Source organism: Pseudorasbora parva, chromosome 3 (genome assembly GCF_024679245.1).
Source record: "Pseudorasbora parva isolate DD20220531a chromosome 3, ASM2467924v1, whole genome shotgun sequence".
NCBI classification, from domain to species: Eukaryota; Metazoa; Chordata; class Actinopteri; order Cypriniformes; family Gobionidae; genus Pseudorasbora; species Pseudorasbora parva.
The window spans coordinates 14,742,086-14,864,933 of NC_090174.1; the positions used below are offsets into that span (position 1 = coordinate 14,742,086).

At 40.2% G+C, this 122,848-nt stretch overlaps 2 protein-coding genes across 5 annotated transcripts; one reads left to right on the forward strand and one right to left on the reverse strand.

Annotated features, from left to right (window-relative positions):
* Window positions 1-26,253: 26,253 nt before the first annotated feature.
* On the forward strand, window positions 26,254-44,291 carry prune2 (prune homolog 2 with BCH domain). Of its 4 annotated transcripts, none has more exons than XM_067437888.1 (11): window positions 26,254-26,402; window positions 27,439-27,515; window positions 29,785-29,985; window positions 30,063-30,239; window positions 30,817-30,919; window positions 33,976-34,107; window positions 34,238-34,324; window positions 35,411-35,509; window positions 40,386-40,424; window positions 40,533-40,577; window positions 42,811-44,291. In XM_067437888.1, exons 2-11 carry the CDS (start codon window positions 27,461-27,463, stop codon window positions 42,836-42,838), a joined length of 966 nt encoding a protein of 321 aa, XP_067293989.1. In that variant the 5' UTR covers window positions 26,254-26,402; window positions 27,439-27,460; the 3' UTR covers window positions 42,839-44,291. The 4 variants fall into 4 exon arrangements, with proteins under 4 accessions (XP_067293989.1, XP_067293992.1, XP_067293991.1 ...); XM_067437891.1 differs by lacking the exon at window positions 40,533-40,577 and adding an exon at window positions 40,759-40,825; XM_067437889.1 differs by lacking the exon at window positions 26,254-26,402 and adding an exon at window positions 27,205-27,323.
* Window positions 44,292-55,291: 11,000 nt separating this feature from the next.
* pcsk5a (proprotein convertase subtilisin/kexin type 5a) lies at window positions 55,292-116,225 on the reverse strand. The gene is made up of 37 exons (XM_067439981.1): window positions 116,064-116,225; window positions 113,921-114,025; window positions 113,470-113,583; window positions 111,657-111,791; window positions 108,518-108,594; window positions 108,311-108,399; window positions 107,939-108,111; window positions 106,565-106,777; window positions 106,375-106,475; window positions 105,955-106,058; window positions 102,732-102,849; window positions 99,618-99,806; window positions 96,069-96,205; window positions 95,744-95,863; window positions 94,140-94,242; window positions 93,870-94,060; window positions 90,753-90,840; window positions 90,534-90,637; window positions 88,446-88,578; window positions 88,256-88,371; window positions 88,042-88,144; window positions 84,724-84,860; window positions 82,462-82,662; window positions 82,203-82,271; window positions 78,799-78,841; window positions 78,560-78,702; window positions 78,254-78,454; window positions 73,905-73,988; window positions 73,602-73,800; window positions 71,555-71,766; window positions 67,426-67,668; window positions 66,735-66,968; window positions 65,759-65,933; window positions 65,306-65,523; window positions 63,574-63,674; window positions 63,286-63,481; window positions 55,292-55,977 (listed from the first exon to the last, which is right to left on the reverse strand). Exons 1-37 carry the CDS (start codon window positions 116,223-116,225, stop codon window positions 55,517-55,519), a joined length of 5,592 nt encoding a protein of 1,863 aa, XP_067296082.1. The 3' UTR covers window positions 55,292-55,516.
* Between the last annotated feature and the right edge of the window lie 6,623 nt (window positions 116,226-122,848).

The window sequence follows — 122,848 nt, forward strand, 5'->3', positions numbered from 1 at the left end:
TGTCATCAGTGACAACGTTGGTCATATTTGGACAGTCTGGGAAAGGGCAAGAGCAAAACTCTGTGCAGGTCAAGCCCACTGAAAGACACTGGCATTTGGTGGGATCATTGCAGTTTCCATCTTTACAGTAGAGGTGGGTGATGTCTCTAACTTCTTTAGGTGCTGGTGCCTTCTGGAACATCACAGGTTCAATACACCCATCTTCTCTGAGCCTCCATCCTCTACCAACTGGGTTCCAGAGAAGAGGTTTGGCCAGGTGGCTGTGGCGCCACACTGCTGTTTGGTACAAAGCTCTCAGCACAAGTTGCTGGAAGGCATCTTTTGTTGGGGGTAGATTTGCTGCTGACAAATCTGTGGTAGATGCTAGTGTGTACCTCAGCTCATCCAGGTTGGTGCAAGGATGCCCATCCACCTTTTCCTTTTGGCCATACAGGAGGAGGGCATACCTTCTTGCCACAGGCAAAGCCTCTTCCAGGCTACCAGAGAGTCCAAATTTGGTCATTTCCTGTAACTCACAAAGATGGGTCTTCAGTCTTGTGAGGGCAGTGGCCTTCCCAATTCTGTACAAACTGCTTGTGGTGTCACAACCCGTGAGGGCGTGGCATGCAGGTAAACACTCACAAAGCACTGCTCCAAGCTTCTGAGCGATCGAACAGATAGGGACAAATCTTTCCTTAAGGCCATGCCCCGAGTGCATAAACATTACTGAGGATCCAAACATCCCTTTGCTTGAATAGTACAGAAGCAAAACGAGAAGAAACTCGAGGCTGTTGTTAAAGAGACACAGCAGCTGCCAAATGTTAAAGAACCATCAGCATATATCATTGATTGCATGGCTCTTCTACAGAGTCTCAATGATTCAGCCAATAGGAGACATGACATATATGAGGTTACCTGAACTAGTAAATTGTTAAGACAAAGACAAAAAGATGCAAAATACCATACAGAAGAAACATTTTACAAGACAGTTATGTGTTTACATACAATGTCCTGGGGTGCATGTTCATTTATAGATGGTTTGTCTATAATTTGAGGCAAAAGTGTGTGTTTTTCAAGCTTTGTGTCTTAAACTCTGGACTTTTCATGTGGCCAGATTCTTTTGGGCCGTAAAACGTCTTATCAGATTGTTTCCAGGGTAACGGAGAATCTTTCTCTGTTGTGTTGGGGGAAGGTCTGTTACTAAGCACAAAACTTTCAAAACATATTTGTTAAATGTAACTGGCGATTGTGTTTTTGATTCGCCTGAGTCGCTACAGCTGTTATGGGCCACAATGGGAATATAGATGGGCTACCATATTTTCTGTTTGGGTTATCTTATAGTAAACCCCTAAATACAAACATTACATGTAATCCACTAACTACACTAAAATGTTAAAAGTATTTAATGAACAGAAACCAGTAATTCATGCTTTAGTTTATTATGCAAGGTTTATTTGGTATAATTAGAAAATGACTACATTTACAACTTTATAATTCAAAAGTATCAAAAGTACAGTCTAAATGGAAGGGGGGATGGAAGGGACCATCCTTCGTCTTCAGGCAGGATATGCAGAGTCATACCCTCTGATTGCGAGCTACGGACGGGGCCTATGCCAAAGTACTTTATTGCTTGCTGGATTGTTAATAAATGGATTATTGTCACAGTATTTATTCTCCCGAGTCTTTCTGGCAGAATTGCAACCTACCTGGAGTCTCCAGAAGTGAAGGTGTCAGGATCTCAGAGAATTCAGTTAGCTAAAGAATACTTAATAAGTACTTAATAAGTACCACTTAATAAGAATCACAAGCAGATGTGTTGTAAAATACATGGTTATGGTTATGGTTGGAAACATGTCTTGGAGTATCACCAGCCCTGCAAATGTTGTATGTCTACCTATATCTGATCAGGTTTTGCGGTTCAGTGTAATGAGCTCATGAGTTGAATCAGGTGTGATAGATGTGGGAGCCGTTATATAATTAATTATAAAGTGAAGATTGTGGTGTAACCTACTAATAATGACAAATATACAAAATGTATGGATGCAGCTCTGGCTCCGTTGCAACTTCAAGGCCTCTGCATTTTACATAGACAACTGTCTAATTTTCTTGTATCCCTGGGGTTGAGACTCATCGACAAGAAAAAAATGTTCTCTCCTGCCCAGAGGACAACAAATTTAGGGGTAGTATGGGACTCAGTGACCATGAGGGGACAGCTGTGTAGAGTCCATCTTAAACACCCTGAGTAAAATTAGGCTAGGTCAGGAAATTACTTTTGATGCTGGGGTTACACCCTGATCAACTGAATAAATTCTTAAGATCAAATGGATATTTGGACAATTTTCTGGTCTGGTTTCCAATTGCCTTATAGTGTCCTGACGTAACAATATGTCAATATGTAGTTGGGAGTAAAAGAATGGATGGCTAAAACACATTTTCCACTGTGATGCACAAAACGATAAACACAGGAAGGAAAAAATGAAAAGAAACTGAAACACAGTTGTCATTGTTCAGACACAACGACTCAAAATGGTTCACACTTATTACTAATGATGTGACCAAACAAACCAGCTGTACATAATACAAGTCAGTTCAGAGAGCCAAAATTTACACAAAATGTTGCACTGAATGTTGATACCTACTATGGATGGAAACCATAAAAGAAGAGAGAGGAAGAAGAGGTGATGAACAAGAACAACAGTCTTTGGATAATATTATGCACTGTAGATAATGATAACTTCAAACTCTTTGAAGATTTGTAAATTATTGCATTCCTTTTTTATTCACAATTTGTACAGTGTCCTAACTTTTTTGGAATTGGGATTGTACATAAAAAGTGTTCCCCTGAAAGTGCTCCACAAGTGAAACGATTCAAAAGAACAAACCAAGTTTTTCAGAGGTTCTAGTCTGGATGTCTCATGGTGGGAGAGGAAAGATGAAAGACAAATTCAAACTTTATCTGATTTGACAAAATGAGTTCAGTCTGGTTGCTTACTGTGGGGGTAATCGTGTCATTATTCCCCTACTCCTGATGAGCCTCTTGCTGAAAGAATTTCACGCTGTTCATTTAGAAATAGTGAGGATGAAAGAGATGGCCAATGCTACTTCTGGTGGCCTGGCTTAGATTCAGAGATTAAAGAGGAAGTAAAGGATTGTTCAGAGTGCCAGAATGTAAGGAACAGGCCATCTTACATCCATGGAATTTTCCAGAGGTGCTATGATAAAGAATACACATAGACTTTGCAGGACCACTGGAGAACCATGTTTCTAGTGATTGTGGATGCTCACAGCAAATAGCTTGAGTTTGCAGTCATGCATAACACATCCTCTGAGAAAACCAATGAGGAGCTTAGAATTGTTTTCTGTCATTTTGGGCGACCACAACTGCTTGTAAGTGATAATGACCACCAGCTGGTGTCTTAAGTGTTTCAGTACTTTCTGAGTGTAAATGGAATTCAGCACATCAGGTCTGCTCCTTATCATCCATCCACCAATAGTCTTGTGGAATGATACGTAGACATCTCAGGGTAAGGGCTCCCTAAATCTAAGACTGAATACATTTTAGTTGTCTTATAGAAACACACTTCATGCTGTCACAAAAGTCTCCCCAGCTACATACTCGCTGAAATGACAACTACTCAGCAGATTGGATCTTCTGAGACCAACAGGAACCAAACAGGCTGTAGCTCTGTAACTCTATGTGATGCAGTGCTGTCTAAGGGCCGAAAGATCACGGGCATCCAGTATGGTTTTCCGGCCTTGACCCTTGTGTAGAGAGATTGTTTGAGATTCTCTGAATCTTTGGATAATAATAATAACAATAATGCGTTCGATTTATATAGCGCTTTTCAAGGCACTCAAAGCGCTTTACATAGAAGGGGGGAATCTCCTCAACCACCACCAATGTGCAGCATCCACCTGGATGATGCGACGGCAGCCATATTGCGCCAGAACGCTCAACCCAGCTGATTGGTGGAGAAGAGACCGAGTGATGAAGCCATTCAGGATATTACATGGATGCATGGATGATATTATGCACTGTAGATAATGATAACTTCAAACTCTTTGAAGTTTTTCCCTGAGAAATTAATTTTTCACCGCAGCATTGGGGAAATTGGTGATCATCTGCCCATCTTGACTTCTGATGAGAGACACTGCCACTCAGAGAGGCTCTTTTTATATCCAATCATGTTGTCAATTGACAAGTTGCAAATTGGTCCTCCAGCTGTTCCTTGTACATTAAACTTTTCCAGCCTTTTACTGCTACCTGTCCCAACTTTTTTGGAATGTGTATCTCTCAGGAAATCGTCTGAGAACAGGGAACAAGACGCTGCGTCAGCTGACGCTACGGGGAACGCCTTCAGCGTGACAGGTGTCTGAAATCGCTATCAAATCACAATCCTACTGACCGGCGGCAGCCAGTGACATCATCACCATGTGACCAGGAAGTATAAAAGGGCGCCGTGCAAACATGACGCTATCCACTTCGTCTGAAGGGACTGTCGGCAGGCAAGCCTTGAAGCATGGCAACCTGACGCAGTGTCTCGTTCCCTGTTCTCAGGCAACAAAGGTTACAGTCGTAACCTGAGACTTTCCCTTTTCGAAAGGGAACTCGTGCTGCGTCAGCTGCGTCGGCCCGACCCGGCATCACTTATGTGGGACACCCCGGCTTGGCCAACCCTGTCTGCTTAGAAACAGAGCCTCCTGACTTTTGCTTACTTATGAGCATCCAGACTGAGGGACTGCAAACTGGCAGTGTCCTCCTCAAACCGGAACTCGGAGACGGGAATTCTGGAGAGCAGTACTCAGCATAGTGCTTTCTAACCCTTGCAAGCAAGGGGAGTTTCTTCTGCTCGATCCTAGGATCTACTGAACATATATATTACAGGGGTGCTCAGGAGGCCGGACAGGCCTACGGGCGGATCTAACCGGGAGGCCCTGAGGTGGGCCTGACCGTCTGATCAGGCTCAGGCAGCCGTAAGCTCGCAGACAACCCTCGCTGAGGGGAGCTCTTAAGCCTGCCTGGTAGGTAAACCATGCTGTAGGCGCAGCAGAAATGGCGTCTTGTCGTGCTAGGGCATGAGCCCGCCCTCGGATATTGCCGGCTAAGGCCGGGACTCGATAGCGGGCACCCAGTAGCTGTCAGCATAAAGCCAGTTATGTGTTCCCGTCCAAGGAACTCGTTCCCCCCCAGGGAGGCCCGAAGGAGCTGTTAAAGGCCACAGGGAGGTGGCCTAACTGGTCCCCTCAGTGAGGCCAATGAGGCCATCAACACCAGAAGCCACCCATGAATGTCCAAACAGTGGCGTTCGCCCTGAGGGAGGCCTGGCGAGGCCTACTACCTGGCAGTAAGGCCTGCTAACAGCTAGCTTGTCATCGAGACCGGATCCGGGAATCCCTTCTCAGGGAGGCCCAAAGGGGCCTACCACCTGACAGCACGTTACACCGGCTAACCGAGCGTCCGAGCTCGGGGGCTCACCCTCCGGAGGCCTGGAGAGGCCTGCTTCCTGCTAGCCAGACGTGCAAACTGGTAGGAAGTTACTGTGTTCCCGGAGCTTGCCTCCAAGGAGGCCTGTTTGAGGCCTCACGTACGGTAGAGAGTCTTTAGTGCTACCTGGAGAGGCCTATTGCCGAATGGCAAAGGCCTGGTGACAGATGGAACATATCAAATGGCAAATCCCACAGGGAAGCTCTGCAAAGCTTACTACCTGCCAGCTACTAGTAGCCGTCACTGGGGCCGGGGAACGACCTCAGGCAGGCCTGGCCTGCACCTGATAGCAGAACATGCTAGTTGCCTTGGCTAGCAACCATGCTCACTGTCATATGTAACCACCTGCTAGCAGCTTGTGCTAGCCGTCCAGTGACTGATGCCCAAGCACACCCCCTCGGGGAGGCCAGAAGAGGCCTGATGACCTCCGGCAGACCCTTAGGGAGGCCCAGACCGCAGTCAACACAAACTATCGGGTAGCTGGAGACTGGGAACTCTTTCCCACAGCAAGATATGCTAGTTACCCGCAGGGAGGCCTGGTGAGGCCTGCCCAGTGGCGCACATACAGGGAGGCCTGGTGAGGCCTACTACCTGGACTGCAGTTGTGCCTGCTGCTGGGGCGTGCTGGTCCAGAAGCCCACCTCCAGGGAGGCCTGGTGAGGCCTACTACCTCCTAGCAGACCCTGGGCTGACAGTGGCTTGTATGCCAGCTGACGAAGAACTGGACATCCAGTAACCACCTGGGGACTCATCCCCAGGGAGACCATAAGGGGCCTGCTTTTGACAAGGTTCCTGCTGCAGCTGACATCGTTGGGGAGAACCCTCCCCGGCTCACATGGGCCACGACGTCGGAACTCACTCACAGTGAGGTCTACCACTGAGGCCTACCCCCTGTCCTGGAGTTAACTGCCCGGACTGCCTCGGCTGGCGTCTCCCCGCCAACCGGCCTTCTAAAGTCGGTCCATCCCAGCGGCCTGTAGGGCCCTCTGTGCGACACCGCAGTCTCCCGGGCAGTGCCTACCAGCGTGGACCTAAAAACACATTGCCAACAGAAGTGCACTCAGCAAAAACGCCTTGAACCCTCTAAAGCGGGGGGAGTACAACTTACGTCACCTGCCTCCGTCTGATCATCCAGCGGCCCGCCGTCTGTGCAAGGGCGTCAGCCATGCCAGTGTTTCAGCTCCAGGGGAGCATCCGACCAATCCATGCTAAGCAGATGGTTGTGAAATAAAGCTCGACCCAAGCCCTAGAAAGGTGGAGCAGAAGACACAGAGCAAGAAGTGAAGCATTCAACAAATACTACCAACCGGCTGTCCCTCCCAGGATGAGGCCAGGGGCCGCCGGGAAGTGGCGGCCACAATAAGCTCTGGGGGGCGGGGTTAGCAAAGCTAGTCTAACTGCGCACAAGCGGAGAGACGCCTACCCCGTCCCACGACCACTGGCAGAGTCACAATCCATTCTGCTACACACCACTCTGCATTAATAACAGCCCCAACGCAGAGAAAGGGATGACCCTGAACTGAGGGGAGGCCGGGTAGGGATATAATCTCCTGCAGATGTACTGACCGGAGCCCGGGGCAACCTGCCGGGGCAACTTGCCACCGCAAGACGCCACCGCCATCCCACCAACTGCCTAGGCCAACCTGATGCAACGCCCTGACGAGAGCCTGCAAACATCGATCTGATAACCCAACCACTAAGGCCCTAAAAAGGGGTGGGACAGACCTTACTGCAGTTCATGCGCTAGCCTGACCTCATATACTCATCTAGACATTTCACTAGAAGAGGTGCTAACGCTACCCAGAGGTGGCTATGGGCTAAATAGTTTGACTAGGAGAACACACATAAGTCTACATCGACGCTACATGCCCGCGGGCATGCACAGTGGCCTCAACTGCTCATATTACACATATCCAGATGAGAAACTGCCTACCACAGACCACAGTGCTGCGCTAGCAAACATACAGCCTACATAAACACACAGTGTTTATCACAAACATCGTTCTAGCCACTTAACTAGGGAACTACAGGCCCAGACTTATCTGAAGAAACTGTTTACACATCCGCAAAAAAACCCTCAGAGAAGCATAGAGTACGGGAAAAATACGGGAAAGAAAGAATGTTTGCCCTAAAAAGGGGACTCACCCGCTGTCTTCCGGTGCCTCATCGCTTCCATGTAACATGCATGCTTCGACGCACCAACCTGAGGGGGGCGCTCTCACAAACCAGGCCTGGCAGGCCGTCAGAGTCTCACATCTGCTCATCATGGGCCCGCCCGGCCTGATGTAAGCGCGCCCGGGGAAAAAGAGGGAAAGAGGAAAGGACACTCACTCACGTTCTCAGCGCCCTCTAGGGCGGAGACTCATCGCGCCGCTTCCGGTGCTGGAACCGGTTCTTTTCCCCAATGTCCTTCCTCCTGTTGTTGGTGTCCCGCCTCTTCTGTGCCCTGATCCTACACGGAGGGGGCGCACGAGAGGCAACACTACTACGCTGGCCTTGCCGTCGATTCTCAGATCGCGACGGGCCCGGGACACCCTCCAGCCTAGGCGCCGCCCCGGACCTCAGCGGAATACACGTTTTATGAGCCACCGAGAGCGCCCTCGCCTCTCTGAACTTTCCCACCACCGCCTCGACGGAGGTGCCGAAAAACGGAGGTGTGCAAAGCCGCCGCCTGACCCGCCGACATGTACGCCCTGCCTCAATGTCGCTCTCAATGTCGATGGCCGCCCTGACGCAAGATAGTTCGCAAACGTCTCGTCTATGGGCAGCATCGACAAATACCCTGCCTCTGCCAATCCCTCGAATTCGCGCCGAGTAGGGCTTCTTCCATGCCCCCACGACCTGCTCGTGAAGGTCGGGGAGGAATGGAAGGCTCCCGGTAGCTGGGCGGCTATGGTCGGGGAGGAACCGATCGCCCAACCTATCTGGGTGAGCGGCCCCTCCCCTAGCGCGCTGCCACAGCAACTGAAGCCTCAGTGACGCGCGCCCCATAACTTCCAGCAGCTCCCTGTACACGGGGCAGGATGGCTGAGAGGATCCTTTGTTCCACTGGAAGAGCGGCGACTGACGAAGAGGAGGAGTCTCCATCTGACTCCTCCTCCTCTGTCAGCCTCCTCTCGCGCTCTGGCTGATCGTCTGTGAGCACTGTACTCTCCAGGCGATGAGCCAGATCCATCTGGGAGCCATCAGCGTGAGCGGGACCGCTTCCAGATGCTGGATCCTCTTCCCTCAAGAAGAAGGCCAGACGAGAGCGGAGCACCCTCATGGGGAAACGCTGTTAACCATAAAGTCTGATATTAAACCTAAGTGCTTACAAGCCCCTCCCGTTGCCTAAAGTAGAAACTGAACTAAACCGTCTGGGGGAAAACTGAGTACTGAAGAAAGTGAGTGTTAGCGAGTGGACCACGCCAATCGTTATTGTTTTGAAGAAGGATGAATCAGTTAGGATTTGTGGAGATTTCTAGGTTGCTGTCAATCCTGTGTTAACGGCAGAATATTTTTGCTGGATTCACAGGCAGCCAGAAATACAACAAGATAGACTTCAATGTCAAGCTTACCTCCAAATGCAGGTCAACCCTGTTTTCCTAGAGCTGCTGGCCATTGTTACACACAAGGGCCTGTACAGATATTGCAGGCTTCCTTTCGGCATAACTTGCGTTGTTTCAGCGTGCCATGGACCATATTCTGAGTAGATTGAATGGCGAATCTTGATGATCTTTTAATCACAGGAAAAGGTGATGGGATCATCTCAGAAACCTGAATGCAACACTACAAAGACTAAAAGAGTATGGCCTTCGGGTGAAGAAAGACAAATGTGACTTCTTCCAGCCCACCATCGACTATCTTGGATACGTAATTGACAACGCTAGTCTTCACAAAGCACCATCAAAGGTAAAAGCTATCGTGTTAGCAACATCTACAAAGAATGTAAACCAGCTGCAATCATTTCTATGATTGTGTAGAAAACTATGCAAAGTTCATGCCAAATCTTATTGGTAGACTTCATCTACTACATGAACTGTTAAACAAGTCCAAACAATGGAAATGGTCTGACAAATGTGAGAAGGCAATCAGGGATGTGAAATGCACATTAACACAATCGGAGGTCCTCACACATTACAGCCCTGCACTACTGATAAAGTTACTTCAGCATGTGATGCTTCACCATATGGTGTCGATATGGTGTCTCTCCATCCATATGGAGAACCATGTTTCTGGTGATTGTGGATGCTCACAGCAAATAGCTTGAGTTTGCAGTCATGCATAACACATTCTCTGAGAAAACCATTGAGGAGCTTAGAACAGTTTTCCATCGTTTTGGGTGACCACAACTGCTTGTAAATGATAATGGCTACCAGCTGGTGTCTCAATCAATCAATCAATCAATCAATCAATCAACTTTATTTATATAGCACTTTTACAATGACGATTGTTTTCAAAGCAGCTTCACAGTGTTAAACAGGAGACTGTGGGTTTCAGGGTTTCAGGTTTCAGTCCTTTCTGAGTGTAAATGGAATTCAGCACATCAAGTCTGCTCCTTATCATCCATCCACCCCTTACGAAACAAAAATATATTGCAGTATATTGGAAAATATCATGTAATACATTAGACAATATATTCACAAATATGGGATTTAATATTTTTATTCTCCAATATATTGCAATATATGAAAGCGGCAATCATTTGTATATTTTGCAATATATAGAGGGAATGCATCGACGTCACTTTCCCACCGTAACACGCCCCCTCAGCCGGGGCTGAGTGGCAGAAGAGCTGCTGCGTGACTGGAGTTAGTGGAGGAAAACATGAGTATAGTAAAAGATCCTTACAACTTACCAAAGATTCAGTGATCCATGGATAATGATATGCAGCCAGGAATCGTGTTTTCCTGACATTTTTAGGAGCCTCATTTCGACAAGAATGTGTATAACTGTCATTCATCACATTTTTCAAGTGAATCCCGCATGTATATGTGGATGGGCCAGTGTTTTGAAGCGTGTAGTGGTGGTAATATACTTTATATTCACTAAAAGCTGTCACTTATTCAATAAACGCAATCTCACAAAGTTCTGCAGTGATGTTGGTATACAATGAATCTCTTATTTTCACAATGTCTGCTCTTACAGAGGATGGCTGCGCTTGATTAACAAGCAGTTATGGGCAGCTTTTCACTCTAAAAGCAGAAGCTGCAGCAGGTGGCAGTGGTTTGAATGAGAAAATTACACGCTATTATCAAGTCCGTCTCAAGCTCAGAACAGTGATGTCTATGCGGTCCGTGGACAAGCCTCCCCCTACCCCCCAATTCCGGCGCCGGGCCTGGTTTTGTGAGTTTTCGCTGCATTCACGCTGTAAACCAATGCTGCCTCTCAGTCTTTCTGCCACTCAGCGGGGCGTAATCACAGTTGACGATGACGTCACATGCATTCCGTCTATTACAGGAATATATAATATATTATATAATACCATCAAAATATTATTCCATGTATTTACAATATATTATGAAATATTTCAAGTAATATATTGGTAAATATATTTTCTGAATACATTTTAGTTGTCTTGTAGAAACACACCTCATGCTGTCACAAAAGTCTCCCCAGCTACATACTTGCTGAAATGACAACTTGATCTTCTGAGACCAACAGGAACCAAACAGGCTGTAGCTCTGTAGCTCAGGAGTTTCAAAAGAGGTGACAGCATACTTGCTCATAATTATGGAAAAGGAGAAAAATGGGTACCCGCAACTGTTCTTGCACAAACCGTCCCCATTTCGTACATTGTTGAAACAAAGGAAAATCTGACATGGAGGAGACATGTGGACCAGTGATAATCCCTGTGAATCTGAGACACAACAACACACATCTCATATAAACTCTGGTCGGGATGTGGTAGCAGAAATCTTACCTACACCATTTTCATGTGAACCTTGGGTAAGTGTTCCCTCTGAGAATACATTTCCTTTTCCAGTGACTGTTACAGACACTCTAGTAGAAAAAACACCTGTGCCTGTTCTTCATTGTTATCTGACTAGAGTGTGAAAACTACCACAGAGATTAGACCTCTAGTTTAGTGGCTAACCCATGATGTTGGGGCAGAATAATCACCAGGGTTCAGCCAGGGAAATGAAGCAATCTACCCTCTTTCCCTAGTGTAAGAACAGTTGCATATATATATATATATATATATATATATATATATATATATATATATATATATATATATATATATAAAGTGTGGCATGGTTGTTGTGGCCAGATGGGCTGCTCAGTTACTGGGATTTTCACGCACAACCATTTCTAGGATTTACAGAGAATGGTGTGAAAATAGAAAAACATCCACTGGGCGTCAGAGGAGAATGGGTCAACTGATTCAAGCTGATAGAAGAGCATCTTTGACTGAAATAACCAGTCGTTACAACTGAGGTATGCAGCAAAGCATTTGTGAAGCCACAACATGCACAACCTTGAGGCAGATGGGCTACAACAGCAGAAGACCCCACCGGGTACCACTCATCTCCACTACTAATAGAAAAAAGAGGCTACAATTTGCACAAGCTCACCAAAATTGGACAGTTGAAGACTGCAAAAATGTTGCCTGGTCTGATGAGTCTCGATTTCTGCTGAGACATTCAGATGCTATAGTCAGAATTTGGCGTATACAGAATGAGAGCATGGATCCATCATTCCTTGTTACCACTGTGCAGGCTGGTGGTGGTGGTGTAATGGTGTGGGGGCTGTTTTCTTGGCACACTTTAGGCCCCTTAGTGCCAATTGGGCATTGTTTAAATGCCACAGCCTACCTGAGCATTGTTTCTAATAAAAATAATAATTTACATTTTATTTGTATTGCACTTTACATTTGTAACAAATCTCAAAGTGCTACAGTTAGGGTAATTTAAAAATGTGAAAATAAAAATAGATAAAATAGATTAAAGACATAAGCTCTCCCAAAAAGAAAAGTTTTTAGTCCTTTTTTAAAAGTCTCAAGAGCTTGAGGTGCCCTCAGATGGTCGGGTAGGGCAGGGCATTCCAAATCCGAGGAGCAGCAGATCAGAAAGCCCGGTCACCCATAGAGCTGAGCTTAGTCTTGGGAAGATGAAGGAGGTTTGAATTTGTTGAACAAAGTGATCGAGCTGTAGTTGAAGGTGTGAGTAGTTTTTTCAGATAGGAGGGGGCATTTCCATAGATGCAATGGTGAGTTAGAAGGGAGACCTTGTATTCAATCCTGGTGGAAACAGAAAGCCAGTGAAGTGAATGGAGAATTGGTGTGATGTGATCAAATTTTCGAACTCTCAACAGGATCCTTGCTGCAATATTCTGAACACACTGCAGTATCTGCAAGCTTTTGTTAGGGATCCCGATGAGAAGTGCATAACAGTAATCCAGTCTGGAGGAGACAAAGGCATGGACCAGCTTTTCAGCATCTGCTTAGGTTAGAGTTGGACAGAGTTTAGCAATATTTCTGAGATGGTAGAAATATTTTGAACAGGTTTTAGATATGGGCTTCAAAGCTGAGTTGTGGGTCAAATCTTACACCAAGATTGGTGACAGTTGTGGAGAGGGGAATGTCCTGACCAGAGATAGTTATACCATTTATGGAGGAAGACTGTGTTTGATGTGGTGTGCCAACAAGAATTGCCTCAGTTTTAGAGCTGTTTAACTGGAGGAAGTTGTGCTTCATCCACACCCTTATCTCCCCCAGACAGGCAGTGAGTGTTGAAGTCGTAGATGATGTTGGGGAAATTGCAGAGGTGTGTGTTTCTGATTTCATGTATAGTTGTGTGTCATCGGCATAGCAGTGAAGCAGTGAAATGAGACTCCATAGCGGCTAATGACATGGCCGAGGGGGATGATGTAAATGATGAAGAGAATGGGGCCAAGGACTGATCCTTGAGGGACCCCGTAGGTAACTGTGTGTTGTCGGGACCTTGCACTTCCAAGTGAAATGTACTCTGATCTGCTAGTGAGGTATGATTTAAACCAGTTTAAAGCAGTGCCAGTGAGTCCAGTGGTTTGATACAGCCGGTTAAGGAGTGTGCCATGATCCCCTGTATCGAAAGCAGCTGACAGATCAAGGATTATGAGGAGGGATGGTGAGCCTCCATCAGCTGTTATCCGTAGGTCATTTGTGACTCTAACCAGGGCTGTTTCAGTACTGGAGGTGGGAAGCTGCGACTTTTTCCAGTACTTTGGAGATGAATGGGAGATTGGAAATGGGCCTGTATTTTGCAAGCACATCTGGGTCAAGGGTGTTTTTTTTTTTTTAAAGAGATCTGATTATGGCAGTTTTTTGAGCTGTTGGAACATTGCCAGACTGTAGGGAGTGGTTTATTATAGTGGTAATCAGAGGACTAGGACAGAGGTATTAACTTTCACTAGAGCTGTAGGAAAAGGATCGAGCACACAGGTGGTGGGTTTCACACTTGCTGTGTGATTTCTGGAAAGTGATCTAGGTGCTCCAAAATTGCAATTGTTTCTGACCATGTCCATCCCTTTATGACTACCATGTATCCATCTTCTGATGGCTACTTCCAGCAGGATAATGTACCATGTCACAAAGCTTGAATCATTTCAAATTGGTTTCTTGAACATGACAATGAGTTCACTGTACTAAAATGGCCCCCACAGTCACCAGATCTCAACCCAATAGAGCATCTTTGTGATGTGGTGGAACGGGAGCTTCGTGCCCTGGATGTGAATCCCACAAATCTCCATCAACTGCAAGATGCTATCCTATCATCCTATCAATATGGGCCAACATTTCTAAAGAATGCTTTCAGCACCTTGTTGAATCAATGCCACGTAGAATTAAGGCAGTTCTGAAGGCGAAACGGGGAAAAACACAGTATTAATACGGTGTTCCTAATAATCCTTTAGGTGAGTGTATATATATATATATATATATATATATATATATGCCATTAATTGCATAATTGCCATGAGTGTGATAAATGAGGGAGACACAGGGCTGATGGTCCTCCAGGACAGGTTTGAAAACCACTGGTCTAAACTACACTAAAATGTTAAAGTTAATCAAAAGAAGCCAGTAGCTCATGCTATACTTTATCATGCAAGGGTTATTTAGAATAATTTGAAACGACTAAATTACAGTTACAACTTTATTTGACAAAAGTACCACAAAAAAAAGTAGAGCTCCTGACAGACATAATTTGACAAAACTTGTATTGTTTATATATGTACATCTGTACCCTTAAAGTTTATGTATTTCACAAACAAAAAGATAAAAACAGTGCAGCTCCTCACTCACTCCACCATAATCGCTCGCCCAAAAGCCCTTTGAATTTTTTTTCAAAATAATCAACCATTGTGTCACTTTTTTTTAAATTCTCTTTTTCACATTTAAAGCTTTTTGGTGCCCCACACCCAGTTGATCTTGATGACATGGTCTGTAGGGTCAGACAAAAACAGATGGCGACGAAACAACACAAACTGCAAAAGAATTAGATTTAAGTGCCCACTTAATAAGAATCACAAGTGGATGTATTGTTAAAAAATAAAAATAAAAATAAATAAATTCGGTCATGGTTATGGTTTCAAACCTGTCTTGGCGTACCACCAGCCCTGCAGATTTTGTACGTCTCACTATAGCTGACACACCCAGGTTTTGAAATCTCTATGAGCTCATGAGTTGAATCAGATGTGATTGATGACGGAGACATACAAAATGTGTAAGTATAAAGTAAAGATCCTGGTGTAACCTATTAATAATACTAATAACTCAGTATTACCTAACCCTGCAGAAGACATTACAACTTATTTGGAACATTATTCTAAAGCCATTACTAATCGGAAACTAGTGGTTCTGTGCCTAAATAAAATTTATTAAAGATTTATTCAAAATTAAACATTTGAGAAAGGAAATATTTCACTTAATGTGTACACTTTTATAATAAAAGCTAAAATGGCCCCTGTATGGCACTGCTCTGTGATCACAAAATAAACTAAATAAAATTGCTATTGTGTTGGAATTTTTAAATTTTTATTAGATTAAAGTCACATTTATTGTGTTCAAGTGTCAAAATAACAATACATTTTTTTCAAGGGTGCATATTTGTGTACTATCTACCCATGTAATCAACCTTTGGAATTGACTGTTTGCACTTGTCTTGACTGTGAATGAATTAGACCACTGAATAGCCCATTTTCCACCCATGTTCTCATTTCCCATTAGTGAACCAACTAGGTCCCACATGAGGAGCCCAGCTGGGTTTGCCCATGTGGGACCTACTTGGTTCACCCAAGTGGGCCCCAGATAAGATGCCCATTTTGAGCCCATGCCCACTCTGTACCCCTGTAGCCCATGTTTAATCCACGTGGGCCCCACATACACGTGTTGGCTGGGATGTGACAGCTTCATGCAAATGTCCGTTTATTATTAGTGAAACCATACTGGTAATGTGAAAGCTGTCATGTGGACCTGGGAGTGCACCAGGGTACCGAACACAAGACCAAATCCTGTGCTGCGATTCACGTGAACACTGTGAGAACCACAGACTCTGTGACGTTCTTGTTCAGAAAAGTAGCCTGTGCATCCATGTTACGTCTCCCTAAAAAAAAGATATGTCTAGGAGTAATAGGGTTGGTAACATGTATAAAAGTAAAATGAAATGAAAGAATAGAATGGTTTCAGTTACTGATAAATGTATGACAAGATGAATCAGGCAGAGGCAGATTTAAACTTTTAACTCTTTTAGTAATTTCAAAAATCATAAATAAACCAACAAACACCCGATTGATTTACAAAGTAATATAGTGATCATAGAAAAGAATATTTACAGAATATATATATATATATACAAAATAGTAAAACAAAAAGACAGAACAAAAAGCGTGGGACTATGAACGGTGCTAAAGCAAAGAAATCAACAAAACAAAAACCAGCTAACTTATCAATTGAAGTACTTAACTATCTTAAAAATAAAGACATAAATAAACACCTAAACCAACTAAGCTACACTAACTAACAAACATAAATACAGAAGGTGGCAACCGCTCCTTACCTGGTGTGTATAAACAATTTCAAATACTACGTGTTGTATTATGTAGGTCACGTGACATGCTGAAACTATCCCATCGCTCAGGGTCCGAAATGAGCAGTGTGAACAAGTCACAAACAAGTCAAAGGTTAAAACGTAAAGTTGTAACCAAAACAATGTCTTTCAAAACAAGGTTTCAAAACCAAACTATCAATCGGGGAAAGTAGTTACAAATGGTCAAAGCAAACGAAAGAAAACACTCCTCTCTCTTCCTCCAGTTGTTTCCAGGTCTTTATACAGGTGAGATGAGTTCTGATTGGTTCCTTGGGAGGGATCTCTCTTGGACAAATTATGATTGATGGGCAAACCAACCAATCACGAACCTAAGAATGAATGACAGCTGAGAACAATAAAGGGGGGGGGGGGGGAGAAAGAGAAGGAAAACCACCAAAATACGTCGCAGGCGTAACACCCACCTCCTTAAGAACAAACTTCTATACAAATAGAATTTGACAAAAGAACAAACACTTACAAGAGAGCTCACACTCGTTTAAACTCGGGATAAAGCATCTGCCACCACATTATCCACACCTCTCTTATACTTTATTTTCAGGTTATAATTTTGAACAATGAGAGACCACCTCATTAACCACTGGTTCTGGTTGTACATGCGTAGAAGAAAAGTCAGCGGATTATGGTCAGTATACACGGTTACAGGAAGAACAGTAGTACACGTCAAAGTGTTGAAGTGCTAACAATAATGCTAGAGCCTCTTTCTCAATAGTAGAATAGTTACGTTGATGTTTATTAAACTTCTCCGAAAAGTAGCAAACAGGATGATTGATTCCATCGGTACCCTCCTGCAACAACACTGCACCTGCTCCCACCTCGCTGGCATCCACTTCCAGCTTGAAAGGTGTGGAAAAATCTGGGGCAGACAACACGGGTTCACTACATAACAAAGCTTTGATGTTGTTAAAAGCGTTCTGACACTCCGGTGACCACACAAATGATGTAGAAGGACTAAGTAGAGCAGTTAAGGGAGTAGCAACTGAAGAAAAATTCCGGCAAAAACACCGATAATATCCGGCCATACCTAAAAACCGACGCAACTCACGTCTGGTATTTGGCACAGGAAATTCACTAATAGCCGAAATTTTAGCTGACAAAGGACGCACTTCGCCCTCCCCTACCTGTTTACCTAAGTAGGTCACTGTAGCCTTTCCGATCTCACACTTGGCTAGATTAAGTGTTAAAGATGCCTTCTCTAGACGCTTAAACACAGTTTCTAACAGCATTATGTGCTCAGACCAGCTTTGTGAAAAGACGATCACATCATCGAGATATGCGTGACAGTTAGGAACATCGGCAAGTACTATATTAACCAACCTTTGTAATGTAGCAGCGGCGTTTCGCAACCCAAATGCCATAACGTTGTATTGCAGAAAGCAATCTGGTGTTACGAAAGCGGAGATCTCTGAAGCACTTGGTGTCAATGGAACCTGCCAATATCCTTTAAGTAAATCAAGTTTGCTCACAAACCTTGCCGAACCTATGCTATCCACGCAATCTTCCATCCTGGGCAATGGAAAACAGTCTGGAATATTTATATCATCCACCCGACGATAATCGGTACAAAAACGCTTAGTTCCATCAGACTTCTGTACCAAGAGACATTGAGAACTCCAGGGACTAATGCTAGGCCTGGCCAATCCTTTCTCTAACAAGTACTGGGTCTCCTGTTTCATAATAGCCCTTTTAGCAGCATTAACCCTATAAGGGTGTTGTTTAATTGGTTGTGTCTTACTTAACTGAATGTCGTGTTGCAGCACATGTGTAAGTGTAGGCACGTCACCCAAAACAGAGTTAAATTTGTCAAGGAGCTCAATTACATCCTGCCTTTCATGTGCCTTGAGATGTGCTAAGAATTTCGGTAAAGCTGCAAGAGTTTCAGAGTTTGGTAGCCTAGCTGATAATAACGGTGTACCAGCCTCTAATACTCCATCAGAACGCTCAACCACTGGATTCGCCTCGCACGCAACACCTACTGGAGAGACAATAGGACTTCCATCCTGTGTGGTAAGACATTTTACATCAGAGTCACCTCTAGTATAATAGGCTTTTAGCATATTAACATGACATACTCGTTTCTGACGTTTCCGGACAGGAGTTCTCACCACATAATCAGTTTCACCCTTTTTTTCTAGGATTTCGTAAGGTCCAGAAAATCGTGCCGACAATGCAGATCCAGGGATGGGAAGCAAGACCAACACCTGATCTCCCACTGAAAAAGATCTAGACACAGCATGTTTGTCATAACGAACTTTCATTTCCTCCTGAACTTTAGACAAGGATTCTCGAGCTAGAGTACTCGCTTTCTGTAATCGCTCACGGAACTTGCTTACGTAATCTAGCACATTTGTTTTCTCGTTATTCTCAATACCTAACAGTCTCTCTTTCAGAGCCTTCAAAGGTCCCCTCACCGTATGACCGAAAACCAACTCTGATGGACTGAACTTGAGAGATTCCTGTACAGTTTCTCGAATTGAAAATAAAAGCAATGGAACTCCTTCATCCCACTCATTTCTTGTCTCTAAGCAATACTTCCTTAACATCCCTTTTAGGGTCTGGTGAAACCGTTCCAACATTCCCTGACTTTGGGGATGATATGCACTAGATGTACGGTGTGTGATGCCTAGTGACTTAAAAACTTGTGAGCACAACTTGGATAAAAAATTAGTGCCTTGGTCAGAACAAAACAAAGAAAACAAGCCTCTCTCTTCCTCCAGTTGTTTCCAGGTCTTTATACAGGTGAGATGAGTTCTGATTGGTTCCTTGGGAGGGATCTCTCTTGGACAAATGATGATTTATGGGCAAACCAACCAATCACGAACCTAAGAATGAATGACAGCTGAGAACAATAAAGGGGGGGGGGGGGGGGAAAGAGAAGGAAAACCACCAAAATACGTCACAGACGTAACATGTCTCTTGGTACAGAAGTCTGATGGAACTAAGCGTTTTTGTACCGATTATCGTCGGGTGAATGATATAAATATTCCAGACTGTTTTCCATTGCCCAGGATGGAGGATTGCGTGGATAGCATAGGTTCGGCAAGGTTTGTGAGCAAACTTGATTTACTTAAAGGATATTGTCAGGTTCCATTGACACCAAGAGCTTCAGAGATCTCCGCTTTCGTAACGCCAGATTGCTTTCTGCAATAGAACGTTATGGCATTTGGGTTGCGAAACGCCGCTGCTACATTTCAAAGGTTGGTTAATATAGTAATTGCCGATGTTCCTAACTGTCACGCATCTCTCGATGATGTGATCGTCTTTTCACAAAGCTGGTCTGAGCACATAATGCTGTTAGAAACTGTGTTTAAGCGTCTAGAGAAGGCATCTTTAACACTTAATCTAGCCAAGTGTGAGATCGGAAAGGCTACAGTGACCTACTTAGGTAAACAGGTAGGGGAGGGAGAAGTGTGTCCTTTGTCAGCTAAAATTTCGGCTATTAGGGAATTTCCAGTGCCAAATACCAGACGTGAGTTGCGTCGATTTTTAGGTATGGCTGGATATTATCGGTGTTTTTGCCGGAATTTTTCTTCAGTTGCTACTCCCTTAACTGCTCTACTTAGTCCTTCTACATCATTTGTGTGGTCACCGGAGTGTCAGGACGCTTTTAACAACATCAAAGCTTTGTTATGTAGTGAACCCCGTGTTGTCTGCCCCAGATTTTTCCACACCGTTCAAGCTGGAAGTGGATGCCAGCGAGGTGGGAGCAGGTGCAGTGTTGTTGCAGGAGGGTACCGATGGAATCAATCATCCTGTTTGATACTTCTCGAAGAAGTTTAATAAACATCAACGTAACTATTCTACTATTGAGAAAGAGGCTCTAGCATTATTGTTAGCACTTCAACACTTTGACGTGTACGTTGGTTTTACTGTTCTTCCTGTAACCGTGTATACTGACCATAATCCGCTGACTTTTCTTCTACGCATGTACAACCAGAACCAGAGGTTAATGAGGTGGTCTCTCATTGTTCAAAATTATAACCTGGAAATAAAGTATAAGAGAGGTGTGGATAATGTGGTGGCAGAATCTTTATCCCGAGTTTAAACGAGTGTGAGCTCTCTTGTAAGTGTTTGTTCTTTTGTCAAATTCTATTTGTATAGAAGTTTGTTCTTAAGGTGGTGGGTGTTACGTCTGCGACGTATTTTGGTGGTTTTCCTTCTCTTTCTCCCCCCCCCCCTTTATTATTCTCAGCTGTCATTTATTCTTAGGTTCGTGATTGGTTGGTTTGCCCATCAATCATCATTTGTCCAAGAGAGATCCCTCCCAAGGAACCAATCAGAACTCATCTCACCTGTATAAAGACCTGGAAACAACTGGAGGAAGAGGAGAGGCGTGTTTTCTTTCGTTTGCTTTGACCATTTGTAACTACTTTCCCCGATTGATAGTTTGGTTTTGAAACCTTGTTTTGAAAGACATTGTTTTGGTTACAACTTTACGTTTTAACCTTTGACTTGTTTGTGACTTGTTCACACTGCTCATTTCGGACCCTGAGCGATGGGATAGTTTCAGCATGTCACTTGACCTACATAATACAACACGTAGTATTTGAAATGGTTTATACACACCAGGTAAGGAGCAGTTGCCACCTTCTGTATTTATGTTTGTTAGTTAGTGTAGCTTAGTTGGTTTAGGTGTTTATTTATGTCTTTATTTTTAAGATAGTTAAGTACTTCAATTGATAAGTTAGCTGGTTTTTGTTTTGTTGATTTCTTTGCTTTAGCACCGCTCATAGTCCCACGCTTTTTGTTCTGTCTTTTTGTTTTACTATTTTGTATATATATATATTCTGTAAATATTCTTTTCTATGATCACTATATTACTTTGTAAATCAATCGGGTGTTTGTTGGTTTATTTATGATTTTTGAAATTACTAAAAGAGTTAAAAGTTTAAATCTGCCTCTGCCTGATTCATCTTGTCATACATTTATCAGTAACTGAACCCATTCTATTCTTTCATTTTATTTTACTTTTATACATGTTACCAACCCTATTACTCCTAGACATATCTTTTTTTTTTAGGGAGACGTAACATAATTGGACGTAACATAAAAGCTTACACAACATATACTTACATGTTTATCACTTTTAGCAGTGTTTTATGTAACTTTAAAGGATTTCCTGTAAAATGACACCAACATTTTAAACCTAGACCACTGTATGTGTGTATGGGAGGCTTTTCAATTTGGGTAGGCCAAATCCAGGTGGAAATGACATCAGAGCAATTTAGTGTAAATACATTACTTTGTGTAAAACAAATGCCAAAGTGATGCATATCTCCAGAAAGTAGAGACTCTAAGCTTTCAAATGGTACCACATATGACATCATAGCTCTTCCACAGACATTTAAAATGGAAAGTATATACATGACGATGTCATTCCCGACCCTGTACAGGGTCCTTGGAGTTTAACAGAAAAATATTGCAAAAATTTTTGAATCGGCTGTACAGTCGCTCTGGTAAAAACGGTGATATTATCAGCTCATTTCAATTATCATATAGTGACAATGTGGGCAGATTACTAGGCCAGACCAAAAACCACTAGGCCAGTGTTATATATTTTGTTCAGTTGAGTACTTACAATATCCCAAATGTTTCCAACTATTTGTAAATAGTGAGAAAATTCCTATTTTAACTAAGGACCGGGATGTTTCAGCATAGCGTTTAAGGGAGTCGCCTGTCAATCGTGTCATATCTGCGTTACCCTCGGTTTTTTTCCTCAGAAGCGCTTTTCTTTTAGCAGTGTGAACATGTCACAGCAGTACTGAGCGAACGCACAGAGTAACGTCATAACATAATTTTAAACACACTTAAATGTATCTAATATGATAAACAGAGCTGCTTTACCTTATAATCATGACCGGAAAAAGCAAAAGTGAGCACACCCGGCGGCTGTGTCCCGTCCCATCATAATAAAAGTCCCGGTGTTCGCGAGGCGTGTGTTTGTATAACAATCGCTCCAGCAGCCGTGCTCAGCTCCACAACACTCGGTCCTGCTCTGCTTTACACAGTAACGTTAATAACCGCATCCATGAACATGATTTCTGGCCGAGTCCTATTTTCCACCGGCTGTGAGGTGAAGACTACATGTCCCAAGATACTGCTCTCACACTTGGCGTCATCAAACTACGCCTTTGTTTAGAATAGGCGCCCAGTGGACAGAAAGTTGCATAGTGCACCTTTAATTTAGTAATTAATTTTATTTGGATATTTAGTTGAAAACTTAGATCGAAATTTTAATGTCCTCAGAGAGAGAGAGAGAGAGAGAGAGAGAGAGAGAGAGAGAGAGAGAGAGAGAGAGAGAGAGAGTGCGTGCATGCGTGTGTGTGTGTGAGTGTGTTTCTGAGCACTGAGTTTGTTTGACAGAGCTAAAGAGTGAATCTATAACTCCAGCAGAGATTTATAACTTTACACTTAGTTATGTCAGGCGTGGCCCAGTTGCCATAGCGATGAACATTGGACCAAACACTTTCTGAGTAAGAGGTCATAGAACACCTCCCATTACTTCCTTTAACACTTACAAGAGACTTGCTACAGAAAGCTGGTGAGTAACTGAACACATAACACGGTTCTCTCAACACTGGGGGTCTTAAATCACAGAACATGACAAATCATTATCTGGGATAGCAGAATGAAAAATACATTGGAGTAAAATTAATCTTGAGGTTTCAGGTTTCATTTCTTTTAATGACACTTTTAAGGGGCAGATTCACCGCAGTGAATCTTTATGGGTGATCAAGCGAATGATCACATGAGAACACAGCTCACAGTATAAAGCATAGTGACCACAGTAGTGTATTTGATTTGAGTGGTTATGACCTCCTTTTAATTTAGAAACGACATGGAATATTTTCTTAAATGATTAGTTACACTATAGTACTACGTAAGTGAGAAAAAAAAAACATGATAGTGGAAAACATGAAATGAAAAGCATCAATATATGCACTTGTATATTTTGATAAACATTATCCTTAAAGGCTTGATGATTTGAGCTTAGTGACATCACACGTTCTCCTAAGTGAGTATAGTGAGTGAGTTCAGAGAATGGCCAGACTGGTTGGAGCTGATAGAAAGGCAACAGTAATTCTGAGGTCTTCATAAGAGCATCTTTGATTACACAACACATCAAACCTTACAGAAAATGGGCTACAGCAGCAAAATACACACCAGGTGTCAACCCCTGTCACCTGAGGAAACAGAAAACCGAGGCAACAATTATCAAGTGTTAAACATATTTGAACAATAGAAGAAAGGGAAAATGTTACCTGGCATGGATCCATCAACAGTTCAGGCTAGTGGTGGTGGTGGTATTTTGGGGAATATTTTCTTGGTACACTTTTGTCCCCTTATTATCAATTGAACATTGTTTAAATGCCACAAGCTACCTGAGTATTGTTGCTGACCATTTCCATCTCTTTTGACCACAGTGCACCATCTTGTGATGGCCACTACCAGCAGGATAACGTGCCATGTCGCAAAGCTCAAAACATCTTAAACTGGTTTCTTAAAGCTACACTGTGTAACTTTTTTTGTTTATTCTTAGCTAAAAAAAACGTAGTTCTTTTAAAAATATATGTGCTCATTAATGTATATTTACTTCTTTCAAGTTATAAAGTATTCTCGTAAGTTTATAATATGCCATTGAAAATACATACGGGTGAGGGGTTCGAATGCCGGTCGCCATGTTGCCCCTCCATCTTGAAAGTACATTAGCCAAAGAGGGCCATACCCCTAAATTACCTTAACTATCACTTTTATGCTGATGATACACAGATTTATATCCATTCTAGACCGGGTCAGCAAGTGAACGTTGGGCATCTCTCTAACTGTATTGCAGAGATAAAGAGTTGGATGTCCAATAATTTTCTGTCTCTAAACGGCTCAAAAACAGAAGTAATGCTCCTTGGATCTCCATATCAGCTGCGAAAGGTTGGGTCTCCTACTCTGTCTGTTGATGGAGTTGCACTGGAGCTTAAGTCCAAATTAAAAAAAAACTTGGGTGTCATATTTGACGCCACACTGTCATTTGAGCCGTTTGTCCAGAATACAGTTAAGACATCATTTTATCACCTCAGAAACATAGCCCGGCTACGTCCTATGTTATCCTTTTCAGTAGCTGAAAAGTTGATTAACCCTTATGTCTTTACGCGCATTGACTACTGCAATGGTCTTCTAGCTGGGGTATCTAAATCATCACTGGATAAATTACAATATCTTCAAAATTCAGCTGCTAGAGTACTGTCTGGGGTCAGAGCCAGGGACCATATAACTCCGGTCTTGGAGTCCCTGCACTGGCTACCTGTTAGGTACCGTTTTAAAATTTATTTTAAAATCCTTATGCTGGCTTATAAATCTCTGCACAATCTGGCACCTGAGTATTTAACTGATTTATTAATCCCGTACACACCACGTCACAATTTGCGCTCCTCCCAGAGTGGTCTTTTGGTTGTCCCGAAGACATGGCTTCATACGTGGGGTGACCGAGCATTTTCTGTCTATGCTCCTAAGCTCTGGAATTCTCTCCCGGCCAATATCAGGCAAGCAAATTCATTAGTGACTTTTAAATAAAACATTTTATTTTAGGATTGCTTTTACATGAACTTGATTTTATGCGTTTATTTTCTTGTACTTACATGGTGTTTATTCATTTGCTGTTATGCTTGTCTGTAAAGTGTTTTGAGAAACCTGCTTTTAAAGGCGCTGTACAAAATAAATATATTATTATTATTATTAAATTCAAGCTTCGCCTTTTGCCATGGCACAGTGTCGAATGTGAAGAGGGGGATTGCCATGCTAATCTTGGACTAAATCGGCCACCGTAGGAGTTTATACCAAATCAGAATGGAGAGGAACAGAAACTATTATTCACTGGATGGTCATCTTTTCACCGTTAGATGGGGGAAAATATCACGCAGTGTAGCTTTAACATGATTTGGAGGCTAATATGAGTTCATTACACTCAAATAGCCTCCAAAGCCACCAGATCTCAATCCAATAGAGCAGCTTTGTTATATGGTGGAATGGGAGATTGATATGATGGATGTCCAGCTAACAAATATCATGTAAATATGAAGCAAAATTTCTGTGGAATGTTTCCAACACTATTCTTGAATCTATTCCATGAAGAATTAAAGCAGTTATAGGGCAAAGGGGCTCCAAAAGGTACAAGCAAGGTGTACCTAATAAAGTGGGCGGTGAGTGTATATCCAACTGAAACTGCTTGGACGGGACTTGAATTTGGATATTGGAATTGGTTGTGATCTCATGTGAATGATATAGTTGTCAGACACTTGCACCGAAAAAAAACAAAACAAAAAAAAAAAAAACATACATCATCAGAGAAGATATGTCACTGCAAGAGGGAGGGGAAACTACTGTATTTTGATTAACTTATCATGGTATTATTTGATACCCTAAAAATAGTAACTAAACACATTGTCACTTAAGTGGAAACGGATTCAGTTTATTTCATGATTCTGATCCCACTGACCTGTGACTCAACAGCTGCTCTAGGGGTCTGGTTCTCACAGACAGACTCATTAATGTCCATTCAGCTCCATATTCATCCTCAGACACACCTCTCTTTACTCATCTGCACAGTCAGACTCACTCACAATTCACTTGTGCATCCAGACTCCATCAGCTTCATTTCACCTCACAGCAGTGTGCTTCTGAGTCTCACTCATTTGTATCTCAAGCTCAGGGTGGAGAGAACAGCCTCACGCCCTTATTTGGTGCTTGAGAGGGTCACATGACCACAAAATGGTGGAGACTCTCGGCAGTGGGTGAGCTGAGCATCCTGACGCTGAGAGATACAGGCGCACATCCATGATCTGAAACGCAGGGCAGGAGATAAAACTGCCTCAGTCGTGGTGGTGAGTGCATTGTGGGTGATTGTATCAGGCATATTGTTATTTGAAACCTTGAGCATTGGGATGGGAGGGAAAGAGGGAGGGATTGGCATTTGTTTGTGATGCATGTGTGTTTGGTAATGGGAGAGGCTTAGCATCAGCATCCTTTCTGATGGAGCAGCTGCTTTTGTTTGAGCATGGATCATAAATGAATGTGTGTCATGTGTAATACAAACGCTTTTTTATCGTAATGAGGATTCAGCTTATAAGCACAGCTGACCTGCTTTTGCCATCATTCAAATTCATGGCTCTGCGTGTATGGCTCATTTATTTGCCTATGTGTGTGTGAGATTGTGTGTTTGTAAATGTAAATGTGTGTGGACACTGAAGCGGAAGAGAGAAGAGAGTAGAGAGAGAGCAGGGTAGAAAGGGTTGTTGTTGTTGATGATGATGATGACATAACGCCTGCCCACTTTTCCTGTTTCCTGCTTTCGAGAATGGATGGATAGATGGATTAAGCCAACGTCTTGATAGAGGGATGGCGCAAAATACTTTTGCACTTTCACCCTCACCCACTCTCTTTCTCTCTCAACACACATTCTCTGTCTGAGAACTGGCAACCATCTGGCAGCTTATTGTAGACACTCCTGCGAGATAGGCTTCCCTTCTCACGTGGCTGTGTGTGTCCATGCACACATTTACACATGAATTAACACTGCTTCTAAATTCAAAATGGGGATGGTGAAAGAATAGTATGGATAGATTTTTAGCGCCGACACATTTATAGAGACTAGTTCTGTTGAGTCAGTCCGTTTGTTGTGCATTGCAGCTGCAGCAAATGCAAGACTGCTATTACAGCATATTGAAAAGCAACAACATTTCCGGACTCACAGTATTAAGTCATCTACTTTGCTGGAGACCCATTTAAAACAACCTTTTGTGTCTGTAAGTCCTTGTTTTATAGTGTACATTTTTTTTTAATTAATTAATGTTGATGTTTTACATTTTTTATACAATGATTTCATGCACTGATAAATTATATGTTATGTGTTTCTCATAGTTCCCCTTCTGGCGATGTTGGGATGGACCAGACTTATGAACGAAAGATGAGCTTTGAAGGTGCAGAGAGTAGACCAGGTAAATACTAACACTTATAGAATCTGCCTAAAGAGATCATAAGAAGACTGAATACATTTACAAAGATTGCTTCAGATTCGCAGAACAGTGGATTTGTTATAAATCAGGTGTAAATTAACATTATCTTCTTCTGTTCGTCTTGTAAGGCTTAACAGAATTTTAACCATGACAACTTTCTGAATAGTTTTAGCATGTTATTGAATTTGGCAATGTTAACCCTAAGGAGTCTGAGCTGTTGTGGGGCCCTTTAGAAGTTTTGACATGCTCTGAGATCTAGGCTTTTTTCAGTTGCTTATTAACACATTAATGGCAAAAGTGTAATTACACTGTATTCAGCACAAACTGTGCTACCATAATATGCTTGTTTTGAGGGAATGTTTATGCGTGGGTTTTGAAAAAAAACCTAACAAATCTTTTTAAATGAAGGCCTTAAAGCAGAACTTTTGCTCTCGGGGTCCCCCTACAGTTGGGAAAAAATAATGTCCTCAACTACTGTCATAAGCTCTGTCATCCTACAACAGGGGATGCTATCGCGCGCGCATTTGTTGACATGACAACCCTGATTGCCCTGAACTAGTGATGCACGGGTCGTCTCATAACCTGCGGACCCTGTATGTCTATTTAATGGTCGCGGGTGCGGGGCGGGCCAAATAATTTCATAAAAACAGCCGCGGGTTGGTACAGCAACAGTTACCCTGAAAACTGCAGGAGCAGTTCACATGCAGGTGTTCTTCTGGCGTCGCGAGTGAAATGTCTTCATCCCAGGTACAGTTAGTGGCATATGTTTCAGCATGTCATATGAATATAATTTTTATTTTTTTCAAACACCAAATGATTATATTGTCTGCTATATTTGCTTATTAAATAAGAAGCAAATATATAAAAACATTGATTCAAATTAAGATATAATTTTGTACAAAACGAAATTCACATAAGTATGAAACAAAATACTAGGTCCTATATTTATAGCATCTGAGCAGCCATTTGCAAACAAAAGCTTGATATTTTACAATAAACATAAAATAATCTGTCCAAAACAAATAAATCTTGTCTAAAAAGTCTTGCGTCTTTTACATTTTGTGTTGCAGCAGGATTCATATTTAAATGGTCTTTTTGCATTTATTCACTGACACTAACAGAATAAACTTACCTCACTATCCTCCTTGCGCTTAGAAATAAACAGCTTTTTCGGAGGTAAATTATTCCACAATCATTCCTCACCGCGTCTCAAAACGATGTAAAGTGTTGATGTGTTTCTTGAGTTTATGTTGAGTGGATATGGGTCGTCACAGTTAGTATGAATTTCAAAAGAGCGTGCGCTCTCGTGGGCTTGGTGCATTAGCGGATAATGAGCGGATAACGAGACACTCATGAACGACTGACATCTCTCCCTTTTCAAACAGATTACATAAACACAGAATATTTGTTTAAAACCTGACATTTCAACGTTTCTTTAGACATGTCTTATGTTTGTGTGATAAGTTTTCACTAAGTTAGAGATAATTTTCTGAAGGGAATAAAATTAGACGTCTTTGACAGAGAGGCTGCAGATCGTGCATTATGTTTATTTTCTTTATTTTTCAAAAAGTACAACATTTTGTTTATATTGTGACTGTACCCAAAAATAACAGAAGCTTAACAGATTATAGTGATGTATAACACTTGCCTGAATGATAAAAATCAACAGAGTTATTTGAGTCTCTTTGGCACTGATAACACGAGTCTATCGTGCCGGCGCAATAGCCAAATCCTGGGGGATAATGTATTCGATATGCTACGCTACTGCTGTTGATTACTCCTTGATTACTGTTGCACAGCAAGTGTGAACTTACTACCTCCAAAAGCTACACAGACACGCCATGAGCATGTAAGATATGCTGCTTCTGCATAAATAGACATAAATAAATCCCGTAGTAGATCTGGGCAGGTGGAGCTGGGGGAGGTTGAGGGTTCTTCTAGGAGCTCTGATAGCACACTGCAAGACTAGCTTACAACATACAGTGAACCAGACTATTTAAATGCTGGGCAAGCAATCTTATTGGCTGCAGATTTAGCAGAGGCCAACCAGCTTGTGCCTTGCGGTAATGATGTGATCATGGTTAGACCTTTCATGACTAAACTAGATATTTACTCAAGTAAAACATGGTCCCGAATCCTTGTTGGCCCTGGAACACTCTTTAAATGATCCAGTCTAAAATAGTATACAGAACAATGTGTAATGCTGGATCATTTTACAAATGTTAATTGATTGTGTGTTCATTTCCAATAGCTCCACCCACCTCCCTGCCCCTGCAGGGCCAAGGAGGTGTGGCCTCTCAGAGGAAGAAGCTATCAGCTCCTCCTATTAGTCTATCATTGGACCAAAGTGAGGATGACCTGTTTGACACACCAGATGACCTCGACATCAATGTGGATGATCTGGACACACCTGATGAAGCGGATTATACTGACCATGAAATTGACTGGGAAGGTAGAACATAAACACTTGTAAACAATTGTTTATTATTAAAAAGATATTATTATTAATAATAAAATAATACTTTTCAGAGCCGCAAGCATCCCAGAGAGATTCAGTAAAAGAAACAGTTGAGCCCATTCCCACATACAGTGCTAAAGAAGAGCGGCAGGATTCCAAACTCTGGAGAACTGTCATCATTGGAGAACAAGAGCACCGCATAAACATGAAGAGCATTGAACCTTACCAAAAAGTCATATCCCATGGAGGTATGTTGAAGGAATATTTTAAGGAAAATGTAATGGGATACTTTAGATTAAATATAAAGCAAAGAGCCAGTGATTGGCACTGTTGTCTATGGGCCAACTACAATGGAGTATTAAAATATATGAAGCTCCTATTTTTATTGAATGACTTACATGGACTCTTTAATGAAATGTTTGATATTTGAGCTGCAATGGTTAAATCTTCTAATTAATTATTTACACAGAAATGATGTGCAGGCGATTCTATCAAATCATGTGTAATGTTTGAGAGTTGTGGTTATGGTTAAGCATTTAAATTTATTTGTGGTCCTGCTGGTTTAAGTGCATTATAGTATTTGGTTTTACAAAGAGAGTGACTTTATTTTTTTAACAACATCAACATCATTATAACAGCAGGCAGACAGACAGGTGATAGATCGGTGATTTTACATATGTGAAGAAGTACACTTTAGCATACAAAAAAGAATAGCTATTATTATACGCGAACAATATACTTTAAAATAATATACTATGCTTTATATTGTGTTGAGCAATTTATTTTGAAACTGCTGTGACTGTTTCTGGGGATCTTCACCCACAGGTTACTATAGCAATGGTGCAAATGCCATCATTGTGTTTGCTGCATGCTTCCTCCCTGACAGTGACAGAGAGGACTATCACGAGATCATGGAAAACCTCTTTCTGTGAGTTCAGTCTGACATGCAAAGTTTTTGAGCCTATCAGTTTCCCTGATGTCAAAATATCTTAGTCTTATTAATCTCATGATATAACATAGGGTATGCATTGACGTCACTTTCCCTCGGTCATACGGGGTGGCAAAACATGACTGGATTTAATAGGGGAAACTATGAAAACGGGAGGAAAACAATTGAACATCTTCTCAAATTAAAGGCAGTAGGACTCCACACTGTTTGTTACAACTTACAGAAGAACCAGTGGTCCATGGACATTGATCATCAATCATGTTTCCTGGCGTTTTATGTACCTGATTTCGATGCCGGGGAAATGCATAAAGCAAAGCCTGTGAATGCTTTATCTACTAGGTAACTGTATACATACAATATAGATCTAAATCCAGATGATCACTTATATCATTGTTATATTGTCATAATGCCCAGCTTTAAAACTTTTTGGAGCACTAAAGCATTTTATAGGCTTAACATTATGAATTTCTGTAAGGCCGATTAGAAACAATGTATATTTTGAAGCACTAATACATTTTACTTGATGCTTGGTCATACTTCAAGACTGGATAAAAGTGGCGAGGACTGATATCAGTACTGATCAGCTGATAGATGTTCTTTATATACAGTATTTTGTAGAAACGTTTGAAGTTATCTCTGAATAACCGTCAGCTGTTACTGTCAGGCAGCGCTGTAAACTGAATCTATTTAAGAACTCCTTACTCAGGAGTATCTATCTATATTTGCTTTGTAAGGAAAACTTTGTTGCGTCTTCATTAGCGCTATGGGGAAACACCTTTCTCCTAGAATAAGAGCAGGCTGTATATAACGTGGTGATGGACACAATTTCCTCAGAATCTTTCTCTTTTATCCAAGACTGTGACATCTGTTATCACTGCCATCATTGCCGAAAAGTTGATTTAAGTCTATAAGATCCCCTTGTGCATTTCTATGAACAAGCATGTTCCTGAAGCCTTGTTCCGTCTGTGCAGGACCTGTTAAACTTCGAGATGGAGTTGTGCCTTTTGCTGAGTCACACCCATGCAGAGGCCATCATAAATTGCCCTCACTGTGAGGCCATGATGGTTGAGATTCTCTGGGGTCGGAAAGCCCTCACACGTAATGAGCAACTGGCCTCCAACCCACCGCACCCCCCTCAGCTGCCTCAGATGAACCGATGTGGCTTCCCAATGTGGAGCATGTCAAGTTAAGTGGTGAGCTCATGCCAGCTTGGTGTCCGCATGCCTCCCACTTTTCTGACCCTTCCTCACCTCCAGTGGTGTCTGCTGAAATGGGTGCCTGCCCTTTTCCGACACTGAGGACGTCCCTTGTTTCATTTAGAGCACCGGGAGAATTAAAAAAACAAATTCATATCCAAGGCAGTGTCCGATTTGGTGGACTAGTCCCTCAGTCACACCGATGACTCCGCTACCCTCGTCAGCGCCACTAGATTGGTTGAATGGACGACGGGGGTTGAGGAGTTGGATTTGGATTTTCACTGGGGCTTAAAAACACTTGAGGAGCCCTTTGTGATGGCAATCTGACTTCTGGTATCTGCAATGGCTACAGAGAGGACATGGCATATGAATTACATATTCTCATTCGATCAGATGGCATGGCAACATGGCAGTGGTAGCAAACATAAATTGCCAACGCTACATCAATTCTAGCTAGATGTCCTTGGCTGTATAGACAGGGGGTAATCCCAGGGGAATGCAGACTACATCTATGTGGTGCGATATTGTTAAACCGCCTTCACCCTTCTACTATCCCCACTTGAGATTTAGCCTTGGTATTGAAGGCACTGACATGTTCACATTTTGAGCTGCTCTTCGCTAAAAGTGTTATCTTTTAAGATGCCTCCATATTTGCCACTCGTATCAGTTAAACAAGTATGCAACATTCACGCTCTCAGTCAATGACTCGTGGGGATTCTGGCCATGGAGTAAGGTCATCCTCAAACCAAGAGAAGATTACGTTCCTAAGGTGCTCTACAGTCGGAGGCAACACTTGATTAGTGTCACTTTGGTTTGGCTACATTAACTAAGATCTATGATCTAACTGATCTATCATCTGTAATGTGCTAAGAGACTGGGTTTTACCACTCCCTTTTCACAATCAATATATTGTATTGATATGCTGCATTACAGTACATTTCACCTCAGTCAAGCTAGTTTGACATCACTGATCTATTGTGTTAGGAAACCATGTTTTACTGCTTCCTTTTTGCAACCACTGTAGGTGGATTGATGTGTTCAAGCGTTTTTTGTTTTTGTTTGTTTTTTTGTCAATTGCTTGTTCAGTCAAAGGAAATGGTTCCCAGAACCATATCATATATGGTGCATCTCTGCCCCTGATTTGCCTGCTTGAACACAGTTTTTTAGGAAAAAAGTGTTTGCCCATAGCGTTATCAATGACGCAATGTATCATTCCCTCATTTCAGGGAACTGAGGTAACATCAGTAAATGGAGATGTTTGTCTAACATCCAAACATCTCTCGTTGTAGAGCACAAGGTCTTTTAATACATTCTAACAAAAGCTTTACAGTTACGCAGAATATAAATGGTTAATATTTAATTTATGAAATGTCAATACAATATATAACCCTATAACGTAGGGTTTAATTTTACCCACAAAATCCAACATATCTGACACAAAATGTTAACTGCAAATCCACAGCTCTGGATTCCAGTTGTTTCTGCGAATTAAAGCAGAAAAAACTGGAGACGACCACAGTCATAATCCGTGTTTTTCAAACTTTTTGTTCTTTTCCCAACTCGAATAACAGTATGTCTCCTGAAATTGCTTCTCTTTTCTGTAGCTTTGGCAGTCTGTAAAAAGATTTCTAGTTGAACCTATTTGGAAAGTCAACCACAAATCTTTCCCATTTTTTTGTTGTCTTTTGTGTGTTTTCTGCTGCATTCATCACTGCCACTTTTTTTTGTGTCACACCTGCTGTGACGTCCTGTGCATACCCTTTATAGGATAATCCTGAAATAGAATAATATTAAATATATTGAGAATAAATCACTAAATGAATGTGAATTACTCTTCAGGTATGTTATCAGTACACTAGAACTCATGGTAGCAGAGGACTACATGATAATCTATCTGAATGGAGCCACTCCACACCGCAGGATGCCTGGCCTCAACTGGCTCAAGAGATGCTACCAGATGATTGACAGGAGGTATATACAATATACCTTACTTATCAATATTCTACCTATTTACACTGTTAAATATGTTAAAATTAGTAATGCACAATGTACAGTTTATTAAAAATGAAGACTAATTTTGTTGTGTTTGACACTTTTTCAGGCTTAGAAAGAACTTAAAATCTTTCATTATTGTTCACCCATCATGGTTCATAAGGACAATTCTAGCCATTACGAAACCATTTATCAGGTATGGCGACTGTACAATTTTTGTTTTGTTTTTAGAACACAAAAGCATTTTTACTTTTAGAGTGAGATGGTGAGTTAGAAATGTTCATCCTTAGTTTGTGTCAACTGCTACGTAAACTAATGTAAATATGTACATTAGTAATGATAATGCATTAAAGGTGCACTATGCAACTTTCCGTCTGCTAGAGGGCGCCTATTCAAAACAAAGGCGTAGTTTGATGACGCCAAGTTTGCGCGCAGCATCTCGGGACATGTGGTCACGACCTCACAGCCGGTGGAAAATAGGTCTCAGTCAGAAATCATGTTGATGGATGCAGTTATTAACGTTACTTTAGTATGAAACAGAGCAGGACCGAGTGTTGTGGAGCTGAGCATGGCTGCTGAGTGATTGTTACACAAACACACGGCTTGCGAGCAGTGGGGATTTTATTATGAAGGGATGGGACACAGTGAGTCGCCGGGCGCCCGCACCATTTCCTCTTTTCTGGTCATGAGTATAAGGTAATGCAGCTTTTTTTATATTAGATAAATTTAAGTGTGTTTAAAATTATGTTATTACATTACTCTGTGCATTCGCTTGGTTTCTGCTGTGACATTTGTTGCTCACTGCTAAGTGAAAAACGTTTTTACCAAATAAAACTGAGGGTAACGCAGATATAACGCAATTGACAGGCGACTCGCTCAAACGCTATGCTGAAACGTCCCGGTCCTTAGTTAAAATCACAATTTTCTCACATTTAACAATTATTTGGAAACATTTGGGATATTGTAAGAACTCAACTGAACAAAATATATAACACTGGCCTAGTGGTTTTTGGATATTTTACTGCAAAAATACTACATAGTGCACCTTTAACTAATTGCGCTGTTAAAGTGTATAGATGCATTAATATGTGTGATGTTAACTAATAACCATTATTCAACAGTGTCACCCAAAAATCTTATTTGATAACTTGCAAAAAGATTTAAATTCAGAAAAAAAAAAAAATCTGATTTCACTGCAGTCTAAACATAGCCGTATTGTGCAAAATATTGGCTTTGGAAACAAAAACAAACAAAATAAAACTGATTCATACATTTTTTCCAGCTCAAAGTTCAGCAGTAAGATTAAGTATGTGAACAGCTTAGCTGAACTGGAGGAGCTTATCCCAATGGAGTACGTCCACATACCCGAGTGCATCATCAGGTGAGCAAGTATCAATGTCTTACATTTAAATCTATGCATTTGCCAAACTATTTTTGCCACTGAACTATATCATGGGAGAAAGTAGATAGCGGAATAATCATGGCATCAGTAGCACACATAGATTGCGAGAACGAGACAATCGCTGACAGATGTTCTGTAACTGTTGAAGAGGTGTTGAGTGTGTTTATGAGAATCTGCACAGGAGTTGCGACTCTATAATTTAAAACCTGTGAAGACGCGTTTCTATGGAAACAGACATTTCAAATGCTAGGGTGAAGGGCAACATTATACACTCACCTAAATGATTATTAGGAACACCATACTAATACTTTGTTTGACCCCCTTTCGCCTTCAGAACTGCCTTAATTCTACATGGCATTGATTCAACAAGGTGCTGAAAGCATTCTTTAGAAGTTTTGGCCCATATTGATAGGATAGCATCATGCAGTTGATGGAGATTTGTTGGATGCACATCAGGACACGAGGCTCCGAAGGCCATTTTAGTTCAGTGAGCTCATTGTCATTGAAACCATTGAAACCAATTTGAAATGATTCAAGCTTTGTGACATGGTGCATTATCCTGCTGGAAGTAACCATCAGAGGATGGGTACATGGTGGTCATAATGTCAGAACCAGGAATCGAACTCGGGTCTCTGGCATGAAAGTCTTAGTTTCCACCACTGAGCCACAGGAGAGGTTTGAACCCAATAGTCAGACGCTTGCTTAGATGAATCAAAAAGAGTTTATTAACAACAAAAAGGAAAAGGGCCCAAAAAGCCATTTCTTCCAGGCAATAACAAAAACAGGAGAATGTCCAGTCCAAAAAGGACAAAAAATCAAGAAAGAGTCAGAAATCTCAAAAAACAGGAACTCAGGGAAAAAGGTTCCAATATATGCAAAAAGTAACTGAGGAAACAATCAAAAAACACCACAGAGGACTTCTTGGAACAAGAGAAGACTTACATCAGTCACAGACTTCAGAACCACAATAACCAACCGAGGATGCACAGAAACAGGCCAGCTTAAATACACAGTACAGACTAAGACACAGGTGAAAACAATCACACAGATTACAAAAGGCACATGTTTAGTCATGTGAGTCCTATGGGGACCTCTAGTGGCCAAAATAAAGCATTACAGATCAATAACTATGACAGGACCCCCTCCTCTAGGAACGACTCCTGACGTTCCCTCCAGGACGACTGGGCTTGGAAGCATGAAACTCTTGAATTAGTTTTGGGTCTAAGATGTCTCTGGCAGGGACCCAGGAGTGCTCCTCAGGGCCATAGCCTTTCCAGTCCACAAGATACTGCCGAGACCCACGAACTTGACGGACATTCAGTATTCAGTGGACTGTGTAGGCTGGCTGGCCACCAATGATACGAGGAGGAGGTTTACCTGTCACAAGAAAAGGAGAAGACAACACTGGTTTTAACAGAGAGACATGAAAAGTGGGATTTATCTTTAAAGACTTAGGTAAGTATAACCGATAAGTAACTGGGTTAACTTTCCTGGCAATCTTGAAGGGACCGATGAACCTCTGGGAAAGTTTACGGGACTCCACCCACAAGGGAATGTTCTTTGTGGAGAGCCAGACTCTTTGACCAGGGCGCAGAGTGGGGGCAGGTCCGCGCCTGCGATTAGCCTGGTGCTGGTACTGCTGGGAGACTTTAAGGAGGTTGTGTCTGACCTTCTTCCAAGTCTGACGGCAGCGCTTGATGAACTGTTGTACGGAGGGAACAGCAACCTGCACCTCTTGCTCAGGAAATATAGGAGGAGTATATCCGAACTGGCACTTGAAAGGAGACATGCCTGTAGCAGTGGAGCGAAGGGTGTTGTGTGCGTATTCTGCCCACATGATAAAAGAAGACCAAGAGGATGGTTTGTTAGCCACCATACACCTCAGGGTGGTCTCCAGATCTTGGTTAAGCCTCTCAGTTTGCCCATTGGACTCTGGGTGAAACCCAGAAGAAAGACTCACCGTAGCTCCCAGGGATTGACAAAATGCCTGCCAGAACCGGGAAGAAAATTGGGGCCCATGATCAGAGACAATGTCTTGTGGGATGCCAAAGAAGCGAAAGACATGGTTCATAACCAATTCAGCAGTCTCCTTTGCTGTGGGTAGTTTGGGCAAGGGGATAAATCGGGCAGCCTTGGAAAATCTATCCACTATGACCATGATGGTGGTGTTGCCCTGTGATAGAGGAAGTCCAGTAACAAAATCCATGGAAAGATGAGACCATGGTCTATGGGGTATGGCAAGAGGGTGTAGTAGGCCCTGGGGTGCACGATGAGAGACTTTACCTTGGTTGCACGTGGGACAGGCCTTTACAAATGTGGTGACATCCTCCTTGATAGTTGGCCACCAAAACCGTCTCTGGAGGAACTCAAGGGTGCGAGAAGTGCCAGGGTGACAAGTGAGGGATGTGGAGTGTCCCCACTGGAGGACCTGGGAGCGGACAGCTTTCGGGACAAACAAACAGTTGGTAGGCCCTCCTCCTGGGTCAGGTTCACGGGCCTGGGCTTGTTTTACAGTCTTCTCCAGTCCCCACCTGATTGGAGCTATTATCTTGGAATAATAGGAGTAATGGAATCTTCATGAGGAGTCTTTACATATACTCGGGACAGGGCATCAGGTTTAAGGTTCTTGGAGCCGGGGCGGTAGGATAATATGAACTGGAATCGTTTGAAAAATAAGGACCAACGTGCCTGGCGGGGGTTGAGTCGCTTAGCTTGCTGAATGTATTCTAAGTTCTTGTGGTCTGTAAGTACTTGAAATGGGTGTTTGGCCCCCTCAAGCCAATGCCTCCACTCTTCAAGCGCTAGCTTAACTGCCAGTAGTTCTCGATCACCCACATGATAGTTTCTCTCAGTCGGTGTAAGGCGGTGGGAAAGGAATGCACAAGGGTGCAGCTTGTTGTCCTCCCCCCTTTGGGACAGCACGGCTCCAACCCCAACATCCGAGGCATCAACCTCCACAATGAAGGGAATATCTGGGTTAGGTAGAATAAGAACAGGTGCAGAGGTGAAACAGTGTTTAAGTTTGTTGAAGGCCAACTCTGCTTCAGGACCCCAACAAAAGCCAGCTGTGTTTCCCTTAGTGAGGGCAGACAAAGGAGCCACTACAGTACTGAAGTTCAGGATGAATTTACGATAAAAATTGGCAAAGCCAAGAAACCGCTGTACCTCCTTTACTGATGAGGGGGTGGGCCAATCCACAACTGCTTGAACCTTTTGAGGGTCCATTTGTATCTGGCCAGGCTTGATGATGAACCCCAGGAACTGGACGTTGGTCACATGTAACTCACATTTCTCAGGTTTGACATAAAGATGGTTGTCCAGAAGGCGTCTGAGAACCTTACTGACGTGTTTCACATGCTCCTGGAGGCAACTCGAGAAGATCAATATATCATCTAAGTAAACAAAAACACATTGATTAAGCATGTCTCTGAGAACATCATTATTTAGAGCTTGGAAAACAGCAGGAGCATTAGTAAGACCGAAAGGCATAACTAAGTACTCATAGTGACCAGTGGGTGTGTTGAAGGCGTCCACTCATCTCCTTGTTTGATGCGCACAAGATGGTAGGCATTGCGCAAGTCAAGCTTAGTGAAGATGGAAGCATCTTGCAGAATTTCGAAGGCAGTACCCATCAATGGCAAGGGATAACGGTTACGAACAGTGATCTTATTTAGGCCCCTGTAATCAATACATGGCCGAAGTCCGCCATCCTTCTTCCCAACAAAGAAGATTCCAGCTCCAGCTGGGGAAGTGGATGGATGGATGATTCCTGCCGAAAGAGCTTCGTCAATGTACTTATCCATAGCAGTACGTTCCGGGGGAGACAAAGAGAATATACGACCTCTGGGGGGACCGGTTTCAGGGAGTAGCTCAATGGCGCAGTCATAGGGGCGGTGTGGAGGTAAGGAAGTGGCTTTCCTCCTGCTGACCACTGCCTTGAGGTGGTGATACTAAGTAGGTACTCGAGACAGGTCTAAGGGTTCCTGTCTGACACATAAAAAGATGAACATGGTCAGAAACAATGCGCAGGTAGTTTTTCTGACTCTACCATCTGAATGTCTCAACAGAAATCGAGACTTATCAGACCAGGCAACATTTTTCCAGTCTTCAACTGTCCAATTTTGGTGAGTTTGTGTAAATTGTAGCCTCTTTTTCCTATTTTTAGTAGAGATGAGTGGTACCCGGTGGGGTCTTCAGCTGTTGTAGCCCATCCGCCTCAAAGTTGTGCATGTTATGGCTTCAGAAATGTTTTGCTGCATACCTCGCTTGTAACGAGTGGTTATTTCAGTCAAAGTTGCTCTTCTATCTGCTTGAATCAGTCTGCCCATTCTCCTCTGACCTCTAGCATCTACAAGGCATTTTCACCTATAGGACTGCCGCAAACTGGATGTTTTCCCCTTTTCACACTATTCTTTGTAAACCCTAGAAATGGTTGTGCGTGAAAATCCCAGTACCTGAGCAGATTGTGAAATACTCAGACCGGCCTGTCTGGCACCAACAACCATGCCACGCTCAAAATTGCTTAAATCACATTTTTTTCACATTCTGACATTCAGAGTTCAGGAGATTGTCTTGACCAGGACCACACTACTAAATGCATTTAAGCAACTGCCATGTGATTGGTTGATTTGATAATTGCATCAATGAGAAATTGAACAGGTGTTCCTAATAATTCTTTAGGTGTATATTTTATATGATTTACTAGGAGTTACCAACCCTTTTTTTTCTGCCAAACCCATTTAATTTAACAATTGAATAAAGTAATAAATACTGTTTCAAATGACTGTCTTATTTTAAAGAAAGTTAAAAATATAACTGCACTAAAATATAAATGGATTCATCTGTGCCTCTCTAGACTGGATGAAGAGTTACGGGAAGCAGCAGAAAGCTCTAAGTGAGTATTAGAGGATTTTTGGAGACCTTTGACTCTGTATTTTTGTCAGAGTGCCATACAGTGCTCTAGCTATATAAACAAACATATCTCTATGATTTCTTTATGAAGAATTAACAGCTTTCTCCAAGGAAGTGAGATTCCACAAGAATCTATGTAAGATTTCTAAATGTATTGTATTATCATTTTATTAAAGTCATATTAGCATATTAAGCATTTTTTAAAGTCAACATAAAACAGACAACAAACACAAGTTCTTGGTCCTACTTGCAAAACAAATCCATTTAAAAAACATCTCAGGTTGCGACTGTAACCATGTTTTTTTTTCCCAAATGAGGACCGAGACTCAACATCTGGATTGATGCTATGGGGAACACCGTTAGTGTGACCAGTGTCTGAAACATGTGAGTTAACACAAAAATTTCATTGGCAGACGACAGTCCATGTCATCACTAAAGGAGCGTCCGTGAGCATAAGAGGGCGACTGCAATGTATGTCACACACTTCTTTGTCAGAAGGAGACGTAGAGGCAGGCCCACAACATGGCAACAAGACTCGGTTTCTCATTCCACTTCTCAGGAGACCACTGTTACAGTCGTAACCTAAGACGGTTCCGGAAGTCTGGATCAATACTACGGGGAACAAATAACCCACTCCACCATGCTGAAGAGTGCCTGCCTCAATAGCTGTGCCTATGCACAACCATAATGAACATAGCATAAATTGTCTCTAAGGACTTACTTAGCTGGAGTCAGATGTGTCTGAAGACTCTATCTGATAAAGAGTATCAAGTGTATCCCAAGAGATCCCAAGACTTATGCAAAGTTGCTGGATAACAAGAAGGGATGCAAATGACCTCTCCTTGTTAAGTTATAAGGGATTGGTTTGGGCTCCAATGTGAAGTCGGGCAAGGCTTCTTAAGCTACCAGTCTCATGGTTGCTGTTAAAGATAGTAAATACAGCAAAACAGATTAGCAGTCAGTTTCCAAAAAAACTGACTGTCGTTTGCCAATTACATTTTTGTGTTGGCAAACATTCTAATGTGCAGACATACTGGTTAGGCTGATAGCATATCCCCATAGCGTCGATCCAGACGCAGTGTTGAGATCCATTTTGTAAGAGAACTTTCATTTTTCTTGGCATCATCATCATCATACACATTTGGCTATTGGTTCACATTAATAGCCAAATTGTTATGTAGGCTTTTTTTTTACCTTGCCAATAGTTAACACAAGAATTTAGTTACGTATTCATTCAATGAAGATTATGGCAATCAAAAAGATTAGAATGGGAATTTGCCATTAGTACAGGGCAAATTCCCATTCTATTCTTGATTGCCATAATCTCCCAATACAATCATTTATTAAAGGCACAGTATGTAAGTTTTGCTAATAGAGGTCACATAAATCAAAACAATAGCTAGCTTGATGACACTGTGAATGAGCGTGGAATCATGAGAGGTGTCGTCTTCACCTCCACAAGTAAGCTAATTACAATTTTACACAAGTAAGCTAAATACAACATTACTGTAGTATGGAGCCCGACAGGGCAGAGAGCCTGCAACATTTTACATTGCTGTTTTTAATATGCCAGTTTTCGAAATGAGAGGCATGGTATAATTATGTTACTCATTGTAAATCAAGAAAACAAGATATTCAAACGATTAGACTAAACGTGATGAGCTGTATAACAATAATGAATTTTTTTTGTCAATAAAAGTGTCCAAACATCTAATGAAACTTAAAGCGTAATTCAAAGAAACTTTAACGTCTTTGTTGTTTCCATTATTTCTACGGAAGTAAAACCAGAATTATAAAGGGTAGCACTGATATGATGCATTGACAAGCAATGCAGTGACATGGGCCATTACTCTGGTTAAAATGGCTGATTTCCCGGGATTTCATTTGGGATAGTGTAAGTATATCAAAATATATAGCATTGTTTTAGTGCTTTTTTTAAAATTTTAATCCAAACATCTTACATATTGTGCCTTTAAAGTTAGTTCACCCAGAAATTGTAATTGTCATAGTTTACTCATCCTCATGTCATTCCAAACCTGTAAAATGAATGTGAATCTGAAGTCAAATTAAGATTAAATATTAAATAAGATTAAATAAATTAAGATAAAACTGGAATGACATGGAAGTTATGTATGTGATGATTTTATCCATTTTTGGGTAAAAAAAAAAAAAAACCTACAATCATCCCTTTATTTATGTATTTTTTTTGTTACTTGGAAGTGTCATATTACCGAAGAAAAATGTGTTGTGCATGCAGTTTCATGAATAATTTTAATTATATTAAATCACTTTTCTGGATATTTTTAAATAATACTAAATAATTATATAATTAATAATAATTACATAACTTTTTTATATATTTGTTGCAGAGCTCAACCCAGTGTGAGCAGTTCATAAGAGCCGTTGGCTGTGGGTGCAAGAACAATATGTAAAGGTTTTGTGTATTTCAAATTGTAATGATTGCACACTGATGTGGATGCAATAATCACTTATAATAAGAGAAAATGGTATTTTTGTTATCTCACTGTGCTGGGATAATTGAAACAGCACCACATATTCTTTTAAACAATTCACCTCAAATATAATAATTCTTCTCACATTTGAATTTGCACCACAGAACAGTAGCTTAAACCAACTCAGTGCTTGAAACATTCTTCGTCTCTTATTGAAAGTTTCTCTTGTTACTTGAATTATGCATGAGAGGCATTTTAGCAATAATATCATGTTGTTCTTTCCCCCTTTAGGCTTATAATTTTCACAGTCATGTATTTTTCTAACTGGAGCATGTATAAGGGCAAAATAGGAAAAAAAAACCTGTTACTTCAGTTGCTCTGTATGAATATTAATGCATGCAAGGGTATTCTAAACACAAAGACAATGCATAGCATCCTGTTAGCATCAATGCTAAACTCGTGCTAAATTGATGACTTGGAGACATAAAAGATAGATCACTTATTTCCATTGTCAGAAACAATAAGAGTCACCTTTGAATTTAAACTAAGAATCAATTTATGTATCAGTTCAAAGTCAGCAGAGATAAATAATTTGTAGTTCTTAAATGTGAAGTGTGTTATGTTAAAATGCTTTCTCTATTACATTAAAAGGTGAAATAAAAAAATAAAACTTAAAACAATTACTCATGTCGTTTCCAACCCCCGTAAGACTTCTATCCATCTTCGAAACACAAATGATGGTGTTATAAATCTGAGAGATTTCGGGTCCCTCCATTGGGTCCATGCAACTACCATGAATCGAGCTAGGGTGCGTTTCCCAAAAGCTATGCTAGCCAACTATGGTCGAAAGTTCCGTCGTTATCAACATAGTTCAACCAGTCGGTGTTTCCATCATTATCTGTCTGCACAACCGGAGGCTGCACTTTCAGGAACGTATTTCTAGGACCCTGTTTTTTTGTGTGACAGTGCCACCTAGCGAATCGGAGAACAACAATCCCAGAAACGCATTTTCAGGACCTTAGTTTTGGAGAACCGTAACAAGTCTCAATCACATTTTCAACTACAGAAGAAATACACAAGAATGACCCTGGGGGTAGATTTAAGATTGTTTATATTTTATAAAATATATTGCAACAGTTGAAGCACAAAAACAAATTTGTTCATGACGTGAACCGCATAGAAGGAACTTCATGGACAATGTCTTCACTGACTCCTAGAGAGAGAAAGATGGAGAAGTGAATGAAATAAGGAGATTTGGGTTGAATTTGTTCAACTCTCTAATATATTGAAAGCACTTTTTATAGATTACAATACACAGTACATGACACAATCTAACATGTGGTATTTTAACAGTCAATTATTATGATGGCCTCTGTTATGCCTATATATATATATATATATATATATATATATATATATATATATATATATATATATATATATATATATATATTACTATAATAACGTCATATATCTCAATCAACATTATAAAACCATGTCAAAATGAAGAGACGCATTGTGTGGTAACGTTAAAGCTACACTGTGTGATATTTTCCCCCCAACTAACGGTGAAAAGGTATATGACCATCCAGTGAATATTAGTTTCTGTTCCTCTCAATTCTGATTTCGTTTTAACTCCTACGGTGGCCGATTTAGTCCAAGATTAACATGGCAATCCCTCTCTTCACATTCAACACAGTGCCATTGAGTGTTAAAACGCGAAAGGCGAAGCAGGAATTTACGGGTATGTCCCTCTTTGGCTAATGTACAGATGGAGGAGCAACATGGCGACCAGCATTCGAACCCCTCACCCCTATGTATTTTCAATGGCATATTATAAACTTACGAGAATACTTTATTACTTGAAAGAAGTAAATATACATTAATGAGCACATATATTTTTGAAAGAACTAAGTGTTTTTAGCCAAGAATAAACTACAAAAGTTACACAGTGTAGCTTTAAACAGTCTGACTGTGAGCACGTGACAGCTAAAACATTAAGATTATTTTAATTTACTTAAAATGAAGAAAAAACAACAAGTTACTGAGAAGCTTTCACAACGAACGTACGTACGTAATAAAGTTTGTCTTGTGCTGTCACTAAGTTAACACAAGCTTTTACGCAAGTTTAGTTAAACAAATGTGCTATCAAATCATTTACAGCACTATCTAATAGGGTATACGCATGATTGCTATGCATTCAAGACTGTTTAGCAAATCATGATCACTTCGGCTTCGTTAACTTTTTCCAATGAAATGCATCATTTCGATTGCTTTTAATGTTCAGACTGATCTCATGAAATGGCGTATGTATGACACGCCAATTCGTATACCATTTTGGCATGGTATCATGCTTTTTATCGTATTTATCAATGCTGTTTAATTCTATACTTACCTCTTAACCTACCCATCACACACACACACACACACAGCCCCTGCCCCTAAACCTACCCATCACAAGAAACAGTCTGCATTTTTACATTTTCAAAAAGACATAATTTAGTATGTTTATAAATCCATTTACATTGTGGACACACACAAACACACACATAATGGTTCGTTTTGGTGTAGACATTCTCGCGGAATCACACGGCGTAGATATACATGCTGAGATGATGGTTCGTTTCGCCGTAGACATTCTCACGGAATCACACGGCGTAGATATACACGCTGAGATGATGGTTCGTTTCGGCGTAGACATTCATGCGGAATCACGCGGCAGAGACATACACACGGATAGCTCAAAATGCGTACAGATAATACGCCACTTGGCTTTAGAAAGTGGCGTGTATGTTTACGCAAAGTCATGATGTCATGTTGTAATGTTAAAATAAAAACTGATTCACGTGATACTCACACTCTGATTGTCATCCATCTTTGCTGGTTCTCTAATTCGGTGGCGTTGTCAATAAAAACATAGGGTCCTAGAAATGCGGTCCTAGGAATGCGGTCCTGAAAATGCAGCCTCCGGTTGTGCAGGCAGATGCTATTTGGTGTTTCCCGAAACCATAGTTCCTTTGAAAATACGCAAACAGCGTCACAAACTTGTGTGGTTGCAACGAAAGATCTCGACCTGTGGTTAGAAACATAGTCTCTTAATTGTTTGCATGACATGTGGACTTAATAAATAACTATCTTGAGCAAAATTAGGAAGCTGACATTTAGTAGAATCTCTATATTTAATGTAGAATACATACAAATGTCATTTACATCACTCAGTTTGTCAAGAGATTTAAAGCACCTTTTTTGAAGAGTGCGAATGTGTGAACGTGCTCTTGTACATAAGAACACGCCTATGATTGAATCTGGAAATAAAGCAAGATAACTAAGAAAAATATTATTTAAAGTTAGTCCACAGATGCCGTATCAATAATTTATAGCAAAATATCTAGCATGAATTCGATCTCAAACTAATAAATTAAAGGCAGCTATTACTCCACCACCTGTGTGACATCATTAACCAAAATGGTTAAATAGAGGGACAGAAATCTCTCAGATTTAACTCATAATATCTTCATTTGTGTTTTGAAGATGAACAAAAGTCTTACATATTTGGAATGACATGAGGGTGAGTAATTGATGACAATTTTTATATTTATATTTTTTTTCTTTATGCCCTTCATAGGTTGACTCTTTGAACAATGCATTATGAATAGATGTGTGGCTCTTTCAAAACATCGTTTCATAATATGTCTAACTCAACCAATTACGTGAATTTCTTTGGACAGTAGTGGATATTGCCACAAGAGGTGGCCTCAGAGAGTTTGTGAAACCTGGTGTTTGCTAATATAAACATGATAGTGCAACAGTGCTCACTTTCAGTGGCCTTGGTTCTGGAAGAATTTTTCCCACCCATTTTTCAAATAGAGACTTGTTTTAAGTCTTTGTTTAAGAGTCACAAACCATGAACCAAATCAACCAGCTGCGAGGTGAATCATAACATTACTATCTTTGTTTTGAAGCAAAAAAAAAAAAAAAAAAAAATTATTTGAAAATTCTATAAAAAGAAAAAGATACAAACCTGTGTCTTTTAAGGATTTAATGAAAAAGAACTACATTCCTACAAAGCATTGTGAATTAAATAAAAAAAGGAAAACACACGCACGCACGCACGCACGCACACACACACACACACACACACACACGCAAATCAAGTTACTTGCTATTCTGTTTGGTGCCACTAGGGACACCGGTATGACACACTTCACCTTTAAGAATCATAAGCCATGTAGTAATGGATTAGTTGTTCTTGTGCTCAAAGCACTAAAATCAGTCCTAGATGTTTCAGAACTTTGATGTCTTGATTGAGTGTTTGCCATGTATAAAGGTAAAAATAGTTGCTACAATCAAAGGTCTCAAATCCTAAGAGCATGTTGTTTCAGAGGTTTTCACGTTCTTTGTGACTGCTCTGTATACTGTCGAACACCTCTTGTGTCAGTGTGTGAGAGTGTGTATGTGTATAGGTTTGTATTTGGGTGTGTGATTGTCCGGTAACGTGTTTATATGCTGTTAGGTACCAAGTTCTTCCTGCTAACAGGTTTGGGAACTAAAATAAAGGGACTTAAAAAGATTGCTATAAAGCACAATATTCAAATTAAGTGTGCATGTGTGTGTGTGTGTGTGTGTGTGTGTGTGTGTGTGTGTGTGTGTGTGTGAATATTTGAGAGACATTATGTGTGATTGTATCATTGCATGTGTCCCGAGTTGTTGATATTTGATCCTTTTAGACTAAAAATCTATCGAATAATATGAATAGATGAACTTTGATCCAGAGGCCTTCTCCAGCAGAGCATATTGAGATTGAGATGTATGTCATATTGCAGAGTAATATCAATAAATTTAATTAATATCTGAACAGTTGTGAGGTGATTTTTATGTAATATTTTGATACCCTTGACATTTCTTTTAGAAATTTTAAATTACAAATCTCTGTATGTTACAACACTGCCTAGTTTTCTGAAAAGCACATTTGGTAAAGTTTTACACAAATACAGACACGTGGTGGATTTTATACCGTACAAACCTACACTACCCCTACCCCTAACCCTACCTTACCTTACTTTCTCAAAAAAAAAAAAAAAAAACACTATTCCTGTATGATTTTTAAGCCTTTTGAAAAATGGAGACATGGTTAATGTCCTCATAGGTCACGCTCTTCTTGTAATACCTATGTCATACTCATGTCATTATACAGATTTGTTCCCTGATATGACACACACACACACACGCATGCATGCATGCACACACGTACGCCCGCACGCCCGCACGCCCGCACGCGCACGCACGCACGCACGCACGCACGCACGCACGCACGCACACACACACACACACAAACTCTAGCGTCAACATGTTCAATGAAAAAAAAAAATCTCTCACAAATCTACAAACCTGATTACAAACGTTTTTACTGTGAATAAAAAAGGGAATGCAATAATTTACAAATCTCATGAACTTATATTTTATAGATAACAATATAGATAACATATCAAATTATAAAAGTGAGACATTTTGGATTTTATGAGAGCTATACATTCCAAAAAAGTTGGGACAGGTCGAAAAGGCAGAAAAGATAAATGTACCTATAAGGAACAGCTGGAGGACCAATTTGCAACTTACTAGGTCAATTAGCAACATGATTGGTATAAAAACAGCCTCTCAGAGTGGCAGTGTCTCTCAGAAGTCAAGATGGGCAGAGGATCACCAATTTCCCCAATGCTGCAGTGAAAAATAGTGGAGCTCAGAAAATGAGTTTCTCAAAGAAAAATTGCAAGGAGTTTGAATTTATCATCATCTACAGTGCATAAAATCATCCAAAGATTCACAGAATCTGGAACAATCTCTGTGTGTAAGGGTCGAGGTTGAAAAACCATACTGGATGCCTGTGATCTCTGGGCCCTTAGACGGTACTGCATCACATATATACAGGAATGCTACTGTAATGGAAATCATAACATGGCTCAGGAATACTTCAAGAAAACATTGTTAGTAAACACAAAAAAAACGTGCCTTTCGCCGTGGCCAGCTTTAAAATGGACAGTGGCAGAGTTGAAAGAGGTGCGTCATAAAGAGGAAGATGCGACAGGGAAGACCTAAGACAGTTGAGCAACTAGAAGCCTGTATTAGACAAGAATGGTACAACATTCCTTTTCCTAAACTTGAGCAATCAGACTTAGCTCAGTCAGTAAACCCAGAGCCTTTGAACACTAGAGACCCGTATTCGATCCCCACCTAGAACAGGCCCGTTACAGTAAGACTGAACCAGAAACATGAATCCAGCGGAGGAGGCTTCTCCACCTTCTAATGTGGATCGCATTCTGTCTGCCATAGCAGGATAAGCTGCAGCAATCCAGCACCATGAGCAAATCCTTGCTGATATTCTTCAACGCTTAAGTCTTCAGCCTCCAGCCACTTCAACTCAAGAGTCTGAGCTGCCACCTGGTAATCCTTCTCAAGCAGTGGTAGCTTCCTTGTCAGAACCCAAACTACCAGCACAAGAACGATTTGATGGCAGTCCTGAGAAATGCCGTGGCTTTGTCACCCAGTGCACCCTAGTATTTCAACTGCAACCTGGAAGCTTCCCCACAGAGAGCAGCAAGGTAGCTTACATCATCACCCTTCTCACTGGCAAGGCATTAGACTGGGCCTCAACTTTGTGGGATCAACGGTCACCATTAACTGCAAACAGCAGCAACTTCATTACTGAATAGAGGAGGGTCTTCCACCATCCGGCAAGCACAGGAGATGTGGACTACCGTTTGCTTCAACTCTCTCAGGGCACTCAGAGTGTGGCGTAGTTTGCCATTGAGTTTCGTACCCTGGCTTCATAGAGTGGATGGGACCAGCGATCCTTGAAGGCCACGTTCCACCAAGCCTTGTCTTCTGACCTCAAGGATGAGTTGGCATTTAGAGACCCTTCTCCTGATTTGGAATCCCTCATCGATGTAGCCATCCGAGTAGATCATCGTCTCCGAGAACGACAACAGGAACGACGTTGGGAGGCTGGTTTGTATCGTCCTCAGGAATCCTCCAATACTGTTGAACCTCCCTGGAAACCCAATGATCTGGAGGAACCAATGCAGCTTGGTAGAATTAAATTAACTCAGACAGAAAGGGATCGCCGGATGAGGGAACGACGCTGTCTGTACTGTGGGAAGTCTGGCCATTTCCGATCCAACTGCCCTGAATTGTCGGGAAAAGCCAGTTCTCGTCTAGGAAAGGGGGAACTGGAGCGAGAGTAGATATCTTCCCCCATCCTACAACCTCCGGGGTCACGGTTCAAGTCACCATCGTCCACAACCACCAGCATCACCATCTTGGTGCTTTCATTGATTCTGGGGCTGCTGGGAACTTTTTGGATCTAGATGTAGCCAAGTGCTTGGGCATTCCATCGGTGCTCCTCTGGAAACCTCTAACCATTACGGCGCTAGACGGCCAACCTTGGGGGTCGGGACAGGTCAGCCACTGCACTTCATTCCCTCAGTTTGAGATTGGGGGTCATAAGAAACTAATGCAATTTTTTTCTGATCCAGTCACCAGAAATCCTCTTAGTTCTTGGATTCCCATGGTTAACTTGTCACAACCCACATTTTGACTGGTCCAGAGGTATAGTTAAAGGTTGGGGAACTAACTGTTGTATTTCTGCTCTTTCTTTTTGCTATTCTCCTGAGATAATGGAGGCATTCTCGGGGCCTTTGTCAACACTCTCCAGGAGGCCTGCCAATATCAAGTCTGACATATCTAACACTCAAGGGCTACCTGTTCCTCTGCTCAAGTCTGCCACCACAAGTTTCCATGTCCTTCATCCTGAGTCGTCTCAAGCTCCCCAGCCCACAGAGGTGGTAAAGCTTCCTATTACAAAAACTTGTAGTACTGTGCCTCCTATGTCTCTCCCTGAACTGTCCAGAGTTCCTCCAGAGTATGCTGATTTCAGTGAAGTCTTCAGCAAGTCCCGAGCCACCTCCCTTCCTCTGCACATACCATATGATTGTGCTATAGACTTGGTTCCTGGAGCATGCCCACCACAGGTTAGACTTTACTCTCTCTCTGCCCCTGTGAGGGGTGCTTTGAATAAGTACCTTAAGGAAGCCTTGGATAATGGTTTCATTCGTCCTTTGACCTCACCTGCTGGAGCAGGTTTTTTTTGTTGAGAAGAAGGATGGTGACCTCAGGCCCTGCATCGATTACAGAGTTCTTAACAGCATCACCATTAAGAAACGTTACCCCCTGCCCCTGATGACTACCGCTTTTGAACTCCTGCAGGGTGCCAACATTTTCTCGAAGTTAGATCTCCGAAATGCCTACCATCTTGTAAGGATTCGAGAAGGTGACGAATGGAAGACGGCCTTCAACACCCCGACGGGCCATTATGAGTACCAGGTAATGTCCTTTGGCCTGGTCAATGCCCCAGCTGTCTTCCAGACGTTCATAAATGATGCCCTACAGGAGATGCTGAACAAGTGTGTTTTTGTCTACCTTGACGATATTCTGATTTTCTCAAGTAACTATAAGGAACACGTTCAACATGTTTGACAGGTCCTGTCCCAGTTACTTAAACACAGCCTTTTCGTCAAGCTTGAGAAGAGTGAGTTCCATGTGTCTTCAGTCCCATTTCTTGGCTTCATCGTTTCCAAGGGCAGTCTCCAGATGGATCCTGGCAAGGTTCATGCAGTGCAGGAATGGTCTCAGCCATGTTCTGTGAAGCAGGTACAACGCTTTCTTGAGTTTGCTCATTTTTATAGGAGATTTATAAAAAACATTAGCTCTGTTGCAGAACCTCTTTCCGCACTGACCAAGAAGTATGCCCAGCCATTCACATGGACTGAGAAGGCCAACCAAGCGTTTAACAAGCTGAGACAACTCTTTACGTCTGCTCCCATCTTAACCCTTCCAGATCCAGAGTTGCCCTTTGTGGTGGAGGTGGATGCTTCAGATGTGGGTGTAGGGGCAGTCTTATCCCAAAGAGCCAGAATCGACAACAGGCTTCACCCATGTGCTTACCTGTCTCGTCGACTTACTGCAGCAGAGAGGAACTATGACATTGGAAACCGGGAGCTTTTGGCAGTAAAGGTGGCACTGGAGGAGTGGAGGCATTGGTTGGAGGGGGCCAAGCATCCATTCCTCATCTGGACAGACCATAGAAACCTTACCTGTATTCGGGAGGCCAAGAGAATGAATTCCCGCCAGGCACGTTGGGCTCTGCTTTTTAACTGGTTTGACTTTGTTCTTTCTTACCGCCCAGGTTCCAAGAATTCAAAACCAGATGCACTGTCAAGGCAGTTTGATTCCCCAGAGGAGGAGTCCAGACTGGAACCCATCCTACCTACCTCCAGAATAGTGGCAGCTATCCAGTGGGTCATTGAGGCTGAAATTAAGAAGGCCCAACAGAAACAGTTGGTTTCAGGTAATGGTCCACCAGGAACTCTCTTTGTACCTAAACGACTACGCTCTGATGTGTTACAGTGGGCACATGATTCCCTCCCCTCTGGTCATCCTGGAGCCTCTAGAACTTGCAAGCTCATCCGGAGAAGGTTTTGGTGGCTAAAGTTGCAAAAAGACATCCGGTATTTTGTTAACGCTTGTACTGTGTGTGCCCAGAACAAGGACCCTAGAACCCACCCTCAAGGGCTACTGCATCCTCTACCTATCCCTAAACATCCTTGTTCACACATATCTCTAGACTATATCACAGGGCTACCGAAATCCGAAGGTAATACAGTCATTCTTGTGGTGGTGGATAGATTTTCTAAAGCTTGTCACCTCCTGCCATTACCCAAACTTCCCACAGCAAGCCAGACTGCAGAGTTCCTAATGCAACACGTGTTCAGGATTGTACTGTAGTGTGAAGTATAGTACTGTGATGTACAGTATTATGTCATTTGTAACAGTACTTTCATTTTTGGTTGTTGTGAAAACCTTTGTTGGAAAAAAAGAACAGAAACTGTAAGTGTTGCATTGCTTCACAGAATGCTAACTGATGAACTGAATAAAAACAGTGAACATTAAAGACTACAGTGCTTTATATAAAGTAGAGTAGTGTGTTCCCCCTGATCTGAAAGTGTATTCATATGATGCAAGTGTGTACATTTTTTCATCAGAGTTACATTTTGACAAAGGAATGTTAGGTTTTGATAGCAGAGTTTAGGTTTTGATAGTAGAGTTTCAATTTGACACAGATGTGAATGGTATATTTCCCAGTGCTGTGTCATGTTTACTTGTGTGTAGAGTTTTGGCACAATGAGTGAAGTTATGCAAAACTGTTTCAAGCAATGGGCAAAAACTGTAACTTTGCTGGCAATGTTGTCATTAGCAAGACACCTTGGAAAGAAACGTCTTGAATGAGGAATCCATCATTGCATTGCTGCTACCTCCATCTGGTCACAGGCCTCCTCGCTTTACTCTTTCTCTGACTCTTTCCATTGTGCTTGAAGACCGATGAACTCACCTGCTGCTTTTTATAGTGCTTATACACCTGATTGGTGTGTCTACAATTGCTAGTCTTTACAAAAACTAGTGTTTGCACACCTGATGACTGTGCTGAACCAATTGGTTGGACGGTGTGGTAATTTCATAGTCTTGGTATTGCAAGGAAGTGACTTCATGATAGATTTTTGTGTGTAACGTATGTTAAGTGTGTTTAGTGTTTTGCAAATCACTGTGTGTAGAGTTTTGCAACAAGTGTGAGGTTGACAATGTGGTTATAGTTGTGCAAATATGGGCTGATGTTTGCTTCTTGAGTGTAAGGTTTTGCTAATAGTCTACTACTTTTAATTTTAGTGTATAAGCAATAAAAAAAACTGTAATAGGAAGATGGTGTTAAACCAAATAAATGTAGGGTTTAAGGGAATGTGTGTAAACGTATAAGTTTCACATTCAGTTGTTGTTTTGCGATACCGATCCACATCCTTTCTAATGGGGATCACTCCCGCAAGGAGTTTTTTTTTTTTAAAGATCTGGTCCATCTCTTAAACTACTGTGTGTTCTTCTGGGCATAACTAAATGCCCAGCTAAAGGCTTGCCTGCTTATGAGATGGTCATGGGACATTTATGGAGTTTATGGCCTAGGTTCTTCTTCAAAATAGATCCCCTTCACCATTGGTAAGAGAGGATGATCCTTTGTGCACACTGTTGAGAATGAGCCTGAGCTCGCTGTAGACCCAGAGCTAGAGCATATGCCCGCCACTGACCCTGAGCCAGAGCGAATGCCTACAACGGAGACTGAGCCATCCTCGCTCCCTCTGCTCCACCTTGGTAAAGTCTCCCACTGCCTCTGTGGCATATTTCTGTGACTTGTTCCTCCACCCCGTTGGCTCTGTCAGACTCCTCCTTTCCTCTGTCTTGGTCCTCACTCCCACCGGCTTTGCCTAAGTTCCTTGCCCTGTCCAGTGTCGCCTGGTCTCTTTGTCCATCGGACTCCGCCTTTTCAAATACTATGAATTCAAACATAGGCCTACTACTCTGTTCACATACTACAGTATATATAGGGAAGTATGCGATTTCGGAAGCAGCATTTGACTTTTAGTTTGTTTCCTTGGTTATTGGTAAGTATGTTTTTATTGGTTGTTGAGGTCATTCATTGTTTAATTGATTTCACATGCCTGTTCCTAATCTAAATCTTTACTTTACTCTGTGTCCTCAGTTTCCGTTGTTTTTAGTCTGAAGTTGACTGTACTTTGCACACTGTTAAGTTGCCATTATTTTGTTCGTAGATTGTTCTCTTTTGTTTAGTTCAGTATCGCTGCAATTAGATCCGCTACACTTATACTTCATCTTCTTCCTTATCTTGCATTGTGACAATAATGTTGTGGCAGAAAATTACCACTACAAGTTTTTCTACGGAATTGTTTTTTCCTTAGTCCTTACACTGCAATTTGTCAATCACATACAAACATAATTATTTCCTCTAATTTGTTTTGATTAGTTAATGATGCAATGCATCATAAAATTTGATTCAATCATTTTTTTAATAGTTCCCTATTATCCTTATTTTGATGAAGACACAAATGTAACTGGAGAGAAACTCAAACATCTTAGTGCAGAAGTAGAATCAAATTTGGATAATTAATATAGTAGGTCAAAAACTACTGACTATACTTGGAATATGAATTTAACACATGACATTGTTATATTTTTATTAAAATTTACAATTGACACACTTTCACAACAACAACAAAAAAAGAGAGACCAGATTAAAGTCATAAAAGTGAAAAAAACTGCTCATTTGTACTTCTGCTACTAGGAAAAGCTCTGCTGACATAATGCACACATCCCCCCCCCCCAAAAAAAAAATCAGTCACACCGGCAGAACAAACAAACAAACAAACAAGCAAAAAAACAAAAACAAACAACAACTGGCAGCTGTCTTCATAAAAGATGAAAAATAAAAGAGGTCGAAAAAAACACGCTGAGAGGTCCAACTACAGCAATATCTTACACTACAATTTGTGATTGTCACTATATCATCCTACACAATACATTACTATTCACATATGAGTTCAGAACTTTGCTGAACTCTGCAGAACTTTTTTTTTTAAATATAATTTTCAAACACAATGTTGTTTTTGCATTCTAAGTGACAATTTTAGTAACCCTGCAGGATATATTTCTGTTTAAACAGATGAAGGTGTTATCGGTAATTGTAGCTCTCATCATCATATTCTAACTCATCCTCTTGCTCGTCTCCCAGTTGCCCGTATCTGAATTTGCGATACACAGTGCCGTCCTGCCCCATGTACACGATATCTTCATCTTCATCGTCTTCATCGTCATCATCCTGACCCCCCTTCTGATCGCCAAGGTCCACTAGCTGTGACTCACGGAAAAGTCCAGAACTAGAGCTTGCTTGACCACCATAGGCGGAGGTGGATGATGATGTTCCTCTGTAGAAGCTGTCTCTAGCGCCACCGTGGCCCAGTTTTTCATACCCACGTGGGACAGCGGTATCTGGCATGGGTCCTTTGGAAAGGGAACGCTTAATCAGGATGACTACAGCGATCGAGGCAAAGACAAGCAGGATGGAGGTGGTGATGAAGACTGGCAGATTTCCTGTGTACTCGTCTATCTCAGGGTTACGAATGACACACTCATCTTCAACAGAGTAAAAAGATTGTTTTTAACAAATTAATCAAGACTTACAATATTTATTTATGTAAAATTCAGCACAGGAACTTATTCTAAAGACACCAACCTCAGTTTACTATCATTAATTGCATATATTGAAACAAAGAAAAAAGGTGTCATAATATTCAGACACATATTTTGCGTGATGAGTGCTCAAGCCACTGTATGTGTATTTGCAATAGTTCAGATTCTGATCACCTAATTTTATTGCAGAAATGCGTATCAACATCTTAAAATCAATTATGAATAAAGAGTTTTTTTTTTGGGGGGGGTGCATTAAATGAAAGATTTGGGGAAAACTTATATAACAAAAATTTCATGCACTCACTTTATGACCAATAATTTGATCACATTTAGGTTATTTAACCTATTAAACTTCAAGGACCTTGATAAGAAATTACATAATCAAGTATATACTTGTCTGTGGAGGAGCTCTGACCTCATGTGGTACCATTTAAGGTTAGAATGTCTAATTTCTGGAGATGTTTAAAAAATTGTTTTTGGCAAAGTAAACTTAGGCTATTTACAATAAATTACCCTGGGACCATTTGTGGAAACTCTTTGAAGCTACATAAAACACTGCTAAAAGACATAAACATTTAAGTATGTTGTCTGAGCTGTACCTCCAATAAGTTTTTGATTATAAATTCATTTAATTTTTTTTAGGTTATAAAATCATCTTTGAAAGTGTATAATCTCAACATATGATGTGCTCTAGCACCCTAATTTTGGTTGTTTCTATCTTAAAATTCTGGAAAAAAATATTTTGTGAAACTGGGATATTGCATTTGTTAGTACTTTTCTGTATATGGGAAGATTTGTATATTGAAGAGATTTAGGTAGATAGAAATTACATAATAAAATGTCATATTCTTCCATTCAGGCCCATTTGAATAAATCTTGCATACAACATGACAGACAAAATATTTTATTTTTTTTACAAATTTTTTTTTCCAGTGTTTGCTGCCATCTGGAAACAGCCAAAACTGTCTGCATGGTGCTAGAGCACACAGGGATCAGAGTTATACACTTTCAAAAATGAATTTATAATTTTAAAAAAAAATCGTCTCAGGTTACGTATGTAACCCTAGTTCCCTGAGGGAACGAGACACTGCGTCGAAACGCTGTGAGAACGCCTCTGCGTTAATGCGTCGTGAAGCGCCTGTAGAACCATTCCATCGGAAAAAAGATTGATCGTCGGCGTGATGACGTCATCGACCGGAAGCTATAAAACGTCCGTGAAAACAAACAGGAACTAACTTCTGATAAAGCCTGAAGTAAGTGATCACGGACACGCCGGGAGTATGGCAAAGCGACGCAGCGTCTCGTTCCCTCAGGGAACTAGGGTTACATACGTAACCTGAGACGTTCCCTTTCGGGGAACTCGAGCTGCGTCGAAACGCTGTGAGAACGCTTATACCCACAACGCCATAGGACCAAGTGTCTCGTATGTGTGAAGCCGAAGCGCACACGGTTACGAGAGTACCTGTGCCCCAACAGTAGATGCCAGGTCTAGTTCGTAGAACCTGACGAAGGTTAAAGGAGACGACCATCCGGCAGCGTTACAAATATCGTGGAGGGAAGCCCCCGACAAAAGTGCTTTAGAAGCAGCCATACCCCTGGTTGAATGCGCCCGGACAGCCAGAGGAGACTGGTGCCCGGCCGCCTCATAAGCAAGTGAGATGGCCTCGACCACCCACTTGCTCATCCTCTGCTTAGATACTGGGGCCCCTTCTAGGGGGCCCGAAACAGACAAACCGCTGATCAGTTTTCCTCCACAGGGCAGCTCTGTGGACATAGTATCTAGTGCTCTAACAGGGCACAGCAGATTAATCCTTCCTGGTCTGACGTCGTGAAAGGAGGAGGACAGAATGCTTGAAGAGTAATGGGGCCCCGTGGGCTCGTAGGAACCTTGGGGACATAACCCGGCCTGGGATGTAGAAATCCCCGGCGCAAACTCTAGACATGAGGGCCCTACAGACAGGGACTGAATATCTCTTATTATTTTGAGAGATGAAATAGCCAAAAGGAATATAGTCCTGAGGTGAGGAACTTATCCGACACCTCCTCCAAGGGTTCAAACGGAGGCTCGGACAAGCCCCGCAAAACACAGGCTAAGTCCCATGCTGGGACCCTCGAGTGCATAACAGGCCTCAACCTTAAAGTGCCACGGAGGAAACGTGTAATCAGAGGGTGTCTTCCCAAGACACTCCACCCAAAGGGACGTGGAAGGCACCCAAGGCCGCCACGTACGCCTTTATTGTGGAGGGGGTCAACCCTGCCGAGAACCTTGCCTGCAGAAACTCCAGCACTGTACCAACTGGGCAGTTAACTGGGTCCCATTGGCGTTCTCCGCACCATGCTGAGAAAAGTTTCCCTTTCAGAGCGTACAGTTTCCTCGTAGACGGAGCTCTGGAGTGAAGGATGGTCTCTACGACCTCGGCCGAGAGACCTTCCTCTATGAGCCTAGCCCCCTCAGAGGCCAGGCCCACAGTTTCCACATCTCTGGGCGTGGGTGCAGGAATCTCCCGCCCGCCTGAGAGAGTAGATCCCTCCTGGTCGGAATCTCCATCGGAGAGCCTTCCAGGAAAGATATCAGGTCCGAAAACCATACTCGGGTCGGCCAGTACGGAGCCACTAGAAGTACCTGGGCCCCGTCCCGGCGTACCCTCTCCAGAACTCCTGGAAGCAAGACAATCGGGGGGAAGGCGTACAGAGGTGGCCTCGGCCACCCCTGTACCGTGGCATCCAACCCCAGCGGGGCTGGATGGGTCAGAGAAACCACTGCGGGCAGTGAGAACTCTCCGCAGAAGCAAATAGCTCCCATATACCTTCCATAGGAGCTCCACCACTTCTGGGTGGAGTCTCCATTCCCCGGGCCTTGGCCCCTGCCTCGACAGGCTGTCTGCTTCTTGATTCAGGACCCCCGGGATATATACTGCTCTGACTGACAGCTATTTCCCTTGGGCCCACAGGAGGATCCGATGTGCCAATTTGTCCAACGGACGGGACCTCAGACCCCCCTAGTGATTTATATAGATGACCACCGATGTGTTGTCTGCACATGGTGGCCCCTGAGGTCGGGCAGGAACTGTTTCAATGCAAGAAACACTGCGAGCATCTCTAGCCGATTTACGTGCCAGTGCCGCTGATGTTCCTGCCATAGACCCTGGGATGAGCGACCACTCATGGTCGCCCCCCCAGCCCGTGAGAGAGGCATCTGTCGTTAGCGTTACGCGACGAACATGAGCCCCTAACACGGGACCCTGAGATAGAAACCCCGGGTTTTCCCACATGACCAGAGCACGTAGGCATCGCCGCGTGACTGTGATCGTGCGGAGCGGATTTCCCCTCGGGGAGAATCCCTTTGTTTTGAGCCACCACTGCAGTGGCCTCATGTACAGTAGGCCAAGAGGTATTACATTGGACGCTGCTGCCATGAGACCTAACAGTTTCTGGAACTGTTTCACAGTGACGGCCCGGCCTAGCTTCTGTTCTTTGACTGCTGCCAGGATCGATGCTATGCGTGTTGACGATAATTGCGCCCGCATTATTACCGAGTCCCAGTTCACACCTAGAAAAGTGGTTCTCTAAGCCGGAGAAAGCACACTCTTCTTGGCGTTCAGCCTCAACCCCAACTTCGACATATGCGCGAGAACAGCATCTCGATGCTGAACCGCCATCTGCTCTGTATTCGCTAGAATCAGCCAGTCGTCGATATACCTCAGTATGCGGATGCCCTGTAGACGCAACGGCGCCAGTTCTGCATCCACACACTTGGTAAATGTGCGGGGTGACAGTGCTAGACCGAAAGGAAGCTAATGTCGGGCATAAGCCCCATCCTTCTTCGGCACGATGAAGTAACGGCTGTAAAACCCAGACTCCCTGCTGGGAGGGGAAACCCTCTCTATAGCCCCTTTTTGCAGGAGTGTCTGTACTTCCTGTACCATTACCAGAGCCTGCTCCGGGCCCACCTCTGTAGGTAGGACACCGCTGCAGGACCCAATGAGATATATTCGATTGACGTTTCCACTCGTCTAGAGAATCTACTAAGGGAACCAGCCTCTCGAGGCTGGCCTCTGGTGTACTTTGAGCAACAAGCACAGTGCCCTGAAGCGGCGGACCGGCAGGGAACGACTGACTTGACTGCTCGGGAGCCCCCCGAAGGGGGAGCGGACCACCCTCGAGTGGCCCGCGGGGACCGCCTGCGCCCCGTCATTGTGGCGGGGTTGGCCGCGCGGCCCCTAGAGGGCGCTGCAGGACAACGGGTACCGTAGGCAGAGGTAAACACCGTTTCCCTTCGGAGGGGACTACCCTCAGCGTCCCTTTGTTTCTCCTGCCCTCCGAGGAGGGGGCGGCCCACCCTCAGGTGGCCCGCGGAGACCGACTGCGCCCCGGCATTGCGGCGGGGTTGGCAGCGCGGCCCCCAAAGGGTGCCGCAGGGAAAACGGGTACCGTAGGCAGGGGTAAACACCGTTTCCCTACGGGGGGAACCACCCTCAGCGTCCTGGCGCTTCTAGCGTCAGGAACGCTTCGACGAGGCCTTCTTGGCGATCAGGACTGTCCTCAGATCAGCCCTGCACCTCGAAGGCCTCGTCTGAGAGCGCCGCCCCTCGTCCCCGCGCTGAGGGGGAGTTCGGGTGGCGACGCTCTGTTTTTGTTTTGCCCTGTGCGAGGCGCTCGTACTCGGCTTGGGCTGCTTGATGTCAGCAGCAGCCCCAGGGACCTGGACCCTGAGAGGGAGAAACTGCTTGAGCGCCGCAGCTTGCTTTTTGGACTCCTGGAACCTCTCGGTGACAGTATGGACTGCGTCACCGAAGAGGCCTCCAGGAGAAAGCGGCGCATCTAGCAGAAAAGCTTTCTCCCTCTCTTTGATGTCAGTGGGGTTCAACCATAAGTGCCTCTCCATGGCCACCAGGGCTGCCATAGAGCGGCCCACACATCTGGCCGTCTCTTTGGTGGCCCGGAGAGCTAAATCGGCAGAAGAACGAAGTTCCGTAATAATATCTCCCCCCACTGCATCGCTACTGTCCAGATCCCTCAGCAGGTCAGCCTGGTATGCCTGCACGATTGCCATAGTGTGCAGGCATGCAGCCGCCTGACCCGCTGCCGAGTACGCTTTGCCCACCAACGCCGACGTTGTTTTTAGAGATCTGGTGGGCAAAGACGGGGCTTTAAGGGACGATGCCGAGGAAGGCGAGAGATGGCTCGCGAGCGTCTCTTCAACCTTTGGCATCGCCCCATACCCATACTGTTTCAGCCCAGCGATGTTACTATAGACCGAAGTCTGCGGGCTGAACACACGATATGATGCCGGTCTCCTCCACGATCTTGCCACCTCAGTGTGCAAGTCGTGAAAGAACGGCAAGCCCCGCCGCTGAGGCTCTGAAGCGCGAGAAGGCAGGAATCTCTCGTCTAATTTACTTGCACGTTTACTTCCTGCCTCGTATCTCTCGGTTGGCCAGTCGATGTTAAGCCTGGCCACCGCTCGCGTCAGAACCTCAACGAGCTCCTCGCATGCAAGGGACTGAAGTGGCGAGTCTTCAGTCTCGATGCTTTCAACGTCCACCTCCTCAGAGCTGGACAGATGAAGCACCGGCGACTCTCTCGGGGGGGAAGAAACCGCCATGCGTGCTTCCATGCCCCGAGAAGAGCCGCTGGATGGTGCAGGTGAGGGCAGAGATAAGGCAGCGCCCGTCTCTAACCCCTCTGCAACATCCAATTGTGATCCCCACGACTGCAGCCTCCGCTCCGCCTCGGCGGCAGCGGGACCAGAGCCGCGGGGAACATGAGCCGAGGCACCCTCCTCAAAGAGTGCCCGGCGGGAGCGCAGCGTTCTCAGTGGCATACGCTCACAGTGCTCGCAAGCAGCCCCCTCGAGGGCTGCCTGGGCATGCTGCGCTCCCAAGCAGGCTACACAAAGAGAGTGTGTATCCCCACTCGTGATGTAACGTGGGCAGGGATGAACACAACTCTTAAAACTGCTTTCACTCGCCATAATTCTCTATCTATTTTATTTTCTCTTTGTTTTGTTAATATATATGAAATATTTAACAAAAAGGGTGGAAAAACTCTTCAATAGACAGACAAAAACACCAAATAGACAGACAGGTTCACACAGATCGCTTGCTGAAGGCTCAGAAGCTAGTTCCTGTTTGTTTTCACGGACGTTTTATAGCTTCCGGTCGATGACGTCATCACGCCGACGATCGATCTTTTTTCCGATGGAATGGTTCTACAGGCGCTTCACGACGCATTAACGCAGAGGCGTTCTCACAGCGTTTCAACGCAGCTCGAGTTCCCCGAAAGGGAACTAGACGTTTTTTTTTTTTAGGGGGTGTTAATGCTGGAGGTTAAATAAAGGAATAGTTCCAGCCCATAGGCGATTATTCATAGTAGACAATAACGGGTGGTAATATAATGCAAAAATAACAATAAAAAATCAAATATATATGATTATGATAAATATAAATATATTTTATAAATTTGATAAAATATGATTCCTCTGGCAGTAACTTGAGATGAGCGCCTCTCATTAATCTCATGGCAGCACTAACAACAAGGATGATCGCATCTCTCAGATAATGTTAATAACGCAATAAAAACAATGATAACATACTTAGCAGGGTATCATGTAAGTCTAAACAAATAGTTTAAAATATTGAAGTTTACTGTTCATTTAAACTAAATTCGTTACATTTTCTTCTCAAAAATGGCCCTCCTCCTCCAGTGACAATAATGCAAAAATACAAGTCGCAGCAGGAAGTGACAGTGTGCAGACTTTGATAAAGGCCTATAAACCCTATACCCTAAACCTAACCGATCATGTTAACAAAAGCAAATATCAAAATATATTATTTTACAAATTATGCTCTATGGTAAAAAAATATTTGAGGTAATTGTGCAAGGAAGGGAAAACAAAGTCTTTGTTAATCACTAATATGCTCCACAATATATATTTCATATATATATATATATATATATATATATATATATATATATATATATATATATATATATATATATATATATATATATATATACATATATCATTTGCATGAAAAGGAGTAAAAGTTATTGCATTTTTACTGCCACTAGTGTTCATTTTAGTTTGAAACTGCAGTGAACTATATTAATAGGTAAGCTTTTGGAGAGTTGCAAAAATGTAGGTAGAGGCACATTTTGCCCTATGCGCCTTTGTTGTTGTTTTTAATGTCATTGATTAACCTCTCATTACAGGTCATTTTTTGAAATGCCACTTTTAGATCCAAATACCTCTAGTCTCAGTGCAGTTACAGCACTCTTGCTGTACTGTGTCTGTGTCTTCCTGTTCTGTGTTGGTGCAGCAGGGCAGACAGCGCCCCGCTGCTGTCAGGATGAACTGTGCTGGACAGATGGTGCAGTTATACGGCCCGGGACCTTTGCATTCCAAACAGGATTCATCACATGATTCACAGTTATAGCCCTGCTCCTGTAGAGAGATCACAAGAGCTATCAGGTGACCACATTCATTAACATATTAAAGTAGAATGTGTGTTAGACTGCACTAGAACAAAAGTTTACCTCAGACTCAGCGTATTTTCCTGTGACGCAGCGCGACTCGCAAGCCCTATTTGTGAGTGTAAAACCTGGGTGACACGAGTCACAATCCTCAACACTCTTACCTGTCAATCAAAAGGACATCCTAGAATTTTAGGTTTAAATGATTGAATAATTAATGGCTAAATATAAGAAACAAAGCCGGATAATTGTACTAGACATGTGTGAAGGTCAAAAAGCGTTAGGTTGTGCCCCACTCTCCCCTACTTTTGAATACTGAATATTGTATTTATATACTTTAAATGTATATATATATATATATATATATATATATATATATATATATATATATATATATATATACACACACACACACACACACACACACACACACACACACACACACATACACACACACACACACACACACACTTCTCAAATTGGCATATTGTGATAAAGTTCATTATTTTCCATAATGTAATGATAAAAATTAAACTTTCATGTATTTTAGATTCATTGCTCTCCAACTGAAATATTTCACGTCTTTTATTGTTTTAATACTGATGATTTTGGCATACAGCTCATGAAAACCCAAAATTCCTGTCTCAAAAAATTAGCATATCATGAAAAGGTTCTCTAAACGAGCTATTAACCTAATCATCTGAATCAACTAATTAACTCTAAACACCTGCAAAAGATTCCTGAGGCTTTTTAAAACTCCCAGCCTAGTTCATTACTCAAAACCGCAATCATGGGTAAGACTGCTGACCCGACCCGACCCTGTCCAGAAGGCCATCACTGACACCCTCAAGCGAGCGGGTAAGACACAGAAAGAACCTGCTCACAGTGCCAAAACCACTGGTAAATGGTTTACTGACCATGGTATTACTGTGCTCAATTGTCCTGCCAACTCTCCTGACCTGAACCCCATTGAGAATCTGTGGGATATTGTGAAGAGAAAGTTGAGAGATGCAAGACCCAACACTCTGGATGAGCTTAAGGCCGCTATCGAAGCATCCTGGGCCTCCATAACACCTCAGCAGTGCCACAGGCTGATCGCCTCCATGCCAAGCCGCATTGAAGCAGTCATTTCTGCAAAAGGATTCCCGACCAAGTATTGAGTGCATAACTGAACATAATTATTTGAATGTTGACTTTTTTTGTATTAAAAACACTTTTCTTTTTTTGGTCAGATGAAATATGCAAATTTTTTGAGACAGGAATTTTGGGTTTTCATGAGCTGTATGCCAAAATCATCAGTATTAAAACAATAAAAGACGTGAAATATTTCAGTTGGTGTGCAATTAATCTAAAATAAATGAAAGTTTAATTTTTATCATAACATTATGGAAAATAATTAAAGTTTATTAAAACAATTATTTAAAACTGAGGGAAGTAAAATGAAGATAAACTTTTAATTAGACATTATTACAAAGTGCATTTAATAAAATTGTACTTTGGGCAATTGTGTGTTAAGAAAGTCATGAAAGTGTACTCACTTTAAGTACACTTAAGTTGCCTTTGATTAATATTATATCATCTGCAAGTACAGGTTTTTAAAAAATATATAGATTTTCCATACACTACAGGTGTACTTTCAGTACAATTAAAGGTGCAGTGTATAATATTAAACCTCACCACTAGATGCCGCTAAAATTGACACAATGCATCTTTAAGTGCAACATTTTTTTTTTCTCCATATGGCTTCTAGTTTGTCTGAAATATTTAGTCACATCTGTAAGATGTGTAGAGTTACCTGTGCAAGTTCTGCAGGTGGGGTGGCAGGCCTCACATGTTTTGTGACGTGTGTCGTGGTAGTACGCATCAGGACAGGAGGACACACAGCGTCCCTGTTTCCTGATAAACAGCATCCCCTCTCTGCAGCTCATACACCCCTCGGATCCGGCCTGTAGACACTCTCCGCAGCTCTCATCACACCGCTCACATGTCCTAGAGCCAGCTGAGGCATAGTAACTGGAAAGATTCAGTCAAAAATATTTGAAAAACAGAAATGTGTTACCTATTAAAAGATAAAATACTGTCCAATTAACCGGCCAGGGTAATGTGTCTTACATTATTTTAGTAATAGACTGGTACAGCGGTCTACTAATTTGATAGATTATCAGAAGCTGATGAATATTTCTGTCTTTTTTTTTCACCACTGCATCACAAAGCAACATTAGCTAAATGCAGGTAGTATTGTAGGTACCCAGAGCGGCATGTGTCCACACATTCTTTGACGTCTCTATAGAGGTGATCTCTGCAGCTCAGGCACTCGTAGCTGTGCCGCCCCATACAGTTGAAGCAGTTAGGATGACAGGGTTCACAGTGCTGTGTTTCCCCTTTGAAGAATTCATCTGGACACACATTCAAACAGCTGCCATCTGTGGATGAAGATCTTTGTTTACTACTTGTGAAATATTTGGTCTAAGAAATTATTATCATATTCAAACCTGTAGAATTACTGCACATATTCATACAAAAAGGCTAGAAACTAAGCTAAAATGTCTACATTTGTAATTTTAGTTAAACCTAAACTTGGCAATAATGTAACATTACCATTAATAACAATACAAACATTTTGAAAAAGTGACAAATATATTTGAATATTCAGAAAATTTGGACAAAATGAATACTTATAAATAATAAACTCATATAATATATACTATATAATATATTAATTCATAAACGCAAAAATACAGTTAATCAGGAAGACTGAAATATTACACACAATTTTTATAAATAAATAAAATATATTTTATTATGTTTTTTTTCTTCCTTTGATGGCAAAGCTGAACTGAGCATCATTATGTCAGTCTTCAATGTCACATTATTCTTCAGAAATAATTATAATATGCTGATTTGATACACAAGGAACACAAGGAATAATAATTTTCATTATTATAAATTAATTGAAAGCGGATGTGCTGCTTAATATTTTATTGTGTGGAAATTGTTCAGTGAATTAGAAGGTTTAAAATGACATTATAAATGTAACATGGACCTAGGACTCCTAAAAAAAGTCTAAAAAACCTATAAAAAAAGAAAGAAAGAAAGTGCATTTGATTTCAAATATAAGGGACTACTCATGATACAACTTTCTCCATTTCTCTGATTTCTTTGCACTGAAGTCATCTTCCACCTGCGAATCAAGAGAGTAACATGCTTCGATTGCATGAACTCACTGAGAAAATAGTGGTTCTGGTTGCAGCTGAGGCACTGGTCCGGATGTGGGCCGGAGCACTCATGGCAAAACTTGTGACACAAGTGACATTCTTCATCCTGGTTGCTGTAGTAGTGTGAGGGGCAGTTGGTGGGTGTGGTGCAGCGCCCATGGGCATCCATCGCCAGGTCCTTAAAACAGCTTGTGCAGGACGTGTCATGAGGACCAGAACAGGTTAGACAGGAACTATCACAGGCTGCAGAACAGAGACAAAGACCTTTAATCAACATCATGAACAAAAAACGTAATTGTAATTATATTTTAATTCATTTGAATTGTTTGTGGTTCCTATTTTGGTATCACTTTACAACAAGGTTTGTTAATAATGTAAAAAAAATGAGACCTTACTGTAAAGTGTTACCATCATTTTAAGCATAATACTTGAAAGTGTTATTTCTTTCTTGATTTTTCTGTACTAAAATAATAACAATTTAGATCAGAACTTTTTAGTATAAAACATTATACGTTTTATGGATTTAACTTTAATTTACAGTAAAATTATATTTTACTGTAAGATTATATGAAATGTCTCACAGTTTTTCCCCACATATGGTACTGGAAATTACCGTTCCAAAATCATACGATTTTTAATCTTTTATGGTTTACATAGATTTTTTACAGTGTTAAAAGTAAGGAGCGTAATGTAGTCTCACCCATGCACTCCCCGGACCTGCTTTCTCTGTAAGTATGTGAGGGACAGGGGGGTAGACATGCTCCGTTGTGTAGTGTGCTGTCACGGTTGAAACATGCATCACAGTTGGTCGATTCAGGTCCATCACATAATGAACAATCCATGTGGCAATGTTTACAAGCCCCTTGATCCGTGTCCTCAAAAAATCCATCAGGACACACCTCTATACACTGGCCCTCATGCAGAAAGAAGTCTTCCTTACACTCTAGAGTTAGATGACAAAAAATTTAAAGAGATAATAGTGAGACATAGGGGTGAGCGGGGGACAATCTAACATGGGGCTTGCTGTAGCATATTTATGTCAGGACCACTAATATCAAAGATTATTGACAATTAGCATACAGTCTGTATTGGCGGTATGGTTCTGTTCTGGGCGTGCAGTGAGAGCAGTGATAACCCCAGATTAGAACAGAACAGAACAGAACAGAACAGAACAGAACAGAACAGAACAGAACAGAACAGAACAGAACAGAACAGAACAGAACAGAACAGAACCAATATAAATTTATTGCATATACAATTAATATTTAAATATACAACATCAAGAAATTCGTCTGAATCGAAGGGGAATCAGACAAATTCTGACTGAACAAAAGGAGGAGCTGGGGATGGAGGAGGGTAATTAGTTAAGTTAACTTTATTTATATAGCGCTTTTACAATGACAACTGTTTAAAAGCAGCTACACAGTGTTAAACAGGAAAATATTGCAACAAAATTTGATTCGACTGTACAGTCGTTCTGGAGAAAACGGTGATGTCATCAGCTAATTTCAATGTATCATATAGCGTCAATGTGGGCAGATCACAGATAAAGTTGATACAGTTAATTTATTCAATCTTTTTTTGGGGGAGATATTTGGTTGAAAACTTCGATGATCGAAATTTTAGTGTCCCCAACTGAGCAAGCCAAGCCAAAGGCGACAGTGGCAAGGAACCAAAACTCCATCAGGGCATGATGGAGAAAAATAAAACTTGGGAGAAACCAGACTCAGTCGGGGTGCCAGTTCTCCTCTGGCCTATTAACAAACACTGTATGATTATTATTCTGGCAACCTTACAGGCTAGAAATCATATTAGATCGGAATATTCGAAAATTCATGAAAGAGACGGGTTTATTGAGGATGACCCGTCGATCACACAAAAATATGAATATTTGAAGGATCGTAATCATCAAGCCGGAGACGGGTTTATTGAGGATGACGTGTCAGTGAGGCAAATTCAGAGAATACACTAGTTGACACGGTGTCTGCAGACACGGGGATGCGCTGGTCATGTCTGGGCACAGATCCACCATCTCCTGAGCAACGTGATGAAGCTGTTGATAATACTGATAGATCTTATATATGGATGATGTGATAGGCATCATATTCCCATTGAAAGACGTGGATCAGCTTAGAGTCAGCTGATATAAGCTTGACTGATGTGACCTGCCAGACTAATTCTACACTTGATCATGATGAAACATGACAAGTGAATTTATTAGATGCCACATCAACACTACATAGAGAATGAAATTGTGCCAAAATTAAAAAAAATGCTAAATTGAAGTTGTATCCCGACTGTCTATGATTTGCGAGAGGGGTAGGTCGATTACATGGTTAAAGACACACACACTCACAACTATGGACAATTTAGCATCGCCAATTCACCTATACTTCATGTTTTTTAGATTGAGGAGGGAACCAGAACACCCAGAGGAAACCCACACTGTGAAGGCTAAGGCCACACATATACAGGTCCTTTTCCAAAAATTTGCATATTGTGATAAAGTTCATTATTTTCCATAATGTAATGATAAAAATTAAACTTTCATATATTTTAGATTCATTGCACACCAACTGAAATTTTTCACGTCTTTTATTGTTTTAATACTGATGATTTTGGCATACAGCTCATGAAAACCCAAAATTCCTTTCTCAAAGAATTAGCATATCATGAAAAGGTTCTCTAAACGAGCTGGTTCTCTAAATCATCTGAATCAACTAATTAACTCTAAACACCTGCAAAAGATTCCTGAGGCTTTTAAAAACTCCCAGCCTGGTTCATTACTCAAAACCGCAATCATGGGTAAGACTGCCGACCTGACTGCTGTCCAGAAGGCCATCATTGACACCCTCAAGCGAGAGAGTAAGACACAGAAAGACATTTCTGAACGAATAGGCTGTTCCCAGAGTGCTGTATCAAGGCACCTCTGTGAAATCTGTGGGAAGGAAAAAGTGTGGCAAAAAACACTGCACAACGGGAAGAGGTGACCGGACGCTGAGGAAGATTGTGGAGTAGGACCGATTCCAGACCTTGGAGGACCTGCGGAAGCAGTCTGGAGTAGAAACATTCAGAGCCAACATGCACAGGCGTGTGCAGGAAATGGGCTACAGGTGCCGCATTTCCCAGGTCAAGCCACTTTTGGGCTACAGAGAAGCAGCACGGGACTGTTGCTCAGTGGTCCAAAGTACTTTTTTCGGATGAAAGCAAATTTTGCATGTCATTCGGAAATCAAGGTGCCAGAGTCTGGAGGAAGAATTGGGTAGAAGGAAATGCCAAAATGCCTGAAGTCCAGTGTCAAGTACCCACAGTCAGTGATGGTCTGGGGTGCCATGTCAGCTGCTGGTGTTGGTCCACTGTGTTTTATCAAGGGCAGGGTCAATGCAGCTAGCTATCAGGAGATTTTGGAGCACTTTATGCTTCCATCTGCTGAAAAGCTTTATGGAGATGAAGATTTCGTTTTTCAGCACGACCTGACACCTGCTCACAGTGCCAAAACCACTGGTAAAGTTTACGGACCATGGTATTACTGTGCTCAATTGGCCTGCCAACTGTCCTGACCTGAACCCCATAGAGAATCTGTGGAAGAGAAAGTTGAGAGACGCAAGACCCAACACTCTGGATGAGCTTAAGGCCGCTATCGAAGCATCCTGGGCCTCCATAACACCTCAGCAGTGCCACAGGCTGATCGCCTCCATGCCACGCCGCATTGAAGCAGTCATTTCTGCAAAAGGATTCCGGACCAAGTATTGAGTGCATAACTGAACATAAATATTTGAATGTTGACTTTTTTTGTATTAAAAAAATGTTTCTTTTATTGGTCTGATGAAATATGCTAATTTTTTGAGACTTTTCCAATTTTTGGGGTTTTCATGAGCTGTATGCCAAAATCATCAGTATTAAAACAATAAAAGACCTGAAATGTTTTAGTTGGTGTGCAATCTTGTTAATTAGAATGGATATATTTTTGTGTATATTTATTTTTATTATTACTTTATGGTGCATGTGAGTTTTCATATGTTTCTGGAGTTTATTTGTGTGATTATTTTTTTCCAAAATGTGAACCATGAGATGGGACATTTGTGAGACCCCTGGGTAATGCAATGGTTTGGTCTAATTTCTTGAAAATTTGTTTGGTTTCGATGGCGAGTCAGTTCTGGTGAGGGATCCCGGTCGTAGAACATCAGAGACCCAGAGCTCACTTTGCTTTACCCTTTCATTTAGTAATTTATTTAATTTGACGTGACCCTTGTATAAGTTATTTGTTTTTTCCCCCTTGAATAAACCAATATTTTGTTTACTTTATGAATGCCTCCTGAAAAGTTTTTGGAAGAACCTGACACACACAGACACAGGGAGAACATGCAAACTCCAAACAGTGGCTATGCGTAATCGGGACCTCCTTGCTGTGAGACCATTGTGCGGCATGCCACGCAATTAGAACGCTATAGCCTACTCACTAATCCACTTTAACAGCCTCATTGTGTTATGATTGCCCTCCTGCAAATGCAAAATACTTTGACTTTCAAGGAATTGTAAAAAAAAAAAAAAAACTAAAAAACTAAAAGTGTTTTCAGATGGTTAGTTATAGTGACGTTTATTTTATTTTTTTACTTCTCCTGATCGTATTTTAGGCTTTACAAATTTATAAAAATTCTCATTTAAATTAAAGGTCATCATGATAAACATTCAGTTTGATTATCATGATGAGTGAAACTTCAACTTGTAAATATTTGTTCTGTGTAAAGGACTAATGTGACATCTATATAACATTTGTTACTATAATTGTAGGATTCACTTTCGAAAAAACAAGCAACATCTGTTCTTACCTGTACAGTTTTCCTCAGAGCAAATAACACAGCTCTCTTGACACTTCACACACTCCCCGTTCCTCACTGTGTGTCCAGATGGACAGCTCGCCACACACTCATGTTTGTGGAGCAGTAGCGTCTCCTCACAGGTGAGACAGTGTGTTGCATTCTTCTCACAGGACATACAGCCAGATGCGCAGCTCTTACACATCTGACCCACAGGGTACCCTCTGAACACACAAATACAGACATGCACGTAATTTAATAAAATATTAATATGCAATATAGCTACTACAGTACATCAAGTACCAGCAGTCTGTAAACAACTGCCTTAAATTGTCTAGTTTAGTTTTTGTGAAGATGCATAATTTTTATGTTATATTCTCATATGAGTACCATCTTGGGGGGGCTATATACAGTAAATTTGTTTTAAGTAATTATTGTAAATAATGTAATTGATTTGAATTAACACTACTGTGTTACACTAACTTCATTTATTGCAATTTTGTGGTGTTTTATTTCCATTTTAGAAAATAAAGTGATTGCTCTCCTCGCAAATCATCTGTTTCTTGTTTTTCACTGCCATGTCTCTTAGGTGTTGAAGACTAGTGCATCTTTGAGCCAACATTCAGTAAAAGTCAAGTACAAATAATGATCCCAAAAAGGTTTTTGAGCATGTACATAACCAGCCAATATTCGCAACGATAACCCTTACTTTATTAAGCTTGACAAGCTTGTAATAATAACTGTAAGCTTGTAATAATGCGTTATAATTTGAGTGGTACTGAAAGCTTTAAATAGGAAATATGAGCGTTCCGCTGTTTGTCTTTGCTTCCTTACTTTATGTCTGTATACATAAAGGAGTCTGGACTTATAGGCTATATCACGTGTATGGATGCTGCAGGTGGCGGATCATTTGTGGCCACTTCTGGAATGTAATTAAACTTGTCATTTTGATGGTGGTTTGTAATCCAGAAAGTTCAAAACGACATTCATCATTGACAACTGGTGCGTTGATGCAGAGGAGCCATGCCCAAAGCACAACGCACATAAGTAACTGCGCAAATAACTGCAATTTCAGGGTTTAAAAAGAGATGGCGACAACAAGGTAAAACTTACGACTAGGGCTGTGCGATATTAAAGAAAAATGGGAGATGCGATACGATATTGCTATTAGTTTGTAAATCTATTAAATAAAAAGTATTTAAAAACTGAGAATGAGATTATTTATGTGTTTCACATTCTCTCTGGGAAAAGAAAGCATCACTACAACTTCTGTGACCAGCAGTGTTTTAGCAAAAATGTATGTCATAAATCTGACAATATAATTCTAACATCAATGTAAACAAACAAAAAATGTAATGCAAATATTTCAATACCAAAAACTATTTGCTTGACTTGGTAATATATAGTTATATCAACCTAAAACTCAACATCAAGAACATCTAGGTAAACAAAAACTCCTGAACTAGGGATGGACAATTCTTTTTGCTATTTTAATTTATCTTCCTTATTAAATCTAAAAACTAAAAACAGTAGTCTTCACATTAATTAAATATACACTGATACATAATAAAGCTACAAAAGTTATTCAGCTGAGAGCACGGAGTGATTTTCTCTTGTTCTTCTGTTGTTTGACAGACAGCGGCAGGTTTACAGTATTAGCAGCCTGCCACTTTAAGAGCTAATGCACGGATACTATTGATACGCATTTGTCTTCTTTCCCCAACTGATATCCTTCACTTAAAGCATAACCGACTGCAACAAGTTGTTTTAATCATTCTTTTTAACATCAAGGATGTCACATATGTAACAGTTGTGCCCAATACACTTTTCACAATGTTGAAGTAACCTTTTAAAATCATTATGCATATAACGATATGTACATTTGCGATATTTTTTTAAAAATTTTGATATATTGCACAGCCCTACGTACGTCTGTTGCTTAAAGTACTTTTATTTGTGACTTGTTACTTGTAATAAAGCTGAAGTTATCTGTATAGTATTCAGGTTCTCTTTTCACCTCCGTATTATATACTGTAAATGTGTTGTAAATGGTTCTAACCTAGTGCACTTGCGCACACATTGGCCGGTCTGCAAATAAAGAGGGCTTTTACGTGATGACTGGCAGCGTGTACAGAGCTGCTCATCCTGGCACTGGGCACAACCTTGTGGGCAAGTCTCACATTTCCCACTTTCCTTACTGCCAAAGCTGCCCGTCGGGCATCGTACCACACATATCTTATCTGCAGTCAGATATCGACCTGAAACACAAATACATAAAGTCTATTTACATTCATTCAAGCCTTTATCCAAACCAAAGATTTTTTAATCATCATATTTTTTCATTGAGTTGTTCATGTTGTACCTTTGACACATGTGCTGCATTGATTCTTCAGTCTCCCCCAGCAGGATTCGCATGAAGAGTGACAGGGCTCACATTCCCCATCGTCTGAGAGATGAGAGCAGTTATAACCAGCAATCATTTTTAAAACAGAACCTTACCTTGTGAAAAAGAATTGTGCTTAATTGTATGTGCATTTATAGTGTACTTTAAGTAGATTTTTTAAAACTACTTGCATAAAATAATAATTAATATTTAAAAATCTTTAAAAACATTACATTTAGTTCACACTGAAGTATTTTCTTTTAAAGTGCATTTCCATAATAACTAAGTATGATAAAGTGCATTTTTGTTTCACAAGGGTTATGTTTTACAAATAAGGGACCCACTTAGGTAGCCTTAACTACTATCTACAAACATTTTAATTAATCATTTGATACAATGGACTTTCCATTGCAAGTGTACATGAATAGTGTACATTCATGTTTTACATTGTACTTACATTTTAAAAATGATCTGCATGTAACTACATCTGTAATTCATTTCTGTAGTTACATTTATAATAATTACACTGTTGACCTTTCCCTTACACCACACCCTTCCCTTAAACATACCCATACCACCACACCTGACCCTAACTTTACCCGTATCCCACCTCAGTATCAGCAAAAGTGTTGTGCAATACAATATGAACACAAAAAGTACATTGTACTTATTTTTATGTAAGTACATAGTTAAGGAAACCCAAATAAGATTTTATTCTTTAATTGTAAACCAACTTGTGCTTTGAAGAACTTAGAATAACGTGCAGTGTTGCATAGAAAATATTAAGAACATTTCATAAAAACAAGAGATACGTTTTCCAATTTCTTTTAAGGAAATTTTAACATTGTTGTGGCTTGAACTGAGGAACTGATAAAAAAATGGAAAAAAAGGCCACCTGATTATTTTAAGAGAATTAGTTCAATTGTGCAGTTCAATTTAGAGACATTGTAAGTTCCCAGCATGCTTTGCATAGGGCTGGAAATGGAGCATTAATATTGAAATTAAGTGTAATTGTATGTGTTTTTGAGTGAAGGGAAACATATGTAAATGTTTAATGATCAGTTATGCTTGACATTTGAAAGAGTTTCTCTATGTTGAAGTTTTGACCATTACCATTAGGCAGACGAGTAGATCTTAGCTTGTGGATAACTGCATGTGTACTAATAATGCATGATGCATGTTGCTTTGTTCAATGAGCAATAACTTTGCTAATGCCAGTCTAGTAAATTTGTTTCTACTTTTGCTGTGCTAGCAACTTGCAGTCAATCACTTGAATAATGTAACTTAAAGGCGGGGGTGAAACAATCAGTTTCTGTCAATCTCATGTCAATCTTGAGTACCTATAGAGTAGTATTGCATCCTTCATATCTCCGAAAAGTCTTTAGTTTTATTATATTTATAAAAGAAATATAGGCTGTACCGAGTCTTTCCGGAAAAAAAACGAGTGCCTGGAGGCGTATCGTGTGGGCAGAGCTAAAGAATGACGATCGCGCACAAAGCGGTGACGTCCTCAAGCGAGGAGAAACCCATAGCTATCGATCAGATTCAGCTAATACATATATGATCCAGAATCAAATTCGGAGGCTGAAATAAATTGAACAGGAGAAACAGCAACAGCAGGACGTCCATCTCTGTGGTATGTACTATATTTAGTGGCCTCTCAAAATTTGTGTGTCTTTACTCGCAGTTTATGAGGACATGATTTGGTTTATGGACTATTGTATGCGACTAAACCTTAGCAGTAGCAAGCAAAACGGTTTTGCATGTCAGACTAGTGTAATGTTATACATAGAACAACAATGGAGTAACTGTTAGCGCATTTGAATGACGAAACACGCAATCGTGTCGTTTACTGATGTTTACTCACGCGACGATAGCCAACAGCATAGACATTTGAAGCAGTTTAACTCACCGACCATGAACCTTTATCGCTGGGGCCGCTCCGTCAAAAACACACTTCTTTGGTATGATTTGGTGAAGTCCTGTGACAGCAGTGACCGTGGAAATCCACTTTGCGACACGACTGAAGCGATGTTGTGAAGCTTCCCGTCATTTCTGCGTTCAAATCGGTTCAAATGCAGCGCTGCCTTCCCGGAATGCTGTGCTGAAGCGTTGAAGTCGCTTGATGTCAACCATAGGAATAAAGTGTAGCGCGGTGCGGACTATAACGACATAAGTGTTCACGGACGAGTGGATCTGCACCTGAGCGAGTGTTTATGGGCGTGCATTTCCTCTCTCGCTCTAGTCACGCGCGCGCACCCTACCGGGAGAAAAGCCCATACGGCCCATACAAGGACCTTCCGCTCTATCAATGTCAAGCCGACCCATACTCGAAAAAAACTCTCAGAAACTTGTGAGAAACCGGAAGGAGTATTTTTTGACACAGAAATACTACATCAAACGTCCAACATTAGTTTTTGAAACTTTGTCTATGTTTAGGATGGGAATCCAAGTCTTTAACACTGAAAAAAGCTCAGTATGCATTAAACAGCATTTCACCCCCCCTTTAAAGTCAAATATAAACAGACAATTTCCATTTGCTCTAATTTAATACCTTTTTTTAAATCTTTTTTCAACTTAAAATAAATAAGCGCATTTCACAAAAAATGTTATGTATGTAATGACACGAGTCATTACAATCCAATACTTTACAAACTAAAAAAAGTTTACAATGATTTCAGCCATTGCTAAAGAGTTATCTTCACTTTAGAATATTGATCCAAATAATCAGTCATTCCTTCTGAAGGATTTGTAATATTTGAGTTATTAGTAGGTTACTATGATCCTCACTTTAGAATTAATTACACATTAATTTATTCATGTTAATTATAAACCTGTATATAGTAGTCCTTGGTAGTCATCTGGGAGGTATGAAAAAATGTGTTGTTGAATAGCTAATTTCTTTTTAGTTAATAGTAGTTTTTACAGTGCGTTGCTCATTTGTTTCTGTGAATTATACAACCCAGGCTCATTGGAAATACGTGACTCTGCCTACATTTTTGCAACACCCGAAATATGTACCTCCAGGTACGTTTACCTGCACTTTTTGGGTAAAACGTCCACTGGAGGCACTAAGTGGTAATATTTTTTCTCCATTCCAAATGCGCAACATGACATCATGACTTCAAGTAAACATACACGCGCCAACCTTAATGAATATTCATTAGAATTAATATTTAGCCTAATAGCCTAATATTTAGCCTAATAGCCTAATTTTATATTTTGGAGCAACTAACTCCACTCCTACCCTAAACCTACCAACTCTCAACAATATAAAACACGTAACAGGCAAATAAATGTAAAGCCACATGAATTTATTGCAAAAACTGACCAAAAAACTGTATAAAAGTATTAACTCATGTTGCATTCCAAGTCTTCTGAAGTCATACAATATCTTCATGTGAAGAACAGAGTTGATCTTAATGTTTTAGTCATTGAAATGATCACGCTCCTTTGCAAACAGAACACACACACACGCACTCGTTCATTCATATTTTTAATTCAAATGATACACAGGGCAAGATTAGAATGACGCGATCGGTCACGAGAAACAGGAGGGCCAATGGCATTTTACAATCAAAGCTGACGTAATGACGCAATTGGTCACGAGACACACGACAGCCAATGCTGTCAAAGCTGACCTGACGTTTCTTCCGGTGGCAATTTTTGAAATTTGAAAATAATATTCGGCGGATGGACTCGACGTTACTGATTGCTTTTGGGGATTTTCTGTACACAAATCAATCGTTTGGCCTCGGAACACTTGGGATATTTGTACTTTCTGAATAAATTATGCATGCAGTCATATCTGCCTGTTATATCCTGTTTATAATACACAAATGGGTAGGTTTATACACAAAATGTGTCTGAATATGTGTGTGTGTGTCCACAAGGTAAATGGATTTATAAACATACTAAATTGTTTTTTTGAAAATGTAAAAATGTAGAATGTTTCTTGTGATGGGTAGGTTTAGGGGCAGTGTGTGTGTGTGCGTGTGTGTGTGTGATAGGTAGGTTAAAAAGCGATTATGCGTCTTGATAGTGTGCCAAAATGGCGTACGAATTGGCGTATCATACATACGCCATTTCATGAGATCGGTCTGGGAATGGAGAAAAAAATATTACCACTTAGCACCTCCGGTGGACATTTTACCCAAAAAGTCAAGAAGTGCAGGTAAACATACCTAGAGGTACATATTTCGGGCTTTGCAAAAATGTAGGCAGAGTCACATATTTCCAATGAGCCTGGGTTGGTATTATACATTAATGACGGAACAGTATTCTAAAGTGTTAGCAATTTTTTCCCCTCTCAGGAGTGTTGCTCTCACCAGTGAGGTATGTCTGTTCAGGGCAGACATCCTGTACAGGCACACAAGCTCCGTTATCAAGCATCAGTCCATCACTGCAGCTGTCACAGTCACTGTCCTCCGGCCCACTGCATGTACTGCAGTCCGAGTGACATTCCTCACACTCCTGAGAATCTTCATCACCATAGAAACCATCGGGACATTCCTGCACACACTTCCCATCTAAGGGGACATTTAACTAGTGAATAAACTTTGATTCAGCGTATGTATACCATAATGCAACGCAACGTTTTAAGTCTGCCATATGTATACATATGGATGTCTAACCTGACAGAAAGAGGTCAGCTTCACACCAATAGCACTCATCTTCATCACAGCTGACACAGTCATGCTCACAGGACACACAGCTCATGGTCGCCTCCACTGTGTATGACTTAGCAGGACAGTTCTTATAGCAGCCCTCATCAAACCTGTGCAACACATACAACATTTCAGTCACAAAGCAGCACACATCTGTACATACACAATCAAGCCAGCAGAAAATTCTGTTACATCACATTTCTTACTTGTAATATCCATCAATGCAGGATAGACAGTATTTGGGATTGTCTGCAAAATGTAGAAAGAACAGTACATTATTCTGAAACATCTAACTGATCAACTAATATTGTTCAAGGTAGAGTGTGGTCAAAACAATTTGCCACATCAATCAATTATGTTCTAAAACTTGTTGGTTGAAATTTCGAAGAGCACATGGCAATTGTGGTGGTTAAAGGGATGATGAATTGAGAAATTAACTTTCCCTTGAGCTTTTGATATGTAATAGGTCATGATAATATAAGAATATCCTCTAAGTTTCAGAGCTGAAAACATCACGGTTACGTATGTAACCCTCGTTCCCTGAAGAAGGGAATGGAGACGTACGTCCCAATTCGTCGGTTCAGTTCCGACGTCCGTCGAACGTGACCGACTGAAAGGGAACGTCTCGGTTACATATGTAACCCTCAGGGAACGGAGACGTACGTCGGAACTGAACCGACGAATTGGGACGTACGTCGAACGTGACCGACTGAAAGTGAACTTCCTTTTTAGTCAAAGAAAAGCTTTTGTAGACACCAGGCCCAGAAAAAATGGTGTGCCTCATCCTTATGTCATTGCGCAACAAAACATGCCTCTACAGCACGTGTAATTCATAAAACCCACCAACCAAATCATGTAGCTGTTTGGATCACTAGCCAGCAGCAATAACAATGTGGAAGAAGATAGCAAGATATTGTGGAAGAACAAAGTCGCTGCATAAGCTTCCTTGGGAATATAATATTAGGAATGTGTGATACTTCATTTATTTTTAAAGAAGTTCCAGCTCACGTGGGAAGACCACGTGTGTTTGCTTCATTTCACTGCGGAATCTTTTGTAAACAAGTCTCAAGTGCTGGATTTGCAGACACAATGTTGTGCCTTCTATATTGGCTTCGACAGGAATGGTGCAACAAACTTATGTGAGTAAAACGTCTTTTTTTATGTAGTAATTGTAGTCCAGGGGCTGTGTGTTTTCCAGATGGGCTACCAAAATGTACGCCCGTTTGCAGAAATTCTTTCTTGATCTGGTTGAGCACGTGTGTGTGTGTGTGCGCGCGTGTGTGCGTGCGCGGTTCGTGCTTATATCGACCAATCCTGCGGGACATTTAATACAGAAATAATATTCCAATCATTTGCGAGTGGATGAGAAAAAAATCATTGTGTTTGCTTGATAAAGACGTTTACTAGCCCTGTGGTCGAGAGAATCTTTGCAGTTGCCGCTTTCAAAATAATCTCTCCCTCATGTGAACTGACAGGGGGATAGATTTGACAGTGGAACTGAAGCTCATTAAATATGCAAATCTTATCCAATCCTAGCCGGGGACGTTTACTTCCAAGTCTCCAGTGCGGCACGCCCATTAAACAGCCTATCACTTTTTAGTTAGGATGTTTTTGAATGTAAAAACCATATAAATGTCATTAGTTGACCTCAGACAACAGTACAGGGAGTGCAGAATTATTAGGCAAATGAGTATTTTGACCACATTATCCTCGTTATGCATGTTGTCTTACTCCAAGCTGTTTAGGCTGGAAAGCCTACTACCAATTAAGCATATTAGGTGATGTGCATCTCTGTAATGAGAAGGGGTGTGGTCTAATGACATCAACACCCTATATCAGGTGTGCATAATTATTAGGCAACTTCCTTTCCTTTGACAAAATGGGTCAAAAGAAGGACTTGACAGGCTCAGAAAAGTCAAAAATAGTGAGAGTGCAGAGGGATGCAGCAGTCTTAAAATAGCCAAGCTTCTGAAGCGTGATCATCGAACAATCAAGCGTTTCATTCAAAATAGTCAACAGGGTCGCAAGAAGCGTGTGGAAAAACCAAGGCGCAAAATAACTGCCCGTGAACTGAGAAAAGTCAGGCGTGCAGCTGCCAAGATGCCACTTGCCACCAGTTTGGCCATATTTCAGAGCTGCAACATCACTGGAGTGCCCAAAAGCACAAGGTGTGCAATACTCAGAGACATGGCCAAGGCAAGAGAGGCAGAAAGTCGACCACCACTGAACAAGACACACAAGCTGAAACGTCAAGACTGGGCCAAGAAATATCTCAAGACTGATTTTTTTAAGGTTTTATGGACTGATGAAATGAGAGTGAGTCTTGATGGGCCAGATGGATGGGCCCGTGGTTGGATTGGTAAAGGGCAGAGAGCTCCAGTCAGACTCAGACGCCAGCAAGGGGGAGGTGGAGTACTGGTTTGGGCTGGTATCATCAAAGATGAGCTTGTGGGGCCTTTTCGGGTTGAGGATGGAGTCAAGCTCAACTCCCAGTCCTACTGCCAGTTTCTGGAAGACACCTTCTTCAAGCAGTGGTACAGGAAGAAGTCTGCATCCTTCAAGAAAAACATGATTTTCATGCAGGACAATGCTCCATCACACGCGTCCAAGTACTCCACAGCGTGGCTGGCAAGAAAGGGTATAAAAGAAGAAAATCTAATGATATGGCCTCCTTGTTCACCTGATCTGAACCCCATTGAGAACCTGTGGTCCATCATCAAATGTGCGATTTTCAAGGAGGGAAAACAGTACACCTCTCTGAACAGTGTCTGGGAGGCTGTGGTTGCTGCTGCACGCAATGTTGATGGTGAACAGATCAAAACACTGACAGAATCCATGGATGGCAGGCTTTTGAGTGTCCTTGCAAAGAAAGGTGGCTATATTGGCCACTGATTTGTTTTTGTTTGGTTTTTGAATGTCAGAAATGTATATTTTTGAATGTTGAGATGTTATATTGGTTTCACTGGTAAAAATAAATAATTGAAATGGGCATAAATTAGTTTTTTGTTAAGTTGCCTAATAATTATTTATGCACAGTAATAGTCACCTGCACACACAGATATCCCCCTAAAATAGCTAAAACTAAAAACTAAAACTTCCAAAAATATTCAGCTTTGATATTAATGAGTTTTATGTGTTCATTGAGAACATGGTTGTTGTTCAATAATAAAATGAATCCTCAAAAATACAACTTGCCTAATAATTCTGCACTCCCTGTATAAAAAAATAAAAAAAGCCAGTTCATGACACCTTTTAAGAGTCAGACCGAAAGGTCATGGGTTCAAGTCTCAGTACCAGCAGGAAATGTAGATGGAGGGAGTGAATGAACACTCATTACCCACAATGAGGTAAGCCCTTAAGCAAGGCACCTAACCCCCAATCATTCCCTGGGCACCTCAGCAAAAATCCTCCACTTACGTCAGCCATGTGCTCCAACAGAAAACGGATCATGGAAAAGTATGATCATACTAATATAATACTGTCATAGTGATTACAAAATATATATATATATATATATATATATATATATATATATATATATATATATATATATATATATATATATATATATATATATATACTTAAAGCACAAACAGACTGCTGAACTTACAGAGAACACACTTATTACATCCCTCTTCACATGCCATGCAGTCATCATATTCTGGGTCTTCCACCTCCCCTAAAACACACACAAACTAGTTAACTGCACTGATTGAAGTTTGTCCTGAAAGTGCGAAATAATCCCAAAAGCCTAGCATCACTAATATGTAAAGGAATATTTTACCCTAAAATTACATTGTATAAAAAAGAGCAGCTTGTGCTAAATATCTCTTTTTTGTGTTCTAACAAAACTGTACAATATGCCATACCTTCTCCACACTCCAATTTATTACAGAGAGCATCATTGATGTAGAAGGAGTTGTCACACCTAAGGCAGTGTGTGGCCGAGGAGCAGAGATTGCAGTGTGAAGGACATGGCTCACATGCATTTAATGTTGTGTGGAAATGGGCCTGAGGACACGCATCCACACACTCGCCATTATACAGGTACCGGTCCACCCCAAACTTATCTACAACAAACATAATACAAGCACATACACACAATTACTATACACACAGGGACACATGCTGTAGATGAAGAACAGTTGTTTTTTTTTTTTTTTTTGCCATGCCTGAATTGAAAATAAAAGTATTGTTCATAAAAAAATTTCACGCTTGTGCATTTGCAGCATATAGTGCAGGTAGTTGTGTCACTTACAACTTCATATACTAACCAGTCTCTCACCACATGTCAAAAAACAACGATCATGATGTTGTTTCTCCAGTTTTTATTTTGGTGGCTTTAAGCCAGGATTGAAATTATGGAGTATTCGATCATTATAGTAAATGCTTTATTATCTTTCTAGCTAAAGGTCAATTATCAGCTAAGGTAACATTTTCTGTATGATTTGGAACAGTCACTGGACCATTAAACCATTTGCATCTCTCTGATTTAATTTGAAGGTGCCCTAGAATGAAAAATTGAATTAACCTTGCCATTGTTAAATAAAAAGAGTTCAGTACACAGACGTCACATACAGTGAGTCTCAAACACCTTTGCCTCCTCCTTCATATGTAAATCTTGTTTGTGAAAAATACCACTGAAAAACTCTCAGCATAACGCCACCTGTGATGAAACCGCTGGGATCCTTAATATGTACGCCCCCAACCTTTGCATGCCAGCCAATGTTCATTGTCAAGTGGAACTGTGTAGCTGAGTCATCAGTTCAGCAGATAAACAAGCATCACCTGAGGATAGCGAAAACGGCAGATCATGGACACAAATGTCATGTTCCAGGCTGCGCAGGGGATGTGAGGACTTTTCATAGCCTTCCCACAAATAAAAAATGTCAACAGTCGTGGTTGACGTTTATTTACAATCGGATACCACAACAATTTAATTCAAAGTTGTTTGTTTGCTCGGCCCATTTCACCACGGAGAGTTTTTCTAACCTGGGACAATATCAAACAGGATTCGCTCAGCATCTAAAACTTAAGAAAGGGACGATCCCAACTGTATTCCTGCAAGCAGTAAGTTGTGATTTTATCCACTTGACTGTCGAACCCATTTCTGATTAAATTAAAAGTTTCTTAATAAGACAACATTACGATAATATCCCCTGTGTTGTCTAGATCTAACGCAAGATGCTAGTATTGGAAACTCCAAGTAGCACACATAACAGTTTATCAAATGACAAAGGTTAATATTATTTCCTGCCAGTGTTGTCATAAAATACAACAGTAGATACGTATGTCGATCCCTTTTGATGGATTGAAATCTAAATTAGCCAATATTTCATCATTAACACATAACTCAGAAGCTAACTACGTTTACTAATACTGTTCATTTGCTTACAGATCGCTCACTCGATCCTTGTAGCTAACGTCACCTTCACCATCTGAGTTGAAACGATAGTCATTTGACAAGGCTTAGTCAATTTGTTAAATAAATATACATTTTTGAGAACTGAAGTATGATTATTTTGCAGCGGGTGAGTAGTAAACATGACACTGACTATTTTGAGTGGCTTCTACATTACTTTGTTTGGCTAAATAAATTGACTTTTAAATCAGTACTCTACTGTCAAACTGTAACGTTACTATACAAACAACATATTTACCCACTATCCAGTTCAGTTTGTGATTCAAAGTTAAGAAGCTATCATTGTAAAATCATTGTCATGACGGATGGTATATATGTGTTAGCTATCATTGAGCTGTGCATTGAAACAGCAGAACTCCGCATTAATATTCGCGACCCTTCCAAATAAGGCAAAAACAGAGAATTACATCCTAGGGACAAATTCTAGGGTTGTAAATGGACCTGTACAACCGTATTTGGACAATTTTCGAACTTAAATAAGCCATATACCCTGTATTTAGATATCAGAGAACAATTTAAAATATTATTTCAAATCATTCTAGGGCACCTTTGATCAAGTCTGAACAGCAAATGCCAGCCCATTTTTACTAATATTTGGTGCTTGGTAAGTGTTCATTTTGGAGCTCTTATAAATTGGATTGTGCACGTGGTAATTTCTGAGTTTTTGGGACAGCAGCCATTTGGATTAAGATGAGAAATGAAGCCTTACCTGTATCACAGCTGGTACAGTTAGCAGGACCAGCATCAAGGCACTGGGCACAGGTGTGGTCACAAATGTGACACTGTCCACTGGATGGGTACTTCCCATTTGAGCAGCTGACTACACAACGCCCCTCATCCAGCCAGCTACAAGAACAGGACAGGGGAAATGTACATTTTTAGAACATGACGTTTGTTTGTACTGGTAATTGCATGACTGACCAACAGTTTCTCTCCTATGACCCTCCTGAATTCCCTTTTATTTATTGTGAATGTCTCCTGTAAAAGTAACAATAACAACATTCCTATGTAATGAGATATTTCTTCTTTATTTATATAAATATAGATAAATATTTGTAATAATTACGATATGTATTATTTTTGAAAGAATTCTCTTATGTTCACCAAAGCTGCATTTATTTGATAAAAAATACAGTAAAAACAGAAATATCCTCCTGGGACCCATATATATATTTATTTATTTATTTATTTATTTTTCTTCATGTAATTACATTGTTTAGAGCATAAGATACGAATGGACAAAAAATAAAGAAATAATAATAATAAAGTAAATTGTCAGACTGAATGTCAGAATGGGAAAGAAAGGTGATTTAAGCAAGGTTGAGTGTGGCATGGTTATTGGTGCCAGACGAGCCGGTCCGAGTTTTTTACAGTCTGCTCAGTTACTGGGATTTTCACGCACCAACATTTCTAGGGTTTACAAAGAATGGTGTGAAAAGAGAAAAAAATCCAGTATGCGGCAGTCCTGTGGAAGAAAATGCCTTGTTGATGCTAGAGGTCAGAGAAGAATGAGCAGAGGAGAATGATTCAAACTGATAGAAGAGCAACTTTGACTGAAATAACCATTGTCCGTCCCTTTATGACCACCATGTACTCATCCTCTGATGTAGCCTAGAAATCTAGATGCACCCTAGTGGCAGCAAATCTAATTTGCCGCGAGTATCGTCTAGTAACTCTTAATACCCTTCTGAGCTGTAAATGACAAACTCTGGTCGGGCCAATCACATCGTGTATAGAGTCTGTGGGCTGGGCTTAACATAATGATGGCAGAGTTGCGCTTGCGTGCTTCTAGTAAACACAGAAACTGGCGAACGGCGGTCTTTTGAATCAGCTTTGAGCGCGACTCTGGAATACTTTGAGTTAAGCTTTTCTCTGAGAAAAGAACAAAGAACAGCACTGAAGTCATTCTTAAGGGAAGATGTGTTCTGAGTTTTTTTCTTCTTTTTTTTCTATTTCCCGACCGGATATGGCGAAAGTTTAATCTGTCAACGAGCTCTGCTTCACCTTCGTTGCTCTGGTTGGTTGTAGCGATATCCAATTGCGTGCACGCCGTGCAGAGGGAGTTTGAAAGACAACCATTTATCCCGCCCCTCGGATTGAGCCCTGTTAATGGTGAGTTTCCAGACCAAACATCTTGATGTGGGTCTGGCTTGTCAGGCTACCTCTGATGGCTACTTCCAGCAGGATAATGTCACAAAGCTTGAATCATTTCAAATTGGTTTCTTGAACATGACAATGAGTTCACTGTACTAAAATGGCCCCCCCAGTCACCAGATCTCAACCCAATAGAGCATCTTTGAGATGTTGTGGAACAGGAGCTTCGTACCCTGGATGTACATCCCACAAATCTCCATCAACTGCAAGATGCTATCCTATCAATATGGGCCAACATTTCTAAAGAATGCTTTCAGCACCTTGTTGAATCAATGCCATGTAGAATTAAGACAGTTCTGAAGGTGAAATTGGGTCAAACAGTATTAGTATGGTGTTCCTAATAAACCTTTAGGTGAGGATTATTAGGTAGGCCGTGGCATTTTAATGATGCCCAATTGGCACTAAGTGTGCCAAGAAAACATCCCCCACACCATTACATCATTACATTTATTTTTTACTTTATGTTTTTTTTTATTGTTTTTTCTTCTTCTTTGTTTTTCTTTATTATGTCTTGTATGTTCATTGAATTTTTTATTTTTTGTATTTTATGTGGAACTTTGATTGCGGCTGTCTTGGCCAGGGCTCCCTCGCAAAAGAGATTTGTTCTCAAAGGGTTTCCCTGGTTAAATAAGGGTTAAAAAAATTACAAAAATGTTGTGTCTCAAAAATGCCTGATAAACATGATTTAAGTCCGGTGTCCTCTACAGTGTACATTTATGAAATCAATTCCCTGTTTTGGAAGTCATTTTTAGATTATTAACCCCATAACATTTTCCTGAGAGGTTGATTTATAACAAACAATTTAAAAATGAATCTGATGTAAATTAGAATTACAAATATGATCATATTCTCATAAGAGTGCTAACCCTTAATGTCAGCTGTTTTTAAAAACCAAGAAGTTGCTTTTGTCCTGGTGAAACCTCCAAACATTCGAGCCCTGAATGTGCTCTTTACAGAAAAATTCACTAAAATATAATGTACACTTCAGTGGACAAAAGTCTATTACTGGTCCCATTGTAAAATATTATTGCAATTTAAAATGTTTTATATTTGAACACATTTTAAAGTGCCATTTATTCCTGTGATTGAAAAAGCTCAATTTTAAGCAGCCATTACTCCAGTCTTCAATGTCATAAGATCTTTATTTTGTTAAATTATTCTGATAAGCTCAAATATTATTAATTATTATTAGTAATCAAATATTAATAAGGCTTCTTAATATTTTCTATATAAGGCTTTTTAAATGTTTTTTTATTTTGTGCTATTGCTGCTGCTGCTTAATATTTTTGTGGAAACCTTGATACTTTTAAAAGATTATTTTATGAATAGAAAGTTCAAAAGAACAGTGTTTATTTGAAAAATAAATAATTTGCAACAATTTAAATGTCTTTAGTCACTTTTGATCAGTTTAATGCAACCTTGTTGAATAATATTAAGCAGCAAACAATAGTATATTTTAAACACTGATAATAATAAGAATTTTTTCTTAAACATCAAATTACCAGATTAGATTTATTTCTCTAGGATCATGTGACACTGAGGAGGAATGTCATAATGGCTGCTGACATTCTAAGTAGGAATAAATTACATATTAAAGTACATTAAAATAGAAAAGAGTTATTGCAATTGTATTTTACAATTTTACTCTTTTACTGTATTTTGAGCAAATAAATGCAACCTTGGTGAGCATGTTAGATGAAAAAAAAAAAAAACCTATTTCCAAAAAAAAAAAAAAAAAAAAAAAAAAACATTCCAAACTTTTCATTGTTAAAAAGCTAAAAAGTCTGGTGGGGCAAACAGCATCTCATGCTTTAGGCCAGCATTGGAGTCTTTCTTTTTAGCAGGGAAGTAACTGTTAAAAATGGTTTCTTACAGTGTGTTGGAGCAGCTGAGACAGTCCTCACTCTTTGGACCTTTACATTTATAACAGGACACATCACATGACTGACATTCTCCACTCTCATCCTGATATTCCCCTTTAAACACAAACATAAATCCATTACAATGATGATCTGAAATCGTGCAAAAACTTTACCGTACTTTGCATCAACAGGTTGCATATTCTGGTTAGAACAATCAAAACTTACCATCACCACAGTTGTGGCTGAGAACACACACGCTGTCCTGAAGAGTGTGTCCATCTACACACTGACTGCAGTTTCCTTTACCCGGCCCGACACAAGCCAGACAGCTCGCATCACACCTGCACATATACACAAACTAATTGTAAAAGATGATGATAAATATTGAAAAGATGATAGGTTGTAGCACACACACCTCTTACAGGTGCTCTGAGTGCTGTCAGAGTTCGGTAGTACAGCGTAGAAACCTTGACTGCACGAGGACACACATCTCCAGTTCTCCATCAGGTAGCCTTCAGCACAGCGATTACATGACTCTAAACCTGCAGCTGTACAAAGACATGACCCTAAAATATCACACCCACACAAAAACAAACTGACATCAGTTAAAAAAAAAAATGTCACAAGATCCTGTACAGGATTCCAGTTAGATTTTAAATTGTAATTATCACATGGATATTATAAATAATAAACACTAGAATTTGTTATCCTTGTTTAATTATTAGAGTCCTTTAGTTAAAATAAAATAAGACAAAATCTTATGATGCCCTACAGTTCCACATAACCCTAAAGAATTGGTAATTGCGAATACACCGATCATGCATAACAGTATGACCTCTGACAGGTGAAGTGAATAACACTGATTATCTCTTCATCACAGCACCTGTTAGTGAGTGGGATATATTAGACAGCAAGTGAACATTTTGTCTTAAAAGTTGATGTGTTAGAAGCAGGAAAAATTAGCAAGCATAAGGATTTGAGCGAGTTTGACATGGGCCAAATAGTGATGGCTAGATGACTGGATCACAGAATCTCTAAAACTAAAGCGTTTGTGGGGTGTTCCCGGTCTGCAGTGGTCAGGGTCATGGGTGGCCAAGGCTCATTGATACACGTGGAGAAGGCTTTGAAGTGCCCATTCTGACCCCTGGCCACTGCCGAAAGCACCAACAGTGGACATGTGAGCATCAGAACTGAACCACGGAGCAATGGAAGAAGGTGGCCTGGTCTGGTGAATCACGTTTTATTTTACATCACGTGGATGGCCAAGGTGCAGACCATGTACACCCTTTCATGGAAACGGTATTCCATTGGTGGCTGTGGACTTTTTCAGCAGAATATTGCGGCATGCCACAAAGCAAAAATGGTTCAGAAATGGTTTGAGGAGCACAATAACGAGTTTGAGATGTGGACTTGCCCTCCACAACCCCCAGATCTCAATCCAATCGATCATCTGTGGGATATGCTGAATAAACAAGTCGGATCCATGGAGGCCCCACTTCGAAACTTACAGGATTTAAATTATCTGCTATTAACATCTTGGTGCCAGATACCACAGCACACCTTCAGGGGTCTAGTGGAGTCCATGCCTCGATGATTCAGGGCTGTTTTGGCAGCAAAAGTGAGACCAACACAAAATTAGGTCATAATGTTCTGCCTGATTGGTGTATTATGTATATCATACATTGGCACTAATCCTAAATAAAAATCTTTCAGGAAACTATTCTACTGGAGAAACATCACATCATGTACTGCTTATTGGATCATTACTTAATGCCAATTTAAATAGTTAAAAATCTCATGAACATTTTAAAAGAAAATTCTATATGTTTAACATATATTGCAGACCTCCAGGGACCAATGGACTCTATCCTATCACATATTCTATCATAATTATAAGGGTAAATTATTCATAATCATAATAATCCTATGGAACTATGTTATAACATTTGGTGACTTAACATTTGGTGGCTTGTGACTAAAAGATGACTTAAACGTTTTTAAAATAAAGCAAAACAAGCATTAAAATATGCTAAAAAAATCAGAAAAATCATACAATTAAAATAAAAAAATCTTAAAACGAACATATATTTTGCTACTTATGTTAAACTCTAAAATATTGTATTTATTAGATATTGTGAGTAAAACAAAAAATCCTTAATTCTTATCCAGTAAATCACAAACAACGAGAAGAGTCATGTAAATTAATTGGTTAAAAAGTTTAGAAACCCTGAAGAATATAAAAACTAATACAATCTATGGAATCTTGAAATTTAAACTTGAAATATTTTTTTGGCTATTTTAAATAAGTTGAGTGCTCTTAGCTTAAAATAAATGTTGAAAACAAAAATAGAGCTATGAAGTGTTCGAATATTGTTGTGGACAATATGGGTGCCTTTGGGGTCAAAAGGTTTGAGAGCCTCTTTTCTAGGGTTCGACTCTGGCATGTTAATCTCAATTCATTTGGTGGGATGCCATTGAGGATGTGTCTTTCTGTGGGTTGTACCGGCACATGTAGCACAGGCTGGGTGGCAGGGCTCACATGAGTCCTCCGGCTCACTGTAGTAATGGCCCACCTCACAACTCTTCTGACATCTGTTGCCCACCAGACTGAAAGAGCCGAAGAGAGAGAGACAGTCAACTTTCATTACATTGAACTAAAATGGCTAAATTGTCTCAGTACTGAAATATCAGTACGTTCAAAAATGTAATAAAAACATATTACCGTGTGCCTTCAGAGCACTCTGTGCAAATGGAGGCTGTGGTGCATTTCATACAGTTCTCAACATTACACTTCTTACACACGTTTTCCTCTGCATTCAAAAACATTCATGAACACAGAATGAGTCAAAAGGTGTGTCCTAACCAGGCACATCACAGCAATGACAAAAACATCACAAAAATGATCATTTTTAAATTCATCATTTTATGCCAAAACTGAAAGCTTAATTTTCAAATACAGCTATGTGGAGTAAGATTTTGTGCAGCTGGGGTTTTATATTTGCATAAAGAACATAACTTACACTGTTCTAAAAGGAGGGTTTTATAGAAATTCCATGGGCAAATTCGGTCCTGGAGAGGGCCACTGTCCCACAAAGTTTAGCTCCAATTATAGACTGTGAAATAATGGACCGTGTCCATGACGTAACCCATAGGTTTCTGAAGAGCATTTTTGACGGCCGTCGCCATCTTGACAGCGTGTCACCGCACGTCACTCCCAGATAACCAAAAAGGGGACGTAGGTAGAGCTGAGGTGCCTGGTTGCTGAAATCAGCACTTGCAATTCACCTGTCACTCAAATTACCATGACCTTAATTATGCAGAACTGTAAGGCTTATTATAATTTAAACAGCTGAGTCACTTCCGTGTTGGATTCAAGAGAGACAGTGGAAGGTTGACTCTTGGCTACAACCCTAATCAAACATGCCTGAACAAGGTAATCAATAGGTGCATTTACATGGAGCACTGTAATCGGTTTAAAAGTCCAATCCGAATAAAAATGCTCCATATAAACACCTCAATCAGAAATAAAAATGCCCAAACCGAATAAAATTGTAATCAGTTTGAGAGGGGTGGGATAAACCTTTTCATGAACCGATCAAATGGAATAGTTCACCATGTAAACAACCTGACCCGATTACTTTTGAGTGTGCGTCCTTATATGACGTGATACAGCGCGCGCCTTCACCACTGAAGAGCACGCGTCACGTTCACACCAGGCTATAATGTTGACAAGAGAGGAAAGTTCATTTTTCTGAGGGGTAAACTTTTTATTTCGTAAGAAGTTATGAAGATAATGTTGGCACAGTGACAAAGCCTGGCTACACCCTCTCATCTTGACAGCGTTTGTCCAGAAGAAGTGACAGAAGAATTATTTTTTTCTGGTATGATTATTACACTTTACAACAAATATTGCTTTTATAAAACCTTATAAGTCCTGGTGGTCATTGAGAGTTGCTATGGCAACCTTGAACACAATATTCTAGCTGCTGGAGAGGACGGCGTCGACATTTCTAATGCGGCAGACAAACTGTGCGCATGTCACAAAATAATTTAGTTTGAAAGCCAGTACATGCAAACCCCAGATCGGTTTAGATAACGTCTCATGTAAACAGACCACTGAATCTTTCAATCCACTGAATCTTTTTTTCTTAGGAATTATTTTAATCGGAATGACAAACAAGTGTGCATGTAAACGTGACTACTGTCTTCAGGATTACTATCTACAGGGAGGTGAGTTTTTATCAAGGTTGTAGGTAAACTCTGCAGAACGGTGGCCCTCCAGGACCAAAGTTGACCATCCCTGCCATTGAACAACCATTTTGGGTTCCACAAAGAGCATTTTAGTCAGCAGTTCTTAAAATAACATTAAAACATTTGGTAACGCTTTAGATTACGGCCCGGAAAGTACTGTATAATTAAAGGGAATTTACAGCATAACTTTCGGTAATTATAGTGTAACTATAAAGTAAGTAAATGGGAACAATATGTAATATTGGGGGAATAAAGGGGTAACTATCAGGAAAATTTACAAATTATTTATACTGTAAGTATTTTTTAATTAAGGGGTAATAATACTGTAAGTATTCTTTAATTAAGGGGTAATTATACTGTAAGTATTCTTTAATTAAGGGGTAATTATATTGTAAGTATTTTTTAATTAAGGGGTAATTATACTGTAAGTATTCTTTAATTAAGGGGTAATTATATTGTAAGTATTTTTTAATTAAGGGGTAATTATACTGTAAGTATTCTTTAATTAATGGGTAATTATACTGTAAGTATTTTTTAATTAAGGGGTAATTATATTGTAAGTATTTTTTAATTAAGGGGTAATTATATTGTAAGTATTCTTTAATTAAGGGGTAATTTTATTGTAAGTATTTTTTAATTAAGGGGTAATTATACTGTAAGTATTCTTTAATTAAGGGGTAATTATATTGTAAGTATTTTTTAATTAAGGGGTAATTATACTGTAAGTATTCTTTAATTAAGGGGTAATTATATTGTAAGTATTTTTTAATTAAGGGGTAATTATACTGTAAGTATTCTTTAATTAAGGGGTAATTATACTGTAAGTATTTTTTAATTAAGGGGTAATTATATTGTAAGTATTTTTTAATTAAGGGGTAATTATATTGTAAGTATTCTTTAATTAAGGGGTAATTTCATTGTAAGTATTTTTTAATTAAGGGGTAATTATACTGTAAGTATTCTTTAATTAAGGGGTAATTATATTGTAAGTATTTTTTAATTAAGGGGTAATTATTCTGTAAGTATTCTTTAATTAAGGGGTAATTATATTGTAAGTATTTTTTAATTAAGGGGTAATTATACTGTAAGTATTCTTTAATTAAGGGGTAATTATACTGTAAGTATTTTTTAATTAAGGGGTAATTATATTGTAAGTATTTTTTAATTAAGGGGTAATTATATTGTAAGTATTCTTTAATTAAGGGGTAATTTCATTGTAAGTATTTTTTAATTAAGGGGTAATTATACTGTAAGTATTCTTTAATTAAGGGGTAATTTTATTGTAAGTATTTTTTAATTAAGGGGTAATTATACTGTAAGTATTCTTTAATTAAGGGGTAATTATATTGTAAGTATTTTTTAATTAAGGGGTAATTATACTGTAAGTATTCTTTAATTAAGGGGTAATTATACTGTAAGTATTTTTTAATTAAGGGGTAATTATACTGGGAATTATACTGGGAACCAGCAACCAGCATCCCATCCTGGTCCCAGTATACAAAACATAGCTTATGCTTGTGGCCAGCAATGCTGGATTTTTCAGCAGGGAAGAATCTGAGTCTGATTGACATGGTGGCATCACTCCTACCATGGTGAATATAGTAGCCATCCTCACAGCTGGTCACACAGTTGTTCTTTTCCTGGTTCAGATGGTAACCCGACCTACAGGCCGTGCATTGATCACTGCGGCTCCCTAAACACGACTTACAGAAGGAGTAACACTTCTTACACCTCTTCTTATCGCCCCAGTACCCGCCTGGACACTCAGACACACAGGTCCTGAAAAATGAGTTGTAATATAATCAGTAAACTTTTAAAATAAAAGAAAGAACCAAAGAGAAAAGTAAAGATTTCTGACCGTGTGTTATTTTTGAACTTTAGGAAAAAGTTCAAGCAGGAAACACATTGTTGGGGTCCAGGTCCTTCACAACCATCCTCACTACATTCTGCATCACAAGAGCCTTAGAGAGTAGAGGATAAAGGGAAGATATTCACAAAGAATTATATATTAACAGTGGCCTCAAAAGTGGGCAGTTAATCCCACTTAAAAATAGATGCATGTTTTTAAATGGGATAATGAGGGAACTAATGGGGGTTTGTGGGTTGATGAAAAGCTAATAATTAATTAATTAGTTAATTTAAATTTAATACTAAAATTAATGGTGTGATTTGATTAATTATAGGGGTACTCCACGAACTCCATCTCTGCAAGTATGGTGGTGAATTTAATGTGCATTTGGCAGAGCACGTTTAACTTTAGAACATAAAAAAAATATTATTATTTACAAATAAATCTTTGTTTGTTACATTACTTGGATAATTTGAGTAGGCTCACTTAATTTGGATTTGTAGCATAGTCATCTAGACAAGGCTTTGTAATCATGCATATTATTTACAATTTACATTTTCTTAAAATATTTACGGCTGGAAATATTTTGGATTTGAGTTGAAATTACTTGAAGACATGTAAAGTCAATTTGGTCAAACACCAATTTGATGGGTTCAAAACACTTAGAAGTCTGATGCAAAAACCAAGGTGATATTTTTTTTACAGTGTTGTTTGTAAAAAGTGAACCAAGTGTAAACACAAAGTACACAAAGTATTGTCTTTTATTCATTAACACAAAAGCATTTTTTTAAGCCTGGATGTCTCAGCACAGTCATTTTCACATTAAATGAAATGTATTGTTAAATTTCAGGGGGTACTTTAAGTAAATATTTTACATGTAAGGGGTTCAGCTGCCAACCCCCCCCCCCCCCCCCCCCCCCCCCCAAAAAAAAAAAAACAAACAAAAAAAAAAACATGCATTAGATAATAAAACATCAAACCAAGTTGCATTTATTGATAAATAAAAAAAATAAAAATAAAAATTTTTTAAATAGCACAAACACAACTTAAATGTTTGCCATAGGTTTGAAATAATAATAAAAAAATATATACTATGCTATTTGGACACTTTTTTCAAATGTTAGTGTGACATGTCTGTATGTAATGAACTTATTAGAAGGAACTGACTTATTAAATCATTTTGATCCTAACTGGTTAAAAGTAATTTAAAAATAACTCAGAAAAAGAATGTAGTTCTGATAAATTATCTGCATATTCTACTTGGTATTTATGTTTTTTTCTAATGCAGTTCATGCATGTTGATTATTACTTAAGTGTCTACTTATTTTAGCATCACAAGTTAATGCTAATCAGAGCATGCATATTTAGTGGGCTGTCCGAGGGGAGGGCTTTGAGTTCTGAATTTGGCCTAAACCCGGAGTACTCCCCAAAATATCTCTGGATGGGACAGGAACCAGCCGAGAGTGAGGAGTTGGGCTGGCTGAAAATCTGTTGTGGGATGGAGGTGAGAGACAGCTATATATACAGGCTGTCTCTCATGCTGATTGTTCGATTCCTTCGCATGATTCATATAATGTATTGTTTTATTTAATTTAAATAATTGGGTAAATCACCATTGTACTCATCTGTGATGTCATCTTCAGAAAGCAGCTTAGCAGAGCGGGGCTGTTCATGTCGTATATATGGATGTGTGGATGTTCCATAAAGCACCAGGGACCATTCTACCAGTTTGCCTAATATAAACAATAGAAAAAGAAAAACATTTTGCATTCTATTACAGGTGAAGTTTACATTTTGTTCATATACCATGGCTTCTACCATAAAGTTTAAAATATGTTAAAGTTGTAGTGCCAATCAATTCAGTAATCCATATGACCGTCCTTATATCACAGTCATATGCTACCACTCTAGTATTTTATTGGTAAAGGTGGTAGGCACCTTGGAGTCTGCTATTTCTCCGTGGAGATGGGGTGTCTCTGATGTCCAGGATCCAGTCTCCTGCTGGTTTTTCACCCCAGCAGTGAGTTGTCATGAATTCCCACTTCAGGAAGCCTTCATTGGAGTGGTCATTTGGTCTGAAAGAAAATAGCCACAGAATAATTAAAACAATCACTCAGATAATCCTAAAGAAATAGTGGAAAAGGTAAAGTACTTTTTACTGCACTACATTTCATAAATGTAAGATTTTTAAAAAAACCTTTAATACATAATTACATAAAAAAGGAATTACTCTTACTTGAAAGTAAAAAAGTACTACTTTTTAATGTAATTAAGCATTATACTATATTTAATGTGAAAAGTAGTGCACTAAAAACCACAATATTATGCTTTGGAATGTTGTGAAATAAAAGATTTCCAAAGAGAAAATCGTATAAAATACAGACACTTGAAAAATGTACTTAAGCAGAGTAAAAATACTTCACTACTGTTCGCCTCTAAATGTAGGTAGTATTTTATTAACACCATAAGTAAAGAGTAAAAAAATAAACATAAAATAATTTGTTTAAATTGATCTTTTATTTAATTTATAAACAAAATTTAAAAAAGTTTGTTTTTTGAGTATCCTAATTGATACGTCAGGCTTTTATGGCACATACTCATAAAGTATGACGTATGAGAATAAGATCATAGCAGGTGGGAAAACAAACCGCAAATTTTTATTCAGAGGACCAAACTGAGCAAAAATATAGATTTTTGAACAGTTGCTGATATTTATTAAGCAGCCTACTTACATAAATTGCATATAAATAACAGATGTCACTCATATCTCCCAATGATATGTCCAAAACAATATTTAAATACATTATGATCAAAGCTCTGTAGTTTTCATTCGTTTACATGCACGTGTCAGCAGGAGATTTACTGCTCATATTATCCCTCATGCAGTTACAGATGCAACGTTTTGACTCAACCTCTTCTACTTCTGCTGCATGAGATGTGAACACGTCTTAGATGAGTGCGTTTGTGATATATGTCCTTATTTCATGCAAACACTAGCTTGCTCTGTCTGAATGCATTTAAATCTGCTCTAAATTTGCATTTTTGTCACCTGTCACACATGCGCACTTCAATAAGCCGACAGAAAGCAGGTTAATGTGTTTATGCAGCGCAAAATCGGGGTAAGAGGCAAAAAACTACATGTCCTTACCGGATTATGCTGACACCGTTTATGACCTTACTCCGATGTGTGTGTGTACACAAATAAACGTTCCTCAAAAAGCCTGATGTTTGTGAAGCAGAAAAAAAAATCATGTTCATCAGAAATTCCAACCTGTCGGTGGGATTGAGGATAAGCATCATCTTCTGCTTATCTGGGCCCGGGTCTGGGGCCTCCTCCCGGGGGGACGTGCCCGGAACACCTCCCTCCTGTCCAGGAGGCATCGGAAATAGATTCCTGACCCACCTCAGCTGGCTCCTCTCAACGTGGAGGAGCAACGGCTCTACTCTGAGCTCCTCCTGAGTGGCCGAGCTTCTCACCCTATATCTAAGGGAGTGCTGATTCTCATCTTCACACTCTTCACATGCTTCACACTCGGCTGCAAACCGTCCCAGTGCATGCTGAAGGTCCTGGTCTAAGGTTGCCAACACGACAACATCATCTGCAAAGAGCGGTGATTAAATCGCATGGTCCCCAAACCGGACACTCTCCGGCCCTTGGCTGCATCTAGAAATTCTGTTCATAAAAATTATGAACATAACCGATGACAAAGGGCAGCCCTGCCTGAGACCAACACGCACTGGGAACAAACGGGGGGTGGATGAGACAATGGCGAGTCTCATCCACCCCCGGCGCCCTGCCACCAAGAAACTTATTAACTACCTTGATGATTTAAGCCCAAGTGATGGACGAGTCACCCTCTGAGCCCTCAGCCACTACTTCTTCAAAGGAAGACGTGTCGGTGGGATTGAGGAGATCCTCAAAGTATTCCTTCCACCATCCACCAATATCCCCAATTGAGGTCAACAGCTGCCCAAAGCGACCCTGAGGCATCGAACAGTTTGCCAGAATCTCTTTGAGGCCAACCGATAGTCTTTCTCCATGGCCTCACCGAAATCCTCCCAGGCCCGAGTTCTTGCCTCCACAAATACCAGGGCTGCTATCCGCTTTGCCTGCCGGTACCTGTCAGCTGCCTCAGGAGCCCCACAAGCCAGCCAGGCCCGATAGGACTTCTTCTTCAGCTTGACGGCATTCCTTACTTCCGGTGTCCACCACTGGGTTCGGGGATTGCCGCTTCGACAGGCACCGGAGACCTTACGGCCACAGCTCAGAGCGGCTGCGTCGACAATGGAGGTGGAGTACATGGTCCATTCAGACTCAATATCTCCAGATTCCCTCGGAATCCGGTCGAAGCTCTGACGGAGGTGAGAGTTAAAGATCTCTCTGACAGGGGGTTCAGCCAAACGTTCCTAACAGACCCTCACAGTGCGTTTGGGTCTGCCAAGTCTGTCCAGCTTCCTCCCCCACCATCGGATCCCACACACCACCAGGTAGTGAAGGGTTTACAGCTCCACCCCCCCCTTTTCGCACGAGTGTCCAAGACATACAGCCGGAGGTCAGATGAGATGACCACAAAGTCGATCATCAACCTTTGGCCTAGGGTGTCCTGGTGCCATGTGCACTGATGGACACCCTTATGCTTGAACATGGTGCATGGTGTTCGTTATGGACAAGCCACAATTAGCACAGAAGTCCAATAACAGAACACCGCTCGGGTTCAGGGGGGCTGTTCCTACCAATCACGCCCCTACCAACCACGTGTGCGTTGAAGTCCCCCAGTAGAAAGATGGTGTCTCCAGTCAGAGTACTTTCCAGCACCCCTCCCAGAGACCTCAAGAGGTCCAGGTGCTCTGCACTGCTGTTTGGCCCGTAGGCACATACAACAGTGAAAGACCTTTGTTCATAGTGCTCATAGTGGGCTTTTGAACCGCTGTTAGTCTGACCCATCATCAAGGACCTGTTTGCCTTGAGAGGCCCTACCAAGGGCATATAGCCCTGGACAACATAGCTCCTAGGATCATTCAGGTACTCAAACCCCTCCACCACGATAAGGTGAAAGTTCAAGGAGGGGTTCATCAGAACATGATTTTTCTAAAGTAGATGTATGGATAATCAACTAAACCTATGTTGTTCATGTTGAAATATTGCTAACTATTTCAAATGTGTTGTTATGTTTAAAAATCTGTTATTAGAGTGTGTACAATAATCAGATTTTAGAGTGTGTACAATAATGGATTTAGAATTACACAAAAATGTATTTTATTGCTAAAATGTGCAGTATGAGATGACAGAAGGCAGTGTCAGCTGACAGAAGGCATGTAGAAGATTGTGTACAACATGCTTTAATAATGCTGATAATTTAGAAGCCTTTGAAATATGTGCATCAAATATGAAGACTTTATAAAGGCTTTATGTATCATGCATTTCAGTAAATCATACAGTTATTACTTGCATTTCAGTCTGCTTGAGCTGGCTCAGTATATTTGTACCTGTTAGTGAGAAGTTGAGATCGGGTTCCAGACGGTGATGTCAGTGTGATTGACAGATCTCCACGGTGAGGATGTGTGATCGTCACACGTACAATAATGTGCTCCAGATAAACCACCCGCTGCAGACGCTGAGCAGAGCACCCTGAGGACTTGAACACTGACCTCAACACCCTCTCTGGACTTATGATCCTGAAATAAATACACACAATGAAAGATAATGTAGACAATGAAAAGTACACATTGTGATTGGCATTTAGAGACATTCTAAACTCTATTGGAGTTAGACAACACATATCATTGCCATTTAACAGGATGCCGTAATAGATCTAATAATGTCACATGGAATAAATGTTGATACCATTGAAATTCTGCAGCAAAGCGATGATATCTTAGATCATTACCTAGTATAATGTATACTTAATTTACCTAAGGCTGCAAAGCTGTCTCCATCGCTTCAAATATGACAGGACTATCACTGCTGCCACTAAAGTTTGCTTTGTAAATAATCTTCCTAATCAGTTCCATGTCACAGCATCCCAGATAGCATAGAGGAACTTGATGTTGCAACAGAAACTATTGATTCTCTCTTTTCCAGCACTTTAGACACAATTACTCTCCAGCACTTAAAGAAGATTAAAGAAAATAGTCTAACATCGTGGTACAACGAGTACACTCAGGCCTTTAAAACAGCAGCCAAATAAATAGAGCGCAGCTTGAAGAAAACAAAAATGGAGTTTTTTTGCAATTCGTGGTAAGAGAGCATGATTGCATAAAAAAAGGCACAAAAAATAGCTAGATCTGCTTATTTCTCGACTCGCTTAGAAGAAAACAAACACAAACCTAGGTATTTATTTACTACAGTGCTTAAATTAACCAAAAATAAAGCTTCATCTTCTGATGTTTGTAAACAGCACAGCAGTAATGACTTTATGAACTTCTTTACCACTAAGACTGATAATATTAGGAATAAAATTATAATCATGCAGCTGTCTACTACAGCATCACATCATATAAGTCATATATCATATAAGACAAGTTCAGTATGGAGTACCACAAGGCTCAGTGTTAGGACCGCTGCTTTTCACCCCGTATATGCTACCACTGGGAGATATCATTAGGAAGCATGGCGTTAGTTTTCATTGTTATGCTGACGATACTCTATATTTCTTCACACCCTGATGAAACTTAACAATTCACAAGATTAACAGAATGCCTAGCTGATATAAAAAAAATCGGATGAATAGTAATTTCCTGCAACTTAATTCAGAATAAAAACACCACAAGTAGTAACCTAGAATACTGTCTAACACTTGATGACTGCTCTGTCAAGCCCTCGTCGTCAGTGAGGAACCTGGGTTTGCTCTTTGATATCAACATTTATTTGAAAGCCATGTTTCTAGCATCTGTAAAACTGCATTATACCATTTTAAAAAAATATATCTAAATTACGGCACATGCTTTCAGTGCAAAATGCTGAACAGTTAGTACATGCGTTCATGAGCTCAAGGCTAGATTATTGTAATGCTCTACAGGGTGGTTGCCCTGCTCATTTAATAAATAAACTGCAGCTTGTCTAAAAAGCAGCAGCTTGAATTCATACTAGAACCAGGAAGTATGATCATATTAGCCCAGTAACACTGCACTGGCTCCCTATTATCGAATACATTATAAAATCTTACTTATCAATTACAAAGCACATCTGGGTTTTAGTAAAGTCTAAGTAAGTCTAAGTAAGCAAGCTCTTAACACATTATACTCCATCATGTCTATTGCGTTCTCAAAATTCTGGCCAGTTGATAATACCTAGAATATCATAATCAACTCCAGGCGTTCGATCCTTTTCCTATTTAGCACCTAAACTCTGGAACAGTCTTCCTAGCATTGTTCTGGAAGCAGACTCTTGTCAGTTTAAATCTAGACTAAAAACACATCTCTTTACTATGGAATGCACAGAACATTTTTAACTTACATTATTCAAACCAATTGACTGATTGTTAGGCTGCATTAACTAGGTTAGCCAGAACAGGCAACACTTCCCATAACACCTGATGTACTCGTTACATCATAAAAAGAATGGCAACGACGCTAATGTCAGTCTCTCTGTTTATCCCGAGGTTTACTGCAGTCAGCCGGATCCGGTCCGTATCCAGATCAGATGGTGGACCTGCGCCTGGACATGACCAGCGCATTCTTTGAGTGTCTGCTGAGACCGTGTCAATTAGTGTCTCCTCTGAATTTGCCTCACAGGCACACCATCCTCAATAAATCTGTCTCCGGGGTGACGATTCTGATCTGTTGAATATTCCTATTCAATATTGCTTATTTGAAACGTCATCCTAAATAAACTCGTCTCTAGCGCGATGACTCCGATCCTTCAAATATTAATATTTTTGTGTAATTGTTGCTCCATCCTCACTAAACCCGTCTCTTGCATGATACCGCAAACTTTTTAATATTCCTATCTAATATGATTTGTGACCTGCAAGATTGTCAGAATAATAATCATACACTGTTTGTTAGGCCAGAGGAGAACTGGCACCCAGATTGAGTCTGGTTTCTCCCAATGTTTATTTTTCTCCATCATGATGGAGTTTTGGTTCCTTGCCACTGTCGCCTTTGGCTTGGCTTGCTCAGTTGGGGACACTAATTATTAGACACTAATTAATTACTAAATTTACTGTATTGACTATATAACTGATCTGCTCACATTGTTGCTATATGATAACACCACTGGTTTGTCCAGAACGACTGTACAGCCGAATCAAATTTGGTTGCAATATTTTCCTGTTTAACACTGTGAAGCTGCTTTAAAACAATCATCATTGTAAAAGCGCTATATAAATAAAGTTGACTTGACTTGACAATCAGAGAGAATCTTCAGTCAATAAAACTGATGAAAATACCATGGTATTAATATCCTTTATATAAATTCCATTGGTATAAGTATATGGTAATCATTCAATATCATGGCATGCCATGGTATATATCACTGCAGAATGATAACAACACAACAAAGACTTTTTTTTAAAGGCAGTACGTTAGTATGAATACAGGAGCTTGGAATCATCAGTATCCAAGTATCATCAAGTATAAAGATTTTGATCAAACAGTTACCTGCCATTCTGGACTAGGTTTTCCTCACATATGTGTTGAGGAGGCACCTGCTTCCAGGTCTCTGCTTCCTTCACCATGGCTTCAGCATCCATCAATCCAAATCCATAAAGGTGACTAACTGCACAACAGTCAGTGATGACATAGTTTACAAATTGGCAGTGAGAGCATACTTTATTTACCTTGCAACTATTAAAGAGTTAGCTCACTCCAATTTTCTGTCATCATTTACTCACCATCATGTAAATCCAAACCTATAAAACTTTTGTTCATCTTCAAAACACAATTGAGAGATTTTTGTCTGAGTCAGCTGATGCGAGCTTGACTGACATGACCTAGCGCACTTGTTCTTGCAGTTGAGCTTCTGTTTATGTACGCTGATATAAAGCGTAGCATTTGTTCTGGCAGTCACGTCAGTCAAGCTCATATCAGCTAACTCTAAGTCGATCCACGTCTTTATATAGGAATATGATGCCTATCACAGCATCCATATATAAGGTCCATCAGTATTATCAGCTAATTACCCCCCTCAATCCCCAGCTCCTCCTTTTATCTAGTCAGGATTTGGCCTTCTGATATTCCTCTTCAAATAAGACTAATCATTTTCATAACCTTATGTTGTACATTAAATTACTGAACATTAACTCTTCCCCAGGCAAACGCAAAATTTTCCGTTATTTGTGAGAAAACGCTTCTCCGCCAAACATTGTTTTTTCTGTGTTTCCCTGTTTTCGCTGGTGTTTGCTAGGAGGCACTACAACACATAGGCTATTACTAAATCTCATCAGTTCTCTTTCAGAAGATCAAAGATTTTGAAGATCAGCACTCTTTCTATACAGATCAAAAAACATGCAAAGACGTTGCAGAAAAAAGCTATATCATATGCAATCATATGCATATGTAAAATAACGAGATCAGTGTTATACAGCATTTTCTTTTTTTTTTTTTTTTTTGCTGTTTAATGCTTTTATATTTTAACCAATGGTTTTATGCTTTTAATATTGCATGTTCAGATATTCATAGAACATAATATTCTGATGGCCATGACATTTTTGTGAACCACCTAAATTCAATTATCATATAAAGTGATCAAGTATTTTCTGAAAATTTGGACTAAACTTCTTCTTCTTCTTTAGGCTGTTCCCTTCAGGGGTCGCCACAGTGAATTATCTGCCTCCATCCAGTCCTATCCTCTGTATCCTCTTCTCTCAGACCAACTACCTTCATGTCCTCCTTCACTACATCCATAAACCTCCTCTTTGGTCTTCCTCTTGACCTCCTGCCTAGCAGCTCTTACCTCAGCATCCTATTACTGATATATTCACTCTCCCTCCTCTGAACATGTCCAAACCATCTCAACCTGGCCTCTCTAACTTTGTCTCCAAAACATCTCACATGTGCTGTCCCTCTGATGTAATCATTCCTGATCATATCCATCCTCGTCACTCTCAAAGAGAACCTCAACATCTTCAGCTCTGCTACCTCTAGCTCTTCCTCCTGTCTTTTCCTCAGTGCTCCAAACCATACAACATCGCTGGTCTCACTACTGTCCTGTACACCTTTCCTTTCATTCTTGTTGGTACTCTTTTATCACACAACAGACCTGACACTTTTCTCCACCCATTCCAACCTGCCTGCACACGGTTCTTCACCTCTTTTCCACACTCCCCATTGCTCTGGACTGTTGACCCTAAGTACTTAAAATCCTGCACCTTCTTTACCTCTTCTCCCTGTAACCTCACTGTTCCACTTGGTTCTCTCTCATTCACACACATGTATTCTGTCTTGCTGCGACTAACCTTCATTCCTCTCCTCTCCTAAGGCAAACCTCCACCTCTCTAGACTTTCCTCCACCTGCTCCCTGCTCTCACTACAGATCACAATGTCATCTGCAAACTTCATAGTCCATGGAGATTCCTGTCTGACCTCATCTGTCAGCCTGTCCATCACCACCGCAAACAAGAAGGGGCTCAGAGCCGATCCTTGATGCAGTCCCACCTTCACCGTGAAGTCCTCTGTCTCACCTACGGCACACCTTACCACTGTCCTACTGCTCTCATGCATATCCTGTACCACTCTAACATACTTCTCTGCCACTCCAGACCTCATACAATGCCACAGCTCCTCTCTTGGCACTATGTCATATGCTTTCTCTAAATCTACAAAGACACAATGCAGCTCTTTCTGACCCTCTCTGTACTTCTCCATTAACATACTCAAAGCAAATAATGCATCTGTAGTGCTCTTTCTTGGCATGAAACCATACTGCTGCTCACAATTTTTTTTTCTCCAAAAATTTGGACTAAACTGCTTGATTGAAATGGATTAGTTTTACAATCTCTTTATGAACTTTTTGAAGTGACAAAGTGGCAGTTGCCTGGACTGTTAGTGGAGGGATAGAAATACTGTGGGAGGGACTGTGATGAGCAGTACGAGCAAGAGCCGTGAGAGAGCAATGTGAGGTAATTGGATGATGAGCACCAGCTGCACATCACACCAGTCTAGGATATCTCACGGAGCAGTGACGGAGCATAAAGCGATGGCAGTGAAGGACGAGAGAGGACCAGGCCTGGATGTTATGTTATGTTTTGGTTACGTTTATTATGTGTGTGTTTACGGCAGTGTCCTTGAGTCTGCGTTTTTATTTGATTAAAGTCTTTTAAATGTTTGCCGGTTCCTGCCTCCTTCTTCCCATATCTATGAACTTTGCTGAAATGAACAAAAGTCTTACAAGTTTGGAATGATATGAGGGAGAGTAATTGATAAGTACATTTTGGGTGAATTAACCCTTTAATGAATTCTTCTCAACTCTAAAACTATGTATTAAAAGTATGTGTGCATGCTTAATGTATGCTGTGGAATCTACTGATATGCTGTGACAACACTATACAGTTCTAAAAAGTATCTATCTCCATTGAAGGCCATTAAAAATACACAAATTTGCAAGCAACTGAAATTTGCAAATATTTCATGTCACAACCCAACTCAGGATAGGATTTGGGACTGTCATCTATCTATCATTGTTGTATGAAGTAAAACACATTTCATTTAACCAGTAATGGAACATGCTAAATAGTGGTTGGCCAATATCAGTCGACCACTATGTTATCCTCTTTACAGTAAAAGTGTGATGGTAAAGAATTTCATTTAGATTTTAAGCTAAATTTAACAGATTCTGAATAATATATAATACGTGATTTTTAATATGCAATATATTTTAGTTTACCATCATATCCAGCTCCATTGCTTTGCCAGTCTGAGGCACTGAGGTGACCACGACGTGAAGTTTTCACCATTATGTGCTGAACATCCCTCCAGGTCAGAGCTGGACTGAGGACGAAGAACAAATACATTAGTTTATTCATCTCACACTTAAGGGATGGCAGTAAATCCTTTGTCCTACAGACATGATTGGCTCAATAAAATCTGTATGTGGAATTGAAAGCCCACAAGCAACAATGGCAGAATGCACCTTTGACCTAATCTGAACCAAAGGAAAGTGTCAAAGGGAGGTGATCCAAGATAAGTTTTTTACCCTTGCCATTTGGCAGAACATCTAGCTTAAGATCACTACACTTGATTTGAACACAAAGTGCTTGTGAGATCTATCAAACAGAGCACAAGTAAACTAGACATGACCACGTACTTTGCCTCTAATGTGAGGGCGATGATTCCTGCAGCCATGGGGGCCGATGCTGAAGTGCCAGAGTGTTCATCAGTGCAACGCTGCCTCAGATCTGTCGTCACCTGCATGAAAACACACATACGCATGATGAAAACACATATGCATGGGTCCAGTGAGGAAAAAACTAACAAAAATTTTGTGAGTGACTCACAACACCCAGGCTGTGACTGTCTCCACTGCTGTAGGTGGTGGCCAGAGTAGATGAGCATTCCTCCAGGTACCACGGCTTTTGCCCACTCTGAGTGGTGCTGCCTACTGAAATGGTGTAAATGCTGTTGGTGTAACCATCACATGAGCAGTGGTCTTGACTCTGCCCACCATTTCCTGATGCCCACACAAAGATGGAGCCACGGCCCTTTCTGCCCTGAGAAACAAAAAGTAATGTACAGATTTTTCCTGTTTATTTTTTTCAGTTATTTTACTTAGGAACTATTCGCCTAAAGTATGGTGGTTTGTAGACTGAAGAAAATGACTATAGATAAAAATAAAATAAATAAAATAAAGGCCTTCTTTGGGAAAAAGTGTAGTGCCCGCAACTCTAGCAGTTCAAAATGCGTACAAGTTATGCTCGTCAGACGTAGAGTAAGCATTTTGAACTGTGAAAGTTGCGGGCGCTACACTTTTTCAAGTAAGTTGAATATGGCGATGAGGCGATTCGCCGGAAGCTATATAATTTACTTTATAAAGTTTTTAATATGGATTTTTTACTGTACACAAATACACTCACCTAAAGGATTATTAGGAACACCATACTAATACTGTGTTTGACCCCCTTTCACCTTCAGAACTGCCTTAATTCTACGTGGCATTTATTCAACAAGGTGCTGCAAGCATTCTTTAGAAATAGCCCATATTGATAGGATAGCATCTTGCAGTTGATGGAGATTTGTGGGATGCACATCAGGGCACAAAGCTCCCGTTCCACCACATCCCAAAGATGCTCTATTGGGTTGAGATCTAGTGACTGTGGGGGCCATTTTAGTATAGTGAACTCATTGTCATGTTCAAGAAACCAATTTGAAATGATTCGAGCTTTGTGACATGGTGCATTATCCTGCTGGAAGTAGCCATCAGAGGATGGGTACATGGTGGTCATAAAGGGATGGACATGGTCAGAAACAATGCTCAGGTAGGCTGTGGCATTTAAATGATGCCCAGTTGGCACTAAGGGGCCTAAAGTGTGCCAAGAAAACATCCCCCACACCATTACACCACCACCACCAGCCTGCAAAGTGGTAATAAGGCATGATGGATCCATGTTCTCATTCTGTTTATGCCAAATTCTGACTCTACCATCTGAATGTCACAACAGAAATCGATACCAATTTTGGTGAGCTTGTGCAAATTGTAGCCTCTTTTTCCTATTTGTACTGGAGATTAGTGGTACCTGATGGGGTCTTCTGCTGTTGTACGCTCTCTGACTAAATATAAAATATCTTAAACTGTGTTCTGAAGATGAACAGAGGTTTTGCGGAAGTGGAATGACAAACTCTACCCAATAATGTACACACAAGCACAAACTAACTTTGCGTATGCCATTCTCTAGAGCAAGCCGGGCAAGAGGGCCGGGTCCATCTACTGTTCTGCCATCATCATCTGGACCCCAGCTGGAGCTGTAGATATCAATATACTGCTGCCTCAGACTCAGCGATTGGGCTTCCACCATATCAGTCATATCACCATCCAACATACGCACACCTACAAGGAGAGATTGGACAGCTCCATAGATATCAATAACGTGGGCTATGTTTTGAATACCACTATATACAGTAGTACTAAATGTTTATTGTTGGATAACGCATAATAAAGTATGCAGTAGTTTATAGTGCACCAAACATAGCTATTAGAGACATACTGTACATATAAAAAACATAGACATGAACTGCTGATGACTCACCACCAATATTTGCATTGTAGGCAATTCCGACAATGCAGAGAGAATTGTTTGCAGAGGCAGCCACCACACCAGCACATCTGGTTCCATGTCTTTATCAAATCACAAAGATATGGAAAACCTCATATTTGTCTGGAGCGCTGTATTTTAAAAATATGAGGAAACTGAGGGAAATGAGAATTTACTGCATCGCAGTGGAAATGGACTGACTTGTTTTCATTGGTGGCATCATAACGTGGTGTTGGATCAGGATCATTGCCATTAACATCATAGCTGGCTCGTGGGTCCTTATAAATATATAATAACACATTAATAACATCTGTTTGTCATGGTGGGTGAAGGATATAAATGTAGTTTTCTTTTTATTTAACCAAACTAACAAAGTTGAGCACTAGTAAATAGGCACACTGAAGAAGAAAAATGGCATTAAATACAATGGTATAGGCTAAATTAAAAAATAAATAAGGCACAGATGAAATTAATAAAAAATAATAAAGGAATACAAAAAAGAAATAAAAGTAACAGGAATAAAAACAAAAAATCTACAACATAGAACTTGATACTGACAAAATGTGGCTTCATGGTTTGGATATCTTACTCACAATATTGACCAACAAATGTACTGATAGACCAACACATTGGTATTAACAATTAATCAGACAGTATTTGAGCAAACAGATATTGGCCAATGAACAACTCCCACTTGACTGAAAATAAGTGTATATTTTCTGTTTTACCTTTTTTATGTGCCATTTTGTGTGAAATAATAAGACATATACAATATTAAGACTATATAAATACAATATATCAGAATTGTATCAGCCACCTTTTTCTCTAATACCTGGCATTGACTATTAAAAAAACAAAACATGTTCACAACATGTTGGGTGACCACTAAATCACTTGAGTAATTCTTAAGTCAACCTTAAATAGCAACATGTCCTTCAACCAATACGCCTATACTGTATAGGTCGTTTGTCACTTCCTTGAAATATGACCCATAGGAGCGTTTACTAAAGTTGGGCCCCTATCGACAATATTTTAATTAATTAAATATGACGCACAGGATCGTATTCTAAAGTTGTGCTCCTATTGACAGCAGGACACTTTCATTTGAAAGCATTTTACCGTTTTATCTGCTTAATATTTCAGGTTTTGCATAGCTCAGTTGGTAAAGCATTACACTATACATCAACAACATGTGATCATGCGATCGTGAGTTCGATCCCAGGGAACACATGTGCTCATAAAGTGTGTATGCACTATAAATCACTGGGTAGGTTTAGGGATGGGGTGGGTGTAGTTGTAAATTAAAAAATATATATTTTTGCTAAATGGAAATATGACAAATGGTGGTAAAAAGTCCAGACATTGCATTTAAATTAACATGCATTTTGGTTGGTAACAACAGTCATACGTCATTTCATGACGTCAGACGTAACGCGACACTATCATTATTTTTACGCCAGCTAGCAGCATGACGTTAAAACGTAAATATAGGTCATAATAAGGTGCTTGAAAAACGACCTATAGAGTCGTATTTTTTGGAGGACAGTTTGTTAAATAGTGTACGCAACCCAATGATTTTCCATAATCTGATATTTATCTGCGATTTATTTAGGCAGATATCAAATTTTGTGTATTCATGAAATGTATTACAATTAATATTAAGTATTTAACTATACTAGCATTTAAATTAATAATTTGATACAATATATGTGTGTGTGTATATATATAGTATATGTTTTTACATTATACTTATAAAATAAAATAAAAACACCTGCATGTAATTACAGCTGTAGTTAACTTTTGTAATTACATGTGTAATTTCACTTTTGACTGTTTTCTTACATCTTAACCTGCTCTTAAAACAAAGCATACAAAGAAACTTGGGTAACACTTTATTTTACAGTGTCTTAAAACATCTTTTAAAAATATTTGGATAAAGGTTGCCGATTCTCAGAAATATTCATTGTATTAACTTTTTTTCTTCTTCAATGAACTAAAATTTTTGAAGCAACCAGGTTATTTTACAGTGTCCTTGTTACATGTTACTTTTTAATTTACTGTTGTTATCATAGTAATAACAGTAAATTATGCATAATTACATGCAACTAAACCTCAACCAAACCCTAAACCTGACATGTTGTTAATTCATATTAGTCAGTACTTAAATATATAATTACACTCACTGTAAAAAAAAAAAAAAAAAAAAATATATATATATATATATATATATATATATATATATATATATATATATATATATATATATATATATATATATATATATATATATATATATATATATATATAAATAAACTACCTGGTTGCCTCAAAAATTTTAGTTCATTGAAGAAAAAAAAAAGAGTTAATACAATGAATATTTCTGAGAATCGACAACCTTTATCCAAATATTTTTAAAAGATGTTTTAAGCATATTGGGTGTGTTTTATTTGTGATGACGAAGTGAAACTGACGAAGTGCTTTTTTTATGATTCATCAGATTTTTATGTGGTTCAGATACAATAATATTTTGAGTTTATATTTATTAAGCCAATTCATTGTATCAACTTAAATTTATAATTTCAATAAATTAAAAAATTTAAGGCCACAAGGTTACTTACTCTTTTAAGTTAAACCAACATTTTTTTTTACAGTGCTGTAACAATTAAGTGCAACTGAAACCTGTCTCTAACCATATACCCGGATCCCACCTCAATAGCACCAAAAGTGTTCTGCAAAACAACATAAACACAATAAGAACATTGTACATAACTATTTTCTTTCTTATTTAGGTTACTAAACTTGTCCTTGTTACAGTATAATTGTAACACCTCAGCCCATGAACAGTTCATCCCTCCACCAGATGGAGTTTTAGTGGCACTTATTTTTTATATTCTCTCTTTATAGTCATGTGCTTCAGTGAACACACTGCAAAGTATTTTGTGTATCATTTGGATTTTGTTTGCTGTCTTCCTTCCTTGCTGTGTTTTGAACCTTGCCTGGACTTTTACTGCCTGACGTCGTAGATTGTTCGACAATAAAGAACCTCTGTGGCATGGATTCTTATCTTAGCTATGGGTTTATTGCAGAAATTATACATTCAGCCTATATGCTGAGTAATATTAATTACATGTAGGCTACTTTACTTACTATAGTGTTAGGATTGGGATTAGGTTTGCATGCAATTACGCATTATTTATAGTAATTATTTACTAAAAACTATGCAACGTGTAACAAGGACACTAAAATAAAGTGTTACCCTTTTTTGATCTATGTAAGTACGTTGTAGTTAAAGGAACCAATTTATTTGTTTCAGAATATTTTAAGATGTCATAACACTTACATAGTTTTGTTTTAGGTCGGGATGCTGTCTTTCTATACCATCATCCAGTATGGAGACCACAACCCCTTTCCCAGTGTAGCCCCTGCGCCAGGCGGCCTGAATGTTCATGTCGGTCAAGCAGTTGTGATCACAATGCTATAGAAAAGTAGGGAAATATAACATGCTTTAGTATGTTTTAATCAATATGTTTCAAGTTACTATACAGTGTCTTAAAGGGATAGTTTACCCCAAAATAAAAATGTGGTCACAATTTACATAATTTCTGTTGAACACAAAATAATATATTTCAAATAATGTTAGACAGTAACTAGACAGCTGACTTTAGTCACTGACTTTTGATTTTTTTCCCAATTATGAAAGTCAATAGCTACCGTCAACTGCCTGTTACCAACATTCTTCAAAATATATTAATTTGTGTTCAGCAAATGAGCTATTTTGAAGAATGTTTGTAACCCAGCAGATTCACTACAACCATTCACTACCATATACGTTTTCCCTACTACCATTAAATAGTTAACAGTTGTTCTATCTGGTTACACTGTAAACCCTTATGTTGTCTTTACTTAAAAAAAGTAAACTTGACTAAATATTACTAGTTTAGTCCAAAAATTCAAAAATATAAGTTAGTATAACTTATTACCCTACAAAATACATAAACTTAAGATTTCAAGTTGAATGAACTCAAAATCATAATTAATTATAATAGCTCACTCTGGTCTTGCTTTGATGTCATTGGCCATGCAATGAGTTCTGCCTGGCAACCTTGACTGTATAATATTATAATATAATGTCTCTCTGGCTGATTTGTGTTTGTGAGTCACATTTGGGAAGGAACACAAAGTCATGAGAAAATATCATCAAGTGATGCTGTTTATTCATTGATGATAACATCATCATGTTTTGGCAGAATCCCTGATGTCATGCAGAGTCAAATGCTCTGGTTGTCAAAACAGTTATTAATAGTTTTGAAATATTAATAAAAATGTCCATGAGATTCTTTACTCTTGTAGTAATTGAACAATTTATTAGTTTATTTTTTGTGCACAAAATGTTTAAATCTGTCAAGAAAATGTCAAGAATCCGTGTATGAATCTCTACAATGGTGACAATATATATATATATATATATATATATATATATATATATATATATATATATATATATATATATATATATATATATATATATATATATATATATATATATATATATATATATATATATATATATATATATATATTAATCCGATAAACAGATCAACTCTGAACATAAAACAAGCTACAAAAACATCAGAACAAAAGAGCAAAAGTAAAAGCAAATAGTAAGAATCAAAGAAAATGTGTCACAATTCAGATGTATAAATTATTCATAGTGCAATGCATGCTGAAGTTTTGATTGGTTGTACCCAGCATGGTATACTGAACTTCTGGTGTACCCATTTTGATGAACTTAGTACAGTGAACGTGAGCACAAAGTTAAGTGCACTTAAATATACAAGTTTTGGGAGACTCCATTTTCTTCTCCAGCAGAAGAAAGAAACTCATATAGGTTTGGAACAACATAAAGGGGAGTAAATGATGACAGAATTTGTATTTTTGGGTGAACTATCCCTTAAACTGGGTCATAACATTTTCATATAATTTACTTTTTTTTAAAACTGCAGTAGTAAAGGGTGTTACTACCTTTGAACGTATTGCTTTAAAATGTGCATATTTTCACAAAGTAATTGTTTTTACCACTGCAGTTTTGATCAATTTAAGAATGCCTTTTATTTGAATATAAAATTGCTGATTGTAATGTGTTGCATACTAACAAGATACCACATGCTGTCCCACTTGGGGTCGTTGAAGGAGGTGGCGTGGGTTTGGTCCATTGTCTCAGTTCTTTTTACTCTCTTCTGAACCATCTGTTGCTGGATCCACTCCACCTTTAGCATCAGAAGAAATGTATGATGTTCTACTGCATACATAACATGCTTCACAAACCAAAGTGAATGAAATTAAATATTCATTAAGAGTAACTATCATTGTCTCATTTAGTTTTTGGCAAGTTTAAGGATGCATTCATGCTTTGGTGCACCGCTGTCTTTATCTGTTTTGGTAAGTGTGTGTGTGTGTGTGTGTGTGTGTGTGTGTGTGTGTGTGTGTGTGTGTGTGTGTGTGTGTGTGTGTGTGTGTGTGTGTGTGGTGTTTATAGAGTGGTGTAGTCTAACGTATTAACTATTCAGTGATGTCTCCTTGACTGAAGGTATATGATCCTTATACCTTGGTCTCCATGGTGATGAGACTGTGGTTCACTCTGCTTTTAATAGTGGACCTTTTGATGGTTCCTCTGTGCTGGAACTGGTAATGGTCCACTAGACCACCTATCTGCAGTGGCACAAGGGGAAGAAGAATTTGTTAGCCGCTGCTCATGGGGTGACTGACAGAGATATAAATTATGTATCCATCCCTGACGTATGCCTATGAAACAACAAAAGGGTTATTCTACACCGCTGATAGACTTACCACCAGAGGCAACCTGAGCTCGCACTGCGCAATTCAGCTTAGCTTAAACCTTGGCTGCTGATATGTCTTTGACACCCTGTGCCTTGACATTATGATGTTGGCCGAAGACATACCAGATTTACCCGGAACTAAAACGCCCCACAGTAAACGGCAGTTACACATTTCATTGAGTGAGTGTGGGAAGTCAGTTTCCATTATGGTAACAATGACATAAAACAAAATAAACTACTCACACAGAGCAGAAAACTCAAACAGTGACTGGACCAAAGAAATCTCATGGTGCATTGCACAAACCATTGGGATTCAATTTGGCCCAAAAGGAATATTAAAGGAATATTCCATGTTTAGATACTGACAGCATCTTTGTAAAGAATTTTTTGTAATATTTTTGAAAGATGTTTTTGCTCATCAAAGCTGCATTTAAACGCAATAATATAGTGAAATATCAATACAATTTAATATTTTCTGAAGAAATGTATTCCTTTAATGGCAAAACCAAATTTCAAGCAGCCATTACTCCAGTCTTCAGTTTTATATGATCCTTCAGAGATCTAGAGAGTTGAAAACAGTTTTATTAATATTTTTTTACTATTAATTAATGTTTTAATATTAATATTTTTGTATAAACCGTGATATTTTTTTCTTAGGATTCTTTGATGAAAAGAACGCTCAGTATTTTGTAACATTAAAAATGTCTTTACTGTCACTTTTGATTAATCTGATGTATCTAAATAAAAGTATTAATTTCTTAAAAATCTTTTCTGTCAGAGAGACTTCTGATGTCCATTTTCTACAAACACTGTTTTCCTGTATTTTTCACCTTAAATATTACATTTGAATTTCTCCATTAGTATCCTGTCACATTTCATTTTCTCTTAGCAGCTATATTTATTTGTACAATAAGAAGGAAAATAAAGTGTGCCAGTTGGTTAACTAACTGAAGTAGGGTTTAAGATGCCATCAGGGTTAGGAGCTCATCTTGCACGGTTAAACACATTTATTATACAAGAGCCAGTGACCCAGAGATAGGCTCGGTAATAATGAAAGTCTAATTTGAAATAAAAATAGGAACAATCCCTAAAGTTTGTTTGCATAATCTGTGTTCTTAAAAAAATTGTTTTGTCTATGAACCTGGTGGCACAACATCTTCCAATTTATATAAGTAATGATTGACTTAAAAGAGACTTTAAAAAAATCCTTATGAATATGGTAATTCAGCAGCATAATATAACAAAGTACCTTCTATTACCATATGTGACCAAGACTGTAACATAATATTACAGTATTGTTATAGGCCATTGAGACTTATAACAAGAATTTAAAGCAGGAATCAAGAAGAGATACAAAGTTAAAATAAATATGATAACACCCACTTGATACAAGGGTCACACTTTAGATTAGTGTCCAATTCTCACTATTAACTAGGATTTTTCAGACTCAAAACATTCCTAATTATGCTTATTAATAGTTTGTAGGTAGTTGTTAAGTTTATTTATTGGGTAGGGTTAAAGGATGTAGAATATGCGGTCATGCAGAATAAGGCATTAATATGTGCTTTATAAGTACTAAATGTAAGTAATAAACAGCTAATATCCTAGTAATATATGCTAAAAAGCAACTACACTGTAAACAAGGCAAATTCTGAACTTTTGCAGTACAATCGACTTTGGTGTTTAAGTTATTTCAACTTAAATTATGTTAAAAAATTAAACTAATTAAACTAATAAAAAAAGTTTAACATTTCTTAACTTATTTTGATGAGTTAAAACAATGTAAAAACATATGTTATCATAACTTATTGAACATATCATTTTTTTACAGTGTAGTTAATAGTGAGAACCATCACAAGATGTTGCCACACGAAACATTTAACTGGCAAAAAATGTTACAGTGTACTTACCTGGCCCATATTCACAAATCCATATTTGTCTGCAATAAGTTCAGCAGCATCAGGACCTCCAGTTATTTTAACCGCCCAACGGTTTGTGTATAATCTCGTCTGGACACATTGGAGTCCGATCCCAAGAAAAATTGCGTATTGAAAAAGAGCTGTTGGTGTCATCTTCAGATGGTTATGATCTCTGCTTCATGCAGAAGTATTGGTCTGATGACACTCCTCATTGAAAAGTTCTCATTGAAAAGATACTTGACATTGTCTACAACAGATGGGACTGTAAAATGATTGTTAAAAAAAGTTCCTAAAGGACCTAGTTTGACTGTGTGAGCGCTATTCCACTGCGATGGCTCCACTGCATCTGTTGCCTGTGGCACATCATCTCCAGTTACAGTCCTATCAGTTTCTACAGGTGCACTGTGTGCTTGTACAGCAAACACTGGGAACACTGGATAAAAGGCCTAACTGACAATCATGGCATCATTATGTTAAACAATGTTGGACAGATCATTATTAGCCTACTGTTCTTTCTGAAAACATTTGCTTGCTGCAAATTGACATGCATATTTATTTGCATTTATTTTCCATTCATTCGTTTAAGTCCATTGCATTACAATGATTTCTAAAATATGATTTTAAATTAACCAAAAGTCAAATCACTTTTATATTATAAAGAACTTAAGTTTATTTTAAAGGGGTAATGAATTGAGAAATTAACTTTCCCCTTGAGCTTTTGATATATAACAGGTCATGGTAATATCCTGTAAATTTCAGAGCTGAAAACATCCTTGTTACTCAAAGAAAAGCTTTTATTGAGACCAGGCCCTTCAATCTCAGATTATGCCACACCTTAATGTCAGAGTGTGGTGAAACAGAACCTCAATAGAAGAAGAACAACCTGAATCTGTAGCCATGCCCACTGAACATACATAGTGCTAACCTTGATCGAACGTCTAAGCAACAAACATACCGCAAAAAGCTTTATCCGTATTCCAATATTATGAATGCGTGAATGAACTTTGGGGGAGGGAGACATTGCATGTTTGTTCCTTCATCTTACCACGGATGCGTTTGTAGAGACTGGATTTGCAGACAGGAAGAGATTACATGAATGACTGAAGCAACACACTAATGTGAGTAAAAATGTTTTTATACGTGACGGTATTGCATTGTTACAGATCGTTTGACATCTATTCATTATGTGTACGTGTCTAACAGAAAATATAGCCTACCTAAGCACGCTGTCAAAGGCTGGAGAATTCTTTATTTGTGGTGTTGTTGGTTCATTGCGTTTCATGATCAGACTCGTGTATGAATGGGCCGAGGCTCACAAAGCCCAACTTCCCGGAGATATGTGTTTTCCAGACAGGCCACCTGCTGACAGCTATCTTAAAAAGTGAAGTAACATTTATTTCTTGATGTGCATTGTTCACTTTCTTGACTTGATATTTGAATCGCAGAAGTTTTGATCATGCTGTGTGCAACGTACTTGGCGCATGTGTGTGTGATGTACGGTTCGCTCTTCTATCCACCGATTGGGCAGGCCAAGTAATAAAAAATGACATTCCAATCAATCGTGGGTGAATGAGAAATAAATCATTGTGTTTGTTTGATAAAGACATTTTGCAAGCCCTGTGGGCAGTTCGTTCCGGTTGCTGTTTTCCCACATGGTTAACAATTCCCAAATGTACTGACGAGGGAGCTGAAGCTCATCAGATATGCAAATCTTATCCATTCCAAGCCATGGGCGTTTAAGTCTTCAGTGCAGCATGCCCATAAAAACCAAGCATGTAGGAGAGAGCCTCAAATCCAGGGTAAAAAATAGACTGTTATTTATTTATGATGCTCTTTTTGAATGCAAAATGAAAAAAAGCCACTTCATGACACCTTTAAAGCAGCTTCACAGAAATATAGAGGGGAAAAACTGAATATGTGACACATTGTAACATTTGCATCTGCTATCCATTCCTCCGACCACCAGAGGGAGTCATCTCCTGAGTACTGAATACTGCCCCTTCCGCTTACATCACTTCCTGTTCCTACCTGTTATAAGCCATGTTGTTTGTACATCACGTTGCAAATGCAGAGACTCCGGCTCTGCATTGAATCTGATAAATCATGAACTGGTCCATGAACTCAACTTACCCATTATCCCTTGTATATTACCGATTAATATAACTGCCATAAATAGTCAACCTATTGGAGAAGGAATTACCCATCAAACTGTTCCAGTTACCCTCAAGATAGGTCTGTTCCACTCTGAAATCATATCCTTGTATGTGACTTCAACACCCCAGAATCCAGTAGTCTTAGGAAATCCATGGCTGACAATTCATGACCCCCAGATTTCCTGGAATTCTAAAAAGCTCACAAAATGGTCTCCTCATTGTTACTCACATTGCCTCCAGTTTCAGCCACAACTCCCCTGTCTCACTACAAGTATTGAGAGTCCGGTAACTAATGAACCAGTTTATATTCCCCCAGAGTATTCTGACTACAGTGAGGCCTTCAGCAAAACCAAAGCTACCCAGCTACCTCCTCATCGCCCATGGGATTGTGCAATTGAGCTGCTACCCAACACAGCACCCCCCAAGAGCAAGTTTTATCCACTATCCATCCCAGAAACACAAGCCATGGAGAACTACATAGAAGAGGCTTTGGAGTCTGGCTTCATCCGTCCTTCCACATCCCCTGCGGCCTCAGTTTTTTTCTTTGTCGAAAAGAAGGCTGGAGGTCTACTACGCCCCTGCATAGATTACCGTCTCAGCTCCGTCACCATTAAGAACAGGTACCCACTTCCTTTAGTTACGCATTAGAACAGTTACGAGAAGCCACCATTTTCACTAAATTAGATCTATGCAGTGCCTATAACTTAATCAGAATCAGAGAGGGTGTGTAATGACTCAGAACTCAACATCGGATCCATGAGCAGGCTTTATTGAATGAACTCTTGGTCGTACGGGCAGGGGTCGGTAACAGCAGATACAACAATGTAGATCAGGCTGAAGAGTGGTCGGTGAACAAGCAAAGAGGTCGGGATAACAGGCAAAGAATCACAGTCCAGTGGGCAGGCAAAAGGGTCAGTAGACAGGCAGCAAAGGTTTGTAGATGATAAACAAAGCACAACAGCAACAGGGAATCGGACAGGAAAATAACGCTCAGAAATGATGGCCGTGGCAGACTCAAGACTTCGCGTCTGCCTAGAGAACACAGTCTGTTAAATACATGGTCCTGATAAGCTGGGTGACGCAAGGACGGGGTTGATGGGAAATGTAGTGCAAGTCAGTGTAGATGGGTGAATGGGTGCGTGTATGTTAGTATTCGGGAGATGGGGCCCTCTGCTGGCCACCACCAGATCACCACCAGGGGGCACTATGAGTATTCCGTTATCCCTTATGGCCTGGCTAATGCTCCTTCCGTGTTCAAATCCTTTATAAATGAGTTTTTCTGTGACGTCTTAAACCACTACGTCATTGCGTACATTGATGATATTTTGATCTATTCTAAGACACGTGAGCAACATATCTGTCATGTAAGAGATGCCCTGTCTCGATTGCTGGCTAACCATCTCTATGTCAAAGCAGAGAAATGTGAATTTCATGTCTCAAACACCACCTTCCATGGCTACAAGATCAGTCATAAAGGAGTAGAGACGGACACAGGAAAGGCCAACGCTGTCACTGAGTGGCCACATCCTATTCTATGGTAAAGGAATTGCAGAGATTTTTGGGATTTGCAAATTTTTATAGGAGGTTTATCCGCAATTACAGTACCATTGCAAGCACCCTTACATCACTGCTTAAGGGAAAACCAAAGAAATTGTTATGGACTCCGCAAGCTCAATCAGCCTTTGAACCCCTTAAGACCAGCTTTACCACAGCCCCAATCCTGAAAAATCCAGATCCAAACTTACCGTTTATTGTGGAGGTAGATACTTCCGATTTTGGTATTGGCGCAGTCCTATCTCAGAGACATGGTAATCCAGGTAAAATGTTTCCCTGTGCTTTTTTTCCAGAAAGCTAACCACAGCAGAGAGGAACTATGATGTTGGTAATAAGGAACTGTTGTCCATAAAGGCAGCACTTGCAGAATGGAGACATTGGTTGGAGGGAGTGCACAATCCCTTTCAAGGTATTACCGACCACAAGAATCTAGAATATATAAGGTGTGCAAAGCATCTCAACTAAAGGCAGGCCCGGTGGTCTTTGTTTCCAGCTCGATGTAGTTCAAATTTTGTTCTCATCCAATAGTGTCAGCTAGTCAAATCGATAAAATCTATAAAATTACCTAAAATTAGTCTTTTAATTCCTAAATGAGGCAAGAAACCCAGACCCCATCAGATGTCAAATCTGGAGGAGAAGAAATAAACTTCAGAGAAACTATGCACAGTGGGATGTGGGGGATGGGGGCAGTTCTCCTTTGTCCAAATGAAGGAACATGGAATTATTTGTGATTCTAGACTGCACCACAAGTCAGATTTGTAGTTTTAGAAATTACATAATCAAAACTTTTGCAAGAACAGAACAAAAAATAACCAATATTTTTGTTTGCATCTGTCTGCTTTAAAGGTGCCCTAGAAGGAAAATTTGAATTAAGCTTGCCATAGTTAAATAAAAATAGTTCAGTACATGGACATCACATACTGTGACTCTCAAACACTATTGCCTCCTCCTTCAAATATTGTTTGTGAAAAACACCGTGGAAAAACAGGCGATTCTCAACATAATGCAGCCTGTGATGCAATCGCTGGGATCATTTTCAGGCGGAACTGCGCAGTACGCAGCCATCGGGAGTTCTGCAGATAGAGGTGAAGCATTGATTGACTGATAGACAACTACTCTGTAAGTTTTTTTTTAACTTTTCTCATTTGATTGTTTGTTCATTTGTTGTTGGATAAGTGTGTCTGTGTAGTGCAGTGGTGTGTATTATTAGTTTTGGTGTATTCTTGCGGCGTGTGTGGGAGTTAGCATTTGTTTGGTCATTGCCACGTTGAGTGTGCGTTGGGCCATGTTGGGGGCGTGGCCAGCAAGGTATTAAAAGCCTCGTGTGTTTGTTAGCAGTTGGCTAGAGGTGAAGCATTGATTGACTGATAGACAACTACTCTGTAAGTGTTTGTAACATTTCTCATTTGATTGTTTGTTCATTTGTTGTTGGATAAGTGTGTCTGTGTAGTGCAGTGGTGTGTATTATTAGTTTTGGGGCCCTATCTTGCACTCAGCGCAATTGACTTTGTACACCGACGCATGTGTCATTCCTGTTTTGCAACCGCGCAAAGCGCGCTTTTCCCTCCACAGAAGCACGTCGATAAACTAGGGAATGAACTCGCGCTCCCTGGGCGGTTCAGCGCAAAAAAGGAGGCGTGTTCCGGCGCAAACAATCACTGGTGCTATTTTGCTGTTCCATTAAACAATTGCGCCACTGACCAGAAAAAACCTAGTCTAAAGTCAGTGGCGCATTGCGCGTTGTTCATTATGCTATTTTAAGGGCGCATGATTGACCATAATGTATAGCGTGCACAACGCCCATACACTTTGCTCATGTAATCTACACAGATGCAACAGTTATTTTTGTAAATTTTAATATTAACAAATGAGATGACGGAAATCATTGTGGTGTGCCACAAAGATGTGAAAAAATAGGCATAAATCTAGCTTACAAATTATTCAGGCTAATTGTAGTAATTAAGGATCGACCTGTTTGCCCAATAGTGGCAAGACATGTATATAAGAACATCTGACAAATTGGTTTGTCAATCAAGAACCAGGAAAAAAAATCGACTGAAAAACTGAAAAAAAACTGTTTAACCGACGCCTGTTTAACCGACGCTAATTTGGGTGGGTTTCTCCCATCCCCATACAACACAACTTCTCTGTCTTTCACTGCTCTTACAAGAACATCAGTCTCCTCGGCTGTGAACCGCTCCGGGCGTGCGCCTGGTAAATACGCCATAATAATAGCAATCCATAATGGAACTTGCGCACCTGCTTTTAAAGGGAATGTTGGATGACGCTCTGATTGGTTTATTCACGTTACGCCCAAACCACACCTATGAATAATGAAGCTACTTCAGACCAACCCATTTTAGATTTGCGCCGGGCGCAAGAGCCATTTATCCCGCCAGGAAAATAGCAACAGCGCCGTGACCCGCCCACAAAGTTAATTGCGCTTAGCGCTTTGACACTTGCGTTTGAGATCGTTAAAATAGGGCCCTTGGTGTATTCTTGCAGCGTGTGTGGGAGTTAGCATTTGTTTGGTCATTGCCACGTTGAGTGAGCGTTTGTTGGGGGCGTTCCCAACTGCTTTCAATAACGATACTCAGGTGAGTATAAATAGCGTGATAGTCCACGGCAGCGGAAGCGGCAGAGTGAAGCCCTCCTTGTGTGAAGACCGACGAGTGTAAAGACTTCAACTCTTCCCTGTGCAAGACCGACGAGTGTAAAGACTTCAACTCTTCCCTGTGCAAGACCGACGAGTGTAAAGACTTTAACTCTTTCCTGTGCAACTCCTCCCGAGCAAGGACCCCGGCAAGGCACTTGAGTATCATCTTCCTTTTCATTATTTGTGTTCGGTTCTTTTCTAATTCCTATCCAGCCTTTTCTCTGATCTGTATCCACCATGTGCTTTCAAATCTCAACTATTACTACTAGCACTCGTAAATCACCCTCTGTACGTGCGAGACGCCGCAATCCTAATAATTTGCGCTATATCCTAACATCCACTGCTACTTTACTCTCTATTCCAATTGGTCTCTGGAATTGCCAGTCTGCTGTAAACAAAGCAGACTTTATTTC

Coding starts and splice junctions, on each gene's coding strand:
- prune2 (XM_067437888.1), top strand. CDS start 27,461: ATGGACCAGACTTATGAACGAAAGATGAGCTTTGAAGGTGCAGAGAGT. Junction 34,108..34,237: donor TACCAGATGATTGACAGGAG/GTATATACAATA, acceptor ACACTTTTTCAG/GCTTAGAAAGAACTTAAAAT. Junction 35,510..40,385: donor ATACCCGAGTGCATCATCAG/GTGAGCAAGTAT, acceptor GTGCCTCTCTAG/ACTGGATGAAGAGTTACGGG.
- pcsk5a (XM_067439981.1), bottom strand. CDS start 116,225: ATGACACCAACAGCTCTTTTTCAATACGCAATTTTTCTTGGGATCGGA. Junction 108,112..108,310: donor CTACAATGCAAATATTGGTG/GTGAGTCATCAG, acceptor CTCTCCTTGTAG/GTGTGCGTATGTTGGATGGT. Junction 90,638..90,752: donor GAGTGCTCTGAAGGCACACG/GTAATATGTTTT, acceptor CGGCTCTTTCAG/TCTGGTGGGCAACAGATGTC.